This window comes from Phyllopteryx taeniolatus, chromosome 11 (assembly GCF_024500385.1).
Source record: "Phyllopteryx taeniolatus isolate TA_2022b chromosome 11, UOR_Ptae_1.2, whole genome shotgun sequence".
Taxonomy (NCBI): Eukaryota; Metazoa; Chordata; class Actinopteri; order Syngnathiformes; family Syngnathidae; genus Phyllopteryx; species Phyllopteryx taeniolatus.
The window spans coordinates 29,370,523-29,478,022 of record NC_084512.1 but is presented as its reverse complement, the minus strand read 5'-3'; the positions used below and the strand labels follow the sequence as shown (position 1 = coordinate 29,478,022).

General features: G+C 46.5%; 6 protein-coding genes and 1 long non-coding RNA gene across 20 annotated transcripts in view; 3 read left to right on the top strand and 4 right to left on the bottom strand.

The window, feature by feature from the left end:
* Positions 1 to 34,829: 34,829 nt before the first annotated feature.
* On the bottom strand, positions 34,830 to 41,994 carry LOC133485653 (uncharacterized). Its single transcript, XM_061789709.1, has 2 exons — positions 41,861 to 41,994; positions 34,830 to 36,160 (listed from the first exon to the last, which is right to left on the bottom strand). Exon 2 carries the CDS (start codon positions 36,110 to 36,112, stop codon positions 35,276 to 35,278), a length of 837 nt encoding a protein of 278 aa, XP_061645693.1. The 5' UTR covers positions 36,113 to 36,160; positions 41,861 to 41,994; the 3' UTR covers positions 34,830 to 35,275.
* On the top strand, positions 37,059 to 66,644 carry tjap1 (tight junction associated protein 1 (peripheral)). 11 transcript variants are annotated; one of them, XM_061789694.1, is made up of 10 exons: positions 37,059 to 37,314; positions 41,675 to 41,835; positions 45,654 to 45,682; positions 49,047 to 49,208; positions 58,444 to 58,510; positions 59,524 to 59,553; positions 59,862 to 59,969; positions 60,437 to 60,520; positions 63,044 to 63,670; positions 64,891 to 66,644. In XM_061789694.1, the coding sequence occupies exons 2-10, from the start codon at positions 41,713 to 41,715 to the stop codon at positions 65,356 to 65,358; spliced, it is 1,698 nt and encodes a 565-aa protein (XP_061645678.1). In that variant the 5' UTR covers positions 37,059 to 37,314; positions 41,675 to 41,712; the 3' UTR covers positions 65,359 to 66,644. The 11 variants fall into 11 exon arrangements, with proteins under 11 accessions (XP_061645678.1, XP_061645679.1, XP_061645681.1 ...); XM_061789695.1 differs by lacking the exon at positions 59,524 to 59,553; XM_061789690.1 differs by lacking the exons at positions 37,059 to 37,314; positions 41,675 to 41,835 and adding an exon at positions 41,851 to 42,576.
* An 89-nt stretch (positions 66,645 to 66,733) lies between these two features.
* dnph1 (2'-deoxynucleoside 5'-phosphate N-hydrolase 1) lies at positions 66,734 to 70,949 on the bottom strand. Of its 2 annotated transcripts, XM_061789714.1 has the most exons (5): positions 70,716 to 70,949; positions 68,344 to 68,406; positions 68,166 to 68,276; positions 68,018 to 68,091; positions 66,734 to 67,147 (listed from the first exon to the last, which is right to left on the bottom strand). In XM_061789714.1, the coding sequence occupies exons 1-5, from the start codon at positions 70,849 to 70,851 to the stop codon at positions 67,064 to 67,066; spliced, it is 468 nt and encodes a 155-aa protein (XP_061645698.1). In that variant the 5' UTR covers positions 70,852 to 70,949; the 3' UTR covers positions 66,734 to 67,063. The 2 variants fall into 2 exon arrangements, with proteins under 2 accessions (XP_061645698.1, XP_061645699.1); XM_061789715.1 differs by having other exon boundaries at positions 66,734 to 68,091; positions 70,716 to 70,945.
* Positions 70,950 to 73,362: 2,413 nt separating this feature from the next.
* On the bottom strand, positions 73,363 to 83,720 carry yipf3 (Yip1 domain family, member 3). The gene is made up of 9 exons (XM_061789708.1): positions 83,409 to 83,720; positions 76,414 to 76,623; positions 76,223 to 76,329; positions 76,101 to 76,146; positions 75,932 to 76,024; positions 75,716 to 75,847; positions 75,380 to 75,493; positions 75,165 to 75,288; positions 73,363 to 73,915 (listed from the first exon to the last, which is right to left on the bottom strand). The coding sequence occupies exons 1-9, from the start codon at positions 83,478 to 83,480 to the stop codon at positions 73,809 to 73,811; spliced, it is 1,005 nt and encodes a 334-aa protein (XP_061645692.1). The 5' UTR covers positions 83,481 to 83,720; the 3' UTR covers positions 73,363 to 73,808.
* Positions 83,721 to 84,110: 390 nt separating this feature from the next.
* On the top strand, positions 84,111 to 98,330 carry ncoa4 (nuclear receptor coactivator 4). Of its 3 annotated transcripts, none has more exons than XM_061789704.1 (10): positions 84,111 to 84,333; positions 86,368 to 86,482; positions 89,791 to 89,931; positions 91,095 to 91,186; positions 91,597 to 91,705; positions 92,181 to 92,258; positions 92,328 to 93,050; positions 94,373 to 94,537; positions 94,623 to 94,718; positions 94,897 to 97,576. In XM_061789704.1, the coding sequence occupies exons 2-10, from the start codon at positions 86,369 to 86,371 to the stop codon at positions 95,062 to 95,064; spliced, it is 1,686 nt and encodes a 561-aa protein (XP_061645688.1). In that variant the 5' UTR covers positions 84,111 to 84,333; position 86,368; the 3' UTR covers positions 95,065 to 97,576. The 3 variants fall into 3 exon arrangements, with proteins under 3 accessions (XP_061645688.1, XP_061645687.1, XP_061645689.1); XM_061789703.1 differs by lacking the exon at positions 84,111 to 84,333 and adding an exon at positions 85,052 to 85,251; XM_061789705.1 differs by lacking the exons at positions 84,111 to 84,333; positions 94,897 to 97,576 and adding exons at positions 85,054 to 85,251; positions 97,583 to 98,330.
* Positions 98,331 to 101,738: 3,408 nt separating this feature from the next.
* Positions 101,739 to 105,103, bottom strand: LOC133485659 (uncharacterized). Its single transcript, XR_009790748.1, has 3 exons — positions 104,493 to 105,103; positions 104,129 to 104,396; positions 101,739 to 102,915 (listed from the first exon to the last, which is right to left on the bottom strand). It is a non-coding gene; the product is annotated as an uncharacterized LOC133485659 (long non-coding RNA).
* Positions 105,104 to 105,137: 34 nt separating this feature from the next.
* Positions 105,138 to 107,500, top strand: part of LOC133485649 (zinc finger protein 771) — a 17,456-nt gene continuing 15,093 nt past the window's right edge. Inside the window, exons 1-2 of the mRNA XM_061789706.1 lie at positions 105,138 to 105,278; positions 106,110 to 106,724. Of these exons, the coding sequence (XP_061645690.1) occupies positions 106,141 to 106,724 (584 nt within the window). The 5' untranslated portion in view covers positions 105,138 to 105,278; positions 106,110 to 106,140. The remainder of the gene's footprint in view (positions 105,279 to 106,109; positions 106,725 to 107,500) is intronic.

Sequence of the window (107,500 nt, the reverse complement as noted above, 5' to 3'; positions counted from 1 at the left end):
CGGCCCATAGCCCTCTAGCCCCAACCGCTGCCCCTGAACGCTTTTTCGCTACATATTATCGCAAGCTAAGACCTAGACCTCAGTGGAAGAGTCAAAGACGGGCACTTGCAGGGAGTCGGTGCTGGTAGACCGAAGGCCATCCAAGCGGGATGTAGTTGCCGGACCAGACCGTGAAATTTAATTGGATATTAGATCAGGCGAACAGGACCAGTATGGAGGGTGTTGTTGGTTGTGGGTTGGGTCAAGGAAGAAGGGGGTAGAGGGGGTTTCCCGCTGGCTCCTTTGTGGTCCGGACACCTCACCCTTCCCAGGACCTAACCATAACCACTCGCCCCGGGAACTTATGCAGTCGTAGAATCGGTGCATCACCTCCAAAAGGGTACCGTAGAGCCCAAAATGAGGACTAAAATAAGGGATGGACAACTTATCCAGCATGGTCAAACCAGCGTTTCCAAGAGGAGAAACGCTGGGTCGGATAAACTTAACCAATTTGAAAATGGACTATCTCAAACCGAGGGTCCTAATCCTAAAATTGATATTTGGAATACTTACCTGTTTGGATTTAAAAACAAGAGCTGACGTCATCGCAAAAGGATGGTGAAGGACCGCCTCCCCAAAAAACTAAGATCAGCCATTGGATCATTGACCCGGAAGCGTAGTCACGTGGTCTAAAAATAAAAGTAGGCGGAGACTCGGCCGCCCCCACCATTTTGCCCAGCTGCTCGACGAGAGAGAAAAACATCTCCTTAGCCGCTGAAGCCAACATAAACAGTAAGACGGTTAATTAACCACTTCACTAACAATAATTATTCGCTTATTTACTTATTTTTCATGGTGCCCAAGCCTGAGGAAGACCCTAGAAGGTCGAAACGTCGCGACGGGCACTTTATAGCGCTTTCTTTTTTTTCCCCTTTTTTTTCTCCGTTTGGAAATGACCTCATTTGGTTACTTCTCGCCACTAGAGGGCAATACAGCCCCGTACATTACACAGGACACACATAGGCCAAGAAGGGCACTCACACAAAAAGACAACACGTCGTTCTTTCTCTCTCTCTTTTTTCTTTCTTTAATCAAAAACCAAGACTAAGAAAAGTGGACAACAGTAATAAAAATAAGAATACATTTATAGAAAAGAAAAACACAAAACAGCCTAAACAAAGGAGGTGACTCAAAAAAAGCAAAAACGTGCGGAATAAATAAATAAACAACAAACCAAAAACAGCGTAAACAAAGGAGGTGACTCAAAAAAAAGCAAAAACGTGCCGAATAAACAAATAAGTCAATAAACAACAAACCAAGCTTGGGAATGATGAAAGGACAAGTGGTTCGCTGTGGGCGAAGACACGCCCGGACTGACCCTAAAGCCAAGAGGTGCAGATTCGGGGACCAACCGCCTCGGCACCGGGAGGGACGAGAACACTGGGGGATGGACTGTGCATTACCTCCTCCCAACATAACGGGAGGAGAGATCTTATCGCTCGCCCTAACCAGCCCGTGCCTCTCCTGGTGTCCACGTTCTCGTTCTGACCGGTCCGGGGCCCGGTTTGGTCCCCCACTCCGCTCTGATTCGTCGGTAGTCCAAACTGGACGCCCTAAAAATAACAAAAACACATGGTGGAGAATTCAACCTCCTAGACAATTTATATCACCGAGTCCGAATGCGCAGAACTTATGCAGTCGTAGAATCGGTGCATCACCTCCAAAATAGGGTACCGTAGAGCCCAAAATGAGGACTAAAATAAAGGATGGACAACTTATCTAGCATGGTCAAACCAGCGTTTCCAAGAGGAGAAACGCTGGGTCGGATCATGGACAATGCCAAAGGTTGGGGAACCGGGACGGAAGCCCAGCAGACCGACAGGAGGCTGAGTCGGCGATCGCAACACCCGCATCGGAATCGACCGCGAGGGACGAGGAGAACACAAATACAGTGACCTCGCTGCCAGTCTCAAAACCAGCTTCAGCTGCACAGCAGCAGGACATCGCGACGGCTGCGCCGACATCGGAGGCCTCTCCCTCCACTGCCGCGAGGGGGGATGGGAGTCCCCGATCCGGTGCAACCCAGGACAACCCGACCACCGCCACAGTGGACTTTGACCCGCAATCGACGGGGGATGACAGCTACGGAAAAGACTGAGACAATTGGAATTGCCAGGTGAGAGCCCTCACGCAAAAAAACATTGACTCCTACCTTTTTCGTTCCTTAAAGGGATGCTACCCGAGCCAAGCCACGACAACCAATCCTCAAAAAAAGTCCAAAGACATTTGAGAAAGAAACAGTCTAACAACTAATCCTAAACCTCTTCCTAAACTTAACCAATCTCGAGTATGAGCCCTAACCATAATTTTGGTCCCAGCGCCGATTTTAGGCCTTTGTCGAAGCTTAATCAGCAAATAACAACTTACTCTAACCTCTTCCTAAACTTAACCAATTCGAAAATGGACTATCTCAAACTGAGGGTCCTAACCCTAAAATTGATCTACGCCAGTTAAATTACTGGGGGATGGCCGTGGGGATCCGGGAGGAAGGTGACCGGGCTCAAGGCCCATCGGGGTCCCTCTCATGCTCACATGCTCGGCCCATAGCCCTCTAGCCCCAACCGCTGCCCCTGAACGCTTTTTCGCTACATATTATCGCAAGCTAAGACCTAGACCTCAGTGGAAGAGTCAAAGACGGGCACTTGCAGGGAGTCGGTGCTGGTAGACCGAAGGCCATCCAAGCGGGATGTAGTTGCCGGACCAGACCGTGAAATTTAATTGGATATTAGATCAGGCGAACAGGACCAGTATGGAGGGTGTTGTTGGTTGTGGGTTGGGTCAAGGAAGAAGGGGGTAGAGGGGGTTTCCCGCTGGCTCCTTTGTGGTCCGGACACCTCACCCTTCCCAGGACCTAACCATAACCACTCGCCCCGGGAACTTATGCAGTCGTAGAATCGGTGCATCACCTCCAAAAGGGTACCGTAGAGCCCAAAATGAGGACTAAAATAAGGGATGGACAACTTATCCAGCATGGTCAAACCAGCGTTTCCAAGAGGAGAAACGCTGGGTCGGATAAACTTAACCAATTTGAAAATGGACTATCTCAAACCGAGGGTCCTAATCCTAAAATTGATATTTGGAATACTTACCTGTTTGGATTTAAAAACAAGAGCTGACGTCATCGCAAAAGGATGGTGAAGGACCGCCTCCCCAAAAAACTAAGATCAGCCATTGGATCATTGACCCGGAAGCGTAGTCACGTGGTCTAAAAATAAAAGTAGGCGGAGACTCGGCCGCCCCCACCATTTTGCCCAGCTGCTCGACGAGAGAGAAAAACATCTCCTTAGCCGCTGAAGCCAACATAAACAGTAAGACGGTTAATTAACCACTTCACTAACAATAATTATTCGCTTATTTACTTATTTTTCATGGTGCCCAAGCCTGAGGAAGACCCTAGAAGGTCGAAACGTCGCGACGGGCACTTTATAGCGCTTTCTTTTTTTTCCCCTTTTTTTTCTCCGTTTGGAAATGACCTCATTTGGTTACTTCTCGCCACTAGAGGGCAATACAGCCCCGTACATTACACAGGACACACATAGGCCAAGAAGGGCACTCACACAAAAAGACAACACGTCGTTCTTTCTCTCTCTCTTTTTTCTTTCTTTAATCAAAAACCAAGACTAAGAAAAGTGGACAACAGTAATAAAAATAAGAATACATTTATAGAAAAGAAAAACACAAAACAGCCTAAACAAAGGAGGTGACTCAAAAAAAGCAAAAACGTGCGGAATAAATAAATAAACAACAAACCAAAAACAGCGTAAACAAAGGAGGTGACTCAAAAAAAAGCAAAAACGTGCCGAATAAACAAATAAGTCAATAAACAACAAACCAAGCTTGGGAATGATGAAAGGACAAGTGGTTCGCTGTGGGCGAAGACACGCCCGGACTGACCCTAAAGCCAAGAGGTGCAGATTCGGGGACCAACCGCCTCGGCACCGGGAGGGACGAGAACACTGGGGGATGGACTGTGCATTACCTCCTCCCAACATAACGGGAGGAGAGATCTTATCGCTCGCCCTAACCAGCCCGTGCCTCTCCTGGTGTCCACGTTCTCGTTCTGACCGGTCCGGGGCCCGGTTTGGTCCCCCACTCCGCTCTGATTCGTCGGTAGTCCAAACTGGACGCCCTAAAAATAACAAAAACACATGGTGGAGAATTCAACCTCCTAGACAATTTATATCACCGAGTCCGAATGCGCAGAACTTATGCAGTCGTAGAATCGGTGCATCACCTCCAAAATAGGGTACCGTAGAGCCCAAAATGAGGACTAAAATAAAGGATGGACAACTTATCTAGCATGGTCAAACCAGCGTTTCCAAGAGGAGAAACGCTGGGTCGGATCATGGACAATGCCAAAGGTTGGGGAACCGGGACGGAAGCCCAGCAGACCGACAGGAGGCTGAGTCGGCGATCGCAACACCCGCATCGGAATCGACCGCGAGGGACGAGGAGAACACAAATACAGTGACCTCGCTGCCAGTCTCAAAACCAGCTTCAGCTGCACAGCAGCAGGACATCGCGACGGCTGCGCCGACATCGGAGGCCTCTCCCTCCACTGCCGCGAGGGGGGATGGGAGTCCCCGATCCGGTGCAACCCAGGACAACCCGACCACCGCCACAGTGGACTTTGACCCGCAATCGACGGGGGATGACAGCTACGGAAAAGACTGAGACAATTGGAATTGCCAGGTGAGAGCCCTCACGCAAAAAAACATTGACTCCTACCTTTTTCGTTCCTTAAAGGGATGCTACCCGAGCCAAGCCACGACAACCAATCCTCAAAAAAAGTCCAAAGACATTTGAGAAAGAAACAGTCTAACAACTAATCCTAAACCTCTTCCTAAACTTAACCAATCTCGAGTATGAGCCCTAACCATAATTTTGGTCCCAGCGCCGATTTTAGGCCTTTGTCGAAGCTTAATCAGCAAATAACAACTTACTCTAACCTCTTCCTAAACTTAACCAATTCGAAAATGGACTATCTCAAACTGAGGGTCCTAACCCTAAAATTGATCTACGCCAGTTAAATTACTGGGGGATGGCCGTGGGGATCCGGGAGGAAGGTGACCGGGCTCAAGGCCCATCGGGGTCCCTCTCATGCTCACATGCTCGGCCCATAGCCCTCTAGCCCCAACCGCTGCCCCTGAACGCTTTTTCGCTACATATTATCGCAAGCTAAGACCTAGACCTCAGTGGAAGAGTCAAAGACGGGCACTTGCAGGGAGTCGGTGCTGGTAGACCGAAGGCCATCCAAGCGGGATGTAGTTGCCGGACCAGACCGTGAAATTTAATTGGATATTAGATCAGGCGAACAGGACCAGTATGGAGGGTGTTGTTGGTTGTGGGTTGGGTCAAGGAAGAAGGGGGTAGAGGGGGTTTCCCGCTGGCTCCTTTGTGGTCCGGACACCTCACCCTTCCCAGGACCTAACCATAACCACTCGCCCCGGGAACTTATGCAGTCGTAGAATCGGTGCATCACCTCCAAAAGGGTACCGTAGAGCCCAAAATGAGGACTAAAATAAGGGATGGACAACTTATCCAGCATGGTCAAACCAGCGTTTCCAAGAGGAGAAACGCTGGGTCGGATAAACTTAACCAATTTGAAAATGGACTATCTCAAACCGAGGGTCCTAATCCTAAAATTGATATTTGGAATACTTACCTGTTTGGATTTAAAAACAAGAGCTGACGTCATCGCAAAAGGATGGTGAAGGACCGCCTCCCCAAAAAACTAAGATCAGCCATTGGATCATTGACCCGGAAGCGTAGTCACGTGGTCTAAAAATAAAAGTAGGCGGAGACTCGGCCGCCCCCACCATTTTGCCCAGCTGCTCGACGAGAGAGAAAAACATCTCCTTAGCCGCTGAAGCCAACATAAACAGTAAGACGGTTAATTAACCACTTCACTAACAATAATTATTCGCTTATTTACTTATTTTTCATGGTGCCCAAGCCTGAGGAAGACCCTAGAAGGTCGAAACGTCGCGACGGGCACTTTATAGCGCTTTCTTTTTTTTCCCCTTTTTTTTCTCCGTTTGGAAATGACCTCATTTGGTTACTTCTCGCCACTAGAGGGCAATACAGCCCCGTACATTACACAGGACACACATAGGCCAAGAAGGGCACTCACACAAAAAGACAACACGTCGTTCTTTCTCTCTCTCTTTTTTCTTTCTTTAATCAAAAACCAAGACTAAGAAAAGTGGACAACAGTAATAAAAATAAGAATACATTTATAGAAAAGAAAAACACAAAACAGCCTAAACAAAGGAGGTGACTCAAAAAAAGCAAAAACGTGCGGAATAAATAAATAAACAACAAACCAAAAACAGCGTAAACAAAGGAGGTGACTCAAAAAAAAGCAAAAACGTGCCGAATAAACAAATAAGTCAATAAACAACAAACCAAGCTTGGGAATGATGAAAGGACAAGTGGTTCGCTGTGGGCGAAGACACGCCCGGACTGACCCTAAAGCCAAGAGGTGCAGATTCGGGGACCAACCGCCTCGGCACCGGGAGGGACGAGAACACTGGGGGATGGACTGTGCATTACCTCCTCCCAACATAACGGGAGGAGAGATCTTATCGCTCGCCCTAACCAGCCCGTGCCTCTCCTGGTGTCCACGTTCTCGTTCTGACCGGTCCGGGGCCCGGTTTGGTCCCCCACTCCGCTCTGATTCGTCGGTAGTCCAAACTGGACGCCCTAAAAATAACAAAAACACATGGTGGAGAATTCAACCTCCTAGACAATTTATATCACCGAGTCCGAATGCGCAGAACTTATGCAGTCGTAGAATCGGTGCATCACCTCCAAAATAGGGTACCGTAGAGCCCAAAATGAGGACTAAAATAAAGGATGGACAACTTATCTAGCATGGTCAAACCAGCGTTTCCAAGAGGAGAAACGCTGGGTCGGATCATGGACAATGCCAAAGGTTGGGGAACCGGGACGGAAGCCCAGCAGACCGACAGGAGGCTGAGTCGGCGATCGCAACACCCGCATCGGAATCGACCGCGAGGGACGAGGAGAACACAAATACAGTGACCTCGCTGCCAGTCTCAAAACCAGCTTCAGCTGCACAGCAGCAGGACATCGCGACGGCTGCGCCGACATCGGAGGCCTCTCCCTCCACTGCCGCGAGGGGGGATGGGAGTCCCCGATCCGGTGCAACCCAGGACAACCCGACCACCGCCACAGTGGACTTTGACCCGCAATCGACGGGGGATGACAGCTACGGAAAAGACTGAGACAATTGGAATTGCCAGGTGAGAGCCCTCACGCAAAAAAACATTGACTCCTACCTTTTTCGTTCCTTAAAGGGATGCTACCCGAGCCAAGCCACGACAACCAATCCTCAAAAAAAGTCCAAAGACATTTGAGAAAGAAACAGTCTAACAACTAATCCTAAACCTCTTCCTAAACTTAACCAATCTCGAGTATGAGCCCTAACCATAATTTTGGTCCCAGCGCCGATTTTAGGCCTTTGTCGAAGCTTAATCAGCAAATAACAACTTACTCTAACCTCTTCCTAAACTTAACCAATTCGAAAATGGACTATCTCAAACTGAGGGTCCTAACCCTAAAATTGATCTACGCCAGTTAAATTACTGGGGGATGGCCGTGGGGATCCGGGAGGAAGGTGACCGGGCTCAAGGCCCATCGGGGTCCCTCTCATGCTCACATGCTCGGCCCATAGCCCTCTAGCCCCAACCGCTGCCCCTGAACGCTTTTTCGCTACATATTATCGCAAGCTAAGACCTAGACCTCAGTGGAAGAGTCAAAGACGGGCACTTGCAGGGAGTCGGTGCTGGTAGACCGAAGGCCATCCAAGCGGGATGTAGTTGCCGGACCAGACCGTGAAATTTAATTGGATATTAGATCAGGCGAACAGGACCAGTATGGAGGGTGTTGTTGGTTGTGGGTTGGGTCAAGGAAGAAGGGGGTAGAGGGGGTTTCCCGCTGGCTCCTTTGTGGTCCGGACACCTCACCCTTCCCAGGACCTAACCATAACCACTCGCCCCGGGAACTTATGCAGTCGTAGAATCGGTGCATCACCTCCAAAAGGGTACCGTAGAGCCCAAAATGAGGACTAAAATAAGGGATGGACAACTTATCCAGCATGGTCAAACCAGCGTTTCCAAGAGGAGAAACGCTGGGTCGGATAAACTTAACCAATTTGAAAATGGACTATCTCAAACCGAGGGTCCTAATCCTAAAATTGATATTTGGAATACTTACCTGTTTGGATTTAAAAACAAGAGCTGACGTCATCGCAAAAGGATGGTGAAGGACCGCCTCCCCAAAAAACTAAGATCAGCCATTGGATCATTGACCCGGAAGCGTAGTCACGTGGTCTAAAAATAAAAGTAGGCGGAGACTCGGCCGCCCCCACCATTTTGCCCAGCTGCTCGACGAGAGAGAAAAACATCTCCTTAGCCGCTGAAGCCAACATAAACAGTAAGACGGTTAATTAACCACTTCACTAACAATAATTATTCGCTTATTTACTTATTTTTCATGGTGCCCAAGCCTGAGGAAGACCCTAGAAGGTCGAAACGTCGCGACGGGCACTTTATAGCGCTTTCTTTTTTTTCCCCTTTTTTTTCTCCGTTTGGAAATGACCTCATTTGGTTACTTCTCGCCACTAGAGGGCAATACAGCCCCGTACATTACACAGGACACACATAGGCCAAGAAGGGCACTCACACAAAAAGACAACACGTCGTTCTTTCTCTCTCTCTTTTTTCTTTCTTTAATCAAAAACCAAGACTAAGAAAAGTGGACAACAGTAATAAAAATAAGAATACATTTATAGAAAAGAAAAACACAAAACAGCCTAAACAAAGGAGGTGACTCAAAAAAAGCAAAAACGTGCGGAATAAATAAATAAACAACAAACCAAAAACAGCGTAAACAAAGGAGGTGACTCAAAAAAAAGCAAAAACGTGCCGAATAAACAAATAAGTCAATAAACAACAAACCAAGCTTGGGAATGATGAAAGGACAAGTGGTTCGCTGTGGGCGAAGACACGCCCGGACTGACCCTAAAGCCAAGAGGTGCAGATTCGGGGACCAACCGCCTCGGCACCGGGAGGGACGAGAACACTGGGGGATGGACTGTGCATTACCTCCTCCCAACATAACGGGAGGAGAGATCTTATCGCTCGCCCTAACCAGCCCGTGCCTCTCCTGGTGTCCACGTTCTCGTTCTGACCGGTCCGGGGCCCGGTTTGGTCCCCCACTCCGCTCTGATTCGTCGGTAGTCCAAACTGGACGCCCTAAAAATAACAAAAACACATGGTGGAGAATTCAACCTCCTAGACAATTTATATCACCGAGTCCGAATGCGCAGAACTTATGCAGTCGTAGAATCGGTGCATCACCTCCAAAATAGGGTACCGTAGAGCCCAAAATGAGGACTAAAATAAAGGATGGACAACTTATCTAGCATGGTCAAACCAGCGTTTCCAAGAGGAGAAACGCTGGGTCGGATCATGGACAATGCCAAAGGTTGGGGAACCGGGACGGAAGCCCAGCAGACCGACAGGAGGCTGAGTCGGCGATCGCAACACCCGCATCGGAATCGACCGCGAGGGACGAGGAGAACACAAATACAGTGACCTCGCTGCCAGTCTCAAAACCAGCTTCAGCTGCACAGCAGCAGGACATCGCGACGGCTGCGCCGACATCGGAGGCCTCTCCCTCCACTGCCGCGAGGGGGGATGGGAGTCCCCGATCCGGTGCAACCCAGGACAACCCGACCACCGCCACAGTGGACTTTGACCCGCAATCGACGGGGGATGACAGCTACGGAAAAGACTGAGACAATTGGAATTGCCAGGTGAGAGCCCTCACGCAAAAAAACATTGACTCCTACCTTTTTCGTTCCTTAAAGGGATGCTACCCGAGCCAAGCCACGACAACCAATCCTCAAAAAAAGTCCAAAGACATTTGAGAAAGAAACAGTCTAACAACTAATCCTAAACCTCTTCCTAAACTTAACCAATCTCGAGTATGAGCCCTAACCATAATTTTGGTCCCAGCGCCGATTTTAGGCCTTTGTCGAAGCTTAATCAGCAAATAACAACTTACTCTAACCTCTTCCTAAACTTAACCAATTCGAAAATGGACTATCTCAAACTGAGGGTCCTAACCCTAAAATTGATCTACGCCAGTTAAATTACTGGGGGATGGCCGTGGGGATCCGGGAGGAAGGTGACCGGGCTCAAGGCCCATCGGGGTCCCTCTCATGCTCACATGCTCGGCCCATAGCCCTCTAGCCCCAACCGCTGCCCCTGAACGCTTTTTCGCTACATATTATCGCAAGCTAAGACCTAGACCTCAGTGGAAGAGTCAAAGACGGGCACTTGCAGGGAGTCGGTGCTGGTAGACCGAAGGCCATCCAAGCGGGATGTAGTTGCCGGACCAGACCGTGAAATTTAATTGGATATTAGATCAGGCGAACAGGACCAGTATGGAGGGTGTTGTTGGTTGTGGGTTGGGTCAAGGAAGAAGGGGGTAGAGGGGGTTTCCCGCTGGCTCCTTTGTGGTCCGGACACCTCACCCTTCCCAGGACCTAACCATAACCACTCGCCCCGGGAACTTATGCAGTCGTAGAATCGGTGCATCACCTCCAAAAGGGTACCGTAGAGCCCAAAATGAGGACTAAAATAAGGGATGGACAACTTATCCAGCATGGTCAAACCAGCGTTTCCAAGAGGAGAAACGCTGGGTCGGATAAACTTAACCAATTTGAAAATGGACTATCTCAAACCGAGGGTCCTAATCCTAAAATTGATATTTGGAATACTTACCTGTTTGGATTTAAAAACAAGAGCTGACGTCATCGCAAAAGGATGGTGAAGGACCGCCTCCCCAAAAAACTAAGATCAGCCATTGGATCATTGACCCGGAAGCGTAGTCACGTGGTCTAAAAATAAAAGTAGGCGGAGACTCGGCCGCCCCCACCATTTTGCCCAGCTGCTCGACGAGAGAGAAAAACATCTCCTTAGCCGCTGAAGCCAACATAAACAGTAAGACGGTTAATTAACCACTTCACTAACAATAATTATTCGCTTATTTACTTATTTTTCATGGTGCCCAAGCCTGAGGAAGACCCTAGAAGGTCGAAACGTCGCGACGGGCACTTTATAGCGCTTTCTTTTTTTTCCCCTTTTTTTTCTCCGTTTGGAAATGACCTCATTTGGTTACTTCTCGCCACTAGAGGGCAATACAGCCCCGTACATTACACAGGACACACATAGGCCAAGAAGGGCACTCACACAAAAAGACAACACGTCGTTCTTTCTCTCTCTCTTTTTTCTTTCTTTAATCAAAAACCAAGACTAAGAAAAGTGGACAACAGTAATAAAAATAAGAATACATTTATAGAAAAGAAAAACACAAAACAGCCTAAACAAAGGAGGTGACTCAAAAAAAGCAAAAACGTGCGGAATAAATAAATAAACAACAAACCAAAAACAGCGTAAACAAAGGAGGTGACTCAAAAAAAAGCAAAAACGTGCCGAATAAACAAATAAGTCAATAAACAACAAACCAAGCTTGGGAATGATGAAAGGACAAGTGGTTCGCTGTGGGCGAAGACACGCCCGGACTGACCCTAAAGCCAAGAGGTGCAGATTCGGGGACCAACCGCCTCGGCACCGGGAGGGACGAGAACACTGGGGGATGGACTGTGCATTACCTCCTCCCAACATAACGGGAGGAGAGATCTTATCGCTCGCCCTAACCAGCCCGTGCCTCTCCTGGTGTCCACGTTCTCGTTCTGACCGGTCCGGGGCCCGGTTTGGTCCCCCACTCCGCTCTGATTCGTCGGTAGTCCAAACTGGACGCCCTAAAAATAACAAAAACACATGGTGGAGAATTCAACCTCCTAGACAATTTATATCACCGAGTCCGAATGCGCAGAACTTATGCAGTCGTAGAATCGGTGCATCACCTCCAAAATAGGGTACCGTAGAGCCCAAAATGAGGACTAAAATAAAGGATGGACAACTTATCTAGCATGGTCAAACCAGCGTTTCCAAGAGGAGAAACGCTGGGTCGGATCATGGACAATGCCAAAGGTTGGGGAACCGGGACGGAAGCCCAGCAGACCGACAGGAGGCTGAGTCGGCGATCGCAACACCCGCATCGGAATCGACCGCGAGGGACGAGGAGAACACAAATACAGTGACCTCGCTGCCAGTCTCAAAACCAGCTTCAGCTGCACAGCAGCAGGACATCGCGACGGCTGCGCCGACATCGGAGGCCTCTCCCTCCACTGCCGCGAGGGGGGATGGGAGTCCCCGATCCGGTGCAACCCAGGACAACCCGACCACCGCCACAGTGGACTTTGACCCGCAATCGACGGGGGATGACAGCTACGGAAAAGACTGAGACAATTGGAATTGCCAGGTGAGAGCCCTCACGCAAAAAAACATTGACTCCTACCTTTTTCGTTCCTTAAAGGGATGCTACCCGAGCCAAGCCACGACAACCAATCCTCAAAAAAAGTCCAAAGACATTTGAGAAAGAAACAGTCTAACAACTAATCCTAAACCTCTTCCTAAACTTAACCAATCTCGAGTATGAGCCCTAACCATAATTTTGGTCCCAGCGCCGATTTTAGGCCTTTGTCGAAGCTTAATCAGCAAATAACAACTTACTCTAACCTCTTCCTAAACTTAACCAATTCGAAAATGGACTATCTCAAACTGAGGGTCCTAACCCTAAAATTGATCTACGCCAGTTAAATTACTGGGGGATGGCCGTGGGGATCCGGGAGGAAGGTGACCGGGCTCAAGGCCCATCGGGGTCCCTCTCATGCTCACATGCTCGGCCCATAGCCCTCTAGCCCCAACCGCTGCCCCTGAACGCTTTTTCGCTACATATTATCGCAAGCTAAGACCTAGACCTCAGTGGAAGAGTCAAAGACGGGCACTTGCAGGGAGTCGGTGCTGGTAGACCGAAGGCCATCCAAGCGGGATGTAGTTGCCGGACCAGACCGTGAAATTTAATTGGATATTAGATCAGGCGAACAGGACCAGTATGGAGGGTGTTGTTGGTTGTGGGTTGGGTCAAGGAAGAAGGGGGTAGAGGGGGTTTCCCGCTGGCTCCTTTGTGGTCCGGACACCTCACCCTTCCCAGGACCTAACCATAACCACTCGCCCCGGGAACTTATGCAGTCGTAGAATCGGTGCATCACCTCCAAAAGGGTACCGTAGAGCCCAAAATGAGGACTAAAATAAGGGATGGACAACTTATCCAGCATGGTCAAACCAGCGTTTCCAAGAGGAGAAACGCTGGGTCGGATAAACTTAACCAATTTGAAAATGGACTATCTCAAACCGAGGGTCCTAATCCTAAAATTGATATTTGGAATACTTACCTGTTTGGATTTAAAAACAAGAGCTGACGTCATCGCAAAAGGATGGTGAAGGACCGCCTCCCCAAAAAACTAAGATCAGCCATTGGATCATTGACCCGGAAGCGTAGTCACGTGGTCTAAAAATAAAAGTAGGCGGAGACTCGGCCGCCCCCACCATTTTGCCCAGCTGCTCGACGAGAGAGAAAAACATCTCCTTAGCCGCTGAAGCCAACATAAACAGTAAGACGGTTAATTAACCACTTCACTAACAATAATTATTCGCTTATTTACTTATTTTTCATGGTGCCCAAGCCTGAGGAAGACCCTAGAAGGTCGAAACGTCGCGACGGGCACTTTATAGCGCTTTCTTTTTTTTCCCCTTTTTTTTCTCCGTTTGGAAATGACCTCATTTGGTTACTTCTCGCCACTAGAGGGCAATACAGCCCCGTACATTACACAGGACACACATAGGCCAAGAAGGGCACTCACACAAAAAGACAACACGTCGTTCTTTCTCTCTCTCTTTTTTCTTTCTTTAATCAAAAACCAAGACTAAGAAAAGTGGACAACAGTAATAAAAATAAGAATACATTTATAGAAAAGAAAAACACAAAACAGCCTAAACAAAGGAGGTGACTCAAAAAAAGCAAAAACGTGCGGAATAAATAAATAAACAACAAACCAAAAACAGCGTAAACAAAGGAGGTGACTCAAAAAAAAGCAAAAACGTGCCGAATAAACAAATAAGTCAATAAACAACAAACCAAGCTTGGGAATGATGAAAGGACAAGTGGTTCGCTGTGGGCGAAGACACGCCCGGACTGACCCTAAAGCCAAGAGGTGCAGATTCGGGGACCAACCGCCTCGGCACCGGGAGGGACGAGAACACTGGGGGATGGACTGTGCATTACCTCCTCCCAACATAACGGGAGGAGAGATCTTATCGCTCGCCCTAACCAGCCCGTGCCTCTCCTGGTGTCCACGTTCTCGTTCTGACCGGTCCGGGGCCCGGTTTGGTCCCCCACTCCGCTCTGATTCGTCGGTAGTCCAAACTGGACGCCCTAAAAATAACAAAAACACATGGTGGAGAATTCAACCTCCTAGACAATTTATATCACCGAGTCCGAATGCGCAGAACTTATGCAGTCGTAGAATCGGTGCATCACCTCCAAAATAGGGTACCGTAGAGCCCAAAATGAGGACTAAAATAAAGGATGGACAACTTATCTAGCATGGTCAAACCAGCGTTTCCAAGAGGAGAAACGCTGGGTCGGATCATGGACAATGCCAAAGGTTGGGGAACCGGGACGGAAGCCCAGCAGACCGACAGGAGGCTGAGTCGGCGATCGCAACACCCGCATCGGAATCGACCGCGAGGGACGAGGAGAACACAAATACAGTGACCTCGCTGCCAGTCTCAAAACCAGCTTCAGCTGCACAGCAGCAGGACATCGCGACGGCTGCGCCGACATCGGAGGCCTCTCCCTCCACTGCCGCGAGGGGGGATGGGAGTCCCCGATCCGGTGCAACCCAGGACAACCCGACCACCGCCACAGTGGACTTTGACCCGCAATCGACGGGGGATGACAGCTACGGAAAAGACTGAGACAATTGGAATTGCCAGGTGAGAGCCCTCACGCAAAAAAACATTGACTCCTACCTTTTTCGTTCCTTAAAGGGATGCTACCCGAGCCAAGCCACGACAACCAATCCTCAAAAAAAGTCCAAAGACATTTGAGAAAGAAACAGTCTAACAACTAATCCTAAACCTCTTCCTAAACTTAACCAATCTCGAGTATGAGCCCTAACCATAATTTTGGTCCCAGCGCCGATTTTAGGCCTTTGTCGAAGCTTAATCAGCAAATAACAACTTACTCTAACCTCTTCCTAAACTTAACCAATTCGAAAATGGACTATCTCAAACTGAGGGTCCTAACCCTAAAATTGATCTACGCCAGTTAAATTACTGGGGGATGGCCGTGGGGATCCGGGAGGAAGGTGACCGGGCCCAAGGCCCATCGGGGTCCCTCTCATGCTCACATGCTCGGCCCATAGCCCTCTAGCCCCAACCGCTGCCCCTGAACGCTTTTTCGCTACATATTATCGCAAGCTAAGACCTAGACCTCAGTGGAAGAGTCAAAGACGGGCACTTGCAGGGAGTCGGTGCTGGTAGACCGAAGGCCATCCAAGCGGGATGTAGTTGCCGGACCAGACCGTGAAATTTAATTGGATATTAGATCAGGCGAACAGGACCAGTATGGAGGGTGTTGTTGGTTGTGGGTTGGGTCAAGGAAGAAGGGGGTAGAGGGGGTTTCCCGCTGGCTCCTTTGTGGTCCGGACACCTCACCCTTCCCAGGACCTAACCATAACCACTCGCCCCGGGAACTTATGCAGTCGTAGAATCGGTGCATCACCTCCAAAAGGGTACCGTAGAGCCCAAAATGAGGACTAAAATAAGGGATGGACAACTTATCCAGCATGGTCAAACCAGCGTTTCCAAGAGGAGAAACGCTGGGTCGGATAAACTTAACCAATTTGAAAATGGACTATCTCAAACCGAGGGTCCTAATCCTAAAATTGATATTTGGAATACTTACCTGTTTGGATTTAAAAACAAGAGCTGACGTCATCGCAAAAGGATGGTGAAGGACCGCCTCCCCAAAAAACTAAGATCAGCCATTGGATCATTGACCCGGAAGCGTAGTCACGTGGTCTAAAAATAAAAGTAGGCGGAGACTCGGCCGCCCCCACCATTTTGCCCAGCTGCTCGACGAGAGAGAAAAACATCTCCTTAGCCGCTGAAGCCAACATAAACAGTAAGACGGTTAATTAACCACTTCACTAACAATAATTATTCGCTTATTTACTTATTTTTCATGGTGCCCAAGCCTGAGGAAGACCCTAGAAGGTCGAAACGTCGCGACGGGCACTTTATAGCGCTTTCTTTTTTTTCCCCTTTTTTTTCTCCGTTTGGAAATGACCTCATTTGGTTACTTCTCGCCACTAGAGGGCAATACAGCCCCGTACATTACACAGGACACACATAGGCCAAGAAGGGCACTCACACAAAAAGACAACACGTCGTTCTTTCTCTCTCTCTTTTTTCTTTCTTTAATCAAAAACCAAGACTAAGAAAAGTGGACAACAGTAATAAAAATAAGAATACATTTATAGAAAAGAAAAACACAAAACAGCCTAAACAAAGGAGGTGACTCAAAAAAAGCAAAAACGTGCGGAATAAATAAATAAACAACAAACCAAAAACAGCGTAAACAAAGGAGGTGACTCAAAAAAAAAGCAAAAACGTGCCGAATAAACAAATAAGTCAATAAACAACAAACCAAGCTTGGGAATGATGAAAGGACAAGTGGTTCGCTGTGGGCGAAGACACGCCCGGACTGACCCTAAAGCCAAGAGGTGCAGATTCGGGGACCAACCGCCTCGGCACCGGGAGGGACGAGAACACTGGGGGATGGACTGTGCATTACCTCCTCCCAACATAACGGGAGGAGAGATCTTATCGCTCGCCCTAACCAGCCCGTGCCTCTCCTGGTGTCCACGTTCTCGTTCTGACCGGTCCGGGGCCCGGTTTGGTCCCCCACTCCGCTCTGATTCGTCGGTAGTCCAAACTGGACGCCCTAAAAATAACAAAAACACATGGTGGAGAATTCAACCTCCTAGACAATTTATATCACCGAGTCCGAATGCGCAGAACTTATGCAGTCGTAGAATCGGTGCATCACCTCCAAAATAGGGTACCGTAGAGCCCAAAATGAGGACTAAAATAAAGGATGGACAACTTATCTAGCATGGTCAAACCAGCGTTTCCAAGAGGAGAAACGCTGGGTCGGATCATGGACAATGCCAAAGGTTGGGGAACCGGGACGGAAGCCCAGCAGACCGACAGGAGGCTGAGTCGGCGATCGCAACACCCGCATCGGAATCGACCGCGAGGGACGAGGAGAACACAAATACAGTGACCTCGCTGCCAGTCTCAAAACCAGCTTCAGCTGCACAGCAGCAGGACATCGCGACGGCTGCGCCGACATCGGAGGCCTCTCCCTCCACTGCCGCGAGGGGGGATGGGAGTCCCCGATCCGGTGCAACCCAGGACAACCCGACCACCGCCACAGTGGACTTTGACCCGCAATCGACGGGGGATGACAGCTACGGAAAAGACTGAGACAATTGGAATTGCCAGGTGAGAGCCCTCACGCAAAAAAACATTGACTCCTACCTTTTTCGTTCCTTAAAGGGATGCTACCCGAGCCAAGCCACGACAACCAATCCTCAAAAAAAGTCCAAAGACATTTGAGAAAGAAACAGTCTAACAACTAATCCTAAACCTCTTCCTAAACTTAACCAATCTCGAGTATGAGCCCTAACCATAATTTTGGTCCCAGCGCCGATTTTAGGCCTTTGTCGAAGCTTAATCAGCAAATAACAACTTACTCTAACCTCTTCCTAAACTTAACCAATTCGAAAATGGACTATCTCAAACTGAGGGTCCTAACCCTAAAATTGATCTACGCCAGTTAAATTACTGGGGGATGGCCGTGGGGATCCGGGAGGAAGGTGACCGGGCTCAAGGCCCATCGGGGTCCCTCTCATGCTCACATGCTCGGCCCATAGCCCTCTAGCCCCAACCGCTGCCCCTGAACGCTTTTTCGCTACATATTATCGCAAGCTAAGACCTAGACCTCAGTGGAAGAGTCAAAGACGGGCACTTGCAGGGAGTCGGTGCTGGTAGACCGAAGGCCATCCAAGCGGGATGTAGTTGCCGGACCAGACCGTGAAATTTAATTGGATATTAGATCAGGCGAACAGGACCAGTATGGAGGGTGTTGTTGGTTGTGGGTTGGGTCAAGGAAGAAGGGGGTAGAGGGGGTTTCCCGCTGGCTCCTTTGTGGTCCGGACACCTCACCCTTCCCAGGACCTAACCATAACCACTCGCCCCGGGAACTTATGCAGTCGTAGAATCGGTGCATCACCTCCAAAAGGGTACCGTAGAGCCCAAAATGAGGACTAAAATAAGGGATGGACAACTTATCCAGCATGGTCAAACCAGCGTTTCCAAGAGGAGAAACGCTGGGTCGGATAAACTTAACCAATTTGAAAATGGACTATCTCAAACCGAGGGTCCTAATCCTAAAATTGATATTTGGAATACTTACCTGTTTGGATTTAAAAACAAGAGCTGACGTCATCGCAAAAGGATGGTGAAGGACCGCCTCCCCAAAAAACTAAGATCAGCCATTGGATCATTGACCCGGAAGCGTAGTCACGTGGTCTAAAAATAAAAGTAGGCGGAGACTCGGCCGCCCCCACCATTTTGCCCAGCTGCTCGACGAGAGAGAAAAACATCTCCTTAGCCGCTGAAGCCAACATAAACAGTAAGACGGTTAATTAACCACTTCACTAACAATAATTATTCGCTTATTTACTTATTTTTCATGGTGCCCAAGCCTGAGGAAGACCCTAGAAGGTCGAAACGTCGCGACGGGCACTTTATAGCGCTTTCTTTTTTTTCCCCTTTTTTTTCTCCGTTTGGAAATGACCTCATTTGGTTACTTCTCGCCACTAGAGGGCAATACAGCCCCGTACATTACACAGGACACACATAGGCCAAGAAGGGCACTCACACAAAAAGACAACACGTCGTTCTTTCTCTCTCTCTTTTTTCTTTCTTTAATCAAAAACCAAGACTAAGAAAAGTGGACAACAGTAATAAAAATAAGAATACATTTATAGAAAAGAAAAACACAAAACAGCCTAAACAAAGGAGGTGACTCAAAAAAAGCAAAAACGTGCGGAATAAATAAATAAACAACAAACCAAAAACAGCGTAAACAAAGGAGGTGACTCAAAAAAAAGCAAAAACGTGCCGAATAAACAAATAAGTCAATAAACAACAAACCAAGCTTGGGAATGATGAAAGGACAAGTGGTTCGCTGTGGGCGAAGACACGCCCGGACTGACCCTAAAGCCAAGAGGTGCAGATTCGGGGACCAACCGCCTCGGCACCGGGAGGGACGAGAACACTGGGGGATGGACTGTGCATTACCTCCTCCCAACATAACGGGAGGAGAGATCTTATCGCTCGCCCTAACCAGCCCGTGCCTCTCCTGGTGTCCACGTTCTCGTTCTGACCGGTCCGGGGCCCGGTTTGGTCCCCCACTCCGCTCTGATTCGTCGGTAGTCCAAACTGGACGCCCTAAAAATAACAAAAACACATGGTGGAGAATTCAACCTCCTAGACAATTTATATCACCGAGTCCGAATGCGCAGAACTTATGCAGTCGTAGAATCGGTGCATCACCTCCAAAATAGGGTACCGTAGAGCCCAAAATGAGGACTAAAATAAAGGATGGACAACTTATCTAGCATGGTCAAACCAGCGTTTCCAAGAGGAGAAACGCTGGGTCGGATCATGGACAATGCCAAAGGTTGGGGAACCGGGACGGAAGCCCAGCAGACCGACAGGAGGCTGAGTCGGCGATCGCAACACCCGCATCGGAATCGACCGCGAGGGACGAGGAGAACACAAATACAGTGACCTCGCTGCCAGTCTCAAAACCAGCTTCAGCTGCACAGCAGCAGGACATCGCGACGGCTGCGCCGACATCGGAGGCCTCTCCCTCCACTGCCGCGAGGGGGGATGGGAGTCCCCGATCCGGTGCAACCCAGGACAACCCGACCACCGCCACAGTGGACTTTGACCCGCAATCGACGGGGGATGACAGCTACGGAAAAGACTGAGACAATTGGAATTGCCAGGTGAGAGCCCTCACGCAAAAAAACATTGACTCCTACCTTTTTCGTTCCTTAAAGGGATGCTACCCGAGCCAAGCCACGACAACCAATCCTCAAAAAAAGTCCAAAGACATTTGAGAAAGAAACAGTCTAACAACTAATCCTAAACCTCTTCCTAAACTTAACCAATCTCGAGTATGAGCCCTAACCATAATTTTGGTCCCAGCGCCGATTTTAGGCCTTTGTCGAAGCTTAATCAGCAAATAACAACTTACTCTAACCTCTTCCTAAACTTAACCAATTCGAAAATGGACTATCTCAAACTGAGGGTCCTAACCCTAAAATTGATCTACGCCAGTTAAATTACTGGGGGATGGCCGTGGGGATCCGGGAGGAAGGTGACCGGGCTCAAGGCCCATCGGGGTCCCTCTCATGCTCACATGCTCGGCCCATAGCCCTCTAGCCCCAACCGCTGCCCCTGAACGCTTTTTCGCTACATATTATCGCAAGCTAAGACCTAGACCTCAGTGGAAGAGTCAAAGACGGGCACTTGCAGGGAGTCGGTGCTGGTAGACCGAAGGCCATCCAAGCGGGATGTAGTTGCCGGACCAGACCGTGAAATTTAATTGGATATTAGATCAGGCGAACAGGACCAGTATGGAGGGTGTTGTTGGTTGTGGGTTGGGTCAAGGAAGAAGGGGGTAGAGGGGGTTTCCCGCTGGCTCCTTTGTGGTCCGGACACCTCACCCTTCCCAGGACCTAACCATAACCACTCGCCCCGGGAACTTATGCAGTCGTAGAATCGGTGCATCACCTCCAAAAGGGTACCGTAGAGCCCAAAATGAGGACTAAAATAAGGGATGGACAACTTATCCAGCATGGTCAAACCAGCGTTTCCAAGAGGAGAAACGCTGGGTCGGATAAACTTAACCAATTTGAAAATGGACTATCTCAAACCGAGGGTCCTAATCCTAAAATTGATATTTGGAATACTTACCTGTTTGGATTTAAAAACAAGAGCTGACGTCATCGCAAAAGGATGGTGAAGGACCGCCTCCCCAAAAAACTAAGATCAGCCATTGGATCATTGACCCGGAAGCGTAGTCACGTGGTCTAAAAATAAAAGTAGGCGGAGACTCGGCCGCCCCCACCATTTTGCCCAGCTGCTCGACGAGAGAGAAAAACATCTCCTTAGCCGCTGAAGCCAACATAAACAGTAAGACGGTTAATTAACCACTTCACTAACAATAATTATTCGCTTATTTACTTATTTTTCATGGTGCCCAAGCCTGAGGAAGACCCTAGAAGGTCGAAACGTCGCGACGGGCACTTTATAGCGCTTTCTTTTTTTTCCCCTTTTTTTTCTCCGTTTGGAAATGACCTCATTTGGTTACTTCTCGCCACTAGAGGGCAATACAGCCCCGTACATTACACAGGACACACATAGGCCAAGAAGGGCACTCACACAAAAAGACAACACGTCGTTCTTTCTCTCTCTCTTTTTTCTTTCTTTAATCAAAAACCAAGACTAAGAAAAGTGGACAACAGTAATAAAAATAAGAATACATTTATAGAAAAGAAAAACACAAAACAGCCTAAACAAAGGAGGTGACTCAAAAAAAGCAAAAACGTGCGGAATAAATAAATAAACAACAAACCAAAAACAGCGTAAACAAAGGAGGTGACTCAAAAAAAAGCAAAAACGTGCCGAATAAACAAATAAGTCAATAAACAACAAACCAAGCTTGGGAATGATGAAAGGACAAGTGGTTCGCTGTGGGCGAAGACACGCCCGGACTGACCCTAAAGCCAAGAGGTGCAGATTCGGGGACCAACCGCCTCGGCACCGGGAGGGACGAGAACACTGGGGGATGGACTGTGCATTACCTCCTCCCAACATAACGGGAGGAGAGATCTTATCGCTCGCCCTAACCAGCCCGTGCCTCTCCTGGTGTCCACGTTCTCGTTCTGACCGGTCCGGGGCCCGGTTTGGTCCCCCACTCCGCTCTGATTCGTCGGTAGTCCAAACTGGACGCCCTAAAAATAACAAAAACACATGGTGGAGAATTCAACCTCCTAGACAATTTATATCACCGAGTCCGAATGCGCAGAACTTATGCAGTCGTAGAATCGGTGCATCACCTCCAAAATAGGGTACCGTAGAGCCCAAAATGAGGACTAAAATAAAGGATGGACAACTTATCTAGCATGGTCAAACCAGCGTTTCCAAGAGGAGAAACGCTGGGTCGGATCATGGACAATGCCAAAGGTTGGGGAACCGGGACGGAAGCCCAGCAGACCGACAGGAGGCTGAGTCGGCGATCGCAACACCCGCATCGGAATCGACCGCGAGGGACGAGGAGAACACAAATACAGTGACCTCGCTGCCAGTCTCAAAACCAGCTTCAGCTGCACAGCAGCAGGACATCGCGACGGCTGCGCCGACATCGGAGGCCTCTCCCTCCACTGCCGCGAGGGGGGATGGGAGTCCCCGATCCGGTGCAACCCAGGACAACCCGACCACCGCCACAGTGGACTTTGACCCGCAATCGACGGGGGATGACAGCTACGGAAAAGACTGAGACAATTGGAATTGCCAGGTGAGAGCCCTCACGCAAAAAAACATTGACTCCTACCTTTTTCGTTCCTTAAAGGGATGCTACCCGAGCCAAGCCACGACAACCAATCCTCAAAAAAAGTCCAAAGACATTTGAGAAAGAAACAGTCTAACAACTAATCCTAAACCTCTTCCTAAACTTAACCAATCTCGAGTATGAGCCCTAACCATAATTTTGGTCCCAGCGCCGATTTTAGGCCTTTGTCGAAGCTTAATCAGCAAATAACAACTTACTCTAACCTCTTCCTAAACTTAACCAATTCGAAAATGGACTATCTCAAACTGAGGGTCCTAACCCTAAAATTGATCTACGCCAGTTAAATTACTGGGGGATGGCCGTGGGGATCCGGGAGGAAGGTGACCGGGCTCAAGGCCCATCGGGGTCCCTCTCATGCTCACATGCTCGGCCCATAGCCCTCTAGCCCCAACCGCTGCCCCTGAACGCTTTTTCGCTACATATTATCGCAAGCTAAGACCTAGACCTCAGTGGAAGAGTCAAAGACGGGCACTTGCAGGGAGTCGGTGCTGGTAGACCGAAGGCCATCCAAGCGGGATGTAGTTGCCGGACCAGACCGTGAAATTTAATTGGATATTAGATCAGGCGAACAGGACCAGTATGGAGGGTGTTGTTGGTTGTGGGTTGGGTCAAGGAAGAAGGGGGTAGAGGGGGTTTCCCGCTGGCTCCTTTGTGGTCCGGACACCTCACCCTTCCCAGGACCTAACCATAACCACTCGCCCCGGGAACTTATGCAGTCGTAGAATCGGTGCATCACCTCCAAAAGGGTACCGTAGAGCCCAAAATGAGGACTAAAATAAGGGATGGACAACTTATCCAGCATGGTCAAACCAGCGTTTCCAAGAGGAGAAACGCTGGGTCGGATAAACTTAACCAATTTGAAAATGGACTATCTCAAACCGAGGGTCCTAATCCTAAAATTGATATTTGGAATACTTACCTGTTTGGATTTAAAAACAAGAGCTGACGTCATCGCAAAAGGATGGTGAAGGACCGCCTCCCCAAAAAACTAAGATCAGCCATTGGATCATTGACCCGGAAGCGTAGTCACGTGGTCTAAAAATAAAAGTAGGCGGAGACTCGGCCGCCCCCACCATTTTGCCCAGCTGCTCGACGAGAGAGAAAAACATCTCCTTAGCCGCTGAAGCCAACATAAACAGTAAGACGGTTAATTAACCACTTCACTAACAATAATTATTCGCTTATTTACTTATTTTTCATGGTGCCCAAGCCTGAGGAAGACCCTAGAAGGTCGAAACGTCGCGACGGGCACTTTATAGCGCTTTCTTTTTTTTCCCCTTTTTTTTCTCCGTTTGGAAATGACCTCATTTGGTTACTTCTCGCCACTAGAGGGCAATACAGCCCCGTACATTACACAGGACACACATAGGCCAAGAAGGGCACTCACACAAAAAGACAACACGTCGTTCTTTCTCTCTCTCTTTTTTCTTTCTTTAATCAAAAACCAAGACTAAGAAAAGTGGACAACAGTAATAAAAATAAGAATACATTTATAGAAAAGAAAAACACAAAACAGCCTAAACAAAGGAGGTGACTCAAAAAAAGCAAAAACGTGCGGAATAAATAAATAAACAACAAACCAAAAACAGCGTAAACAAAGGAGGTGACTCAAAAAAAAGCAAAAACGTGCCGAATAAACAAATAAGTCAATAAACAACAAACCAAGCTTGGGAATGATGAAAGGACAAGTGGTTCGCTGTGGGCGAAGACACGCCCGGACTGACCCTAAAGCCAAGAGGTGCAGATTCGGGGACCAACCGCCTCGGCACCGGGAGGGACGAGAACACTGGGGGATGGACTGTGCATTACCTCCTCCCAACATAACGGGAGGAGAGATCTTATCGCTCGCCCTAACCCTAACCCTAACCCTAACCCTAACCCTACTAACCCTAACCCTAACCCTAACCTAACCCTAACCTAACTAACTAACCCTAACCCTAACCCTAACCCTAACCCTAACCCTAACCCTAACCTAACCCTAACCCTAACCCTAACCCTAACCTAACTAACCTAACCCTAACTAACCCTAACCCTAACCCTAACCCTAACCCTAACCCTAACCCTAACCCTAACCCTAACCTAACCTAACCCTAACCCTAACCCTAACCCTAACCCTAACCTAACCCTAACCCTAACCCTAACCCTAACCCTAACCCTAACCCTAACCCTAACCCTAACCCTAACCCTAACCTAACCTAACCCTAACCCTAACCCTAACCTAACCCTAACCCTACTAACCCTAACCTAACCCTAACCCTAACCCTAACCCTAACCCTAATCCCTAACCCTAAACCCTAACCCTAACCAACTAACCCTAACTAACCCTAACCCTAACCCTAACCCTAACCCTAACCCTAACCCTAACCCTAACCCTAACCCTAACCCTAACCCTAACCCTAACCCTAACCCTAACCCTAACCCTAACCCTAACCCTAACCCTAACCCTAACCCTAACCCTAACCCTAACCTAACCCTAACCCTAACCCTAACCCTAACCCTAACCCTAACCCTAACTAACCCTAACCCTAACCCTAACCCTAACCCTAACCCTAACCTAACCCTAACCCTAACCCTAACCCTAACCAACCCTAACCCTAACCTTAAACCCTAACCCTAACCCTAACTAACCCTACTAACCCTAACCCTAACACTAACCTAACCCTAACCCTAACTAACCCTAACCCTAACCCTAACCCTAACCCTAACCCTAACTAACCCTAACCCTAACCCTAAACCCTAACCCTAACACTAACCCTAACTAACCCTAACCCTAACCCTAACCCTAACCCTAACCTAACCTAACCCTAACCTAACCTAACCCTAACCCTAACCCTAACCCTAACCCTAACCCTAACCCTAACCCTAACCTAACCCTAACCCTAACCCTAACCCCTAACAACCCTAACCCTAACCTAACCCTAACCCTAACTAACCAACTAACCCTAACTAACCCTAACCCTAACCCTAACCCTAACCCTAACCCTAACCCTAACCCTAACCCTAACCCTAACCCTAACCCTAACCCTAACCCTAACTATCACTAACCCTAACCCTATTCCTAATCTTAACCAAATTGGGACTGGGGCCCTAACCCTAAATTAACTCAAGCAACCTCAATCTAACCCTAGCCCTAGATGTATGTAACCCTAAGTGTGTGTAACCCTAATTGTGTGTAACTACCTCTTCTAACCCTATCTGTAACCCTTAACCTAGCTGTATGTAACCCTATCTTCAACCCTAAGCTTCTCATTCTAACCCTAGCTGTAACTCTAATCTAACCCTAGCTGTAACCCTAATCTAACCCGAGCAGTATGTAACCCTAACAGTATGGAGGATTAAAGGAAAAAACGCCATAAAACATTACAGACAACAATAAAAGCTTATTAATAAGGATTAAAAATGGTTAATAGGGTTATTAAATAGTTATTAAACAGTTATTACATAGCTATCCAAAAGTTATTGGGGGATTGTTAAACAGGATTAAAAATGGTTAAAAGGGTCATTAAATAGTTATTTAAGTTATTAAAAAGTTAAAAAGTTATTAAAAAGTATTAAAAAGGATTAATGAGCGTCAAAGGAGTTAAGAACAGTTAAACCATAGTTCATAGGGGTTAAAAGGCATTATAAGCAAAAAAACTGAAAAACTACAAAAAAAACTAAAACACAAATAAAAAAATACATAAAAACAATATAAATACTATTAAACATAATTAATAATTAAGTGTTATAATAATAAAAACAATGTTATATCAAATTGGGACATCATTGGGTGGGATATACAGGGATTTATAGGGACATTACAAAACATTTGGCTAGTATGGGGTTAATTTCTAAATTGAAACACAAAATGGTAGTGTGTTAAAAAGAAAAGCAAATACAAGGACAGCAGAGGTTATATAGGGAGGTGCACTTACTTGGGCTCAGTTCGAGTTGGTTCACCGGAGTGCGAACATCACAAACCTGCTGTGCTGTGACTGTGTGCCAGTAGACCTGAAGAAGGCTCAAGGAGCCGAAACGTTGTCTGAGAGCACACACAATTGGACCGAAAGTCGCAGCTTATTTCAGATTTGGCCATTTTTTTTGTTTTTTTGGGATTTTGTAAAAAATAGGTTTTTGTGTTTTTTTTGGCAATTATATAAAAATACATTATCAATACAGATCTAACCTAATAAATAGCATCATTGAAAACAACCATTATTATTTATATAGCAAAGGCGAATCCACCACAATAAATAAATAAATAAATAAATACATATTACTGGATAAAAGATAAATAGACACACAAATTAAAAACACAAAAATGTGGAAAGGACAGTGGACCCAAGTCCACTATGGACGACGACGCCAACAGGCGCGTCACCAGGAACGGGAACGGGAGGACGGAGGGGAGCGTTGGGGGAAGGACCGTGCACCCCCCTCCCGATCCTGGAAAGGGGACTACGTCCCTGTGTCCGGGAGAGGGAGGGCTCGGTTCCCCTCGCCTAACCTAACCCTAACCTCCTCACTCTAAACATTTCATTTATCAACAATTAAGAGAAATGACAACTTCATAGTGTCAGCTTTGTTGGTCACAATGTAGGGAGAATCTGCGACAAGCATTTTCATACAAACCGAACAAACTTGCATGCAAGTAATAAAACTTACTTTTAAGTCAGACACGTCGGAAGCAGCAGCAGACGCACATTTATCACACCAAGTCATTTTAATTTCCAAAGCTTATTTGTTACATGACGGAAAAACTGGCAACACGCACACACTCGTGCAAACACCCAGCATTGCGGAATCATTGTTAACCCCATAAAATACTTTTTGGATTGAAAATGTCAGAATTATTTTTATATTTATTTTTTTATTTTTTTAAATCACTACGCATGCTACTTTGTGTTGAAAGCAATCGGAGCTGGCACGCTGACATCCAATTATGTTAATGTCACAACCTACATCGGCAGTGCGCAAACACGCATGTTCTCAGGACAAAGGCTATTTCGGTGGGTGAGGCTCTCAAAAAGGAAAGGAGAATAAATTGGTGGACAATATGGAAAGGGGGGGAAAAGGAATGCTGTGTGAAAGCAGCTTCAAGTAGCTGGTCATGCAGCTGCAAATTTTACCTCACCAGGCCACTAGAGGGAAGCAAAGTAACCTGCTCAAAATTAGTCCACATTCCAATTTGTCTGCTAGATGACTTTGGGTGTGTTTTATCGGCTGTTCCAACCTGAGAGCGAGCGAGCGAGCGAGCGGTTTGACTTCTGCTTGTGGAGCTTTTCCTTCTCCCTCTTCACCTTGGGCATGATCTTAAGCTTCATGCTGCTTTTACTACAGGGACGCACCAACCCCTGGATGCACACACAATCACGTGTGGCACAACTCACACGCCAGGGTGTTTCGCAATCCTTACCTCCTCAGCACAGTGCATTAGTGGACAGATCCAGTGGATGTCATGAAATACAGTTAAAATAGGTTATTTAATGGATATAGTAGTAAAAGACAACAGGGTTAATTTGAAGTTGTGTTACTTTTAACACAACTTAAAATGTTTTAAAAAGAGGAGCATATAAAAGGCGGACAAGCCTCGAAGCCTCAGTTTGTTTTGGATTTCGGAGGGAGAACATCAAAGAGTATAGCTGCTTCGCTGTTGTTTTATTAAAAGTAAGTGTGCCACGACCTGAAGGCCCTTACAGGCCGAAACGTTGTCAGGGCACACGCATAATAGGCTGGTTATAGGTATTTTTTTTTAATTGAAGATTTTTTTGTTTTATTGACTTGTTTGGTTTCTTTCATTCTAATACATAAATTGATACCGAAACTAATAAGAAACAAAAATAAAGATTACTTAAATAGGCAAGGCGAACTCAAATAAAAGAAACAAATACCATGGAAGGTGGGGGTTTGACAGGTCCGCCAGCCCACATACCCCAGGGATTATAACCAGGGTTATGGTAAGCAGAACCATGGGTGGATGGACCGTGCACCATCCTTTCCCTCAGGAAGAGGGGGCAATGCCCCCAATTCCTGGTGGGGAAGAGTTCAGTTCCCCAAACCAACACGAAGTAGAAACTGTAAATCCATTGACAACTAAGCAAGTTACAGCTAAATTTCGGGCTTCTATTTTGAAATTTGGGGAAGGGGAGTTGTTCAGTTTAATTTGAATGAGCTGAACAGAAATAGGAACGGTACAAATCCATTGACATCCGTTACAGCAAAATTTTGAATTTCAGGCTTTTATTTACTAATTCCACCAAATTTGGGGAAGGGGAGTTCACAGCTTGGTTTGACTGAGCTCAACACGTACAAGTACAAACAGTGCAAATCCAATGAAAATTAAGTTATGGCAAAAATACGAATTTCAGGCTTTTATTTTGAAATTGTCAAATTTGAGGAAGGGGAGTTGGTCACAGCTTGGTTTTAATGAGCTCACATAAGTAGAAACAGTGCAAATCCACTGAAAATAAAAAAGTTAGCTAAATTTGTAATTTCGGGCTTTTATTTTGAAATTTCGGGAAGCAGAGTTGTTCACAGGTTGGTTTGAATGAGCTGAACACTTACAAGTTTGGAAAGTGCAAATGGACATTCTTTGTAATTTTAAAACAGGCCAAGTAAACAGCAGGTATAAAAAGGAATAACCTTTTCACTGACTCAGTTTGGTTTGGGAGTTAGTAAATTAAACATCGCCGATTTGTGCATTGAATTTGGTGTGCCAAGACCTGAGAGGGAAAATGTTGAGGCACAAATAAAATTACATAGAGACTCTATACAGTTAATTGGAAATTAAAAATTAAGAATTTAAGACAGTAAACATACGACAGTTCAAACATTGCTCAAAATGGCAACCGCGTTGACATCATATACAAGCGACACTCCCGCCACGAGAACGACGGCAATTGTGCATTACAACGCCGCTAAAACAACAACGCTCAAACTGCTTCGCGCCACACGCAAAGTGTAAAACGCCAAGCCAGCGACGCCATGTCGTCCATTATTCATTTGGCCGTCGAGTAAAGTTCAAACTTTGCTCAACAAAATGGCGACCACGTCGCAGCAGCGGCGACGTCATATTCAAGCGACACTCCCGCCACGAGGACGACGGTAATTGTGCATTACAACACCGCTAAAACACCACGTAAACACTCAAACTACTTCGCGCCACACACGCAAAGTGTAAAACGCCAAGCCAGCGACGCCATGTCGTCCATTACTCATTTGGCCGTCGAGTAAAGTTCAAACTTTGCTCAACAAAATGGCGACCACGTCGCAGCAGCGGCGACGTCATATTCAAGCGACACTCCCGCCACGAGGACGACGGTAATTGTGCATTACAACACCGCTAAAACACCACGTAAACACTCAAACTACTTCGCGCCACACACGCAAAGTGTAAAACGCCAAGCCAGCGACGCCATGTCGTCCATTACTCATTTGGCCGTCGAGTAAAGTTCAAACTTTGCTCAACAAAATGGCGACCACGTCGCAGCAGCGGCGACGTCATATTCAAGCGACACTCGCCACGAGGACGATGGCAATTGTGCATTACAACACCGCTAAAACCACGAAAACGCTCGAGACTCATTCGCGCCACTCGCGCAAAGTGTAAAACCCCAAGCCAGCGACGCCACGAAGCCAATTATGCATTCGGGCGTCGAACAAAGTTCAAACTTTGCTAAACAATGACGAACGCGGAGCTGCCGCGGTGACGTCATGTTTAAGCGAGAGTCCCGCCAGGAGGACGACGGCAATTGTACATTAAAACACCGCTAAAAAACAAAAAATGCATTCACCCCACTCACGCAAAGTATAAAAACACAAGCCAGCGACGCCACTAAGCCAATTATGCATCTGGGCGTCGAATAAAGTTCAAACCTTACGCTACAAAACGACGACCCCGCATGTTCACTCAGCTGTATAAGGACAAATTAACGCATGTCAAATCACTCACAAGACGCTATCACACTCCGAGTGCGTGCCGAGTTAAACATGTCAAAAACACGCTCAAATAAGTCAATACAAAGCAAAAACAACATTCATTGCTAGAGAGCGTGAAGCAGCGTGCTTACCTTGGCTGGAACAAATGAAGACGAAAGTAACGTCACTCGCCTCGCCCGTTTAAGCGATCCAAACCGGAAATAGATGTTTTGCATTAACCAATCATAGATGTGTTGCATTAACCAATCAGCTTAGTCTGCGTATATTTTGGCGCCAAATGCGACCAATCAGATGACCAAGTCCTAATTATGTCCTAGAACTGTCCATTTCTCGTGCTTGATTGAAGTCATTCACGTGATGCCGAAATCTGCTGTACTAGTACTAGTACTAGTACTAGGAGGAAAGGTTGTCGAATATGTTTCATTTGCATCACAGTTTTTATTTTTTAAATAACTCAATGGTTCAGGGTCACTACACACAATGGAAGTCTTTCATTCGAATGTTATATTTTCAAAAACATTTTGAAAACAAATATTCCCCAAAAAGTTTGGATTCTGCAGCGTTTGCCATAAATGTAGGACAATTTTTACATAGTTGTTGAATTAGTTTACATTGATTCTCATGAGGCCACAATTGGGGTATGATTGCATTACTTTTCTATTTAGAAGTGGAGGTATTTTTCACTTTATTTGCACAATGCACTACAACAATCACTTAGTTTTCCAATACACTTTATTACTTACTGGATGGATTCACAAACAACATACAAAACACACTGAGGCATTTGACACGCACGCCTGTCATGCAATAGTCCAGCTGAAAGCAGAGTTGTGTTGGGAAAAGAGGCAGAGTCTGTTTATGACAGAACACCTTTATAGCTCCTCACTCTAAACATTTCATTCATCAACAATTAAGAGAAATGACAACTTCATATTGTGTCAGCTTTGTTGGTCACAATGTATGTAAGGAGAAGCTGCGGCAAGCATTTTCATACAAACCGTACAAACTTAAATGCAGGTATTAATAAAACTTACTTTTAAGAGAGACACATTGAAAGCAGCAGCAGACGCACATTTATCACACCATCAAGTCATTTTAATTTCCAAAGCTTATCTTTGTTACATGACGGAACAACTGGCAACACGCACACACTCGTGCAAACACCCGGCATTGCGGAATCATTGTTAACCCATTAAATTACGTTCAAACAATCATTGATCAAATTAAATATACATGAGCTTTCTTTTTAAAACCCATATACACATTTCATTCATATGGCTTCAAATGGCTAACGTGGTTACCATGGTAACACGTTGGCCCGGCGCATCAGTGGACACGGGAGCAGGAACGCCACAGCCATGGATCACATCGATGGGCGTGCATTTTTACATTATATATTTAATTGTTCATCACAAATAAAAATTCATATTCTTCACCTAATTTGCCGTAAACGCATGTACACGCACATTTCCCCCATCAAGGAGTCTGTAAAGACACAGTAAACTTCAAATGAACGCCACATTCCACACACCACTGGAGTGTGTCGCTCTACTTGGCACACCACAAAAGCCATGAAGGCAAAGAGGCACCAGCGCACACTGGATGCAGAAACAGCACCCGACGACAGTGGAGCTTGGCTTAACTAGCCTTCTGGCTAATTCTGGCTTTTTTAACCATGTGTACTTCATGTGTTTTATGAAATTGCATTGTCCCCTTTCAAAAAATAAACTGAAACTGAATGCTCGACCGTGAGCGGAAACAAGCATGTTCCTGCACGCGCTATCATTTAGTATGCCCCTCACAGAAAGCATCAGCTTAGACTAAACATGCTTATGCAAACTACAAATTTCCCCATTTGGCCAACTTGATTTCTTCATTGATCCTATCGTGTTTATGAACGCACGGGGTGATGGTTGGGGGGACCTTGGGGATTGGACAGCAAACCCACGAGAGCAAGACGATAAGAACAATTGGGAACTACTGGCAAAGCAAACATTCACATTGGTGCATTACATCTCGAGTCAGCTGATCATGAACCACCCCCGTGACCTCTTTAGTTGAGGTCACGACAAGCCAAACAAAGTCAAAACCGCTTGAGCACCTTGCATGTGCACATCATTATCAGTATTATTATCAGTAGTATTATTAACAGCTCAACACACAAATACAGTCAATGTTTTTCTTTTCTGTTCAACGTCCAAGATTTCTGCACATCGGCTTCTGGTGCCATTGAAGGTTGGCTTGGCGTAGAAACAAGGTGTCCCAGAAAGTCTATTTCAGTCTGAAGGCGGTTTCCATCGTGTCGTTTCTAAAAGATGTTCTGTACTCTGGTGCATGCAAGCAACGTGTAGACACTGTTTATGACAAAATGACAGAATTGTAGGCTCTTTCATTAGCACAGCAGGCCAGTGGAGGAGCAATGCGAGTGACCCCGCTTCCCAAAAAAAAAGGCACAGTAAGGAAACGCAAAACAGCTAATCCTTGCCGCCTACGCCGCAGTCAGGACAGCGGGTGCCGGCAGATAAGAGCACGGCATCTCCTCACTCGCGGCGGTCAAGGGTAGGGGCCGGAAAAGATCATCAGTTGCCTGGCGATTCTGCTTCAGGAGTCGTGCACTTGACATCCCATGTTCCTAAAGCGGCACGACCGCGAGCGATTACAAACTCCAAATGCGCGCTCGTACAAAAACCACACTGTATCCTATAGGTTGGATATCATTGGCGTTGGGTGGAATACTTGCATGTGCAAAACCATTACTTTTCAGGAAAACAAAATAACTACGTCTTTATTAACGCTGCATCATCAAAGAGGAAGCAATTTACAACACTCAGTCATTTGGAAGAATAACAATCCCACGTGTGGACTGAACAACAGTATCAATTGGTGAAAAAATAGGAAATTGAACAGATTTGGGTAAGTCACTGATGGTGTCGTGGTGCACTCGCCAGACTTTGGTGCGGGCAGCGTGGGTTCAGTTCCCACTCAGTGACGGTGTGAATGTGAGTGCGAATGGTTGTCCCTGTCTATGTGCCCTGCGACTGACTGGCGACCGGTTCAGGGCGTAGTCCGCCTTTCGCCCAAAATCAGCTGGGATAGGCTCCGGCGCAGCGCCCCACGACCTTTACCGGGATAAGCGGTTTTGAAAATGTATGGATAGACAGACCAAATTTGGCCCGATGCCCACAATATGTACTCTATATACACGTGCGCACAAAAATGATTTTCAAAAGTTCTTCGAAAAACAGTACATCTTTAACAACTGGCCACAACTTTAGGACCAATTATCATTTATAAAATACTTTCTGGATTGAAAATGTCAGAGAGGTATTCATTTAAAAAAAAAAAAAAAAATCACTACACATGCTACTTTGTGTTGAAAACAATCGGAGCTGGCACGCTGACATCTAATTATGTTAATGTCGCAACCTACATCGGCAGTGTGCAAGCACGCATGTTCTCAGGACAAAGGCTATTTCGGTGGGTGAGGCTCTCAAAAAGGAAAGGAGAATACATTGGTGGACAATATGGAAAGGGGGGAAAAGGAATGCTGTGTGAAAGCAGCTTCAAGTAGACGGCCATGCAGCTGCAAATTTTACCTCACCAGGCCACTAGAGGGAAGCAAAGTAACCTGCTCAAAACAACAGTCCAAATTCTAATTTGTCTGCTAGATGACTTCGGGTGTGTTTTATCGGCTGTTCCAACCTGAGAGCGAGCGAGCGGTTTGACTTCTGCTTGTGGAGCTTTTCCTTCTCCCTCTTCACCTTGGGCATGATCTTAAGCGTTATGCTGCTTTGACTACTGGGACGCACCAACCCCTGGATGCACACACAATCACGTGTGGCACAACGCACACAAGCACTTTGCACATATTATTCTTTTAAAAGATCTTTTTAAACATAGGACAAAAAACAGTGGGCATAAAAGGGAAGAACGTTTTTACTGACTCAGTTTGGTTTCAATGTTTGGACAGTTAACATCGCCTAATTGTGCATTGTATTTTTGAATTTGGTGTGCCAGGACCTGAGGAAGGCTCCTTAGAGCCGAAACGTTGTCGAGGCACACCGTTTGGGCGACAAAAAAAGTTTTTGAGGGGATTTATTTATTTATTTATTTTTTTTGTGGGTTTTGGTTGTTATGATTACAAATATATTACAAATGTATACCTATTAATAAATAGCACATCTAAAACAAAAAAATATTACATAAATAACAAAGACGACTCTATACAATTCATTTGGAAAAATAAAAAAGAAAATTGGAACAAGGATGACTGGTGGAGAGTGGAAAGTGGTCCACTATGACCGGCGGGGCCAGCAGGCACGCCGCCAGGAATGGGGAAATGGAGACGGGAGATGGCATAGGGGGATGGACCGTGCATCTCCCCCCCCGATTGCGGAAGGGGAATTATTTCCCCTATACTGGGAGAGGGAGGGTTCGGTTCCCCTCACCTAACCCTAACCCTAAGAGCGCTGGAGACTGTGTGGGCAGCAGCAAAGCATGGGTGTTGGCAATTGGCAACTCTGTTTTCAGCAGCACGAGGTCAGCGGTGACCATTGGCTCTGCGGACGGCGGCGCGAGGACAGTGGCGACAGTGACTGGAGGCTCTGCAGACAATGGCAGCACCGGAGACTCTGCGGGGATGGCACTGTTGATGCCAGGGACTCTGCCAAGAGAGCAGACTGAGCTTGTGGAAAGGGCTAACTTCAGTCGGATCAGAGCCATTGTTGTTCTTCTGTTTTTGTAATTCCAGCAAGGGGCACAGTCTTGGTGAATTGGATCTTGCCTGGTGGTGGACGGGATTTGTTGAAACATGTCCGTTTCTGCTTTTGTCTTGTCTCACACTTCCCACAATACTTTGGCACATCTCTTTTCTATGAGAGGGTTTGGACTTGGTGGACGACTGAATCGGCACATCTGAAGGCATGTTGTTCCCTACCTGCAGTGGGGCATCCCCATCAAAGGCCTCCTCTTGGTAGTCCACGTCGTCGGCCTCCTCCTCTCGGTTGTCCGCGTCGTACGACTCCTCCTCTCGGTTGTCCGCGTCGTACGCCTCCTCCTCTCGGTTGTCCGCGTCGTACGCCTCCTCCTCTCGGTTGTCGGCGTCGTACGCCTCCTCCTCTCGGTTGTCGGCGTCGTACGCCTCCTCCTCTCGGTTGTCGGCGTCGTACGACTCCTCCTCTCGGTTGTCCGCGTTGTACGCAGCCTCCTCTTGGTCATCATCGTCCTCAATGGAAGCGCAGTACTCATCCTGCACGTCTGCAGGCTGATCCAGATCACACTGGAGGGCTGTGAGCTTGAGTTCACGTATGAGGTATGCTTCCCTCTCATCCAGCAGAGCAACATCAAATTTGTCAGCAGTGTTGGCATGGTGACACATGCTTTTCGCCACCGTCCTCCTGTCCTCCTCTATCAAGTGGCGACTGGCCTGGAAAACAAAAACACTTTGGTCAGGCAATATAAAGAAAAAAACACTTGGCAAAACTCCACGGCTATTGTGCACGTACGTGAGTGGCCACACAGCTGCGCACTTATATGAAACTGATAGTTCCTGTCATGGGTGTGTGTTCCGGTTTTTGTCTTCCCCCTGTTTCACACCCACCTGCTCCTGAGAGCATCTTCAACACCTGTGCCTCGTTCACCCTAATTACCCCTTGCGTTTAACCTCGTGTCTCATGCTCTCTCGTCACCTGTCCGTTGTACCTTGTCGTGGCGTTCCAGCATTCCTTGTTTCCACGTCACCGACTCACAGTAAGACTCGACCCTGCTCCGATTATCGACCTCGCCTTTTTGCCTCATGTTTTTGGATACTGTTGCCTTTTTTGAATTGCCTGCCTGTGTACCGACCTCTGCCCGTATATTAAACCTCTCTTTTTGAAACTGTCCATTTGTTTTGGAGTCGTGCATTTTTGGGTCCTATCCTCCGTTCATGACAGTTCCTTGATTGCTCATTGATCTTTAATTTACTTTTTCCTTTTTGAGGATTCAATGACTTATATTGTCATACCAACACACATTTACAGATGATACGAAATATTCAATTTGATATCCAAAACAGTCCCAGATTAGCCCAAAAAGTCAAAAGACTAAATGAATAGAAGAAATCAGATACAAATATTTATTTGCAGGTGGGAATGTGAATATTGTGGATGTAATTTTTTAAAATTATTTTTATTTTTGTTTTAATTTTTTTTTTTTAACTGTGGAATGTATTCCGTACCTTTTGGTTCGAAGTTTTTTGGTTTGTTTGTTTCTTCGTTCAAACGTTCGCTCGCCCTAAGTGTATGACGTCACTACGCTGGAGCTAGGCGTGGGGTTCGAGGGGAGGATTACCCATAATGCCCCGCGGGCGGGCAAAGATGGCGACAGCTGAAGCTAAGAGCTTGTCAACTTTCTCCGAGTGATTTTCGTGGCTCGCTCGAGCAGCTGTCGAGCGGCTGCCGCCCCGCTCGGCGACCTCATTGGCGGCCGAGTATCGTCGCTCGCTCCCGGCTTCGGATCGCTCCGCAGCCGCTCCAGAGGACGCAGCTTCGGCTAAACTTTAGGGCAGCCGGCGGGCCGACTGGCCTGCCTGGAGCCGAGGTGAGTCGGATCGGGTGTTTCGATCACTACATTCGCCCCGGTGCGGCCGCTAGATCGAGATCGGGTTGGTAGATTAGGCCGTGTCAGACTCCCGTGGCCCAGCCCCCTTCACCTCGGTTTATCGCGCGCGCGCGGGCGTGCGTGCGTTTGGGCAGCAAGCGAGAGAGACTGAAGGTGGCGCTCAAACTTAAAAGAGGAACAAATAGTCGTCTCGTTGGAGCGCTTGTGTTGCCATGGCAGCACATTCGACACAAACACGCACGCACATCATAATCATAATAATTGAAAAGCAGACATTTGAAAAGTGTTTCATCAGGTGTCCTGTCGTAAACTAGCATTTAACTACATATAACGCGTAGTTTTGGCAATGGAGGCGACCTGAGACTGCCAGTATATATAAAAAAAAAAAAATGAAAATAAACAACCACACTGTAAAAACTCAATCTGAAAAAAAGGAAGACTCATTACCTTGTTTTTAGACCATTTTTCACTTGTTTACAGCTATTTATTTACCTGTAGTCCCAAGTCAAGACAGGCAAGTCCCGACTCAAGTCGCAAGTCCTACACCTTGAGTTTCGAGTCATTTTAACAAAAATATATTTTAATATATATTTCTATATTTAATTATGTACATATTCCATCCATCCATCCATTTTCTGAGCCGCTTCTCCTCACTAGGGTCGCGAATGTGCTGGAGCCAATCCCAGCTATCATCGGGCAGGTACACCATGAACTGGTTGCCACCCAATCGCAGGGCACATACAAACAAACAACCATTTACACTCACATTCACACCTACGGGCAATTTAGAGTCTTCAATCAACCTAGCATGCGTGTTTTTGGGAAACCGGAGTACCCAAGGAAAACCCACACAGGCACGTAGAGAACATGCCAACTCCACACAGGCGAGGCCGGATTTCAACCCGGGTCCTCAGAACTGTGAGGCCGTCACCGTGCCGCACATTTTCAGTTATTTTTGGAAAATGCTATGCAATGACTTATTTTTTTTAGCTTTAATTCGGAAGTGACATAAAACAGACCTATCACAAATAAGAATTTACTTCCAGTTGTGCTGCAGTTAGGTAATCGAGTATTCTCCTGACAAATCTATTGGAATACTCAAGGATAAGGATAAAATATATTTGTGCTTGATTAAAGCGCAATTATGAATACACAAGACTAAATTAAACATTTCACTAATTGGTTTCCTCATTTAGATAATCAACAGTATTTTTCTTAAATTCACATTGTGCATAAAGCAGGAAACTGCATTTTCTTGTGTACAAACATTTCTAGTGAGGCCATTTCAAACACAAATATAAATAGGCATTTCTTGTGAGTATCAAAAACATAAGGCAATTTAAAAAAAGAGGAACACAACTTTGTCATCTTGTCATAAAGACAGTTTTATCCAACTTCAGTTGGAACACTAGGGGGCTCTAGTTATGAAGAATGTAGTTTCATGTCAAATAGATGCTGGCTGTGTGCTGATTGATTGGTAAATAAAGTGACTAGAAAAATACAAGACTGATTCTAGAGAACACTACACTGACTAACCCATACTGTAAAGAACAGGAACTGTCATTAACTGTCCAAAGAAAATGTGAACTAACTGTAGCGTGGTACACTTTGACCTACTTAATAATCAGTAAGCTCCGCAGCATTATGTTGTGACTTTTCATGTTTTCCTGTAGTATAACAATAAGTGACACATATAGCCTTAGAAAGAAAAGCTATGAATTTTGGTTTCTCAGCGCTTTGGTCAAAGTCTTTTCAACTCAATGGGTTCGAGTCCAAGTGAAGTCGCGTATCATTTTTGTTCAAGTCCAAGTCAAGTTGCAAGTGTGTGTGTGTGTGTGTATATATATATATATATATATATGTATATATATATATATATATATGTGTGTATATATATATATGTATATCCCCATCCATTTTCTGAGCCACTTCTCCTCACTAGGTTCGCGCGCGTGCTGGAGCCTATCCCAGCTATCATCGGGCAGGAGGCGGGGTACACCCTCAACTGGTTGCCAGCCAATCGCAGGGCACATACATACAAACAAACAACCATTCGCACTCACAGTCACACCTACGGGCAATTTAGAGTCTCCAATTCATGCATGTTTTTGGGATGTGGGAGGAAACCGGGGTGCCCGGAGAAAACCCACGCAGGCACGGGGAGAACATGCAAACTCCACAAAGGCGGGGCCGGAGATTGAACCCCGGTCCTCAAGATTGGAAATCAGTTCCATGTCAGCAAAAAAACAAGCATCCGAGTACATTTAGCCTACGTGATCACAACAATAGTTTGCTAAGGTGCTAACATAGTAAGGAGTAAGAGCAAATGTTGCTCCTTCAAGTCATGTATTGACACTCCAGGTAAGGTTCACTGTAAGACTAACCTCACATAACATAAGAATTACACCTATTTCATGTTCAAATACATCACAGCCTTTGTTTCTTCATTTTTGTTCACAAAAATTGTTATCTCAAAGCTAACACACAATGAAAAAAAACGTTGACGAGCTAACAAAAATTTGCGTTTAACTCGCGGCACGTATATCTCTTAAAATAAGGACTATTGATACACAAACACTGTATAACCACATACAAACAGGCAATATAACAATTCTCTCTGGCACATATTCTTCAAACTCTGTGAAAAATGATTTATATTAACACTATTCGATCGTGTCTTTGACTTTTTTCTTACTGCAAGTGTGTATCTCAATGCGTGTATCACATTGCCCCTCAGAGGACAAGATGTGCACAGCAGGAACAGTGATTGTCAATACAAAATCAACTTTAGTTCCATCCAGAGGTTTAAGAATATTGCCGCGCATCCGGAGAAAGCAAATGATGTTGCCAACATATAGTGACAGTAAAAAACTGAATTGAACTCTAATTGTTGTTTTGCACTATAAAATATAATTTGTATTTATTATGAATTGAGATTTTTTTCATGGTTTTCAAGTGAATATTTTATTTCAACTATTCAAATTTAGAAGAAGCTTATGTTTAAGTTAAGCAGCAGCGGTTGTGGTGCAATTTAAATATATATTTTTGTTATGGTTTTATTTTTCAGGATTTCCAAATATAGTTTTTATTTATGTTGTTCAATTGTAGTACATCTTATTTTTAACGTTACTTTATGTAATCCGTTGGTTAATAATCAATGGTTAAGTGTGTTTTTAATACCTACTGTTGCTGATTATTGTTCTCTGTTTGAATAATATCACTTGATCAAGCCTTATCTAACATTCCATATTAAAAAAAAATAAGTAAGTATGATTATTGCTGAAAAATAAATAAAATCAAAATCAAAATTGTACCAGCATTACCAGATTACTAGCGACCTTTTATTGCTCAGTGACTGTTTTTCTCAATGTCTTTATGTCTCCAAAGTATTCTCTGTCCATTGGCTGTCTGTTGTCGTACTAGAGCGGCTCCAACTAACTACCGGAGGCAAATTCCTTGTGTGTTTTTAACATACATGGCAAAATAAAGATGATTCTGATTCTGATATTGGATCAGACCGATATCAATATCGGCCAAAATTCAAGGCGGCGATATCAGTAGGAGTTCGGAAGTGAAAGACTTGGCTCAGGTCATCTCTAACATATAAACTTTTATTGAGTCACCAGTAGTACTAGTGGCACACAGATGCCAACTAGTGCACAGTAACATGAAGTTACTCTACTAATGCACTGGATTGTCTTACTAGTGAGGACAAAGAGCGAACTAATAGGCTACATGGTCAACTCAGCACACTAGTAGGATATGGCAAAATTGTTTTTTCATTGTTTTTCTTATCCATCCTTCCCTTCTCCTAACCGCTTATGCCTCAACATTTTTCCTCTTTTAAGCAAAGAACACAAAACGTCACAGCGTCCATACCACATGCCAGCTTTTTTGCTCATTTTCTAATCAAATGTATAAGACAGCAAATTCGATGAGATTGAATTTTGTCATTTCACACGTCAAAAATACAAGGCAATGAAATGCCGATCGTGTCGAACCACAAGTGCATAAGCAGTCATTGAATGAACAAAGAATCCACTTGAAGGTTAAAAGGTCAGCGGGCGCCTATGCTAATGTTAGCCTCAGTCTGATCAATGGAGCTGCACTTCCTGTTCTGGAAACATACTAAGATCAATGTGCAGCCTGAGGCGCACACACACACAGGCACATTAGATGCTGATAAGCTGTGACAAGCTTCGACCTAGAGAGCAAACCAACGAGCGACCGAGCAATAGCGACTGCCCCATCACTTGGCGATTGAGGCCGGCTGGGGCTGTTTGTGCTTGTGGTGGGCGCTTGTGTTTTTGTGACTTATTTTTTATGACACGACTGACAGGAAGGACGAAAGGAAGGAAAGAAGGACAGAGGCCCAGAATGACTAGCGCGGCACCGTCCAAGAAGCCGTACCGGAAAGCTCCGCCACAGCATCGTGAAGCGCGTCACGCCATTCCCGCCGCGCCGATGCCGACACCGCCTCCTCAACTGGATGACAGTCAGGTAAAACTCCAAACTTTAAACTCACCTCCAACACCCATTCAGCCGCTTCCCGCTGCCTATAAACGGCAGTGTACGCCGCACGGCGTCCCTGATGCGCCACCCTTGCCGCCCGGCAGCGAGCCGGAAGTATCCAGCCCGTCGAGTTTGGAATTTTGCATTCCGGCCCCGTGCCATTTCAGCAACGAGAGAGAGCATTCCCACGCGCGGCGCCTAAGCGCTGGGAGATGCCGCATGGAGCAACTGGTCCAAAGAGGAGCCGCCGCTCCCCCAAGGAGCATCCTGAAGAAAGGCGCTTCTCGGGGTGAGGAGCGTGCCTACGATGTCTTCAGGAAGTCCGGGTCTGCGGAGCTGTTGGACGGCTGTACGGGGCGGGGCGCCCACTTTTTGGCGACGTCCACTTTCGAGCGCGAGCCGCCCCCGCACCAGCAGGTTTCCTCCAGCCTGCCCTCTGCGCACAGGAAGCACTTGGCGTGGAGGACAATGCACTTCCTGGAGGAGAAGGTCCGCTTCTCCAACTTTCTGGATGAAATTACCTGCCGCGTCATAAACCCGCCCCACCTCATGCCAATCGTCAGGGGGCCCTCCCGATGCCACGGAAGCCCCACTCCTCGACCCCGGGACCGCCACCCGAGGAAGCGGACGTCGGACGGCGAGTCCGCAGACCGCAAGCGGCGTTGGGACAGATGGGTGGCAGCGCTGCGGCGGTCCGAGGGGGCGGGTTATAGAGAGGAAGTGCTGAAGGTAAATAGAGGAGACGAACGGGGACTTCCTCTTACGGAACAGGAAGTTGTGTCACACATTAAGGTGGGTTTGGGGTCATGTTTGTGTTTTCAGCTGATTCAATGAGACATGGTATTGCTTTTTCCCATGTGCCCTAATAACATGTCTATGGCATGCTTTCATCAAAACCCCCAACAATCGAAAATCGTGTCCCATTTTTGTCAGCATATTTCCTTTCTTGCAAAAATGAAGCGGTTTTAGGGATCGGGCCTCCCGTGCGTGTGAGTCGGCCTTCGTCCCGCCCCGCATCCCGGTGGGCAAATAACGAGGCGCCTTTCGTTAGATTGACAACCAGTGGGGCGGATCTGCTTGCTCGGCCAGTGGGTCACATTTACTTGCACAAGCGGGCCCACCTGGGGTGTGGAAAAAAGCCAGTGGCCTTAAAAGCTTCAAAGTGACGCGAGTGCTCGAATCGGCAGAGGCAGCAATTGACTTCCTGTGCGTCGCGACCGGACAATTCGGCCGGCGCAAAGTCCCGCTCCCCACATATTCACCGACGCCGTCCTGAAGCCAGCGTTCGCATCTGTCGACACCAATCTGCGCATCTGTCAACACTCGATGTCACCACCAAACTGAGCCGCCTGATTCACGTGTTTACAGTTGGGCATTCGCCAATTTGGGCGGGACCTATCCTCTAGGGTAACACAATATATTGTGTGCAATTGGGATTGATGTTGGTGTATTGATATGCAGTGAATCAACTGTAAGACCAGCAAAGGGACCCGGTTGGACATGCTAATAACTTTAACACTGATGTTACGGTACATTATAATCCTTCAAACAACACACATGGAGCAGCTCAGAGTGTTGTATAGACAGATGTGAAGCGAAGGCTACATACACCAGCGTGCCGAAGCAGCCGGCGAACAGACATGCCCATGTTGGGAGGGTTGACGTTAGCAATACATAAACCTTGTAGTAAAGTTGTAACGTTCATTTCTCAAATGATTTGCCGTGAGGTTTATTTTCATGTCAATGCCAAAGTATGTGCCATCATTACAGAACATTTAAAAAAAAAAAAAAAAAAAAAAAAATATTACCTATGAAAGCGCATTCCCAGTTCTCTTGTTGTGATTGTATGGCGTGGTACGCAACCTTATGCAGCGCCAATGTACAGGCATCCTTGTTATTCACGTCCATGCAAATCAGTTGCCTTTCGGCGAAATTCGACGTTCTTTAACTCAAAATAGGCCATTTACGTGACTCGTATAAATCCCATGAGTTTTTCCTGGGGGTTGGAGGGGTGGCCGTCGGACTCGTCATAGGCTGTTTCGTACTCCTTGAACACTGGCAGCTAGATCCATTCCACACATCCACCATCACACACAGATGTAATTGGGAATATTACTCCGCGGAGGACTGATATGCGTGCACATTGCCCTGAGGTTCTCCCTGTGCGCTCGGGACCTGCTTTGGATAAGTCACAGGAGTTGAGGAGATCACAAAAAACACTTCCGCCGCTTCTGCTGTTAAGAAGTAAAGCTACCTTTACTCCGTTATAGTGATCTTAATGTGGCTCGCTACTTTTATTTATCAATTATTGCTGATCAACTATTTCACACGCGAGACTACGACTCCGACTTCCGCACTGGGCGCTGCTTAGGCCAATCCAATTTAAGCGCTAGTGACGGTTAAGTCTAGTTCACCAATCAAACGACACAAGAAAGTCACATGACCTCACACGACGTCTTCTATTGGACTTCCCGGGCATAGGTATTAACACTAGATAAGCCAGTCCGGCTGATCGTCGTGCCTACGTGACCACCGTTTTAGTTGCGGCCACACACATGGAATGTGCTACCTTTGCTCCCACTGACTTGGCGTTGTCGGAGGCACACAGCTCAAAAGAGTCTTTTTGTATCTACCTACTGTTCATATCTATGGTTTTAGACATCTTGTATGATAACTATTAATGAGGACAAGAGAAACTATTACATGCCTGCTTTGAATGTAACGCTCCAGAATGGAACGGGTGCATGTCAGAACAGATTACACCTAATTACTGCCCAAGTCTGGCAATATATATCACAGGGTTAAAAAAAAAAGATAATCGCAATGTCATTTTTTTCCTATATCATGCAGCCCCACTCCTTGGTTAAAGTCGTACATTGGTGCCATCTTGAGGGCAAGTGCGGACAGCATGTCTAATAGAAAAAGTGCTTTGCAGCCATGTTTCGGCATCTCTAAGCAATTACACCCCATTCTGGGTGGGTGTGATCCCTTTGTTCCAAACTGTACACTTGTCCACACACCCGCTGGTGGCCCTCACCTCCACATCCATCCATCCATCCATCCATCCATTTCTGTACCGCTTCTCCTCACTGGGGTCGCGGGCGTGCTAGAGCCTATCCCAGCTGTCTTTGGGCGAGAGGCGGGGTACACCCTGAATTGGTCGCCAGCCATGGCACATATAAACAAACAACCATTTGCGTACTCATTCACACCTAACACCGAGGCAGGCACGGGGAGAACATGCAAACTCCACACGGGGGAGGCTGGATTTGAACTTGGGTCCTCAGAACTGTGAGGAAGATGTGCGTACCACTCGATCACTGTGTCGCCCTCACCTCCACATCCTAACATTATTGTAAGAGTATTGTCAGCTATTATTATTGACACTGCAGCGCTGCTTACCTTTTGGCTTTGACGTGACACTGCAGTGCTTCGTGCCAAAGTGGTTCTTCTGTTCTGGACCTTGGTCCAGCCTAGCTGCCAAGTCATTGGCTGTGAAACGCGCCGCATGGTTCCTCGCTGTGTTACCTTGCAATCTTCACCGCTTCAGAAATGGCAGAATAGGAAAGAAAATGTTCATTGGCTTGTTGAATTCCACCATGGATGCATAGGCAGGTGCTCACTACGTAACTATTTGTATACAAATCATTCAAATGTCCCTTTTCCATTATCTGTCACGTGTGTCATTTGGATCAATTGGCAATGCTCTCCCTTGTCAGCTAAAACGAAGAAGAACGTTTGGATGTTTTCACCATGTTCATGATGGGATTGTTTATGACTTCTCTTTTTTCTTTGTCATCTTTCAGGAGGTTTTGTCCGACTCGGACCGTATCAGGTGAGTTGACCTTCTGCTTCTATCTGTTTATTATATTTCACGTTCAACCTTTTCATTTGAAGGCACCCACCATGACTCTTGCCTTACAGAGAGTCGAGAAAATATACGTGATGGATAAGAACAACATCAACTAGTAAAAGCTTTGACTACATTCAAAGAAACATATATGACTGAATTTTGTAAGATCATTAATATGTCATAGTAATTAAACAATACAGTATCCTAGCATGAGCAAGGTAGCAAAAGTACTCACACTGGTTACTTAAGCAGATGTGCAGATACAATCCCCTCCAAAAGTATTGGAACGCCAAGGTCAATTGCTTTGTTTTTGTTGCATACTGAAGACATTTGGGTTTCAGATCAAAAGATGAATATGAGACAAAAGTGCAGAATTCCAGCTTTTATTTCATGGTATGTACATCTAGATGTGTTAAACAACTCAGGACAGAGCACCTTTGGTTTTCAAGTCAGCAAAAGTATTGGAACATGTGACTGATGGGTGGTTCGAGTTGCTCAGGTGATTGCTTAAAGGTCAGAGGACAAAGATCTTATGGGGTCAGTTAAAATTCATATTTGCATTGTTTATATGTTATGTAATACATGCACGTCACTTCCAGCAAGTAGTTTAGCTAAAAATGAGGTTTTTATTACGCGTATTGCGCACTCCTCGAACATACCCGAAGCTCAAGACACCGGGGTGTGGCTACCGGAAGTGACGTTGCAATCGCTAAACACATCGTGCTACACTCTATACGCAATGGCGAGCAACATGTTGGAATATGAGGAGGAGGATTTTGACGAACCTTGCATCGTCAAACCCTACGTTTGAGCCGATCAGGAGGTCGGAACCTGACGGTGACGACAACGAGCGGCCAGGTCGCAGCTGAACAACAGAAAAAGAGAGTGGCCTCTGGGTCCATGTGACGGTATGTCGAAAGGATGTCTTTTTATACGGTCATGGCTAGAAATATTGGCACCCCGGGCGTGCCAATATTTTTTTAGCACGACTCTACGTATTATTTATCCATATATGTTTCAGTGACACGGCACAAGCTTTTACATAGTATGCAGTATTCCTATATATGATGTGCCCCTCGCTCGAGTAGCTTTATAACACGCGCAGAGAAAGTCTTTGCTGTGTCTGGTGGCTTGTCATATAGGCAAAAGTACAGACGACAGTACTGAAAAGTACTGCATGGTTCTTTTTTTTCCCTACTGCCCAGTGCATAATAACCATAATAGAGTCGTAGGTATATACAAGGAAATCCTCACCACTTGTCTGGGCCGCATCGCGGCTGCAAGATTTAGTTCTCTTGCTGGCGGTTGAGGTCCCGATGGCCTTAGGAAAAATAGTTGGAACCGCAGCTGGTTTCAGCCTCTGCCTAACTACACCTGTTTATCCAATGCTTTCTGCTAAGTCTTTCTCAAAACACGCCGGTTCCAAGTGATCAGCACAGAGTTATGAATGCTTGCTAGACACCCGTAGCTGACCACGTTTCTTCCCCTGTCGATTGACTGGTCACTGGTTCCTTTTTCACTTGGAAAGCTAAATAAACTCTTGCCACTGCCTGAACCATTTGTACAACCAAATGGCACACAAGAAACCATTGTGAAATTGCTAAATCAAACGACAACAAATATACAAGGACAGGAGCAACAGCATGGAACAACAGCATACAATGCCGAACAAACAGGCTGTTTGCCCAGTGTTACGTCACAGCGCCGGATAGGGCCGAAGACCGGAAGGCGCTAGATGCAAAAACCAGAAGGTGCATTCTGAATCATATTAATCAATTTGTCTGCTGTATATCTGCTATATAATCACTGCGAAATGACATATGTGGTTTGGAAAGGGCTTCTAGATTTATAAAAAAAAAAAAAATCCATCTTTGTCCTCTGACCTTTACATATTAGTGGTTGTTTTTGGCTTTGGGTTTCACTTGTGAAAACTGCATTTGCTGGTAAGCAAACATGAACACCAGAGAGCTGTCTATGGGAGAAAAGCAAACCAGTTTGAAGCTGAGAGAAGAAGGAAAATCGATCAGCGCTTTGCACAGACATTTGGCATAGCCATTACAACAATTTGGAATGTCCTCAAAAAGAGAGAAACTACTGGCGTACTGAGCAATAGACATCGAACAGGTCGACCAAGGGTATCAACAGCAGTTGATGACAGAAACATTGTGAAAGCTGGGAAGAAACACCCAAAGACAACAGTTAGTGACATACTACCAAGCTCCACAGGGCAGGGGTCAAGGTATCACAATCCACTGTTCGAAGAAGACTTGAAGAGAAGAAATTACAGGCCTTACCACAACATGCAAACCACTCATTAGCAAAAAGAATCGGAAGGCCAGATTGGATTTTGCAAACAAGTACAGAGATGAGCCAAGTTTTGGAACAAAGTTTTAGAGACTGATGAGACCAAGAATAACTTCTACCAAAGTGATGGGAAGGCCTAAGTATGGAGAAAGAAAGCATCTGCTTATGATCCAAAACACACAAGCTCATCTGTGAAGCATGGTGGAGGTCATGTCATGGCTTGGGGTTGGGTCGCTGCTTCTGGACCAGGCTCACTAGTCTTTATTGATGATATAACTCAGGATGGTAGCAGCAGAATGAATTCTGAAGTCTACAAAACAATTTTGTCTGGCAATTTACAGAAAAATGCGTCCAAACTAATCGGGAGAAGCTTCATCATGCAACAAGGCGATGACACAAAACACACTGCCGACACAACGAAAGACTTCATCAGGGGGGAAAAGTGGAAGGTCTGAGACTGGCCAAATGAGTCACCGGACCTTAACCCAATAGAGCATGCATTTGATGTCCTGAAGAGGAGACTAAGGGGAGAAACCCCCAGAAAAAAACGAACTGAAATAGGCTGCAGTGAAGGCCTGGGAAAGCATTTCAAATGAAGAATGCAACAGTCTGGTGAAGTCAGTGGGTCGCAGTAATTGCAATAAGGGTTATGCCACCAAATATTAAATGTTACTCACTTTAATTATGTCTGTTCCAATTCTTTTGCTCACTTGACAAATGGGTGGCTTCAAACAAAAGGTGCACATCTAGATGTACATACCATGAAATGAAAGCTGGAATTCGGCACTTTTGTCTCATATTCATCTTTGGATCTGAAACCCAAATGTCTTCAGTATACAACAAAAACAAAGGAATTGACCTTGCTGTTCCAATACTTTTGGAGGGGACTGTGTCCATTTTCAAATCGAGGAAGTCAAAGTCAAAGATGGTCAGAAATATAAAGATTGACAGATACATGAAAAATGTACAGTAAGCACGTACTGCATGTGCATGTCTGGCAAAAAGACATGAATGAGGATTCAGAGCATTTGTCATTCTACAGAATCCTGCAGCAGCAGAATGAGGATCTGCGGCGACGCCTGTCCCTCTCCAGCCACAAAATGGACGCCATGGAGGTGGAGTTTGACGGTAACCGCCATTACATGGAGGCGGAGCTAAGCCGCACCAGGGATGACCTTGACAAGATGAGGGACAAGTTTCGCCGGTGAGGCCTTCATATGTTCGTTCATTCCTATTTACAAACAACACGATTCTCACGTGTGGACTGGAGGATTTTGTGTGGAGTCCAGTGAGCTGACCCCATTTTTCACAAGGGATACCTTCCACACCTGCCCGCGATCGGTGAAAACCCATGATGTAGGGAGAGTGTAAAATGGATAGAAAATACCCTCTTGTGCTCCGTGTCTGCATACTGTGTGTGTGTGTGTGCGTGTGCGTGTGCACGCGTGTGTGTGCGCAGCTGGGACTCTGGCTTGCACAACTCTCCAAATGAGAGGCAAAGCGTGCTTTCTTCAAGCTGTTTATTTGTCACTCCTAGTTGAGGTTTACTGTAAAAGTAGGCAGTGAACCAATAATGAATGAAACATTGCATATTTAATGGCCAAAATGTCCAACCAAACCATATCATTTTGTCTTAACGCAGTGGTTCTTAACCTGTGTTGGTTCGAATGAACCCAGGGGTTCAGTGAGTCATTTTCAGGAGTTCAGCAGTGGTTGCGTGTGTGTGCACGTTCAGTCCACTTGTACAATTGGTGACGTTACACTCCACTTGGCACTGGCTGATCACGGGACATCAATCGACTATAGGCGAGATTTTATATGGCGCCCCCTTTCATTTGCAAATGACATCCATCCATTCTCTGTAGCGCTTGTCCTCCTGAAGGCTCGCTTCAGGGTGTGCTGGTGCCTCCCCGAGCTGACTTTGGGCGAGGCGCAGGGTACACCCTGGGCTGGTCACCAGCCAATCGCAGGGCACATACAGAAAAACAAGCATTCACATTCACAACTACGGACAATTTAGTCTTCAATTACTTTTTGAAAGGTGTGTGAGCAAACCTGAGTACCTGCAGAAAACCCACACAGCACGGGGAGAACATGCAAACTCCACACAGGAAGGCCAGAGCCTGGATTTGAACTTGCGACTTCTGAACTGTGAGGCAGATGTCCTAACCACTTGTCTACGTAGTGTGCTGCTTTTGTGATTTACATCCGCTTACAAAAGAAATCGAATAGCATTGTTGGACACCACCTCATCTACACCCACCACCGGCACCGGGGCGCCCCAGGGATGAGTCCTCTCTACGCTGCTCTTCTCTCTCTACACCAGTGATTTCCAACCTTTATGGAGCAAAGGCACATATTTTACAATTGAAAAACCTCACGGCACACCAACAAACAAAAATGTCACAAAAGGTGGATGCATTAATTACTGTATGTACTTCTGCCAGCTAATAGAAGAGCATTTATTTGTTCTGTCTGTCACTATGCCTCACTGGCATAAATAGATGAACAAAGATACATTATTTCTTGTAAAAGTTTATAATTTCCCACGGCACACATGAAGAGCGCTCATGGCACACTAATGTGCCCCGGCACACTGGTTGAGAATCACTGCTCTACACGAACGACTGCACCTCAACGTACCCGGCTGTCAAACTCCTCAAGTTTGCTTACGACACCGCAGTCATCAGCCTCATTAAAGACTGTGACGAGTCTGCGTATCGACAGGAAGCGGAGCTGCGGCCGACACAACCTGGAGCTGAACACGCTCAAGACTGTAGAGATGATCGTGGACTTCAGGAAGCATCCTTCACCACAGCTGCCCCTCACGCTGTCCAACTGCCCTGTGTCAACCGTCGAAACCTTCAAGTTCCTGGGAATTACAGTCACTCAGGACCTGAAGTGGGAGAATAACATCAACTCCATCCTCAAAAAGGCCCAGCAGAGGATGTATTTCCTGCGGCCTCTGAGAAAGCACGGCCTGCCACGGGAGCTGTTCAGGCATTTCTACACAGCAGTCATCGAATCGGTCCTGCGTTCTTCCATCACAGTCTGGTTTGGTGCTGCTACGAAAAAGGACCGACTCCGACTGCAACGGACAATCAAAACTGCTGAAAAGATTGTCGGTACCCCCCTAGCCACCCTTGAGGACTTGCACGCTGCCAGAACTAAGACAAGCGCATTCAAAATCCTCTTGGACCCTCCACATCCCCGGTCACCACCTCTTCCAGCTCCTTCCCTCAGGTAGGCGCTACTGAACAAGGCAAACTAAAACTAGCAGACATTCCAACAGCTTCTTCCCTCTTGCCATTAACTTCTTAAACAGTTAACTTACAACTCCATTGTAACATGCTGCCAATTTTGTCTTGTCGGGCCAATTATACATTATTCCTGCACTGACAGTAATAGTCTCTCCACTCTCCACTACTTATCTGTTGTTGACCAATACTGGCACTCATGTGCTTGAGAAGTATCTGTACCATTTGCACAATTGACATTGTTCCAGATTACCGCACTACTAGTCACTTTAAACTGCAGAATTGTCTTGAAGTCTCTGCGCCATTTGCACAATGGTCACTGGACCAGACTATTGCTCTATTAGTCATTTCAAACTGTTCTAAATTGCTAGAGGACTCTGCATCATTTTACACAATTGTTAAAAAAATAATAATAATTGTACCGGCATTACTAGTAACCTTTTATTGATCAGTGACTGTGTTTTTATGTTTCTTTGTCTCAAAAGTATTCTCTTTCAATTGACTGTCTGTTGTTTTACTAGAGCAGCTCCAACTAGCAGAGACAAATACCTTGTGTTTTTGACATACTTGGCAAATAAAGATGATTCTTATTCTGACATTGTCTTTAATTTATTAAATAACACCACACGATGATATACATATATAGCGGCTGAAATAATTATTTAACACGTCACCATTTTTCTCACTAAATATACTTCCAAATGTGCTATTGGCCTAAAAATTTCAACAGATGGTGGGAACAACCCAAACAATCCATACATACGAAGAAAGTAGAACAAATATGCTCAAAAATTAAGTTGTGTGTAAAAATGTGAAATGACACAGGGAAAAAGTATTGAACACATGAAGGGAGGTGCAAAAAGGCATGGAAAGCCAAGACAACACCTTAAAATCTATCAACAATCAAACAGCAATTCAGCCCCTTGTCAGTGCAAATGAATATCAGCTGGTTGAGTTCTAATTGATGGCCTACAAAAAGGTCTCATTGCCAAGGTGTGAGTCAACACACATCTCATGATGGGTAAGAGCAAAGAGCAAAGATCAACGCAATTGTAATTGTTGCAAAACTTAACGATGGCATTGGTTACAGGTGCATTTCTAAGCTTCTGGATGTTCCAGTGAGCATGATCGGGGCCATAATACTTAAGTTGAACTGTTTGGATGCCGGAATGCACACCACGTTTGGAGGAGAAATGGCACTGCACTGGACCCTAAAAACACCATACCAGCAGTGAAATTCGGAGGTGGGAACATGATGGTGTGGGGCTGCTTTTCAGCAAATGCTACTGGTAAACGTCACATTATTGAAGTAAGGATGGATGAATGGGCAAATGTACCGAGACATTCTTGACAAAAATCTGCTGCCATCTACAAGGATGATAAAAATTAAACGAGGGTGGACATTTCAGCAGGATAATGATCCAAAACATACTGCCAAGGAAACTCAATTGGTTTCAAAGAAAAAAAATAAAGCTGCTAGAATGGCCCAGCCAATCACCTGACTTGAATCCAGTTGAAAATCTATGGAAAGAACTGAAACTCAAGGTCCATAAAAGAAACCCATGGAACCTTCAAGATTTGAAGACTGCTTGTGTGGAGGAATGGGCCAAAATCACACCAATGCATGTGACTAGTTTCTCCATACAGGAAGGGTGAAGCTGTCATTGCAAACAAAAGGCTTTTGTACAAAGTAAATAAATAAATAATAAATAAATATAATGATAAATAAATAAATACCAGTTGGCATGTTCAATACTTTTCCCCTGTTATTTCACATTATTACACACAACTTTATTTCTTATTTGTTCTATTTTCTTCGTATGTATGGATTACTTGGGTTATATATGTACAGTGGGGCAAAGAGGTATTTCGTCAGCCACCAATTGTGCAAGTTCTCCCACTTAAAAAGATGAGAGGCCTGTCATTTTCATCATAGGTATACCTCACCTATGAGAGACAAAGTGAGAAAAAAAAAATCCAGAAAATCACATTGCCTGATTTTTAAAGAATTTATGAGCAAATTATGGTGGAAAATAAGTATTTGGTCAAAGTTCATCTCAATACTTTGTTATATGCACTTTGTTGGCAATGTCAGAGGTCAAACGTTTTCTGTAAGTCCTTTTTTTCCACACACTGTTGCTGGTGTTTTGGTCCATTCCTCCATGCAGATCTCCTCTAGAGTAGTGATGTTTTGGGGCTGTCGCTGGGCAACAGAGACTTTCAACTCCCTCCAATGATTTTCTATGGGGTTGAGATAGGCCAATCCAGGACCTTGAAATGCTTCTTACGAAGCCACTCGTTCGGTGTGTTTGGGATCATTGTCATGCTGAAAGGCCCAGCCACATTTCATCTTCAATGGCCTTGCTGATGGAAGGAGGTTTTCACTCAAAATCTCACGATACATGGCCCCATTCATTCTTTCCTTTACACGGATCAGTCATCCTGGTCCCTTTGCAGAAAAAAACAGCCCCAATGCATGATGCTTCCACCTCCATGCTTCACAGTAGGTATGGTGTTCTTTGGATGCAACTCAGCATTATTTCTCCTCCAAACACCACAAGTTGAGTTTTTACCAAAACGTTCTGTTTTGGTTTCATCTGACCATGTGACATTCTCCCAATCCTCTTCGGGGATCATCAGAATCAGAATCATCTTTATTTGCCAAGTATGTCCAAAAAACACACAAGGACTTTGTCTCCGGTAGTGGGAGCCGCCCTAGTACGACGACAGACAGTCAATTGACAGAGAACACTTTGGAGACATAAAGACATTGACAAACGCTCTCTAGCAAACTTCAGACGGGCCTGGACATGTACTGGCTTAAGCAAGGGGACACCTGGCACTGCAGGATTGGAGTCCCTGGTGGCGTAGTGTCTTACTGATTGATGGTAGCCTTTGTTTCTTTGATCCCAGCTCTCTGCTGGTCATTCACTAGGTACCCCCCATGTGATAATTTAGACCCCACGGGGTGAGATCTTGGCGTGGAGCCCCAGATCGAGGAAGATTATCTGTGGTCTTGTATGTCTTCCATTTTCTAATAATTGATCCCACAGTTGATTTCTTCACACCAAGCTGCTTACCTGTTGCAGGTTCAGTCTTCCCAGCCTGGTGCAGGTCAACAATTTTGTCTTGCTTGTTTGTAGGTGAGCAAATACTTATTTTCCACCATCATTTGCTAATAAATTCTTTAAAACTCATACAATGTGATTTTCTGGATTTTTATTTTTGTTCTCACTTTTTATCTCTCATAGGTGACAATTGGTGGCTGACTAAATACTTTTTTACCCCACTGTAATGCAAGACGTTATGTCAATGAAGTCTAAAAATAGATCGCGCACGTAATAATGGATAAATAAAAGTAGCGAGCAGCATGTTGCTCTTGGTAACGGAGAAGTGTCAATTCTTCTGAAGAAAAATACTCAAGTAAAAGTAAAAAGTATGGTGCATTTAAACTACTCAGACAGGTACAATTTGTCCAAAATGTTACTTGAGTAAATGTACTATTACTTCCCACCACTGGCAGTAACACCCCCCCGCCCTCCCCCAAACTATCGCAGATGCTGGCTTTTGAACTTTGCGCTAACACTCTGGATGGATCTTTTCCTCTATGGCCCGGAGGATACAAAAAATTTGACATGTGGACTCGTCAGACCACAGCACACTTTTCCACTTTGCGTCAGCCGGCAGGCGGCATTTCTAGCTGTTGTTGACATGTGGCTTTCGCTTTGCATGGTATAGTTTTAATTTGTATTTGTACATGTAACAACCGACTGTGTTAACTGACAGTGGTTTTCTGAAGTGTTCCTGAGCCCAGGTGCAGGTAGTATCACTTACACAATGAAGCCGGTTTTTAATAGAGTGCCACCTAAGGGATCGGAGGTCACGGGCATTCAGTGTTGGTTTTCGGCCTTGCCCCTTACGTGCAGCGATTTCTCCAGACTCTCAGAATCTTTTGAAGATATTATGGACTGTACAGAGCCGTCACGTGGTATGGGACGTCCGTATTTTGTTATGGAAATCACTGAACGCTGACTCATTACAGCCGTGTCACCAATTGTTCTGGATATGGGGGGGGGAAAGAAGTCCAGCGTTACCAGCCAGTACGCCGCTGTGTCTGACCACCATGACGCAAATTTACTACAAGAATTTGATGAAATAAACACTATATTGTTTTTTTAAAAAAGAGAGGGGGAAAAAAGCTGCTTGGGGGCACGCTATTTTATAACGCCTCCCGACTTCCAAGCCGCGAAAGTGAAACTTCTCTTTGCGTCTGGTGTCAAGACATTGTAAGTCACTAATTATTGCCTCCATGGTAGCGACTAAACTACACTTCTCACTGTGCTCCGTACACTTGTGATTTACGTTATCACGAAGGGAAGGCAAGGAGTGTGTGGGAAAGGACGGAAAAGCATGATGCTAACTGTTGAGCTATCGTGTCATGAAGTCACAAAACACCGAAATGAGTGATTTGGTGATACAGTACACTTGTCACGTAGGTCGGGCTGGAACCTCGTTATGGCAGAGAGTAACCAAGTTTGAACAACAAAATAACAAGCCGATTAATACGTGTCTGGAGAGACATATGTAAAATAATACACAGCCTCACAAGACGCCCTCTGAACCGGAAATGAATGAATACGTCATCTGAGGAGGGGGTCAGGTTATAAGTATATTATTATTAATAATAAATATTTGTAATATAAGATAACCTTTATTCATTTGCATCATTTCAGTAGCAATAGTGGATATAGGAAATATAAACATAAATAGCAGTCAAGAGCAGACATCTATAGAAGTACATTCACAAAATAGGAATCTAAACTATTGTCCGTGCATAAACGATCCAGTTGAATCTATTAGCGATATTAATTGTTGGCAAAATGGAGTGCTGAGTTTTAATTGACTTGAGATGGTAAAGTTGAATTAATCCATACACACAGATATTTTGGACCGAGGCACGTCAAAATCTCATCTACTTTAATTCATGCTGCACCTGCGTCTGCCATTACAAGGTTGATGCAATCAAAACAAAATAACGCACATTGAAGCCAGAATTGACTATAGATAATTGTTGTGCAATTTGAAGAGTAGGCAGAATTATTTGTATCCACTTACATAAGATACTGCAATAACTGTCCTGCGGTAAAGTTTTGAAAATATGGAAATTTAGATACATTTGCACAAATTGTTCTGGAATTGACTTTCTATTGGTTGGCAGTAAATGACTGTAAATGATGAAATCCCTAAATGCCTTTGAAGTGTACGTTGAGATACGTTCTTAAACTGTTGAACTATTTGCTCATGGACCTGTTGACAAAGTGGTGAAGCTCGCCCCGTCCTTTCTTGTGAACCACTGAGCCTATCGGGGATGCTCCTTTTATACGCACTCATTACACTTAGCTGTTTCCAATTCAAATCTTCACCTGTGGAATGATCCAAACTGGTGTTTTTTGAACATTGCTCAACGTCCCAAGTCTTTTGTTGCCCCTGTCCCAGCTTTTTGGGAATGTGTTGCAGACATCAAATTCAAAATCAGAGAATATTTGCAAAAAACAATCACGTTCATCATCAGTTTGAACATGAATTATATTGCCTTTGTAGTGTATTGAATTGAAAATAGGTTGAAAAGTTTTGCAAATCATTGTATTCTGCTTTTATTGACTTTTTACGCAACATCCCAACTTTAGTGCAATTTGGGTTTGTATAATATACCATGTATTTTTTTCTGATTTGTCTATTAGTCGCGTTTATTAGGCCAATGTAGACACCGACTGAGTAGGTTTAGGCTCTACAGTTAAAGTGGCACTAAACAGGCCCAAAAAATGTCATGTAAAGTCGACACACCACAGAGAAGAGGAATGTTAATCAGCCTACCAAATTTGAATGACTAAAAAGAAATCGCGAAGTATATCAAATCAGGCTTCAAAACTTGAATAATAAGGGCCACCTCTCAGCTCTCAGACGCTGTGGGCGTCAAAAGGAAGCAAACATACTGACGGGGTGACAGCTTATATGACGTCAAATCACGTTAGGAGGCTCAACTTCAAAACAGAGTGCTTATTGTGGACCATAATCAAACGGGTCAACTTACCCTCGTCGTCGGTGACGTAATGTCACAGCCGAACGCGGCAACTGACGACAGCGGCACGGTAGGAGGAAGCCCGGGTAGTCAGACGGTCGGCTCTGCCCCGTTCACTAGTATCAAGTTGCCCACGAAGCCATATTGCCTCCGGTGACAGTTGACAAAAGTATCCGTCGTAAAATGTGCACTGCAAAGTCGGCCGTTGGTGTTGATGTTCAGCTCGCCGTCCGCGCGTGTCTTCAAAAAGTCAATCCATCGCTTTTTTTTATTTCCTCCTTTTTTTGGGAGCTTAAATAACAGCAACGAGCTGTTCTATACATGTAGGCATCCAGCGAAGACGCATTTTCGGGGTGTAGCCATCATTAGCTGGCTAACTGCACGATGGACTGCTCAATGGGCCTTCTTATGGAAGCTAAGCACCGCTAAGTCACAACCGAGAAGCACAGCCAAACGAAACGACGTCACTTTGTCCTTTTAAAGTGGAAGAGGGAACTCGCGCTAGAAAGTAGATGTCCCAGCCTGGTGATTTTAGCCCCGCCCACAAAATCAGGAAAATTCAAACGGCGAAGATGCTTAAGCTTTCTCTCAACAATTCAACACTATTATATGTTTCAATATGTTTTCATTTTCTTATCTTCAAAAATGTATAATGTATTTCGAAACAAAACAGATTTTTGCTTCGTGCCACTTTAAGACGTCATCAAACCCTCCGAATCATGGCAGAAATCAATTCATTGAAAGCGCTATTATGTAGGACGTGAGGCCACCCAAAAGGCGAAAATCTAAATCCCTGGTGTGATTTAGTGAAGCTGCTTTGATGTTAATGACATTTTTAATTGAAATGGAATATGAAAATCATACAGTATGTGGTTTGAAAAGCACATCTGCTTTTTTATGGGGTCCGGATGGTCTTGTTGCAATTCAGGAACCTGTTTTCACTTGAGAGTTTCAATCCAGTTTGGACTCGGACTTGGACCGCCGAAGTGTTGGAGAACGCAGTTTGTGGTCGTCATGACAACACTTGATTTATTTTGGGGTGGGGAAAGAACACTTTTGTTGTTGCTTTTGATCTGACTGCAGACTGGCGTTTCCCTCCACAGACTCCAGAACAGTTACACAGCGTCTCAGAGGGCCAATCAGGACTTAGAAGAGAAACTTCATGCTCTGGTAACCTTTTGACCTTCTTTGACTGGTTCAAAATGGACAAGGGGGGAGGGGGTGGGGGGGGGGGTCCATGCCAGCCAATCAATCAGTTTCACAGGACTTATTTTTAAAGATAGAATATTTATCAATGTTTTTTGTCCTCCTTTGGATGGCATTGATTGACTTTGTATTTCATTTGGATGAAAGCAGTGATCATGGCAACCTCAGGCTGCCTCCATAACACCAGCTGCCATTGTACTACGTGTCGCCATCGGCAGCAGAACACACACTGAGCACACACGCGCACACACACACAAGCCACCTAACATAAGCGATCTACGACCGGATGCAAGCACACTGGCTAACTCACGGTGGAAAAGGAATGGATGGTTACCAGACAGAATAGGTTGCCATGGTTTCCAAAACTTTGACTTCCAATTAAAAGACCCTTAAACATTTTGATCGATAATGCAGCATGAAGGGCCCAACTATTTCTGTAAGTTTACCTAACGTGTTTTGAAACGGCTTCAGCAGAACCACGAGCAGACTTTGGGGATTTGATCCCCACAAAAAACAGCATGTCTGTCATTTGGCAGTATTTTGGGTTTGAGGCTGCCAAGTGTTCCAATTTTTCGTATTTTGTCACAGGCGCTTGCCATGTGTTCTGCGGCTATGGACAGCGGTGAGGCCAGCCATGATGTACGGATTAGAGGCAAATACGTAATTGCCGAGGTCTCCTCATGGAGGAGATAGGCTGACAAGGAAAAGGATGACGCGCTGTTGCGACCCCGAAAGGGACGAGCCCGAAGGAAAAGAAGAAATATTGTAAATGAACATATTGCACTGAAGCTTGATTTGAAGGAAATCGTGAATGGTATCGAAATTGCAACACTTGTCAGAAATCGGGCAATCGTTCAGGCGGCATGTTTTTGAATCCATCAACGGATGATGCCCCTCTCCCCCACCAAAAACAAACCCTTTTTTTAATCTTTCACGCTGCACTGTAATGGAACCATCATCATCTTCATCTTCATCAGGCTGCTGTCAGTCAGACCTGGGTCCATGCAGTTGGGTTATACTTCATCTTCCTCATTCATCTTCCCTCCTTTTCCTCATCTTAACCCTCCTCTTCCTCATCGTAACCCTCCTCTTTCTCATCCAAACTTTCATCTTCCGCATCGCAACCTTCATCTTCCCCATTGTAACCGTTCTCTTCCTCACCGTAAACCTTCATCTTCCTATTTGTAGCCCTCTTCCTCATCTAACTTTGCTCTGTTGAAGTTGATGTAATTTTCTTCTTGTGAAGGTCCGCCTCCTTTGAGCGAAGGCTGCCAATTGGCCGACGTGTAACGCGTTGTCATTGGTTGTCCCGCAGCTGCGGACGGTGGAGCGAGACAAGAAGACAATGGACCAGGAGATGGTAGAGCTCACCAACAAGCTGCTGGAGGCCAAGAACACCATCGACCGCCTCGAGGAGCTTAACGTGAGCTTTACCAGTGTTGACAATTAGCACTGCAGCTAAAGCACTTCAAGCAAGCGTCTGGTTTGTCAGATGTTTTTGTGACATCTGTATCAAATAAACAGGCCCTTTTTTATCGTATAAAAAACCAGAAAATAAATAGTAACATTTTTGTTTGGTAAAAAACACGCTAATTTTAGTGTTAGCGCTGGAGAAGTGAATCTTTATTTCACTCACCACGAAGCTGAAGCAGACGTTTCTGCTAAAATCCATAATAATACTGTTCCTGAATCCAGGCAATATTTCTTGGAAGATTTTGTGTGTGTGACCCGAGGTTCTGTTGTCCTAAAACGCTGCCCCCTGTTGGCTCACCGTTAGCCTTACCTCCCAACAAAGCTTTGCGAAGCCCTGTGTCTTTGTGTCCGTCCGGAACGTTGCCGCCTGTCCTTGTGTCCGTCAGGAACGTTAACGACCGTCTTTGTGTCCGTCAGGAACGTTACCGACTGGACTGCAACCTCGCCGTGCAGCTGCTTAAATGCAACAAGTCGCATTTCAGGAACCACAAGTTTGCTGACGTAAGTACGGCCCGCCGTTTGTGTCCTACTGTGTACGGTGTTACCTTGACTTAGGAGACCAAGCTTTTAACTCGATTTACTCATCTATCAAAACAGTGCTCTCCACTGAATTGAAATGCTGTTAATCTGCGGCTTCATAAATACAATTAACTCATTCACTGCCAGCCGTTTCCAGACTGCCAGGCATTTTCAAGCCACTTCACTCATTTTTCAAGCCCCACAGAATATTGTGTGCTATGACTCTGTCAACACCAAAACCACCAAAAGAAAGATCAGACTCTCGACTTTCATCAGGAAAAAAAAATTCTTAAGTTCATACTGTTCTTTAGTAATCAGGAGTCAAATACAGGCTAGTTTCAGCAAAATCTGTTTCAGAAGGGAAAAAACTGAAAACAGCCTTTTCGTGAGAGCAGACAGATCAAGCAAAACAACAATATTTTTTTTCTCTCAAACATCTGAACATAAAACAACACTGAGAAAGTACTTTTGACAGAAAATGGATTTATTTACAAGTATAACTATGTACAGAATTTACATTAGACAAATGGGGCGTCCACACTTTCTTCCTCCTAATTCTCCTCCTCTACCGTTTGCTCGATAGTCCAGGTTTTTATTACCTTGCGCATAAAATCTAGCAAGGATTTATCCACATCTGGATTTTATTCGTTGGTGGCGGTGAATGGGAGCTCGTGTAGTTGTCATTGTCCTTGAAACCAGCGCCTACTTCTGCTCGAAGCACAACCCGTGCAGTTTAGAAATATAAATCTGACTATAAAAATACATTCAAATTGCTGTAATGGGACGTGGAGAAAATCTGTCAATTACCTTTTTTGTTTGACCTGCGCACTGGAATGGGAGTCGAACGTCTCCTGGAAGTTTAACAAAAATACATCCAATTACTGGAGAATACTTTTTATTGATGACGTGTTTTGCAAGGGTAAAAAAAACCACACACATTACTGATGTTCGACTCGCGGGTGTTGAAATACTGCAAGATGGACGAGCTGGAAATGGAAAATTGAAATCAGTACTGGCAGCAGATGTTACATTGTAATGTGAACTAGTGGGACTAAATGATGTTGATGAAACCAGGATTGAAGGAGCGTGTTTGCTCGCTAAATGTAGCTAACGCGAGCTGGAAACGAGTGGGCTTCGTCTCCATATCATCCGGAGGAAGCTCGGGATGAAGCTCGGCCGCTTCCGGGCGATCCGGAGGGAGTCCGCTCGAATCCCGGTCGGCAGACGGTCAGCCGGCAAGCGGCCGAGAGCATCTCGCCGTATGGCCCGGCGTTTTCGGCGATAGCCTTGCGTCAAAGGTATTGGCTCAGAGCGTCAGCCTTCACCACGCCCCCTCCTTTTTCTTCCTCTTCTTCAATCTGAGGGAGGGATGTTCACCTCAAGGCATCGTTGCCCTCGACAGGGTGCCAGTCCTCATTGCAGTTACCCAGAGCCTTGACGATCACACACAAACTGCACAAGACCCTCCCCACCCATCCCCTAAAAAACGCCATTGATGTCTTTAGACGGCATCGGCAGCGAATGAGTTAAGCCAAAGACACGTACACGCACGTGTGTTGACCTGTGCCTTTAAAGGGGGCGTGGCCTTGAGTGTGACATCAGGAGCTCCTGTCGGCCCGTCCCCGTGCAATTTCCTTCAGGGTTAGAGTCTTCTTCATGCTCCCTGCCAGCGCATTGGATGGTTTGTCCCATTCAATAAACGACTGAAAGTGCATCGGCGACGGCGGCTCGCTTTGCCCACGTGCCCCGCGGGGCATTAAGGCCTTTTCACAGTGCACTTGCTGAGTATGAAAGGTGTATGCGGCAGCACGCAAGGACGATGGCACCCCGGTGCGACCGCTGCCGACCGTGCCTGTATTTGGAAGTGCTGAAGTAATGGGGGCTTTCCCCGCTGTAGATGAGTAGACCTCGGCAATTACGTATTTGTCATTGTTGCAACAGAAAGCCCTGGCTTTGCTTTGGTCAGCTGCAGTTTTCAGGCTGAGCAGGAAGCAGTCATATCATTTTGTCCCTACTGTCCCAAAGCTCGGGATAGTGGGACACCGCATTTATTCGGACTTCCTCTTTCCCCCCTTGCGGTTTACAGTACAGCTCCGCTAGAATAGCACTCAGAAATCACTCCGCCAGCCCCTCTCCTATTGGAGGAGCTTTCTGGCGCCCCCACGCCACTGCTCTCCGGTCGAACATTTTTCTATTCGAGGGTCAAACGCCCTCTGCACTTGCCACAGTGCATACACAACGAATGGGAAAGTCAACGGCACGTTGCCAAGTACGCTGTAAAAAGGCCTTTACAGTACCTTATCTGCTCCATTGTCTTCCCACTCGGGCAGCCGCGTATCCGAAACTCGCTCTTATTATTACCAATTCCAATTTTGACTTAGCAAATTCTCCTAACTAAAAAAACTGCAAAATGAGGCAGACTCATGAGTCAAGGTACGTGTGTGCGTGGATGCGTTGTGAGCGAGGGCTCCCCCCTCACCGAGCGTCCGCTTTGCGGTGGCGCAGCTGCCGTGTGAACTTCAAGATATGTTGAACAAACACATGAAGAGCAGCAGCCTGCCTGAGCGAAGCCCCGGCCCCCGCAGTCAGGACCCGGACACGCTGAGTCTGACTCCTTCCGACGTGGTCCCGACCTCCATGATCGCTCGCGTCCTAGAGAAACCCGAGCCGCTGCTCCTAAACTCGGCGCAGTCCAGCAGCCGCGGCTGGCCGGCCGCCGAGGACGTCTTTGTGCACGTGGACATGACGGCTGAAGGGCGAGGTGCCGAGGACGCCGTGCCCCGCGACGGTTCGTGTCGGGACCCCGATTGCCCGGATGCCGTAGAGGAGGCGGGTGGCGCGCCGTCCTTCGAGAAGCTCAACCCATACCCGCCGCCCCCGCCGCCCAACCCGCTCTACCCGGGACGCAAGGTCATCGAGTTTTCCTCGGACGACAAAGTGAAGATTCCCAAGAACAGTCCGCTTCCCAACTGCACGTACGCCACCCGCCAGGCCATCTCGCTCAGTCTGCAAGGCGAGCAGCAGCCGCCTCCGCCGCCCAGCCCCGCGCCCTCGCGCGCTGCGCTCCGGCATCACGGTGGTGTCGCAGACACGCCCTCCAGCCAGTCCAGCCCCTTCAGCAGCCCGCCACAGGTCAGTACAACCCAAACATCATTCACACGTACGTAGTCTCCCAGTGGCGCCTAGTGGTCAATAGAGGGCGCCGGGGTGCCACCCCACCACTCAGTACTGAGTGACCGCCTTACTTTGAATAAGACATTGTAACGGATTTCGGGGGGAGAAGAGGGGTACCAGTCAGCGCTACGTCTGAGTAATTCGTAAATAAATGCTTGCAATTCATTCATACAAAAACAAGAAAATATCATTCACAATTAACCCTAACCCAAATAACCTTTCCAATGTACATATTCAAACGAAAGAAACACTTGACACTCACTACCTTAAAGTAATGGCATGTGTGTCTGTCTGTACGTGCGTGTGTGTGTGTGTAGAGTTCTTTCAGGGAGAGGGGGAGGGAGTTCCATCCAGAAAAAACACAAGAATTTTAATACAAAGGAGGAATCCAGTATGGGCTTCACCGCAGACACTGAGGGGCAAAAACAAAAATGAAGCTCACAGGGCAAAGTCAGGGTCTCTCGCAGGGTATAACATACAATAAAGCAAGAAAGAAACCTTACAGGGCACAATGAGTGTCTCTCAAAGAAAAGAATCCATACAAATTCTCGGATACTCACGGTACCGAGGTTCGCGTCAGTTCGGTCACGGAGGGCGACCGGCGTCTTCTGGGAATTCTCATGAGGGAATAGGGTCCCGGTGCCTCTCCGTGAAAGCAAAACCCCCGAAAAGTGAGATGTGAAGGCTTGACACCAAACATGTCCCTTTTGTTCTTTCATTGATTATTACAGAACATTTGAAAAAGAACCCAAAAAACGGTACCTATGAGAGCTTTTTCCCAATTCCCTTGTTGTGATTGTGCACGATTTTTGGTTCCATTTTAAAGTGCACTAAACATTTGCAGCCAAAAATGTTCCAGCCCAGAGTATCGACGTCATTTTAGTTTGCTCCATCATATATAAACATGTCAGGAATGCTGGTACAAACTGAAAAGTTTAGAAAAGTTCAGTCTTCTATTCAAGCTGGTAGCTAAGGATGGTTGTATAAGAGCAGCGCCATAAACTGCAATTTGCGGAAAGTCGACTAACCGCAAAAACAAATCGGTGACTGGTTGACTATCAAAATAATCGTTCGTCGCAGCCTAGAACAGGAAGGAAGTTACGGTGATTGGAAGTTCTTTGAAGGCAGGAAGTTCGAAAAACAGCAAGTTGTTTAAATGTGACTCGATGCTTACACAGGCGCCCAGCATGGGGGCCAGTTCTGCCAGTTCTTCCGAGGACCTCTTGGCCAACTGGCAGCGGTTGTTTGTGGACAAGATGGCGCCCTCAGTGGCGGGCGGCGGGGCCCCCTCGAGGGTGGCATACTCGGACGGCGAGGAGGGCTCCACCCCCAGTCACGCCTCCAGCGTCGACACGGACACGGACGCCGAGCCCCGGCCCGATGCCAGGGGGGAGCGGCTCCTGATGAACTCGGACCCGGACCGAGATGGCGCGACGGTCGTCATGGTGACGGCGCACACCTGCGAGGAGGAGGAGGAAGAGGACGAGGAAGAGGAGGAGGAGCCGGGCAGCCTCGCCCGAGATTTGCCTGTCATTTCCCCCAGCCTCTTGGACTATGACTCCGCCTTCGCCGCAGCGGCGCTGCCACGACCTCACAGGAGCCCCAAGAGGATGGGGGTGCACCACCTGCACAGACACCAGCAATAACACACACACACACACACACAACCAGGATCCAGCCATACTTGTCTGTCGTGCGTGCGTGCGTGCGTGCGTGCGTGAACCTTGGAAGTTTTCTTTTGAAGGGAAGGACGTTCTCTCGGTGCCTCAGTAACGTCGCGTCTCCCATTTCTTTCGTTCGCATTTCACTTAGCATTCAAATCGAACCGATGTCGTGGCAAGATGGCTTCGGCAGGTTGTATATATAACAACAAAGTGGATCCAAATTGTGGAAGAATATTTTTCTACTTTGAGCTATGTGAAAACAATGACCACGCCGGGCCACACGTTAGCATGTTTTAGTCACGATGTTTGATTGTTGTCGATTTTTCTTTTTTTTTGGGCGCCATTGTGATTGTTGTCGATTCCGCTGAATGTGACCCACCACTGAGCACAACGATCGATCGGGTCAAGATATCTGTCGTGTCGGCCCAGGATTGATCTCATCTCATCGATGGACGACGTGCGACGGGATCAAATGACGATCACGTGACGACGAATGTCAGTATTTGAAAATAAAGAGGTGCTTTGTTGTGGTTGGCGGGAGGACAACTTGTTTGTCTTCGTCTTCAAAAGGGCTGCCGAGCATTTTCATATTTCATCAGAGTGGCGAGCGGTCCGAGTCCCAATAGATTTGACGTGTCGCCGGAATGAGTCGTCGGCAGTCGTCCTTTTCTTCGTTTTTACCTTCCCGCTCTCCTCCGCCGACCTTCGCCCCGCTTGACTTTGACGAGGATTTTTCTCCATTTCTCCTTTTCAATCGAGACATTTTATTTCTAGTCATGATAACTTTTGAGGTCGTACGTAAAATAAGCCAGTTTGCTCATTCGATTCAACCTAAAGTAGAAGCGGAGAAATGTATTTTTGACGTGGCCAAGCATGTCCCACGATGCATCAGGGAAGCTCACAGGAAGTGCCAATGACCGCTCGGCATCTTCTTGAAACATTTACACCCGTCAACGTATTTGTCACATGGTTTAGGTGAGTAAATGGAAGGTTAGACGGCACTAATGAATGCAACACTAGCGAACTCGTCACAAGTTTGCGTTTCTGCGATGAGCAATTAGCGACGAGCTCACGTGGCGACTACGTTCAGTTCAACATGTCCGCCGTTCACCAAAATGTCAGCAACTCGGGCCGCCGCTGCCTCCTCGTCAACAGGTGCTCGCACAGTCTGTGATCTTTGAGGTTCCATGAACTTCGCCTGATGATTGATATGTAAACTGATGTATATTTTCAAATTAATAATAATAAAAATGAAAAAAAACAGTGAACCATTTTGAATGAGTTGGATTTCTGCCTAAAATGCGATCTGATTTTCCCTAACAACAACAACAGACATCCTAATTAATAGCACAACAACAACGATGATGATGGTTTTATTGGGCACACGAGGGTAACATTCACAGTGCACACCACGGTGGAAAAAGTACCGGTGCATCTCAATAAATTAGAAGGAGAAAACGTATCGTATTTCTGGAGTTAAATTCTAAAAAAACTAAACTATGATTTGATTTGTTATTTTGATGATTTTAGCTTACAGCTAACAAAAAAAACACATTTTACCGTTGCCAGGAAATTAGAATGTTACATGAGAAACGGTTTCACTTTTGGAATTGCGATCCTGAAATACAATGAACTCTCCTATAGTATTCTAATTTGTTCAGATGCACCTGTATGTGAACGCCGACAGCTAATCGGAGTCCGGGGTCACCCAACGCAGAGTCGAGTCAATCAATGTGACGAGGTTGGAAGTCTCGGTTAAAGCAGCCCTCTCCTGTAAAAAAAAAACATGCACCAGTTTTGAGTTTTCTGTTCCCAAGAAAAATTTGCCTGATGGGAAGCATCCCTCGCACAAAAATCCCACTAGGAATTGTTTATTGGATCCCCATTAGCTTTTGCAACATCCATCCATCCATTTTCTGTCGCGCTTCTCCTCACTAGGGTCGCGGGCGTGCCGGAGCCTATCCCAGCTATCATCGGGCAGGAGGCGGATTACGCCCTCAACTGGTTGCCAGCCAATCGCAGGGCACATACAAACAAGCAACCATTCTCACTCACATTCAAACCTACGGGCAATTTAGAATTGTCAATTAACCTGCCATGCATGTTTTTGGGATGTGGGAGGAAAGCGGAGTGCCCGGAGAAAATCCACGCAGGCACGGGGAGAACATGCAAACTCCACACAGGCGGGGCCGGGGATCGAACCCCGGTCCCCAGAACTGTGAGGCCGACGTGCTAACCGGTCGGCCGACGTGCTAACCGGTCGTCCACCGTTCCGCCCTTTTGCAACATAGAAGAGCTAATCTTACTGGGGTAGACCTTCCTGGGTCCAGAAAACAAAACGGGTAAAAAACACACACTGTGCATTCAGTGCACAATTTTCTACCCCCTGCATCACTGTACACATTTCCACCCGAGAGTGCCCACAAATATATACCTTCATTCCAGTATGCATGTGTACATTGCCATGAAAAGTATTGGCCCCCTTCTCTAATTCTGATATTTTTTCATAGTTTCCCCCACTTGAATGTTTAAGACCATCAAACAAATATCCAAGTGCCCCAGTTTGTGCGTTTAATGAGAGAGCATGAAGTAGAATTCAGTGAGGCTTTATTTTGAAGAAGTTATCCAGGATGTTGCCCACATCGTCCTCGCCGTTGTACTCCATCACCAACATCCGCTCCCCATCCGCCGCACCTCGGATCATGGCCGACAACTCTGCGACGAGAAGGCAGTGATGTCTTTTTTATTTTCTTCACATTTTCAAATAACGAGAAAAGAGAAGCACTCACTGCGTCCAGCTGATGGTCGAAAGAGACACAACGTCCTCTTCCTCATCAGGTAGGCATGGCCGAGTTCGTAGCCCACGCCCAGCGACGGCTGCGTCACCTCGGCAACGACGACTGTCACGTGACCCGTAGACGTCAATTTGATTGATTATTGCATATGGACAAATCGAGAGGGGCTCACCGTCTGCTTGTCTGAGCCACTCCATGTCGCGATCGTGAATGGCTACATCCTGCGACTCCTCCCCTGTAAACACACACACATCAAATATGTAAACAGACAAACGGATACGTACGTAGATATGGACATACATAAATGAAAAGGTGCCTTATTTGTCATGTAGCAAGTGTTTTACAGTCAAAGCCACATCTGATGGGATTTAGATTTAACAATCCATCACTCTTGACTGTATTTGGCCACTAGAACATCATTTTGAATTTTCTGACTTTGTGGCTACTGCTATGAAGTCCCATATGTGCATAATGCTGTGAATTCCCACGATGAAACCGACCTCCAAACAAACCCTATTGAACCAATCTGCCCCGAACTACGCTGATTGTTGTCAGTTGCTTAGCTGATTTTTGTTTTCTCTACCCATGTATAATGCGCACTATTGACTTTTGACAATTTTTGGGGGGGGGGGGAAATGCACATTATACACGAGAAATTACGGTACACACTTTTTTGCCCCACTGTGTGTCTGTGTGTGTATATATAATTAATAAAGCGAATTTATAAAATCTCTGTACACCTGTGTTTATTAGTGTAATCGCTTTGTGCAAGGAGGTGCTTTGATTTACTTAGGACGGTTCAGTTGAACAAATGCGACATTTAACCTTCCGAAAATAAAATGAATCATTTATAGTTACTTTAATGCAGCCCTATGGGGGGCGCAAGCCAGTGCAAACTGTCGTCCGGTCCCAAGCCCGGATGAATGCAGAGGGTTGCGTCAGGAAGGGCATCCGGCTTAAAACTTTGCCCAACAAATATGAGCGTTCATCCAAAGAATTCCACACCGGATCGGGCGTGGCCCGGGTTAACAACGTCCGCCACCGGTGCCGTCAACCTGCAGGGCGCCGGTGGAAATTCAGCTACTGTGGGTCGAAGTCGAAGAAGAGGTGGAAAGCGGGTTCTTCGGCAGAAAGAGAAGAGGAAAGCACAGAGCCTAGAACTGAATGTGGGGACTTTGAATGTTGGGACTATGACAGGAAAATCTCGGGAGTTGGTTGACATGATGATAAGGAGAATGGTTGATATATTGTGTCCAGGAGACCAGGTGGAAAGGCAGTAAGGCTAGAAGTTTAGGGGCAGGGTTGAAATGATTTGACCATGGTGTAGATGGGAAGAGAAATGGAGTCGGGGTTATTTTAAAGGAAGAGTTAGCTAAGAATGTCTTGGAGGTGAAAAGATGATCAGCTCGAGTGAGGAGGCTGAAACTTGAAATGGAGGGTCTTGTGTAATGTGATTGGTGCAGATTGTACTGGACATGTTGGTGAAGGAAACAGGGGTGATGAAGAAGTGATGGGTAAGTACGGCATCCAGGAAAGGAACTTGGAGGGACAGATGGTGGTAGACTTTGCAAAAAGGATGAAAACGGCTGGAGTGAACACAGCTGTTAGGCCAAGCAGAATGGAAAATCTGTATCCCTTTTATGCCGAAACAGTTTTACTGTGTCACAGTGGAGTTTTTAAGCTTCCGCTGTAGTATTATAATTGAGGTTTATTGAGAATTAGACTTGATCAGTTGAACAGAACAAAGTTTCTAGAAGGGAGAAAGAAAGACAAAAGACAAAAGAAAAAGCACTCATTGTAAACAGAATGAGTGAAGTAAATCATTATCTACAACTATGAAACGTTAAATCTGAGTGTTGCATGGGCCTGCAGTGCTATACCCTGTGAGGGAAGGACAGGACAACATAGAACAGGACAAGGACAGGAGAAGAATATGTGACTTAAGTTGGGCGGCGTTAGCATGTTTCCCACTAACCCAAATCCACACTAATCCTAACATTCAACCATCCTAAACCACTTTAGGAGCCAACCCTAGCCATAACAAGCATTGTTTTTTATTTCGGACAAATGTGATACACGTTTGGGATGGTCATCTCGTTCCATATGCGTAGCCTGCCCTATCCGCGAAGCAGGAACCAATCATGTTGCAGCGGGGCGTGTCCTACCTGGAAACGAAGTGGGAATTCTGGAATAGCTTGAGTCACTGTGTTTGCAGTGGCAACGGCTGCCAATTGCCATACTGATGTTTTCTGTGCTGTACCGCAGTTATGAATGTAGCGTTGCCACCTGCTAGTTCTTTTTGGATCACATAAAATTGTCCAAAAGTATTTTTTTTAACATCTCTACAAGGTCTATTACATAAATAATGAATGAGAGGCATTAACTTGGCTCACTCATTGACTTGTATTGAATCTGCCACATCTAATATGGCGACCGTTGCATGGGGCGTCTACGTATACATACGGCTGCTCCACTTCCACTTCCACTTCCGAATTGCAGTGCTCAGTGTTGGAGACGACAGTCAAGTACGGCGTGACCGCTGACCTGTATCGGTGAGCTCGCTGTCGCCCACGTGCTCCGTTAGAACCTTCCCGAACTTTCCGAGCGTCTTGACCACGTGCTCGTAAACGCACGCGTCGTCCCTGCCGCCGCGGATGCTTCCGCAGAAATAAATCTTCATCTTAAAACTTGCACAAATTGAGACAGACACGCAACACGCTTTGCCCGCTCACCAGCACGGCGTCAGGAGTCAGGAGTGGTGTCGTCACATCCGGAGTGACGTATTCCATATCGAATCACTGTTCCCACTGGATCGTGCCCCATAGACACCGATAGAACCGAGATGGCAGGCAAGCCCAGCTCGCCTGTCTGTGTTGCACATACAGTGGGTACGGAAAGTATTCAGACCCCCATACATTTTTCACTCTTTGGTATATTGTAGCCATTTGCTAAAATCCATCCATCCATTTTCAAAACCGCTTATCCTGTTCAGGGTCACGGTACAGTGGAGCCTATCCCAGCTGACTTCTACACCCTGAACTGGTCGCCAGTCAGTCGCTGGGCTCATGTAGACACTGACAACCATTCGCACTCACATTCACACCGTCACTGAGTGGGAACTGAACCCACGCTGCCCGCACCAAAGTCAGGTGAGTGTACCACTACGCCATCAGTGACTTGCTAAAATTATTTAACTTCATTTATTTTTCTCATTAATGTACACACAGCACCCCATATTGACAGAAAAAAACCTGAATTGGTGACATTTTTGCAATTTATTAAAAAAGATCAACTGAAATATTACCCAGCCATAAGTATTCAAACCATTTGCTGAGTATTTAGTAGAAGCAACCTTTTGAGCTAATACAGCCTTTTGAGCTAATACAGTCTTTTTGGGAATGATGCAACAAGTTTTTCACACCTGGATTTGGGATCCTCTCCAGTTCTGTCAGGTTGGATGGTGTACGTTGGTGGACAGCCATTTTCAGGTCTCTCCTGAGATGCTCAATTGGGTTTGAGTCAGGGCTCTGGCTGGGCTATTCAAGAACAGTCACAGAGTTGTTCTGAAGCCACTCCTTCGTTATTTTAGCTGTGTGCTTAGGGTCATTGTCTTGTTGGAAGGGGAACCTTCGGCCCAGTCTGAGGTCCTGAGCACTCTGGAGAAGGTTTTTGTCCAGGATATCCCTGTACTTGGCCGCATTCATCTTTAACTCCTGTCTCAGATATCTACAGTTTGATGCTGACTAGTCATAATTCCAGTTGCAGATATCTCCGCCCATTTTCAGATATCTTAAATCGAAACAAAGTTGGATATATTTGTAACTGGAATTATGACGAGTCAGAATCAAACTGTAGAGATCTCAGACAGGAGTTAGAGATGTCTGCAAATCCAGTGCATATATGCGCAATTCACTAGCAGATGCCTGATGACGACTTTTGACTGGCACGACTAAATGACAGATACTGTATCAGTCGTTTCGACTCGTCCTGACACACATCTTGAATGACAATTCCGATTGTGACGACGACTTCTCAGGAAGGCGTTAATATCTTCCCATCTATCTATGTGGGCGGTTGTGGATCAGTAGGTAGGCCGGGTTGTCCAGCGATGGAAGGGTAGCTGGTTCGAGTCCTGGCTCAGACCGTCCGCATACGTCCGCTAATGACTCATTAGAAGAGAGGTTCGAAATTTCGCAACAGCAATGCCGCCCATCGTAGCCGGCGTAGTCAATGATGTCATCGCTGTTACGTAATTTTGACGATGGCCGACCCATGTTCCAAACTAGTTTTCATTTGGCTTATGAGTCAACTATACAAGTGTTGCCTTGAGATAAGAGTTGAATTTGTTCGTGACCACAATCAAAAAATACGCTCTCAAATCATCGTTTCCCATTGAACTGAATGAAGTCTAATTGATCTGTTCCAACGCCCCAAAACAAACCCCAAGTTTTTATTAAATGCGTTTTTCACCCCAGGAAAAATTGCACTCGAAAGTATTGTTACATATAAAACAACTTTTGCTCTCCACGTGAGCAGAACATGGAAAATGCGAGCCCAAAACTAGACTGTACCTAATGTACTGTCCTTCTTTGTTAGTGTTTATTGGTGGCTGGCAAACCAGCTTAATGGTGCATTAGCACCACCAACTGATACTAACCCTTCCACTGTTGTGACGTTTGCTTGCTCTATCTAGCGGCGGGGGTCTCAAGTGCACTCGTATCTTAGACCATTGGCCATGCTACAGCTCGAATCTTGGGGGGGGGAGAAAAAAAAAAAAAAAAAAAACTTATCTCAAGGCACCATCTAGTAGTTGATATGGAAGTAGTGAATGATTCTGAACGCAGTCATTCACTCACTCCCGACTCTCTGATCACTCCGTAAGGATTTGTACAGTGAAGGACTCCAACACAGCCACTTTCCTTCATTACTTTTGCATCTTTTTGCACAATTGTCAAGGAGAGAGAGAGAGAAAAAAATAATAATAATAATAATGTACCGGCATTACCAGATAACTAGCAAACCTTTATTGCTCAGTGCCTGTTTTTTTTTTTTTTTTTGTCAATGTTTTTCTGTCTCCAAAGTGCTCTCTGTCAATTGACCGTCTGTTGTCATACTAGAGCGGCTCCAATTTCCGGAGACAAATTCCTTGTGTGTTTTTTTGGACATACTTGGCAAATAAAAATGATTCTGATTAAAATAAAGCAAAAAACTTTTTATTTGTCTTTCTCCAAATCACAAACCGGATTTCCACGGCGCTTGTGTGCTTTGAATGCAGTATTAGCACGCCGATATTTGCTGCTTTCCATTTAATTAAGGAAGAACAGGTTCCTCTAATAGCCATGAATGATGATAACACTGGCAGGTTTTCGGGGGGCAAGAAAATCCATTGGAATTCGATTTACCCATCTATTAATCTCTGTAAATGATGGATTTATCACATATTTAATAATTGCAAAACACCCCTTTGGCATTCACACACGCACATTGTCTGTCTGTGAGGCCCAATAAAGCATTTTACATAAACTTAGGACTGATAAATAGCATATTTACACTGTATGAACACAATGGTAATCATGACAACAAAGGCAAAAGCTTTGAAAAGGGAATCATTTGAACACGAAGGTGCGCACGCGGGATTCAAAGGGCGAGGGCGACTGTGGCGTTCAGCCTCACGCGGTCATCCACGTCTCTGGCCACCCGCTGCATGGCCGCCATGTTAGATCCTTCTAGGGAGTCCAGAAGCCCTGAAAGCAGAAAAACGGGACAAGTCAAAGGCCAGGGAGCGAGCGAGAGGATGAAGGCGGGGGGTTTATGGCCAGTAAATTTCCATGGGAAAATTAACGAGAGAATTTTGGAAACTTTCCAGGGGGATGAACTGGGAATTTACAGACATTTCATGGCATTTTTATTTGAAATCTTGATCAAGTTTCATTCATCCATCCATCCATTTTCTTCCGCTTATCCGGGGAAGTAGCTTTAGCAGGGAGGCCCAGACTTCCCTCTCCCCAGCCACTTCATCCAGCCGAGGGGATCCCGAGGCGTTCTCAGGCCACCCGAGAGACTTGGTCTCTCCAGCGTGTCCTGGGTCGTACCCGGGGTCTCCTCCCGGTGGGACATGCCCAGAACACCTCACCGGGGAGGCACCCTAATCAGATGCCCGAGCCACCTCATCTGGCTCCACTCAATGCAGAGGAGCAGTGGCTCTTCTCTGAGCCCCTCCCAGATGACAGAGCTTCTCACCCTCTTTCTCAGGGAGAGCCCGGACACCCTGCAGAGGAAACTCACTTCGGCCGCTTGTAACCGGGATCTTGTTCTTTGGGTCACGACCCACAGCTTGCGACCATAGGTTAGGGTAGGAACGTAGAACGACCGGTAAATTGAGAGCCTCGCCTTATCTCTTTCTTCACCATAACGAACCGATACGAAGTGCACATAACTGCAGACGCTGCACCGATCCGCCTGTCCATCTCCCGTTCCATTCTTCCCTCACTCGTGAACAAGACCCCAGGATACTTGAACTCCTCCACTTGGGGCAGAATCTCATCCCCGACCCGGAGAGGGCACGCCACCCTTTTCCGACCGAGGACAACGCTCTCAGATTTGGAGGTGGCGACTCTCATCCCAGCCGCTTCACACTCGGCTGCGAGCCGCTCCGGTGAGAAGCAGAAATGCAATACTGAGGCCACCAAAACCGGACCCCCTCTACGCCTCGGCTGTGCCTAGAAATTCTGTCTATAAAAGTTATGAACAGAATCGGTGACAAAGGGCAGGAATGCTGGTCGTACAGGGATCGAACAGCACGTACCAGGGGGGGTTCCGTACCCTATACTGCCGAAGCACATCCCACAGGACTCCCCCCGAGGGACACGGTCGAACGCCTTCTTAACCAATAAAGATGATTCAGATCCTGCTTGTTTCAGTCAGTATTATGCTCAAATACACTCAAGTTCCCTTTGAAGAGCCAACCTTCAATATTACATTTTGCAAGCCTACCTTCCAGCATCTTGTGGTAGGCAAAGTGAAGGTAGAGCAGGAAGAGCATGTGCAGGAAAGACACAGTACCGCACAGCAGCAGGCGAGGAGTCGGACCCACCGTGCGAGACATCAGAGCTGACACCTGAAAGACCAAACGAGATGCCGGCGTGAGAGGCGCTCGCTCGCTCGGACGCCCGCCGCCGCGTGGAGTGAGGACGCCGACGGAGACTCACCATCCGTAGGGTAGACAGTCCTCCGAGCAGCAGCCAGAGGGTGTAGAAGAGCAGGTGGAAGTGCACGTTGTAGCTGACCAGTAGAACTACGCAGTGGCCGAACAACCCGTAGCCCTGACGCAGAAGCAAACAGGAAGTCAGGTCACAGGAAAAATCTAATAATATTCCTGGTCGATTAACCGATTCATTGTTGCACATGTAATGCAAACACATTTTTCCCCTCCACTCAAGCGGTGGCGTATCTGAAGCTCACTCCTACCTCAAATGTTACAATGTTTCTAGAAAAACATTCAATCGTAACACAGGCTCGTAAGGTGCACGTGTGAGGCGGCTCACCAGCAGGGAGAGAATTTGCAACATGGTGATCTGCGCATTGACGAGATATGCCAGGAAGTAGATCAAAGACGAAACTCCCAGCCAGTACCCGAAACACGTTCCGATGGCCGTTCCCATCAGTGTGCCCTCTCTCTGAAACACGCACACATACAACGTCACCATGCTACCGCTGCTTGGTGTGTGTGTGTGTGTGTGTGTGTGCACGAGCGTTCTCACAATGACGGTCCCAGATGTCTTCATGCCGTGCAACAAGATGGCAACCAGTGTGAAGACAAGCATGAGCGGTCCATATAGCTCGCCAGCAATCTTCTACACAGACATGCGCGCACACACAGTGAGGGCAGAGTGATACAAGCAAGGCTCTTGAGACCGGAAGTGCGCGTACCTGGGGGAAGTTGATCATGCGGACGGGAATGACTGACTCCATTAACCTGCGCACGCACAACAATCAACCAGGAGCTGACAGAAAGCGGCCGTCAGCAGACAGGAAGTGGTGGCGGCTCCTACCTGCTGCGCACCTGAACAGGTTCCACATCAAAGTAGGGCCTCAGGATGTCGATGTTGGCGTACAGATTGAAGGCTCGTGAAGCCTGCCGCTTTCCCGCCTGCCACACCTGAAGACAACACGCGACAAGATGTCCGACTTCAGCAAGACGCCCAAATGCGGGGGTAAGAATAAAAGCGTCACGTGGACTCACTTCGTCCGCCACCTGCCTGCCCAGCTGCCCCTTGAAGCCCTTCATGCCCAAGAAGTCGTCTCCCTGCTCGTCGTCGGCATCCGCCGCCTCTGCTGCCACTTCCTCCTCTTCCTTCATCCTCTGATGCATCTCCCCCACATCCTCGAAGCTGGAGCCAGACGTGTCGTCCATGTTTTCCATGTCGATGACCGCTGAGCCGCCACTGCCGCCCTGGGGTGGAAAAAGAATCAGAAAAATAAATATAGAATAACGTCAATGGTTTCAGCATTCCTATAGATCATTAAAAGAAAAAGAAGACATCCATCCATCCATTTTCTACCGCTTATCAGAGGTCAGGTCGCGGTGGGTCAGTAGCTTTAGCAGGGACGCCCAGACTTCCCTCTTACCAGCCACTTCATCCAGCTCTTCCGGGGGGATCCCGAGGCGTCCCCGAGCCAGCCGAAAGACGTAGTCCTGGGTCGTCCCCGGGGTCTCCTCCCAGTGGGACGTACCCGGAACACCTCATCGGGGAGGCGTCCGCGAGGCATCCGAATCAGATGCCCCAGCCACCTCATCTGGCTACTCTCGATGTGGAGAAGCAGCGGCTCTACTCTGAGATCCTCCCGGATGGCTGAGCTTCTCACCCTCTCTCTAAGGGAGAGCCCGGCCACCCTGCGGAGGAAACTCATTTCGGCCGCTCGTATCCGGGATCTCGTTCTTTCGGTCACGACCCGCAGCTCGTGACCATAGGTGAGGAAAGGAACGTAGATCGACCGGTAAATCAGAATCAGCTTTATTTGCCAAGTATGTCCAAAAAACACAAGGAATTTGTCTCCGGTCGTTGGAGCCGCTCTAGTACGACAACGGACAGTCAATTGACAGAGAACACTTTGGAGACATAAAGACATTGACAAAAAAAATTAAAATAAACACAATCACTGAGCAGTAAAGGGTTGCTAGTTATTTGGTATTTGACAACTGTGCAAAAAGATGCAGAGTCCTCTAGCACTTGGAGCAGTTGGAATGACTCATATTGCAATAGTCCGGTGCAATGAGCATTGTGCAAAGGGCGCAGAGACTTCAAGGAGTGGATAAAGTGACGAGTAGTGCGGTCATCTGGGACAATGTTGGTTGTGCAAATGTTACAGATACTCCTCAATCAGTGTGCAAATGGAGCAGATGCTACTCTGGCACGAGTGGCCAGTATTGGTCAACAACAGATATGCAAATAGTGCAGCGTGGCGAGACGACTACAGTGAGTGCACGAGTAATACATCATTGGCCCCACAGAAATGTGACAACGAACTCAAGTCAAAAAAATTGCCACCATGTTGTAATGGAATTGTAGGTTAGCTGTTTAAGAAGTTGATTGGAAGAGGGAAGAAACTGTTGGAATGTCTGCTAGTTTTAGTTTGCATTGTTCGGTGACCGGGATGCGGAGGGTCCGAGAGGATTTTGCACGCTCTTGTCTTAGTTCTGGCAGCGTGCAAGTCCTCAAGGGTGGGTAGGGGGGTACCGACAATCCTTTCAGCAGTTTTCATTGTCCGTTGCAGTCGGAGTTTGTCCTTTTTTGTAGCAGCGCCAAAGCAGACTGTGATGGAAGAACACTGGACCGATTCGATGACCGCTGTGTAGAACTGCCTCAACAGCTCCCGTGGCAGGCCGTGCTTTCTCAGAAGCCACAGGAAGTACATCCTCTGCTGGGCCTTTTTGAGGACGGAGTTGATGTTGGTCACCCACTTCGGGTCCTGAGAGACTGTAATTCCCAGGAACTTGAAGGTCTCGACAGTTGACACAAGGCAGCTGGACAATGTGAGGAGTAGCTGTGGCGAAGGATGCCTCCTGAAGTCCACGATCATCTCTACAGTCTCGAGCGTGTTCAGCTCCAGGTCGCGTCGGCCGCACCGCAGCTCCGGCCGCTTCGCTCCCTGTCGATATGCAGACTCGTCACAGTCCTCGATGAGGCCGATGACAGTGGTGTCATCTGCAAACTTCAGGAGTTTGACAGGCGGGTGCGCTGAGGTGCAGTCGTTGGTGAAGAGAGAGAAGAGCAGCGGTGAGAGGAAACATCCTTGGGGGGCCCCAGTGCTGATGGTGCGCGTGGATGAGATGGTGTCTCCCAGCCTCACATGCTGTGTCCTGCCCGTCAGGAAGCTGTAAATCCACTGGCAGATGGCAGGTGAGACGCTGAGCTGGAGAAGCTTGGATGAAAGGAGTTCAGGGATGATGGTGTTGAACGCTGAGCTGAAGTCCACGAACAGGATCCTCGCGTAGGTCCCTGCACTGTCGAGATGCAGAGTCCTCGAGCACTTCGAATGACTAATATTACAATAGTCCGTTGCCTTTTGGCTTAGCTCCTTCTTGACCACAACTGACCGATACAAAGTCCGCATCACTGCAGACCGATCTGCCTGTCGATCTCCCGTTCCATTCTTCCCTCACTTGTGAACAAGACCCCAAGATACTTGAACTCCTCCACTTGGGGCAGGATCTCATCCCCGACCCGGAGAGGGCACGCCACACTTATCCGACCGAGGACCACGGTCTCAGATTTGGAGGTGCTGATTCTCATCCCAGCCGCTTCACACTCTGCTGCGAACCGCTCCAGTGAGAGTTGGTGATCACGGCTTGATGAAGCCAACAGAACCACATCATCTGCAAAAAGCAGAGATGCAATACTGAGGCCACCAAACCGGACCCCCTCTACGCCTCAGCTGCGCCTTGAAATTCTGTCCATAAAAGTTATGAACAGAATCGGTGACAAAGGGAAGCCTAGGCGGAGTCCAACCCTCACCGGAAACGAGTCAGACCTACTGCCGGATATGCGGACCAAACTATGACTCCGGTCATACAAGCCAGCAGAACAATGGAGTCCCCAGCGAGAGCGCTCTCCAGCACCCCCTCCAAGGACTCCAAAAAGGGTGGGTACTCTGAACTGTTGTTTGGTGCATAGACACGAACAACAGTCAGGACCCGTCCCCTACCCCAAGGCAGAGGGAGGCTATCCTCTCCTCCACCGGAGTGAACCCCAACGTACAGGCGCCGAGCCGGGGAGGCAATAAGTATACCCACACCGACTCGGCGCCTCTCACCGTGGGCAACTCCAGAGTGGAAGAGAGTCCAACCCCTCTCGAGAGGACTGGTACCAGAGCCCAAGCGGACTATATCTAGTCGGAACTTCTCGACCTCACACACCAGCTCGGTCTCCTACCCTGCCAGAGAGGTGACATTGCACGTCCCGAGAGCCAGCTTCTGTAGCCGGGGATCGGATCGCCAAGGTCCCCGCCTTCGCCCACCGCCCAGTTCGCACTGTACCCGAGGTGGTGAGCCCATGGGAAGGGTGACCCACGTTACCCTTTCGGGCTATGCCCGCCCGGGCCCCATGGGTGCAGGCCTGGCCACCAGCCGCTCTCCTTTGAACCCCACCTCCAGGCCTAGCTCCAGAGGTTTTTGGAGCCGTGCTTTGTCTGGTCCCTAACCCAGTACCTGTTTGCCATGGGTGACCCTGCCAGGGGCATGAAGCACCAGACAACTTAGCTCCTAGGATCATTGGGACACACAAACCCCTCCACCACGATAAGGTGACGGCTTCCAGGAGGGCGAAAAAGAAAACGTACATGAAAATGTAAAATTGAATGAAAAGAAGCAGAGAGAATAAAGCTCATACTTTATGCCCCTTTGAACAGGAAATATTTACATTTCACATTTAAAAGCGGATTCAGAAAACCTTCCGTTAAAATGTTGTCAACTTTGTCAATACCTAACTGTAAATGATATTGCTGTGTATGTAAAATAAATAAGCATAGTTCATAAACCTTTGTTTGACTAGATTATTTTGAATGCGCTTATCAAACACCATGGTGCCATCCTGCCAACCACCACAAATTGCATTCTCAACCTAGGGCAGCGATCACTAACTGACAGACCGAGGTCCGGGTCCAGACTCAGAAGCAGTCCCATACGGACCCCCACCATAGCCAAAAAAAAGGGGAGGTTATGATTCAAAACAACAGGGTGCTTCCATTTTAAGCGGCACAGCATTACAGGCTTTACGGTCGTGACGAACCGTACCGACCAATCCCATGAGAGTTTAGCCACCCCTACAACCAATCAACACTGCATCTCAGGCGGTAATCACAGCTTGTCGACAACTAACCACGCTCGTTTGCCTCCATCAACGGGTACAAAACCCTTTTGCCTCTCAATCTGCTTGGGGAACTGGTCGTTCACTCCAAACGAAGTCCCTTTAAGCTCCCGACCTTTGGATTTTACAAACACTTCTTGGTGAAAGTGTTCAAACTTTGCAATGATGGGACGTGGTTGGTTTCCTGGACGAGAGCCTCCCAAACGGTGGACAGGGTGAAAAGTAATCTTGTCGACTGTATCTTGCTGTATCTTGAGCGCGGACATCATAAACCTTTTAATCTACACCTCTGGGTCTTCCGGAGCATTGTCTGGAATGCCTGAGAAAATGAGGTTGTCCCGCATACTTCTTGGTTGAATGTCCAACGTAGTTTCTTTCATGAGTTTATATTCCAGTCTAAGAGTTTGTAGTTCCGCTGACGTTGACATCATGTTTGATCGAAGCGCAGTAGTATCTCATCTTAGCTCGTTCACTTGTTGTTGCTGGCGAAGCAAATCAAGTGCAATTGACAATTTCTCGTTGATTGAAAAGAGGACACTCGTCTGTATCTTTGTCGAATCAAGCAAATCCTCAGTTGAGGTGGAAGAATCAGCTTTTTTCCTCTTCAACGGCAACTCGCGTTGACTCAGATCCTCCATGGCGAGACGAGCTGGTGTTGACGTAGCTGCGCGGATAGCAAGTGGCTCTCTGTAAGTTACCGCTGCTAGCAAAGCTGGCGAAGGAAAAAAATGAAAGAACAAAGTGACCATCCGGCGTTGAAAAAGACTTCTGAAAAAATTTATTTCATCTTGTAGTAGCAGTTTTTTTCCAAGACTGTGCAAGGGGCGCCGCCATTTTTTTTGCCTTCGAAAATCACGCAATCTCTTGCGTTGTTACAGCATGCCAGCCAACTCGCCGGATCTCTTTTCTCACTGCAAGTGTTTATCTCATTGTGTGCACCACACTGCCCCTCAGAGGTCAAGACGTGCACAGCACAGTTACTTTATATAACCCATTGGTGAATAATAAATGGGTCAGTTTTTCTCATACCTACTGTTGCTGATTACTTTTCTCTGCTTGAGTAATATCACTTGATCAAGCCTTCTCTCACATTCCATATTACAAAATAAGTGAATTATGTATGATCCGAGATTGGATCGGGCCAATACCAGTATTGACCAACACTCAAGGTTGTTTTAGAAATTACTGGGCGAACGCTTACACAACACTGCATACACTTTTATTTGATACATCCCATTGCAGATACACATCCAGATATCCTTATGAAGATAGAATTGCATTACACTTACTCGCACCGACACAACAAACGCACACCATATCAACATAGGGTGCGTTGGGAAGTTCACTCCGGGCGCGCTCACCGCAACCCGGAACTTTCGTTGGTAGTGTGTGTGCCACTCAATATAAGTAAAACTGACACATTCAATATGGCAGATGTACTGACACATCCCTAGCAATAGCCAACACGTTCAGTAGTAAAGTTATAAAAAGTGGAGCACGCTCTGTCTCTGAGTGCCGCAGTCTCGTGGCGCGGTGGGAACATCGGAGTGAATTTCCGAACGGACCCCAAAGTCGACGGGAAGCAGTTTTGGCCACAAAACAAACGGACAACAACCTCTGCGGTCTCTTCAACACGCACGCTGGTACGCTGGTCTTTGCCACGTGGGGGAGAGCCCAGCGCTGAACCTTCACCAACCTTATTGTTTGACTTTGAAATATCAAATAAATTGTGAAACTTTTCATCCGGCCTAATCATTGAAGTTCTACCTCGACCAGCATAAAAGAACCGGGCAATAGAGGTTTGTACGGGGGGCAGCTTATACCCGGGCCGCGACTTTTCTTTGTTCTCTTTTCCTAACCTCTAACAGTTGCAATATTGGTATTGGCTCAGAAGTGAAAAAGTTGGTTCGGGACATCCCCAGAAGAGAGTTTCAAGTGGATATCGTCAAACCACATAGCAGCCATGTGAAACTCGTAGCCTGGGGGCCACATCCGTCCTGCCACATCAATTGATGTGGCCGGCGAAAGCAAATCATTGGCATCAACTTCCATCGTAATTTGCTATAAATGATTGCAAGCATTTTTTGTTGCTGTTACCAAACCCCTTTTTACAGAAGAAGAAGAACCACCTTTTATTATTGTCATGAACACGCATGCATGCACACGAAATTTGTTCTCTGCATTTTACCCATCACAGTGAACACATACACATGTTAGTGGAACACACTGGAGCGGCTGAAGCGCCCGGGGAGCATTTCGGGGTATCGGTGTCTTGCTCAAGGACACCACAGCCGTGAGTCCGGGGGATGTTGGCGGATGGTCCAGTCTTGAACCTAGGTCCCCCACGGTGGCAGGCGATGAGCTTAACCATTGGGTCACGGCAACAGTAACTTGAACAAACCATTATCCTTGCCTTCTGATTTGAAAACTGGTTATACATCATTTTGTTGTATACAATACTATGATCAATGGATGAAACATTTATAAGGTCTCACGGTCATAACGGCACACTGAAGGACCGTAGCAACAATGTGGCCCGCGACAAACATGAGTTTGACACTCCTGCTCTACACCGTCACGGTGCCCAAAACGCTTAACAGAAGCGCACATTTATTGAGCCATTCACGCACCAACGGGCGGCTGCTGCAGAAGCAATTTTGGGTTCAGTTCAACAGCAGACCACGGGATTCGAACCGCTAACCCTTCGTTCACTGGACAACCCCCTCTACAATCTGAGCCACATTCACTCCAGGCAGCCAGCTGAGGTTAGCTTGAATTCTAGATGGCCTTGCTCATGGACACCTCGCCAGTGGTCAGGCGGACAGGAAGCGTGTGCTCGACAGTGGCTAATGAAGTTAGCACGTTAGCTTACCTGTACGAGGTGGTCGTCGAAGCTTCCCCACGGTTCCGTGTTCGTGTTAGTGCGCCCGGGGCCCGCAGACATGTTGTGTATTTTGCGAAGTTCTCGTTCGTTCGTAGTACACGATTTTGTTTCCTCGCGGCGGCGGCTGCAGCCCTAATTGATCCCTCGTTCTTTTACACACACAAAAACAAAAAACAAAAGCGCTCAAATGGGACAGGTCGGCCTCCTGAACAGAAAAATAAATAGATCTTCTCATTGCTTTATGGCCGTTGGCATCTAACGTTTAAGAGGCATTACCGCCATCTAGGGTGTTGGAGTGCGGCTCAGGGAGCAAAATAAAGATCAAAATCTAAATTGTTTTTATCATATCTTTTCATATTTATATATATATATATCCATTTTCTGAGCCGCTTCTCCTCACGAGGGTCGCGGGCATGCCGGAGCCTATCCCAGCTGTCATCGGGCAGGAGGCGGGGTACACCCTGAACCGAATCGCAGTGCACATACAAACAAACAACCAGTCGCACTCACAGTCACACCGATGGGCAATTTAGAGTCTCCAATGAATGCATGTTTTTGGGATGTGGGAGGAAACCGGAGTGCCTGGAGAAAACCCACGCAGGCACGGGGAGAACATGCAAACTCCACACAGGCGGGGCCGGGGATTGAAACCGGGTCCTCAGAACTGTGAGGCTGATGCTCTAACCAGTCGTCCACCATTCCACCGTATCCCTGATAGGACAATATAATTTAAAGTATCTATTTATAGTATGTGGATCGCAATTACTTTGTTCCTGAATTTCTTTAGATCTCAGTCTAGAGTTTGAGGATCTTTTGGTCAACTTTGTCGAGCAGATCCTATTTCGGTGATTTCTTGATTGAGTACAGGTGTGGCAGTATCAGGGCTGGGTGTGGCCAGAGAAATTGAAATCAGGTATGATAAACCACAGTTCTGTTTTTTTTTTAACCTGTCCTGTTCAGCTGCATGGCCATCCGGAATGGTGGATCTGTATGCCTCTCTTTTGTGCTGCAACAGTTTTGCTGTGCAACAGGGGAGTTTGAAATACTCCCTCTGCTTATTTTTCAATTGTTTTATTATTCTGATGTTTGGGCGGTGGTTTATTAGCTAGAAAATGCAAACGGGACATAGCCTGAAGCCTCACACAGCTCCACTACAAATTTGATTACAATAAATCACATCTATAGTTATCATGATACAGTAGCTTTTTATTTCTCAGTGACTGTTTTTTATGTCTTTATGTCTCCAAAGTGTTCTCTGTCAATTGACTGTCTGTTGTCGTACTCGAGCGGCTCCAACTACCGGAGACAAATTCCTTGCGTGTTTTTGACATACTTTGCAAATAAAGATGATTCTGATTCTGTTCTGCAAGCTACTGTTGCACAATTTATTTAGGTATGTCATCTCAATACATTTTTTAGAGTACTGTATGCATATAAACATGACAACTGCATGTACAAATAAATAGAGTAAAATTCAATATCACAATCGCACAAAATACAGCCAAAGCTGAAAGGCTAAAGTTTATATGCAACCACATACATAGAGTACTGTGTGGTATATTCCAGCACAGTAGATGGCGATAATGCACCCTAAAACCTTAGCTGCCATCCGCCACAAGCAACAAAACGAAGAAGAAAACTATCTCCCCCCACCTCCACAACCGTGAGTGACTTGCTCGAGAGGGGAGGAACGAAAGCAAGAAAGAGCGAGCGAGCGAGCGAGCAACTAACTTCACTTTCCCCAGTGACGAACACTTGTCCAAGCAATTTGGAAAATTGGCGACTTTGAGGTCGGGCGTCCACAGGAAAGGCGAAGAAACCAAAGCAAAAGGTGACTTCGACTCGTCTCGAATTGCGAGCGACAACATCGCCGAGCGGGGCTCGTATGTGATATAAAATAGGAATTCAATCCCAAATTTAGCGTTGACGCCCTGTTCGCTTCGCTCGTCGACCGGGACACGACGCGAGTGGAGGTCTTCCGTTTGACCGGAGTACATTCGTGCTAGAGAGGAAGGTTTTGGAGGCCGTGAGGACGACGTGCAACCTCCACACGCCAACATGGCGGCCGACTAACAAAAGAACACTGCTCGTCCACATACGAATAACCGATCGATTAGAATTGTCATCAATATTATTGCTATTTTCTTATTATGATGCGTGTTACTTGATGAAAGAAGGCTTCATCGACAAAGAAATGATATAGAAATGGCCTACTTTAAGGACTCATTTAGGCGAGGTTTAAGTTAACGAGATGTCTCAAAAGCAGAAAGTACGCATTCAACGTGATCCTGCATGTCAGGAGTATGCTTGTAAACACAAAGTTGAAAGATCACAGGGTGTTTTGAGCCAAGGTTGTTATCAGCTATGTGTTCACAGCTGATAAGAGACGCCCATTGCTCGCTCAATGGTTGGACTTTAAAATGTTGTCAAATAGACACAAACCCTGAAAATGGCTTATCGCGACCACTTTTCTGCTATTCCACGATGTCTTGCATTAGTGCAAGTCATGTGGTAGAACACAAACAAGTTGACATGTTGTCTATTGATTAGTCCATCGATTAATTGAATTGGATTAAAATTCCTTTTGCATAAAATTGTATTGCAAAATATTTTTTCTCAATGGCTGTTTATTAACTGTTTAGTAACTCAATATTGTTATTTAGTCCTTAAAGTCTGATCGGTGTAAAGTCTAATATATGTGTGTGTGTGTGTGTATCAAGCTTTGTTAGCTTATGTGATGGATTCATATTCAAGTTTTGGAATAGTGGGAGACGAATGTGATTTTGCTGCTTGAAAGAAGCGAGCTTGGTGTCATTGCTGTGGCGATGAGGATCGTCTTCCTGCACAAAATGAAGACTTCCCCCCCCCCCCCTCTCCTTCCTTCTCCGAGCTCGAGTGAGCATGCAATGAGAATAAATTGCACATGTTTTTTCTGCTTCCTGTCCAGGATGCCCACAGCAGGCAGCAAGCTGAAGCAGTGCCTGCTGGCTCAGGATCAGCTGGAGCAGGCCATCAACGCTGTGCTAAAGACAGAGCAGCAGCTGAGGGACAACGCTAGAGAGGTCAGAGGTCACATTCTCATAATACCTGATACCAAGCAAGCTTTAAAGAATCAGAATCATCTTTATTTTGCCAAGGAATTTGTCTCCGCTCTAGTACGACAACAGACAGTCAATTGACAGAGAATACTTTTGAGACACAAAGACATTGAATTGAGAAAAACAGTCACTGAGCAATAAAAGGTTGCTAGTAATCTGGTAATGCCGGTACAATATTTATTTTGTTAATTTTTTTCTGACAAGGTGTAAAGTCTTCAAGCAATTAGAGCAGTTTGAATGACGAATAGAGCAAGAGTCCGGTGCAATCGCCATTGTGCAAAGGGCGCCGAGACTTGGAGAAATGTATGCAGTTTATAGTGACTCGTATTTACTACCATTTGTTTTCATGTGACAAAACGAGCTACGGAACTGTATGGCTCGCTCGCTCGGCCTGTTGTTGGCCTGTACAGGGGAGGCAAGGCAACCTCACAACATATTTGCCGCTGTGTGCCAGCCATGTGTTTACGTGACTGCTTTTGTGTCACGTCCAACCCCAATTCCAATGAAGTTGGGACGTTGTGTTCAACATAAATCAAAACAGAATACTGTGATTTGAAAATCATGTTCAACCTATGTTGAATTGAATACACAACAAAGACAAGATATTTCATGTTCAAACTCATCAACTTGATTGTTTTTAGCAAACAATCATGAACTTAGAATTTGATGGCTGCAACACGTTCCGAAAAATTTGGGACAGGCTCATGTTTACCACTGTGTTCCATCACCTTTTCTTTCAACAACATTCAATAACGTTTGGGAACTGAGGACGCTAATTGTTGAAGCTTTGTAGGTGGAATTCTTTCCCATTCTTGCTGAAGTGTTCCTGAGCCCACGCGGTGATATCCTTTTACACATTGTCGGTTTTTGATGCAGCGCCGCCTGAGGGATCGAAGGTCACGGGCATTCAATGTGGGTTTTCGGCCTTGCCGCTTCCATGCAGTGATTTCTACAGATTCTCTGAACCTTTTGATGATGATATAGGGATCGTAGATGATGAAATCCCTAATTTCCTTGCAATTGTACGTTGAGGAACATTGTCCTTAAACTGTTGGACTATTTTCTCACGCACTTGTTCACAAAGAGGAGAACCTCGCCCCATCTTTGCTTGTGACTGACTGAGCAATTGAGGGAAGCAATCATGGCCCCCACCTGTTCCCAATTCGCCTGTTCCCCTGTGGGATGTTCATTCCAAACATGTGTTGGATGAGCGTTTCTCGACTTTCTCAGTCTTTTTTGCCACCTGTCCCAGCAGTCCATAAATTCGAAGTTAATGATTATTTGCCAAATACAATTAAGTTGATCAGTTAAATAACATGAAATAACTTGTCTTTGTAGTATATTCAATTCAATATAGGTTGAAGATGATTTGCAAATCATTGTATTCTGTATTTATTTATGTTTAACACAACGTCCCAACTTCATTGCAATTGGGGTTGTATGTACATGGGCACCATGCCTTTGGCAATGTTGGCACTGTGATTGCCTTCCAGCAGGCTCCGTTCTTTCAAAACAAAAAAGATTTTCTTATGTTCTCTATTTCTTAGTAGGAATTGATGTTGGTCGCCCCTTTTTTGACAAATAGTTGCCAGAGGAGTTAGAAAAGTCGTTTAACATAATAACCAATATTGAAGCCATAGTTAATTAACGAATACGATAATAGTCTGATGATTATGTTATGCAGAATTATTTTAACATATTATCTAATGTACTGCAATAACTGTCCCGCTGTACTGTTCTTGACATAATGTAAATGTTATGTTCTATAATGTAACCATCACTGTGGAAAATATGGAAAGTCAGACAGATTGTTATGGAATCTAATTTCTGTAGGTTGGCAGCTCTGCAGTCATAGCCATAAATGCAATTTGAAGTCAAAAGGAAAAAAAAGTCATCTATTTCTCTGTGATGTTTATAATTGTTAAATAACCCTTCAGCTTTATAATGTAAATACAGGTGGTGTGGTCTGGTTTTATACATTTATAAACAAATATCGAGTCATATTGAATATCGACGTTAAGGGGGAAAAAATTCTGATATCAAATTTAGGCCATATCGCCCAGCACTACTGTAAACCATCTCCACTCTGCTCACAGCCATGTTGTTAGTGCAAGCAGTGCATGTCAGCAGGGATCCGATTCCATCCCCCCCCCCCCCCCCCCCAAAAAAAGGATTCAAAGAAAGAAATTGGAATTTATCGTAGCCATTCCTTCAAGTCTGAAGTTACGCGGTGATAAATAGAAACTTAGTAGCACAACTGGAGATTAAAGGTGTGACAATCAATTAACTGATAACTAATCCATTATTGATTTGTTTTTGATAATCAATTAATAATTTAGAGACTTTGTTTAACTTGGAACTGGCCAAATCCTCAAAATTTCAACCTGTCGACAGTAAATAATATCTGATTTCTGTTGTCCTCTGAGAGACCAGCTCGATTGTTTTTTCCAAATAAGACACTTTTTTTTTGGAAACGATTGTCAACGTTTTTGCTGATTTTGAGACGGGTGTTTTGGACCAAACCAAGAACTCAATCATCAATTTAGGGAAAATATGATTTCATGTATTGCTAAAATATATATTTATTTTTTGCAGCTGAAATTGACATAGTTGAAGCCTCTGAAGTGCATTTCAAACTAGTAGCCCTTAGGTTCGCATGAATCAGTAGCCAAGAAGTATGTAGCGCTCGATTTCAGAAAGGTTGGTGAGGACAGCGTCACGCCCTCTCGTGTCATATTGCTTTGTTGTTGTTCATTATTTTTTTCATCATTAAACAATAGCAAATAAACAATAATTGGTTAATAGACAGAAGATAGAATTATTTTCCAATAAACTTTAATGCAAAATTTAAAAAAAAATTCTGGTTAGTCAATTAATCAATCCTAAAACTATCGGCTTGCTGCAGCTCGCGTGACGAGCCAAACGAGTCAAAAGTTCAGAATCAGAATCATCTCTATTTGCCAAGTATGTCCAAAAAAAACACACAAGGAATTTGTCTCCGGTCGTCGGAGCCGCTCTAGTACGACAACAGACGGTCAATTGACAGAGAACACTTTGGAGACAGAAAAAACCCAGTCACTGAGCAATAAAGGTTTGCTAGTTATCTGGTAATGCCGGTACTTTTTTTTTTGACAATTGTGCAAAAAGTTGCAGAGTCCTCTAGCACTTAGAGCAGTTGGTCGACTTCACAGATGCGTGTGTGCTTTTCTTTTATTGGCTTCCATTGCCTTTGTCCCATGTTGCGCACACGCACGTGTTTGTGTCTCTGCCAGGTACGCTGGCAGCTGCAGAGCAGCGTGAGTCGCCAGCAGGAGGCGCTGCGCTGTAGGGAGGTGCATCTTCTGGGCCAGATCGAGCTGCTGGAACACGTCAAGGCTGAAACGCTACAGCAGCAGTTACATCAACTCCATCGGGTGAGCACCCTTTGCGCCTTAGGCGTCATTCTTGACTAACATGCCACGCTTCAGTCTTGCTTCTTTAGATCGGTTCGGAGGCCCGCCGGCGCACACTGAGCTCTACGAGGGTCAGTGGCCGACAAAGGTCCCGCTGACTTCCACAGAAAAAACGCAACTCCTGGTGTTGTTGTCCGTAAACAGCGTTTTACAGTTACTTTTTTAAACCACAAACAACATCATTGTGTGATTGTCCCAAAAAGAAAAGCCTAATTGTCCTGACCGCTGTCGCTTTTTGGTAAGAATACAAGGAAAGGAAATGGGAAACGCCGTTGGTCTCATGGTAGCAACATAACAAGATTTCCCAAATTTCCAAATTGGCTATGTCGACCACAAAAATGGGTTGACGCAAAACTGTCTGGCTCGCGGCAGTAAAAAAATGTGAATAAAAGCATATTTGCGCCACCTGGAACCATTTGGCCAAGGTCCATGTTTACCCCACGGACAGGCGCACGGTTGCTCGGCAGGATCTCGCCTCGTACCTGTAAACGTCATTTTTGGTGCCATAGGTCATGTGATATACAAAATTGCATTTTGATTGGCCATTGCTTCAGCGATGTTGTGACGCCGGTTGCCTGCGATCCAAATTTGGAATGGAAGCGAAACGAATTGCGTTTGGTCCGCTGCTCATGATAACATTGAAATTTTGGGTCCCGTTTGGCCGCTCGCTCGGTGTGCGCCGTCACTACTGTGTCTATGTGTGAGTGTTTCATGACGCTCTTTGTTCTGCAAAATTGTTACTTTATTTCGCACGGGAAAAAACTGACTGGCATTAAAAATCGAATTTACATGAGTGTCTTAGTCGAGACGGGCAGCAGACACGTAAACCACGTTTGACGGGACAAGCTAAAAACGATCTCATAACCCAGCAATCAGCAGTTTTCCTCAGCATCATCCAAACTCTTGTAAACCAAATTCAGTGAAACATGGACTGCCTGATGTTTCGGCTTTGAAAGGTTCAATGAGACCGGACCCCTTCAGTTGCAGCTGCTGCTGAAGATTGTTCCATGAGGAAGATGCTGCAGATTTCACAGAATGTGACTGGCAACTTCCAATGTAGTCTTGACTCGTGTGTGTGTGTGTGTGTGTGTGTGTGTGTGTGCCTGCGTGTTGATGTGTTTCAGATGCACGGGCAGTTAGACGCCATCTCTCAGCAGCTGCGGCGTGCCAACAGCAGCAGCGACCTCATCAACCAGCTGACCGGCTGCATGGACAAGTAAGAACGTTATCGATTGACGCTGCGGGACTCGATGACTTCTCACACGAGACTTTGTGTTTCTCGTGGAAATAGAATGAGCTCGATGTAAACACGCCGACGTCAGCCCAAGGGACGCAATCGAAGCGTGAAAACGTGTCTCTCTACAAAATAAAGCGCGAGCCGTGCGCGCTCCTCTTCGTATTTGTTTGTCTTTCCCTGGCGGTCGTTGTAGCGCTGGCGGGTAGGTAACCAACAAGCTGCTGCTGTTGTTTACCTTCACCGAAGGCCGCTAAGTCAAAGGCTATTTGTTGAATCCGCAACATGTGTCACCAGGAGATGCGTGCGCCTCATAAGTGAGCAGATCGCCTGCAACCAGAGGCGCTGGTGCGTCACCATTCATGTGTGTGCGTGTGTCTGTCTCTCCCCAGGTTGTCGTCTCTGAGTCTTATGCCTGAGGAAACGCCCGAGATGATATTTACTGCCGACTTGCGCTCCCTGAGGGACGCCATCACCTCGTTCGGCAGCATCACCGCCCAGGTACGCGCGCTCTTGATTGATCAAGTGATTAACCGAGTCTGCTTTCACGCCTGTTATTGGCTTTCACTAGTCCCGATCAGTTGATTGTTTGTAAACCCTGTTCAATGCCCCCCACCACCTGCCCGCCCAGGTTCGCTTTGTGGTCACACAGTCAAAATTCCAAAGAAGCAAAAGGCATGGCAACGAAGCGTATGTGGCATCACTCTTCTCTTTTTGCTCCCAAGAATGAAAGTGGGAGAAGGGTTGCTGTGTGGAGTTGAGCGATAAGCAAAGACAGCAGCGCAAAAGTAGCGTCTGCTCCCACCAGTTGATGAGCTGCTTTACTGTGTTCACAACTGAGTTGGTGGTCATTTGAAAGAACTCGAAGAAGTGTGTCCCAGCACTCGTTGTGTACCTCCAGAGGCAGAATGTCGCTATCCGCCTACTGACGCGCTAGCAGAGACGTTGAGATGTTTGTTTATGCTCCTGTGTGCAGAAAGTCCAGGGCGGGGTTCTGGGCGACTGGCTGCTGGAATGTCGTTCTGGACTCGGATTTGAAGCCGACAAAGACAAAGTAGGGCAAGCTGTGATGTTTTCTGCTGTTTGGTGAGCGGCAGTCACTGACTGTCCCACCGATGTCCAGGCTTCCTGTCTCGCCCCGGGATCGGTGGATTTTCTCAAGGCCTGGGGCCAGCTACGAGACCTGGAGATGTGGCTACTCCGGGACCAGAAGGCCGACGATCAGAAGCGCAGCGACTGCGGCGCCTCATCTGCCTCCTCCTCCTCCATCGAGAAGATCGACGAGTCCGACTCGCGTGATGCCCTCCGGGACGACGACCTGAGCAAATGGCTGCAGGACCCGCCCGCCACCACCGCCGAGTCGGGCGGCGAGCGTTTGCGTTTGCTCTTGAAGCCGTTTTCTGAGCGCCGGTCCTGGGACGACTGGCTCGTGGGCTCCGGCTGCTCCTCCTGCTGCCACCAAGGTGTCCGAGCGCTGGAGATCGAGAACCTGGGCCGGCTCAAGTGCCTCAAGACCCTGCCGTCTGCTGCCGCCGCCGCCGGACCCGCTGCCGCTGCGCCCGCTGCCGTCCCCGGCCTTCAGGCGTGGCTTCAGCGGGCAGCGCCGCTGCCGCAAACGTGCCGAGCCAACGAGCCGTGCTCCAGCTACTCTGAGTGCGTCTGCGACGAAAACTGCGGCAAAGAAGCTCTGAACGCCTGGCTGCTGCAGCGCAGCGCACGAGACAAGAACGGCGTACCCCTCTGCGTCCCTGTTTCCGCTGAAGCCCCGCCTGTGGCCGCTAACTATGTCCTGCCAGCTGCCAAGGATTTCCCACCTACTTTGCAACACAGACAGCAAGAACAGAAGGTAACGATTAGGGTTTACACGATCAGGATATCTGGGGCCGATCACCGATCAGCAAGTTTAAAAAAAAAAAACGCTAACCGATCACCGATCCCATCACAAGATGGAGCAATGTGTCTATTTCCATGACTTGTTCATTTATTGTATATACTTGTGTACTGTATCCATCCGTCCATCCATTTTCTTTACAAGGGTTGCGGGCGTGCTGGATCCCATCCCAGCTCAAATTATTCTCTTAGCGTTTTAGACAAAAGTTACAACACCAATGACTAATGGGGGCATTCAAGGATTGGCCACTGACATAAGTTTCGGTCAAATCAACATTACAACAGACAGAAATATTGGGTTCTAACTTCCTGTAATTCAATTACTTTATTGCAATGAAATTACTTTACTGTTTATGACATGCTTACTTTAACTTTCTCACTGTCCCAGCTATATGGACAGGTGTTGTCCAGAGTTTGAGTCCGTTTGACCCTTTTCTTCCCCCCCGCCCCACGCTGCGTCGCTTGAACGCGCCGTGCTCCATCAAATTTGTTGTGTTGAAGCATTTCGATGACGTTCCCCACGACGTACTGCGAAACAACAAAAATAAACTAGCTTTTGGATTAATGCGCGACGAAGACGCAGTTAAATGACTTTTGACATGAAAGCCGATCACCATAAAATGCTAATTATCGGCCGATACCGATAACGCCGATCAGATCGGTGTAAAGTCTAGTAACGATAAGACCGATAGCAACAGCCAAGCCTCCGATTTGTGGACATTTCTGTGTGAAATTATTCGCTGTAAAATGGGCCTGAAAATCTGCGGATTTAAAAAAAAAAAAAAAAAAACATTCTCAAAGATCATTTTATTCCAATATAGCCATCGCTAAGAACTTAACAGTGGTAAAAGCAGTGTATATAGAATTGAACCTTTTTTAAAGTTGTGGAAAGCAAGGCTGATTGCAACCCTTACAGTGGCCAATGACTGCTTTCCTATTAGCCATTCTAGGACTTTTTTGACTTGGAGATATTATTTATATTTTAAACCATATATCCAAAGGACTTACCTTTAATTGGCCACTTCCTGTACATTACTGTATGTTGCGTAGCTGATCAGCTGTTAACTTGTGCCAATAGCGATCCGGACCTTTTTTTGCATCGTCTTGAGAAGTTTACCACCTTGGCCATCCAGCCGCCGTTGCTTAATTACGCGCAAATGTTCAGTATTGGCGACAGGTCTCGGTCTCTAACCCCCATCAATAGCGAGGGCCGGTACTCGCACGCTTCTCTGACGACACGGTCTTCTTGCTGACAGAATGTGGGTGTGGTCTCCGCAGGTTCAGGCCATCCTGGAGGCGTGGCTTCACCCTTCCAAACCTTCCTCCAGCACCTCCACCTCCTTCTTCCAGAAGCCTTTAAATGCAGAATCTTGGATGCTTCCGGAGAAGTGGGCGGCAGCAGCTCAGCAGGACGACAAGTTGCTGTTAAAGAACAGGTGTCAGGTAGCAAAGACGAATCGAACGAACGGTGTGACGTGACGCCAGGCGCGTGCTGACGTGACGCCACGCATGTGCTGACTCGCCACAGGAACGTGGGACCTTGCCCTCTGTCTGTGAATCCTTCTTCGGCATGAAAGTGGGCGGCGACCAAGAGAAATGGCTCCACAAGCCTCGTCCAATTCAGGTGAGCAGCAACCGTTGGAAGATGACCATTTATGGCTCATTTTCATATAATTTGATCAATAACGGTCAGGACACTTTCATGTTCTAATTTTTCAATTATTTTTTTTATGCCGCCTTGGTTTTGATATTGTTAAATGTCTTCCATGCTGAAACAGCCACACTTAGTCTTATTTTTTTAGCCACATTTCAAATTGGAGGCCTTCACAGCAAAGGCAATGGTTCGATCCCTAGAGCGCCCCAACAGCCGCGTTTCCTCCTCTGGTCAGCGCCTCCGCATGCTCCTCTTGTCGGGTTGTGCTGCTAAGGGACTCTGCGTTTTTCCAGCTAAGCACTCCGAGGCGAGTTGACACTCCTGAGTTGTTGCTAACAATTACCGGGTAGTAAATAAATCATAAGTAAGTGCTGGTGATCATATGCTGATTTGCTGTGGATGTTTTTTTCTATTTTTGACATTGTAGCCAAAGAATTTTGGCCAGCCAATGCCGCCATCTTGGACGACAATAAAAAGATATATATGCTAATTTTATGGCAGTCCAATGTAGATGCAGTCTCAACAAGATTGCGGGAAAAATCATCATCAAACAAAGTTTTGAACTAAACTCTTAATTTATGAAGAAAAAAGGAACATTTGGTTCCTCCACTTATTTGTTTTGGACAGTGACACAACACCTCAATTGAAGTGTAGCCATCTGGAGACACCGCTAGATATAACTGTGTGTCATCTGCATAGCTATGCTAGGCAAATCAAAGTGGTGAAGAATTTGACCCAAGGGAAGCATATTCAGGCTGAAAAAAGAGGTCCAAGAACTGACCCTTGAGAGACCCCATATGTCATTGCCATTCGATCGGATTGAAAACATCCAACGGTTACGAAATAACTTGTTTCCTCCAGGTAGGACCTTAAAAGTGCATAAATAATCCTAACTACCCATCACATTCTTTATACAGCCAGAGTAACAGTCAAGACATAGTTCCCACAGTTTCACTCATTCATACACATGCATTCATATCTCAGAAATAACAGCATTTAGCATTTGATTTCTTTTCTTTATTGTGAAAATGCAAAATGGCTCCCTCATCCTGGCACTTTAGCTCACAAATCGATCTGGTGTATTGCAACAACATAATAAGGCCAAAAAAGGAACTCTCGGGACACTTAAGATGCATTTGGGTTAAGCAATGGGAGAAAAATTCCATATATCCAAAACTGTCATTAGCATCTTCATGAAACTTCATTTGGCACACCTAACAGTAAAGACATTTTTTCATTACGTTTTTCCTTCAAAAAATGTAATCGATTTTCAAAGTTAAATTCAGTGGGGTATTGATCAAATGATATGGACCTGACCCATCCATATAAAATGCAATAATATTCTCAAAGATTGCGACTTGCTTGCGATCACCCAGAACACGCGGGAGATGACGTGAGTAGCTTTTGTTTCTTAGGTCGCACGCTTTACGCGCCGCACACGCACACACGAGCGCCTTTCGGATCGTCAACCTACCGCTTGAGAACTGCGACTTAGTGTAAGACGGCATCTCTCCTCATCCGTCTGGCCCTTCCCGTTAGATCGCTCATCAGCCACGTTCAGCCAGACTTTCACTTAAGAGCACGTAACGTTCAAGCGGAGATTTCCATTTTCATTTTGAGTGGGTTTTTTTTTTTTCCCTTTGTATTACGAACTTCAGATACGCCACCGCCGCTCAAGTGAAGTGAAAAAAAAAAAAGAGCCGCAGTCACCGATTGTTGAAAGGGACAAAATGAGAATAGTCGCAACGAGCTGCTCTAGGCCACAATTCACGCCCAGACGCTCACGCAGACTAACTGGCCAACGAGCTCCTGACATTACTCAGTAGGCCACGCCCCTTAAAGGCACTCATGCCATACAAATACTAGAGTGCGTACATTAATTAATCTTAACAAAGACCAGTTTTTCTTGACATTCTCTTTGTTATTTTTATATACAATGCAGAGTTATTTTTCTTAATTCAAATCACGCAACAAAAAATGGCCGAAAATAAACTACTTCCGATCCAGACGTCGCTCATTAAAGGCACACGACAAATAGCAGACAAATACTAGTACGGAACCACTGCATTCCTTGACATTTTCCTTTTCCTCACGGAGATATTTTTTCTTCGATTTGATACAGGAGTATAATGAGTTAGAGCTCTGTCACAGACCGAGTTCAACTGGCGGTTGATAGTGCCGCCGTCGTTGGGCTCCGGTGTCAACCAAACACGAAGTAATTAGCAGGGGCTGTGGTTCGTTAAAGCGCACGTGGACTGAAGTATTTGGCGCACGAGACTGGGAAAGAAGGTGTGTGCGGCAGCAACAACAAAATGCTATGCTATGCTATCGTCTCCCGGGTGTGTTATAAGGATTCCCGCATAGTTTCCAGGCAGGACACGCCCCACTGCAACATGATTGGCTCCTGGGTCGCGGGAGAGGCAGGCTACGCAGATTTAACGAGATGAGCGCCCCAAACATGTATCACATTTGTACAAAATAAAAACAAAGAAGTTTGTTAGGGTTAGGGTTGGTGCTAAGGTGGGTTAGGGTTAGGGTAGGTTATGGTTAGTGTGAAACATATTAACGCCGCCACACTTAAGTCACACATTTCTTTTCCCGTCTGGAAGCAGTAGGGCCTGGTCTACCGGGATAAAGCAGCCAATCATAGTGCAGCGGCGCGTGTCCTGTAGCCAGTAATATTGGAGCAGCGCATGTCCTGCCCGGAAACTATGTGGGAATCCTCATAATGCCTCGCACCTTGCGTGCAATCATGCAAAGATAGCTCTGTGACTTGTTAGTGATCATGCGAAGCTCACCAGCTCTTATTATTATTATTTTTTTTTTTATTCCAGGTTTGATGAAGAGGAGGATCTTCACTTAAAATCCTGTGACATGGTTTGATCGCAAACAGGAAGTTAATTGAATGCATCTATCGATCACTCAGTCAACAACTATTTACTCTTACAGGCTGACTTATTTTAACAGAAATATTTTTACGAAACATTTATTTTTGCAATTGAATTGAATGCTATCATTGCCAATTGAGGCTCAAACTTTTCATCCTGCATGACTTTCTGATACAATTAAGTAAAATTTTTGCTCCTAGAAATATTTTATTGTAAAATCAACAAATGCTTTTAATTTACCTACCTGGATGACTTTTTGCAAGGGTGTGTGTGGGGGGGGGGGGGGGTGACCAGTGCTCGTCTAACCCTAATAAAACATGTTGACATCTGTGTTCATGGACTAGCTACTTTGTGTCCTTAGCAATGAAAGTACTTTCACTGCATTTGAATGTGTCAACTTGTCTTCACTGTTAACCCAAGCTTGCACGAAACATTTAGAGAATCAGAACTTCCAAAATATGTTAAGTTACACTGGACTGCTTGGAAAGACCAAAACATTGACACAAATTGACTGTCAGTCATGTGATTGACAGCTTTGCTTAGATGATTGCAGTATTTGTGGAACTTCCAAGATTACATTTGGGGGCCCCTGACCCAAATGTGGCCAAAAAGTGAAATGTACACCTAAATTATGTGTTGCTAATATTTGTTCATCTGTTTAATGAGGTAAATAAAGAAAACACGTTTGAATGAATATTCGGTGTTAATGTCCCAATCTTCAAGGACTTTTGATGGGATGGTGTGGCCCGTGGAGGATACTATGTCTTAACACAAAAAGACCTTTAAGTTGGAACAACTGGAAGAATGGCTGCCTCAATCATCTGAGTTATTCCCATCACAGCTCATTTCTATTGTGCTTTTATTTTTTATCAAGTGGGGGAAAAAAAGGTAAATATGATCCACACAGTCTTCACAACTCCCATCGTGAGTGGGCTTGCTTCCTTCTCCAGCCCTTCACCACGTGCCCGCTGGCAGCACATTTATTACAGTGATTAAAGCTGTAAATATGTCGTGTTGTTAATGTTGCTTTTGTATTACGTGGAATGCAAAAACAGTGGGGAACCATCAAGATGTTTTTTTTTTTTTTTGATGTGGCCAAATGCATTTGATGAAATGAAATCCAAAATATCATTGCGTAGTACTTATGAGCCAGTGTAATTAAGTAATTTTGGTATTAAATACTGCATTAAATGTAACACAGAACAATATGAATAATTATTTTGCATAGTTTAGTCTACATCACATTGTGCAGTTTATGTATTTGTACAGTATGTGCTTTTATTCTGCTTTGTTTTACTCTGCTGTGGCACCCAGGTTGGCATTGCAAATGTTCTCAATTGCCTTACTTGGATCATTAAAGGTTCAATATATATTTAAAGTAAAAAAAAAAAAGGCAACGAATGACAAAAACCAAAGTTTAACTGTTTATTTTTTTACGTTAATGATCGCGTTTGAGAGTGTAATGAAACCTGTGGAGTGTGTGCTTCCTTCATCCCTTGCAGTTTGCGTCGAGATGCTCGCAGGCCGCCGCTGCTAAATGTGACCCCGTCCGATAACGCTTAAGCCCGAATACTGTTTGAAGATGTTAGCTCTGCTTGTGACACCGTTCGTCCTAATCTACTTGCTGAGAGGACGCTCTCAAACCTTCACGTAAACCCCGCCATGCATACATAACTCACGTTCATGACCGTCTGCAGCAATATGGCGTCCGATTTGACGTCCCCAAGCCACGGAGGCGCCTCAGACGCCGCACCGACACAAGTTGGAAATACCCACGTAATGACCAAAGCACCTAAGGAAACAGCAGTTCATGGCGCTCTCTGCACAAGGACCAGATCGCGCGGAAGACCCAAGTGCAGCGAGTCACGTTTATTTGGACAGCACTTAATCACAAGATTCTCAAGGGCCTCACACGCCCACAGTCGACAAAGACTGACGACAGCGCCTGTGGGGATTCTGGCGGCGTGGCCAAAGCCAATCATCGACCGGGGGCTGATCAACATTTTCCGCCGTGAAAAAAACTACTGGGGATATCGGGGTGGCTGGCTTTCTGTCTGGGAATCCATACAGCAACTAGTGTTGTTTCGTTCAGAAGAACGACTCTTTTTAGTGAACGAGCTGAACTCAATCAGTTTATGAAATGATTCGTTCTTTTAGCTTGTTCGCCGTGAGCCGAGCGAGTCGGCCGGGAGCGGAAACGGAACCGCTGAAGCGTTCTGTCACTCACTTCTGAATCCTCGGCGAATGACCAATGAGCAGCCAGCGTGCAGGCGGCGGCGGGACTTCATTAAACGGGCTGCCGTGTGATTTGCGATTCGCCAGCGTTGTCACTCACTTCGGCGAATGACCAATGAGCAGCCAGCGTCAGGCAGCACGTGCAGTCAGGGGAGGGACTTAATTGAACTGAATGTACTGGTGTCCTGAAGAACTGAAGAGTGAATCGTTCGTTGAAGTTTTTCGTTTGTGATCCCCTAAGGCGCGATGTACTTCGTTTGCGCAAGGAATGACTTACTACGAGGTCATGAGGTAGATTTCACTAGCAGCAGTTTCGCCAAGCTAACGGCTAATGTTGAGTCAGTCAAGCACATGAAAACAAGGACACATATTTAAAATAAATGTAAATTAATCATAAATGTATATACGTACACATACATATCATTCCCTCTGTGTCTCTAATGCGATGATAAATGCTTTTTATTTCCTAATAATAATAATACATGAAACTTCTACAGCGCTTCTCAAGACACGGAAAGATGCTTTCCACTAATCAGATGACAAGGTTGTGTCCTCTCTCCGCTGCTCTTCTCTCTCGACACAAATGACTGCACTTCAACGCACCTGGCAGGCAAACACCGGAAGTTTGCAGATGACACCACAGTCATCGGTCTCATCGAAGACGGTAACGAGTCTGCGTATCGACAGGAAGCGGAGCGGCCGGAGCCGCGGAGCGGCCGACACAACCTGGAGCTGAACACGCTCGAGACTGTAGAGATCATCGTGGACTTCAGGAGGCATCCTGAAGACGGTAGAGATGATCGTGGACTTCAGGAGGCATCCTTCGCCACAGCTGCCCCTCACGCTGTCCAACTGCAATTGTGTCAACCGTCGAGACCTTCAAGTTCCTGGGAATTACAGTCTCTCAGGACCTGAAGTGGGAGTTCAACATCAACTCCGTCCTCAAAAAGGCCCAGCAGAGGATGTACTTCCTGGGGCTTCTGAGGACGCAAGGCCTGCCACGGGAACTGTTATACCAATGCCAATTATACATTACTCGTGCACTCACTGTAGTCGTCTCGCCACGCTGCACTATTTCCATATCTGTTGTTGACCAATACTGGCCACTCATGTGCCTGAGTGGCATCTGCAGCATTTGCACAATCGAGGCGAAAAAGGAATACATTGAGATGCGACGTAGGGCAAAGGGAGAGATGAAAAAGGCCAAACAAGAGGCATATGATGACATGTACGCCAGGTTGGACATTAAAGAAGGAGAAAAGGATCTCTACAGGTTGGCCAGACAGAGGGATAGAGATGGGAAGGGTGTGCAGCAGGTTAGGGTGATTAAGGAAAGAGATGGAATCGTGTTGACTGGTGCCCGTAGTGTGCTCGACAGACACAAAGAGTACTTTGAGGAGTTGATGAATGAGGAAAATGAGAGCGAAGGAAGAGTAGAGCACCCAAGTGTGGTGGACCAGGAAGTGGCAATGAGTAGTAAGGGGGAAGTTAGAAAGCCATTAAAGAGGTTGAAAAATGGAAAGGCAGTTGGTCCTGATGACATTCCTGTGGAGGTATGGAAGCATCTAGGAGAGGTGGCTGTGCAGTTTTTGACCAGCTTGTTCAATAGAATTCTAGAAGGTGAGAAGATGCCTGAAGAATGGAGGAAAAAATGTGCTGGTGCCCATTTTTAAGAACAAGGGTGATGTGCAGAGCTGTGGGAACTAGAGAGGAATAGAGTTGATGAGCCACACGATCAACTTGTGTGTGTGGTCAGGAAGTGAAGAAACGGATCCAAGCAGGTTGGAACGGCTGGAGGAAGGTGTCAGGTCTGTTATGTGACAGAAGAGTCTCTGCCAGGATGAAGGGCAAAGTTTATAAAACAGCGGCGAGGCCAGCCATGATGTACAGAGTAGAAATGAGCTCATCAGAGGGACAGCCAAGGTTCGGTGTTTTGGAGACAAAGTTAGAGGGAGCAGACTTCGATGGTTTGGAGACATCCAGAGGTTGATGGATGTTGTGAGGGCAGTTGGTGCTCGAGAGGAGGATGCAGGAGATAGGCTCTCATGGAAAAGGATGACACGCTGTGGCGATCCCGAACGGGACAAGCCGAAAGGAAAAGAAGATTTGTTTGTGTTTATTTGGCATCGGTCAGCAATCTTCAGTCTGAAGGGCCAGGAACCCTACGTTCACATGGCAACACAAATAGAAGCTGAAATCTGATTGGAAGCAAAAAAATGAAACTTAAACCCTTAAACGACTGAAGGCTGCTCAGCCCGCACACACGCTATCAAATGAATACAAGAGACGGTGGGAAATAAATGAATACAATTTTATGTAAGTTGTAAATGCAGGTCAGTGTTTTTGATAAGGGTTAGGCCAACAGAGAAGGCTTTGAAGGCCCCTGGTGTGTGTGTGTGTGTGCGTGTGCGCGTGTGTATATATATATATATATAGAGAGAGATTTAGTTTTTAGACAGTTCTTCAATAGATCTTTGCAACTGTGTGACATTCCATCCTGCCTCAAACGCTCTACCAACATCCCAATCTCTAAGAAACCTGTAATTTCAGGACTGAATGACTACAGGCCTGTAGCCCTGATATCTGTGGTCATGAAGTCCTTTGAACACCTCGTGCTGGATAACCTCAAGAAGGTCACAGGACAATTTTCCACAACTCTGTCGGCCACTTCTACATTATTTGTACACTCACTGTTTCATCACGCTGCACTATTTGCATCCTGTTGTTGATTACTACTGCCCATTTATGTGTTTGAGAACTCTTTGCACCATTTCCAGATCATTGCACTATGAGTCACTTTAAATTGCTCTAAATTGCTTGAGGACTATGCATCGTGCACAATGCCATTATATCTGCATCACCACACTAGTGATACACATGAATTGTTCAATGACTCTCCATATATGTTTTTTTTATGTCCTAAATGTAGGCGTGAATGTGAACGTTTGTTGATATGTGCCCTGCGATTGGCTGGCGACCAGTTCAGGGCGTACCCCGCCTCTCGCCCGAAGATAGCTGGGATGGGCTCCAGCATGCCCGCGACTCTAGTGAGGAAAAGCGGAACAGAAAATGGATGGATGGAAATGTATATTTTGTCATAGTGGCTGTTCGTTGTCATGCTAGACTGGCTCCAACGACCGGAGACAAATTCCTTGTGTGTCTTGTAACACACTTGGCCAATAAAGCGAAGTCTGATTCTGATTAATCGTTTTCTGAGCCACCCTAACCCTTTCCCTTTCAAGCTCAGGCCCTCTACCAGAGGCCTGGGCGCTTGAGTGTTCTGCGCAGGATCTTAGCTGTTCCCAGTATTGCGCTCCTCTGGATGGAGATGTTGTTCCCGGTATCTTCCGGAGCCATCCTACCAGCTTGGGGGTGAGTGCCCCGATCGCTACGGGCACCACTATTGCCTTCACCCTCCACATTTTCTGTACTTCGTCCTTCAGTCCTTGGTATTTCTCCAGCTTTTTGTGCTCCTTTTTCCGGATATTGCCATCACTCGGGATTGCTACATCTATCACAACAGCTGTCTTCTGATGTTTAGATGTCAGGCTGGTTGGCCACCGCTAGTTTGTTAGTCTGGACCAACCCTAACCTCCCGTTAACGATCAGCCAGGGGGGCGTCATCGACGACCGTCACACAGGGCGCCATTTGGTCTTCCTTCTGGTCTTTGTCTGGACACGTGCTGGCATTAAATACTCTTTTTGCAAAGGCCAGAAAGCAGGGCATTACAATAATCAATCAGATTAGTGATAAAAGGGTGCCATCGGGGTGTCCGCCATCTTGTGGCAGTCTTTAGTCTTTGCTGCTGCATCATTGTTCTGCTTGGGGTTGCACAAATCGCCAATTACTTTTCGAAGATCCTATGCTAAATTGTTATATTGATGTTTAACCCATATACAGTAACACTCGCTTGGCAGCTAGAGCAGCTAGAATCGTTGGAAAATGAATCAGAATCAGAATCATCTTTATTTGCCAAAATAATATTTGTCAAAACCACACAAGGAATTTGTCTCCGGTACTTGGAGCCCCTCTAGTACGAAGACAGACAGCCATTTACTTTTGAATAAAACACAGTCAGTCACTGAGCAATGAACTGCTTCGTATTCTTGCTCGCTAGCACCCAAACAGTCAAGGTTGAGCTAACAGGGCAAGTTTTCAGAGGTTTTGCAGCTTTTCATAGAAATCAGTGGCATTCAACTGAACTGTGGCAAATTACCAAGGGTAATTCCTGAACTTTACTAACAAACTTTGCTCACCATCAACAACGAGGAGGGCTGCCGATTCCGTCTGACGGGCAGCGAGGCTCATCTCAGAACCAGGGTGAAATATGAGCGAGCGTGTTCTCTCCCAACCTCGAGCAGTTTGTCCGTCCCGACTTTGGAGGAGAGGGAGGCACACCGAGGACACCGGTACGTGGCGTTGATCACCCCCAACTACGGCTCATGTGAGTGGTCAGTTTTCCACAAACTGTGATTCCATCACATGGCTAAACTAAGAACACTAAAGAGGCTCTGTAAGACGGTCCTTTTCCAAAGTTTCGAAATCGGTTAAATAAAACAATAAATACCACGTTACTTTTATATTTATATCCATTCATCATCCATTTTCTGAGCCGCTTACCCACACAAGGGTCGCTCGCGGGAGTGCTGGAGCCGATCTCAGCCATCTTCGGGCAGGAGGCGGGGTCCACCCTCAACCGGTCACCAGCCAATCGCAGGGCACACAGAAACAAACAACCATTCGCACTCACATTCACACCGACGGGCAATTTGGAGTCTAAATAAGGGTTAAAATGTAGACTCCTCAATGAAGTTAGCACGCATGTTTTGGGGATGTGGGAGGAAAGCGGAGTCCCCGGACAAAAACCCCACGCAGGCACGGGGAGAACATGCAAACTCCACACAGGCGAGGCCTGATTTGAACCCCGGTCCTCGGAACTGGCTGGGAGGCAGACGTGTTAAGCAGTCGTCTGCCGTGCCGCTTCACGTGTGTCATTTGTTTCCAAATGAACAGCAAAATGATGTTGGCTGCAATCCGCTGTCGACTTCAAGACATGCGGGACACCTTCAGCCAATGTTACATCGAGTATCGCGCTTATTAGCATATTTCTTTAGCACTCACTATGATCTGTCGACGGTCTCTGCCTGCGCCAACGTCAACACCTCATGAGTTACTAATCATGTCCGCACGTCGATCCTGTCGCATTTATTCGCTAGTGTTTATGGCATTGATATGGATACTGTACTTCCCACTTGAGAGAAGGCTTTTACTTTGACGGGCGCTTCCGGTAGTGGGAACCATTTAATCGTTTCCCACAATGCTTTGTGTCCACGTCCGCTTCTTCCTGTTTATTGTGATCGTCTCCGCCGGCAACCTTAAGGTTCTCATTTGACGTTTTACTGCTCGGTGAGTTCCCAAAACGCCAAAGTTTGTTAAAGTGCATCGGCGCGCTGCTCTTGGCGACTTTTTCGGTCGCTTGACGAGCCGCCACAAGCCACAAATTGAAGAAGAAAAAAATTCTTCCGCCGTGTCCCTCGTCACTGCCGCCGAGCCCGGCCGAGCCCCGGAACTTCGTTGGCAAAAGAGACATTTTGGTCTCGCCTCTCGCTACGGCGACAACGCCGACATTCCCGACGCGCGTTAACGTTTGTTGTGAATTTGGCCGGGTTTCTGGAATGTTCGGCGCTCGATATAACCTTGAATAAGTTGTGAATGAGAGCGATTTGAAGAATGGATGCGCTGTTCGCTGCCTGCCTGCTCGCGGCGGGGCTTTATGGTGACATCACGGCGGCGATCACTTAGCCCGAGAAGCCTTCTCAGCAGTACTTGATGACAAACAAGTGTGTCGTTTGGGCTCCGAGCGCAAAAAGGGTAACCGAGCTTTCACGATGGAAAGCTTTCAGAGGCCGGCAGCTCGAAAAAAAGGGATTTGCAGCGGAGCGTCGAATGGTGGACGTTTGCTGCTGTGCATCTCGAGAAGCTTCTTTATGATGAGTAAATACAAACCTACCATCAACACCTTCGAATACGCACAAAAACAGGCACGTTAGATGCAGTGAAAAGTCGAAATTGTCCATAGGTGTGAATGTGAGCGGGAATCCCCGTTTGTCTGTCTGTGCTCTGACTTTGAGTGGCGACCTGTCCACGGCGTCTCTGTAGTGCTGTGCCAGTAAGTGGCGACCGATCAACGGTCTCTTTTTCCTGACGGTGAGGGGCGACTCGCTGTCTCTGTTTCAGCCCCTGGGATCGCCAGCCTCGCCGCCTGACGATGGAGGACTCTGAGGCACAGCTGACGGTGTCGGAGGCAGACGCTCTGGGCGCCGACTTCATCACGGTGGAGTTGGACACGCAGCCCATCGAGTATGTGGTCAAGTGGGCCGAGGTGGGCTCCAAGTTTACCATCTCGTGCGTCAAGAAGGACTCGGACGAGCCGTCGGAGCTGAGCGGCGGCGAGCAGCTGAAGATGGAGACGGACGAGGCCTTCTTTGTGCCGTACGAGGAGGTGTACCCCTGCGAGGTTACCGAGCAGAGCGTGGAGATCAAGATGGAGTCCGACGACGACGACGACGACGACCACCACCACCAGATCCTGGTGGAGGTGGGCGGCGCTCAGCCGGACGGCGACGGCGACTCGGACCGGGCCGACCCGGAGCCCGACGGGCGGCAGTACCGCTGCGGCTACTGCGGCAAGTGCTACAGCCACGCCTCCAGCCTGTACCGTCACCAGCAGACGCACGCCGCCAAGATGGCTGCGGCACCCGCGCCGCCGTCCGCTAAGCGCGCCCTGGAGCCCGCGCACCAGGACGCGCGATACGCGTGCCAACACTGCGGCATGACCTTCAAGGGCAGCAGGTTGGTGTATTTCTTTCCCCGCCTGATTCCCGCCCTACGGAGAACATTTCTTCCATTGCCTCGGTGTCCAGTTGAAGGTCCATGTACTAATACCAGCAACGTGATGAGATTTGCCAAAAATGACAGCGTGTCAAAAGGCTGAGTGTGGTTGAATTGGCCTCTGCAACTTGTGGACCTCCTAGAGAGTTCCCCAAAATGTCAACTAAAAAACCCTTTGGAGTGATTAGGGAGCAAGGAATGAGTCAATGATTGCGGCTGCCTTTGCAGTCATTCATCACTCCCAACTCACGATCACTACAATTAGCAATGTGACGAGATTTACCAAAAATGACGGTGAGTCTGGTTGGATTGGCCACTTCCACCCGAGTGCAGTGCACCGATCATTTTGAAAATTGGATGATCGGTTCCAAAGAAATTGAGATGGAAAAAAAAATTGCCTTTTTGGGGAAGTTTTTGGAGTGATATTCCGTGAAGAAAATCTGGTCCAAAAACCATTTGAATTTGAGTGGTGGTTTGCATGTTCTCCCCGCCGTGCCTGTGTGGGTTTCCTCCGGGGACTCCGGTTACCTCCCACATTACAAAAACAGTCATGGTAGGTTAATGGAATAATCTAAATTACCCGCAGGTGTGAATGTGAGTGTGAACGATTGTCTGTCTATATGTGCCCTGCAATTGGCTGGCGACCAGTCCAGGGTGGCGCCAGCACATCTGCGTGCATAAGCGGTATGGAAAATGGATGCGTCAAAGTAAACGTGACGTTTCAAACGGTGCCACTT

Excerpts from the sequence above, each read along its gene's own strand:
- LOC133485653 (XM_061789709.1), bottom strand. The coding sequence starts at position 36,112 with ATGTGTCACCATGCCAACACTGCTGACAAATTTGATGTTGCTCTGCTG.
- tjap1 (XM_061789688.1), top strand. The coding sequence starts at position 42,067 with ATGGAGCAACTGGTCCAAAGAGGAGCCGCCGCTCCCCCAAGGAGCATC. Across the intron at positions 60,521-63,043 it reads GGAACCACAAGTTTGCTGAC|CTGCCGTGTGAACTTCAAGA; the intron begins GTAAGTACGGCC and ends GCGGTGGCGCAG. Across the intron at positions 63,671-64,890 it reads CCTTCAGCAGCCCGCCACAG|GCGCCCAGCATGGGGGCCAG; the intron begins GTCAGTACAACC and ends ATGCTTACACAG.
- dnph1 (XM_061789714.1), bottom strand. The coding sequence starts at position 70,851 with ATGAAGATTTATTTCTGCGGAAGCATCCGCGGCGGCAGGGACGACGCG. Across the intron at positions 68,407-70,715 it reads CAGCGAGCTCACCGATACAG|GGGAGGAGTCGCAGGATGTA; the intron begins GTCAGCGGTCAC and ends GTGTGTTTACAG. Across the intron at positions 67,148-68,017 it reads AGTACAACGGCGAGGACGAT|GAGAGGGCTGCTTTAACCGA; the intron begins GTGGGCAACATC and ends TTTTTTTTACAG.
- yipf3 (XM_061789708.1), bottom strand. The coding sequence starts at position 83,480 with ATGTCTGCGGGCCCCGGGCGCACTAACACGAACACGGAACCGTGGGGA. Across the intron at positions 76,330-76,413 it reads GCAGGCAGGTGGCGGACGAA|GTGTGGCAGGCGGGAAAGCG; the intron begins GTGAGTCCACGT and ends TGTTGTCTTCAG. Across the intron at positions 75,289-75,379 it reads GACTGTCTACCCTACGGATG|GTGTCAGCTCTGATGTCTCG; the intron begins GTGAGTCTCCGT and ends TTGGTCTTTCAG.
- ncoa4 (XM_061789704.1), top strand. The coding sequence starts at position 86,369 with ATGCCCACAGCAGGCAGCAAGCTGAAGCAGTGCCTGCTGGCTCAGGAT. Across the intron at positions 91,706-92,180 it reads TCGGCAGCATCACCGCCCAG|AAAGTCCAGGGCGGGGTTCT; the intron begins GTACGCGCGCTC and ends TCCTGTGTGCAG. Across the intron at positions 94,538-94,622 it reads TGTTAAAGAACAGGTGTCAG|GAACGTGGGACCTTGCCCTC; the intron begins GTAGCAAAGACG and ends GACTCGCCACAG.